This window comes from Schistocerca serialis, chromosome 2 (genome assembly GCF_023864345.2).
Source record: "Schistocerca serialis cubense isolate TAMUIC-IGC-003099 chromosome 2, iqSchSeri2.2, whole genome shotgun sequence".
Taxonomy (NCBI): Eukaryota; Metazoa; Arthropoda; class Insecta; order Orthoptera; family Acrididae; genus Schistocerca; species Schistocerca serialis.
This window is the reverse complement of record NC_064639.1, coordinates 784,253,066-784,397,244: the sequence shown is the minus strand read 5'-3', so window position 1 is coordinate 784,397,244 and position 144,179 is coordinate 784,253,066. Positions and strand designations below refer to the sequence as shown.

Genomic DNA, 144,179 nt, shown 5'->3' with positions numbered 1-144,179 from the left:
TACTGCTACTGCAATGGCAGGTTATAAAGATTTAAGTTGGTTTGAATTTGGTGTTATAGTCGGCCCACGAGCGATGGGACAGAGCATATCCGACGTAGCGATAAAGTGGGGATTTTCCCGTACGACCATTTCACGAGTGTACCGTGTATATCAGGGATCCCGAAAAAAACATCAAATCTCCGATATCGTTTCACCCGGAAAAACATACTGCAAGAACGACTCAAAGAACGACTGAATAGAATAGTTCAACGTGACAGAAGTGCAACCTGTCTGCAAATTGCTTCAGATTTCAATGCTGGGCCATCAACAAGTGTCAGCGTGCGAACCATTCAACGAAACATCATCGATACGAGCTTTCGGAGCCGAAGGCCTACTCATGTTCCCTTGATGATTACACGACACGAAGCTTCCCACTTCGCCTCGGGCCGTCAACATCGACATTGGACTGTTGATAACTGGAAACATGTTGCCTGGTCGGGCGAGTCTCATTTCAAATTGTATCGAGTGGGTGGGCGTGAGCGAGTATGAGACAGCCTCATGAATCCATGGATGCTGCATGTCAACAGGGAACTGTCCAAGCTGGTGCAGGCTCTGTAAAGACTAGTTTACACGACGTCATTGGGTTGCGCCACTCGTTGAGTGCAATGAGTTGCACGCAAATGGTTTCGTATTTGACTGTCTACACGGCGAAACCAGTATACAGTTCAGTTTCGTGATTTTGTGGGTTCCTGAGTCGTGTCTGAAATGAAAGTTTTGGCAGCTGCACGTCGCAGGTGTTGTGATGAAGTTAAAGCTTGTTGCGTGGAATCGCTGCATAAGAAAAAAAAATAAGAAACGTGTTTCGTTTTGTGACTGGATGAAGAAAAGACGTCAGCTCGGTTGCTCAGCATTAAGAAAAACAGTCGGCCAACTCGAACGAGGGGTTTTTAGTCTTGTAGACGAGAGCATTTTCACAGCTAGAATAACATTTGCTTGTATTTTTCTTAATTCAGTTGTATATCTGTTTCTAATTCAATAAATTTTGCCCTGCCCCTCAGATATTGTCAAACTTTATGTGTTCTGATCGCACGTGAAGGTCTCAGGAGCAGCAATATATTGCTTATTTTTGTAATCAGCATCACTGAAATCCCACAAACACCTATGCAAAGCATAGATATCCAAAAATCGAACATCATTCTCCGTTCCTCACTGCATATTTCAGTTTGTCTTCACTCTACGAACACACATAACCTCAAAACTCATGCAACTAATGTCGCCAAAATTGGAACACGCCAAAAGTGTTTAGTTTCACCGGCGAGTTGCGCGAACGCGCGGCACGCATGCGCAGTGGCCGGTAGCGCAGTTGCGTGCAACCTAGTGTCGTGCTGTAAACTAGGCTTAATGGTGTGGGGCGTGTGCAGTTGGACACCTGCTTCGTCTAAGTGCGACTCTGACGGGTGACACGTACATAAGCATCCTGTCTGATCACCTGCATCCATTCATGTCCATTGTGCATTCCGACGGACTTGGGCAATTCCAGCAGAACAATGTGACACCCCACACGTCCAGAACTGCTACAGAGAGGCTGCAGGAACATTCTTCTGAGTTTAAACGCTTCCACTGGTCACCAAACTCCCCAGACATGAACATTATTGAGCATATCTGGGATGCCTTGCAACGTGCTATTCAGAAGAGATCTCCACCCCCTCATACTGTTCCGGATTTATGGACAGCCCTGCACGATTCATTGTGTCAATTCCCTCCAACACTACTTCAGAAATCAGTCGCGTCCGTGACACGTCGTGTTGCGGCACTTTTACGTGCTCGCGGGGGCCCTACACGACATTAGGCAGGTGTACCACCAGTTTCTTTGGCGCTTCAGTGTAGATATGGCGTCTGAAGTTGTATGTGAAACACCACATCTGTTTGTTGTTGTGGTCTTCAGTCCTGAGACTGGTTTGATGCAGCTCTCCACGCTACTCTATCCTGTGCAAGCTTCTTCATCTCCCAGTACCTACTGCAACCTACATCCTTCTGAATCTGCTTAGTGTATTCATCTCTTGGTCTCCCCCTATGATTTTTACCCTCCACGCTGCCCTCCAATACTAAATTGGTGATCCCTTGATGCGTGCACTAATTACTTCAGAACATGTGACGATGGATAAATCCTGAAAAGAGTCGTATGAGCAATAAATTCATTCTTGCCGGATGTCTGACATTTACCATTGCGACACACTCAGCCTGAATGCCGAACTACTGATTGTTTTATTTGCAAGTGTGGCGTCGGATACGAAAAGGCAAAGGAAATGTTTTTATCCTGCGATATAATTATAAATTTACAGTTTTCGAATTTTTTTTTCCTTTGGTTGTGTTCCGGCGAAACAACAAGTGACGGCACGTAGATAGAGAACGCAAGAGCAGAGAAGGCTGTGAGATGACGTCAGCCAACAGCACGCTGACCAAGACGTCAGCAGGACAGGAGCGGCCTCTGGAAAAAGACAATACAAGTTCCGCTCCTGACAGCCTCGGCTGCACAGCAGTCGACAGGCACTGACAGCGCAGGACAGTAGTAGACGCACACTAGGACAGCCGTCATCCTAACTGTTATACTGAGACTTGTGTCTTATATTAATTGCTTGTATGGACATTGTACACTCCTGGAAATTGAAATAAGAACACCGTGAATTCATTGTCCCAGGAAGGGGAAACTTTATTGACACATTCCTGGGGTCAGATACATCACATGATCACACTGACAGAACCACAGGCACATAGACACAGGCAACAGAGCATGCACAATGTCGGCACTAGTACAGTGTATATCCACCTTTCGCAGCAATGCTGGCTGCTATTCTCCCATGAAGACGATCGTAGAGATGCTGGATGTAGTCCTGTGGAACGGCTTGCCATGCCATTTCCACCTGGCGCCTCAGTTGGACCAGCGTTCGTGCTGGACGTGCAGACCGCGTGAGACGACGCTTCATCCAGTCCCAAACATGCTCAATGGGGGACAGATCCGGAGACCTTGCTGGCCAGGGTAGTTGACTTACACCTTCTAGAGCACGTTGGGTGGCACGGGATACATGCGGACGTGCATTGTCCTGTTGGAACAGCAAGTTCTCTTGCCGGTCTAGGAATGGTAGAACGATGGGTTCGATGACGGTTTGGATGTACCGTGCACTATTCAGTGTCCCCTCGACGATCACCAGTGGTGTACGGCCAGTGTAGGAGATCGCTCCCCACACCATGATGCCGGGTGTTGGCCCTGTGTGGCTCGGTCGTATGCAGTCCTGATTGTGGCGCTCACCTGCACGGCGCCAAACACGCATACGACCATCATTGGCACCAAGGCAGAAGCGACTCTCATCGCTGAAGACGACACGTCTCCATTCGTCCCTCCATTCACGCCTGTCGCGACACCACTGGAGGCGGGCTGCGCGATGTTGGGGCGTGAGCGGAAGACGGCCTAACGGTGTGCGGGACCGTAGCCCAGCTTCATGGAGACGGTTGCGAATGGTCCTCGCCGATACCCCAGGAGCAACAGTGTCCCTAATTTGCTGGGAAGTGGCGGTGCGGTCCCCTACGGCACTGCGTAGGATCCTACGGTCTTGGCGTGCATCCGTGCGTCGCTGCGGTCCGGTCCCAGGTCGACGGGCACGTGCACCTTCCGCCGACCACTGGCGACAACATCGATGTACTGTGGAGACCTCACGCCCCACGTGTTGAGCAATTCGGCGGTACGTCCACCCGGCCTCCCGCATGCCCACTATACGCCCTCGCTCAAAGTCCGTCAACTGCACATACGGTTCACGTCCACGCTGTCGCGGCATGCTACCAGTGTTAAAGAGTGCGATGGAGCTCCGTATGCCACGGCAAACTGGCTGACACTGACGGCGGCGGTGCACAAATGCTGCGCAGCTAGCGCCATTCGACGGCTAACACCGCGGTTCCTGGTGTGTCCGCTGTGCCGTGCGTGTGATCATTGCTTGTACAGCCCTCTCGCAGTGTCCGGAGCAAGTATGGTGGGTCTGACACACCGGTGTCAATGTGTTCTTTTTTCCATTTCCAGGAGTGTAATAGAGAAGGACACTGACTGTTCCCATGTCGCCAGTCGCTTGCGACACGTTCTTGTAAACCAAAGTTAAGTATTGTCAATCTACTTTATTGTAATAAAAACCACTAATGTTAATGTGATTTGATTGAATTGTTGTTTAGCTATCTCAGAAAATAGCATCCTTTAGGCACCCTATAAGAGACGAGTGGGCAGGATCCCACAGGTTTTACTGTGAAACCTTCGTTTTTGCCAAATTTTGCTTGATTCTAGGCCAAGGAGAAATACCCTTTAGGTTTAGATGAGTGAATTTGCGAGTATTAAAATATGTGACTCAAATTGCCGTATCTTTTGGTTGCATTGACTTAGACGCTTCAGTTTTTTTACACCACCAAGGGAACATAAGCCTAAGTATGTGGCATAAATTTCAAATTGATACGTCTACCTCTTCCTGAGGAAAAGGGACAGACAGACAACAAAGCGATCCCATAGGGGTTCCGTTTTTAGCGACTGAGGCACGAAACCCTAAAAGTGAATGAGATGGGGCACCGAAGAAGCTCTACGTCACTATAAGTAAAAGGTTAAGCAGCACAATGGTAATGCCACGTACACTGCTAAGTTTAATTACTTTTATTTTTACAGTAGGCCTATATCTGCTGAACTGCCATCATCAACTAATGTGTTGCTATTTATTTTTCTGTGGGTTACGTCTGAATCTATATGTTTTCTTTCTTATAATTGTGCGTATATTTTAATTTTTAGTATTATGGAAAAATTTTGGTACTGTAAGACTAGCAATGATCAATGTGTACATAACAGAGATGAAGAACAGAACTTACTGCAACCACATAATATCGCTGGCTTATCTGTCAAAGATGCTGTCACAAAAATACTGATATAAAGAGTGTAATCTGACCGCTACATGAAGTAATAAGTCAGATAAAATGATAACCAGCGATTATTACTCTTGCACCAAATGATCGCAATTAACAAGCAAGTAGATAGTGAGAGAACCACCGATATCACATGGGTGTCAAAACCATCAGATTAACGTAAAATGTATAATCATGAAATACGTTTAATGATTACCTATAACATTTTAAATAATGTTCCAAAATTGTTTACTGTTTACTTACAAATAACAAGATGGTGGCAAATGAGCCGAAATAGGCCTATTGTAAAAATAAAAACAGTCAAACTTAGCAGCACACTTGTAATAACAATTATACAATGTCCTTTAAAAACATAGACTCATGGAATACCTTATAATATCGTGATGGACCTCCTTCTGCCCGGACTAGTGGCCGACTGCTGTGGCCGAGCGATTATAGGCGCTTCAGTCCGGAACCACGCTACTGCTACGGTCGCAGGTTCGAATCCTGCCTCGGGCATGGACGTGTGTGATGTCCTTAGGTTAGTTAGGTTTAAGTAGTTCTAAGTTCTAGGGGACTGATGACCTCAGATGTTAAGTCCCAATGTGCTGAGAGCCATTTGAATAATTTGAACCGGACTAGTGAAGCAACTGGAAGTGGGGAGGACTCAACAAGTCGTTGGAAATTTGCTGCAGAAATACCGAACCATGGTGCATTTATGGCCGTCCATAACTGCGAAAGTGTTGCTCGTACAGGATAAATGTGCCATAAATGCTGGGCGATCTCGGTGGCTAAATCATTCCTCAATTTGTTGAGAATGTTTTTCAAACCAAACGCCAGCAATAGTGAACCTGTGACACGGTGAACTGTTATCCATAAAAATTCCATCGTTGTTTGGGAACATGGAATCCATGAATGGCTGCAAATCGTCTCCAAGCAGCCGAACATAACCATTTACGGTCAATGATCGGTTGAGTTGGGCCAGAGGACTCAGTCCATTCCATGTAAACACAGCCCACATTATGGAGCCAACACCATCTCGCACAGTGCCTTGTTGATAGCTTGGGTCTATGGCTTCGTGGGGTATGCGCCACACTCGAACCAAACCAACAGCCCTTACCAGCTGAAATCGTGACTCATTTAACCAGGTCACAGTTTACCAGTCGTCTAGCGCCAAACCGATGTGGTCATGACCCCATGAGATGCAGGCGACATCTTGCTGTTAGTAAAGGTACTCGCGTCTGCCGTCATAGCTCATTAAAGTCAAATTTCGCTGCACTGACCTAACGGATACGTTCGATATACGTCCCACATTGGTTTCTGCGGTTATTTCACTCAGTTTTGCTTGTCTGTTGACACTGACAACTCTACGCAAATAGCGTTGCTCTTCGTCGTTAATCGAAGGCTGTCGGCCACTGCGTTGTCCGTGGTGAGAGGTAATGCCTGAAATTTTGTATTCTCGGCATACTGTTGACTCTGTGGATCTCGGAAAATTGAATTCTCTAACGATTTCCGAAATGGAATGTCCCACGCGTCTAACTCCCACTACCATTCCGCGTTCAAAGTTAGTTAATTGCTGTCGTGCGGCCATAATACCGTTGGAAACCTTTCCACATGAATCTCCTGAGTACAGACGACAGCCAATGCACTGCTCTTTTACACCTTGTGCATGCGATACTACCGCCATTGATCGTAACCAGGCCAAACATCTCACGAAATAAGCGTCAAATGAAAAAACTAAAAAGAAGGAAACTTGTGTAGCTTGAAGGGGGGAAACCAGATGGTGCTATGGTTGGCCCACTAGATGGCGCTGCCATAGGTCAAACGGATATCAACTGCGTTTTTTAAAAATAGGAACCCCCATTTTTTATTACATATTCGTGTAGTATGTAAAGAAATATAAATTAGTTGGACCACTTTTTTCGCTTTGTAATAGATGGCGCTGTAATAGTCACAAACATATGGCTCACAATTTTAGACCAACAGTTGGTAACAGGTAGGTTTTTTAAATTAAGATACAGTACGTTTGAACATTTTATTTCGGTTGTTCCAATGTGATACATGTATCTTTGTGAACTTATCATTTCTGAGAACGCATGCTGTTACAGCGTGGTTACCTGTAAATACCACATTAATGCAATAAATGATCAAAATGATGTCCGTCAACCTCAATGCATTTGGCAATTCGTGTAACGACATTCCTCTCAACAGCGAGTAGTTTGCCTTCCGTAATGTTTGCACGTGCATTGACAATGGGCTGACACATGCTGTCAGGCGTTGTCGGTGGATCACGATAGAAAATATCCTTCAACTTTCCGCACAGAAAGAAATCCGGGGACGTCAGATCCGGTGAACGTGCGGGAAATGGTATGGTGCTTCGACGACCTGTATTGAAATATGCTATTCAATACCGCTTCAACCGCACGCGAGCGATGTGCCGGACATCCATCATGTTGGAAGAACATCGCCATTCTGTCATGCAGTGAAACATCCTGTAGTAACATCGGTAAAACATTACGTAGGAAATCACCATACATGCACCATTTAGATTCCATCGATAAAATTGGGGCCAATCATCCTTCCTCGCATAATGCCGCACCACACATTAACCCGCCAAGGTCGCTGATGTTCCACTTGTCGCAGCCATCGTGGATTTTCCGTTGCTCAGTAGTGCATATTATGCCTGTTTACATTACCGCTGTTGGTGAATGACGCTTGGTCGCTATATAGAACGCGCGCAAAAAATCTGTCATCATACCGTAATTTCTCTTGTGCCCAGTGGCGGAACTGTACACGGCGTTCAAAGTCATCGCCATGCAATTTCTGGTGCATAGAAATATGGTACGGGTGCAATCGATGTTGATGTAGCATTCTCAACACCGGCGCTTTTGAGATTCCCGATTCTCGTGCAATTTGTGTGCTACTGATGTGCGGATTAGCCGCGACAACAGCGAAAACTCCTACTTGGGTATCATCATTTGTTGCAGGTCGTGGTTGACGTTTCAGGTGTGGCTGAACACTTCCTGTTTCAAATGGTTCAAATGGCTCTGAGCACTATGGGACTTAACTGCTGAGGTCATCAGTCCCCTAGAAGTTAGAACTACTTAAACCTAACTAACCTAAGGACATCACACACATCCATGCCCGAGGCAGGATTCGAACCTGTGACCGTAGCGACTTCCTGTTTCCTTAAATAACGTAACTATCCGGCGAACGGTCCGAACAATTGGATGATGTCGTCCAGGATACCGAGCAGCATACATAGTACACGATCGTTGGGCATTTTCATCACAATAGCCATACATCAACACGATATCGACCTTTTCCGCAATTGGTAAACGGTCCATTTTAACACGGGTAATGTATCACGAAGCAAATACCGTCCGCACTGGCGGAATGTTACGTGACACCACGTACTTATGCGTTTGTGACTATTACAGCGCCATCTATCACGAAGGAAAAAAGTGGTCCAACTAAAACATTCATATTTGTTTAAGTACTACACGAATATGTAATAAAAATGGGGGTTTCCTATTTAGAAAAACGCAGTTGATATCCGTTTGACATATGGCAGCGCCAGCCGAAGTGGCCGAACGGTTCTAGGCGCAACAGTCTGGAACCGCGCGATCGCTACGGTCGCAGGTTAGAATCCTGCCTCGGGCATGGATGTGTGTGGTGTCCTTAGGTTAGTTAGGTTTAAGTAGTTCTAAGTTCTCGGCGACTGATGACCTCAGAAGTTGAGTCCCATAGTGCTCAGAGCCATTTGAACCATTTTGAACCTATGGTAGTGCCATCTAGCGGACCAACCATAGCGCCATCTGGTTTCCTCCTTCAAGGTAACCGAGTTACGTTCTTTGTAGTTTTTTCGTTTGATGCCTGTTTCTGAGATATTTGGCCCGGTCACTATCAGTGGACCACCCTATATATATATGTGTGTGTGTGCATATCGCTATCCCATGTATTTTGTCACCTCAGTGTACGCTACGCAGCGGGCCCGAAGAAGATAAATAGTAGACGATTGCTTTGGAAATTCGTGGTAAGGTCTTATGGGACCAAACTGTAGAGATCATCCGTCGCTAAGCTTACACACTATTTAATTTAACTTAAAGTAACTTACGCTAAGGACGACACACACACACCCATGCCCGAGGGACGACTCGAATCTCCGATGGGGGTAGCCACACGGAGCGTGGCAACACGCCCTAGACAACGCGGGTACCCCGCGCGGTGACGATCGCTTTGTAGAAACGGAATTAATATTGTGTTTTGAGGGAAAAGTAGTGTCGCTGAATCAATTGCATTGAGCTCTATGGAGATATTAAGCTCAGTGGAGACGACGCTTACTAGCAGACTGATCAGTGTTACGCACCTAAATACAGATAATAAGTGCTTTTTTTTAATACCTTCTTCTGTAAGGTATTCAGTCCTCAGTATGCACCCCAAGAACTTTTAATACGGCCGCAGTAAAAGTGCGGGCAGTTTTGCGAGACTAGGCAGTCGTGGAGCGTGGATGCTGCGGCGGCGGCCGTAACGAGCGGGTATTGACGGGAGGTTAAACGGCGGCCGCAGCTGGCCCCGCGTGCCGGGCGCCGCCTGTTAAAAACTTTTCAATATGGGGGCCGCGGTAATGGCCGGCTGCCGGCTGCTCGCTGCTGGGTGCGGCCCGCGTTATACGGCCGGCGCCTCTCGTCTCTCCACCAGGCCGTAAAACCGCCGCCCACCCCGAGATTGCCGGCCGCGTCAGAGCGCCGCGCGAACCCAGACGTCTCGCAGACGGCCGCTGCTCCCCTCTTGCCTCTCCTTCCCGCTTTCTTCATCTCTTCATTACTCCCACATCCAGAATCCTCAATACCTTGCTCCATGCACGCCTACCATTTTTTTTCTTTTCAGTGATTTGTCTTTGCTATTCTCTCTCTCTCTCTCTCTCTCACACACACACACACACATACACACACACTCACTGATAAGAGAATGTGTGCTCACGTCTGACGACATACACAGTCTGATCGAAAATATTTAGGACTCATGCTGAAACAGTACAGTAGCTTCCGCTCCATAAGCAGCAGGTTTCGCTGCTCGCTCGCACCGGGAAGTACAAACGGAGGCGGCTCCGCCGTCAATTTTATTGCACGACGCTGCCAGCCGTGGGTGCAACAGAACCCGTGTGGACGGGTGGAAACACATATTTGTATGTGTCCTGTATTATGCATTTCTTGTACGTGAATGTGAACCTGCACATGAACTTTCCTAATCCTCCTCACACCTTTCCATAAAGCATGGCCAAATCTTAGTTGGGATGTAGTTCTGTAGTGGTAGTGCCAACTTTACTGTCACAGAGACAGCACAGGCAGGTAAAAGTCAAAGACGTTCCATTGTCACATGATTCGGGGTGGAGAGGTTGGTCACGGCCAAGTGGTTCGACCATCCCCTCCACCGGGGCCCAGGAAGACCTCTGGGTGCCTGCGATATTCTGGGAGTGTTACGGAAGACGGGCAAGTGAGCAGACGTGCCCTCGGTGCGTCTGTCTCGATGTTCACGCGTGGAAGAAAGGTATTTGAATAATTGCACTAATTCTTTTATTTCCGCCTTCGGATTGTGCAAGGAAATGAATGTTCTCGTTCAATTTCGGAAATTTGACCGCTCTGTGCTAATGTATCTGGTCCCCAGTTTGCCCGTTATCCTCCTCACATAGTGGATGTCCCATGTAAAATATTGGGAGACTTTGGTGGTATACATTTGGCCAACGCAACTCCGTCTTGCCCGTAGAAATGTGCGTGCAGGTTAGTATATAATATATTCGAGCTATAAGTTGTAAAATTGTAATATCTGTAAACTGGAACAATTGCTGCAATCGTTGTAAAGTCGAGTGATAATGTTTAAAATAAATAGGCAATCAATTGTTATCAATCTTTAACATGCCCTAAAAATGACAAAGGAGTCAAGTTAAAGGAATTCATTTAGAATAAAAGATATAGAATGCAGGGACCCACAGATCAGCGTGTGAGCCCTCCAGCCCCTTGTAGTATCGTACAGAAAGGGCACGCTCTCTAGGTAGCGCTCTCAAGCTCTCCTCCCCAATTATCCGTTGCGCTATTTTCATTCAGGGCTTGACGACATCAACTTTCATCTGGCACGGAGGTTTGACGGTAATCTTTAAATGTTACTAGACTCTAAAATGGGGCATGTCCACTCTTCACCTTTATATCGACTTGAACGCTGCTGGGAACACTTTGAAAGATAATTCTTAATGTCAGTGGAGGAATGGCAGCCCATTCTTGCTCTAGGGCGGAAACCAGAGGAGCTAGTGGTACTCGACGCTGGCGTGTGAAGTGGCGTTTCACCTCATCCAAAGTGCGTTCCATTGCGTTCCGGCAGGGACTCAGGCAGGCCCGCCCATTCCAGTAACGTTATTCTCCACAAACCATTGCCTCACAGATACTTCTTCGTGACAGACTGCATTACCGTGCTCATACAAACAATCGTCTTTTCTGTACTGTTCCTCTGCAGTACGCAGTTCACTATACTTTAAAATGTGTCCATATCCTCTTGCATTTAGCGTTTTGCTATAACACACCTGTACATCACTGTTGGCATTACACATGATGGCAGGTGATGTTCCCCAGACATTCGCCAAACCTCCCACCATGTCAATCTGCTCTTCTGACAAGAATCATTAAAATTCCGAAACCTGTGCAGAAAAACTGATATTGCCGACATACCTACACGTCGTCGAACATTTGTTACAAATGCCTGCTTTCCACTACAGAGCGAAGATGGACGCACGGCAGGAACGTGAAAGGCATTGAGGCTTACTGAGGAAACGAGTTTGCGGACAGACATAAACATAAAAGTTGAACGGCTGGCAGTCTTACATGTTGGTTACTATTCCTAAAACAGTAAGCTTGTAGCAATACATCTGAAGGCGTGTAATACTCAAACGAAAACTTTTGCGTAATAATGTATAATGTTACAGTGGGTAATATCAGTAAATACAGTTTTGCATGAATTGTATTTTCTGTGTATCAAGGATTTGCGGTCTTTCTAATAAAATGCAATCAATGAAATGATGAGGTATGGCCCTCAACTACGTATCCTCTGACTCAGAGTTGAAATATTAAAAGTTTTGGCTGGTTTCGTTGTCTAGGGGCTGGGTTACGTAGTTGCCGCATTACAAGCCAAATACTGCTGTGTCTACAGTGTTCAATATGAACAGACACATGAATCGAATGGTCGAAGATTCCTATCACTCGGCAGTGGCGAATTTAGAACTAACCAAGACGTTTATAAATGAAAGATTGCAATTAAATAAAATCTGCAGGTACTTTCAAAAATGGTTCAAATGGCTCTGAGCACTATGGGACTCAACTGCTGAGGTCATTAGTCCCCTAGAACTTAGAACTAGTTAAACCTAACTAACCTAAGGACATCACAAACATCCATGCCCGAGGCAGGATTCGAACCTGCGACCGTAGCGGTCTTGCGGTTCCAGACTGCAGCGCCTTTAACCGCACGGCCACTTCAGCCGGCTGCAGGTACTTTCTTAGCGACTTTAAATGATGATTACGACAGTTGATGTACTTTTGATAACGCGATAAATTTATGCAAAACACTTATTGGTGTCGATTGTTCAGCAATTAAATAAAATACAAGTTGAATAACAGGGAAACAATAGATTCCTACTTCACGTAATCAGTAATGAACAACAACATAGCTCGTGAGATATCACTTCCACATGCTTACTACGTCTTCACTGCAGAAGCCACGGAAATCTCACAAGTACACAAGTCGGCAGTGCGAACTGTTTCTATCTCCTTCGCCCTCGCGCAAACTGCTCCACTCGAAGTCTTTCCCGCCACTTTGCGTCCGTCGCGCCGTCGCGGCCAGCAATTCCCGTGTCCTGTGCGACCGTCCCTCCCCATGTCCTGTGCGACTCTCCCTCGCGCCGCACTGCCCAGAACTCTCTCCCTTCGAAAAACCTCGTGTCCTCTCTGGAAACGATCTCCTCCCCAACCTCCATACGTCTCTCTTAGTAACGAGCGCTGTGATTGGCTAGAGCGCTCCCTCCATGTCTCCAAGCCAACGTGCACTCACAAACATATTGAAACACATATGAAATACTGGATTTACATTTAAATAACTTGAAATTAAATAAATATTAATATGGCTGGACCGTAGACATGCTCTAACGCACATTATTAAATACATAAACAAATTAAATAAACATATATCAAAGGAATAGCAACAAAAGGTAGGCCAGTAGCCTAATGTCTCTGTGCTTTCTAAAACACAGTAAATATTTAATCAATTTCTTCATGAATAGTATATATCGGATATAAACAAAGACGTAGATGAATAAATATATTTATAAGCATGCGGCTACCCTTTTCTCGTGTAACTGTGGAGTACTTATGGCCTGATGCGATCGATAGTAATCGGCCACTTCGACCTCCAATAACTCATGAACTATTTAAGTTACATGCCTGTAATTGATAAAAATTTAGGTTGACTCTAATAGCTTTCTGAAGACACTTAGATCGACGAAATTGGACGAATCGCTAAGAGTTTGGAAATTCGTTGGTGGATGTTACTTGTAAAATTTATCGTCACATATTAAACTTTAAACTAATAAATATATTGAAAATCTGATTACACTATCAGAATCGTCGCGCACATAATGGTAATATACGAGGTCAGTTCAATAAGTAATGCAACATTTTTTTTTTCTCGGCCAATTTTGGTTGAAAAAACCGGAAATTTCTTGTGGAATATTTTCAAACATTCCCGCTTCGTCTCGTATAGTTTCATTGACTTCCGACAGGTGGCAGCGCTGTACGGAGCTGTTAAAATGGCGTCTGTAACGGATGTGCGTTGCAAACAACGGGTAGTGATCGAGTTTCTTTTGGCGGAAAACCAGGGCATCTCAGATATTCATAGGCGCTTGCAGAATGTCTACGGTGATCTGGCAGTGGACAAAAGCACCGTGAGTCGTTGGGAAAAGCGTGTGTCATCATCGCCGCAAGGTTAAGCAAGACTGTCTGATCTCCCGGGTTATTCTGTTCGATGTCCTTCCCCATGGTCAAACGATCAACTCTGAAGTATATTGTGCTACTCTTCAGAAATTGAAGAAACGACTTCAGCGTGTTCATAGGCACAAAAATCAGAACGAACTTATCCTTCTTCATGACAACGCAAGACCTCACACAAGTCTTCGCACCCGAGAGGAGCTCACAAAACTTCTGTGGACTGTTCTTCCTCATGCACCCTACAGCCCCGATCTCGCACCGCCGGATTTCCATATGTTTGGCCCAATGAAGGACGCAATCCGTGGGACGCACTACGCGGATGATGAAGAAGTTATTGATGCAGTACGACGTTGGCTCCGACATCGACCAGTGGAATGGTACCGTGCAGGCATACAGGCCCTCATTTCAAGGTGGCGTAAGGCCGTAGCATTGAATGGAGATTACGTTGTAAAATAGTGTTGTGTAGCTAAAAGATTGGGGAATAACCTGGTGTATTTCAATGTTGAATAAAACAACCCCTGTTTCAGAAAAAAAAAAGTGTTACATTACTTATTGAACTGTCCTCGTACATGTTCCTTTTTGAGGTAGCGCTGTAGTCATGGACTGTGCGGCTGATCCCGGCGGAGGTTCGAGTCCTCCCTCGGGCATGGGTGTGTGTGATTGTCCTTAGGGTAATTTAGGTTAAGTAGTGTGTAAGCTTAGGGACTTGTGACCTTAGCAGTTAAGTCCCATAAGATTTCACACACATTTGAACATTTCTTTAGGTATCATGATTCATCTGGCTACTATTAATTTCTATATGAACAGTGAAATGTCTGCCATTACGTATTAGTCTCTTTCATTGACACAGCGTCACCATGGAATTCCCAACCACATGACCGCTGGACCCCTCTTGCTTCGGCCAACGTGTGGCACCACGTGGTCAGCCTGCCGAGCGGCCCACGCCCGCCGAGCCGTCCTATGTGGCCACACCAACTCCGAACTTAGAATATTTTCAGGGCGCCACAACTCGCCCATTATCTCACAGACTGAAAGTTCTGGACGTGGAAAAAGTTTATGAAAATCGATATAACATAATGATTTAAGATTATAAATCATGTAGTATTATAGATTTCAGATAAATTATAATCAGCTATATTATTTTCAGATCCTCTGTGATGATCCTCCTCAGTGACGTGCAAAAAGTTGCCTAACGTGACGTCCTTTTGTGACATCATGGGATATCGAACAACGCGAGAAACAATAAAGCAAACGATAAACCGGAGGATCGATAGGCCGCAATCCTGCCGCTGTCGGATTCCTATACGTATTGACAGGTTTCTCCTTCTTATCCTCCCAAAAACCAGAGGGCATTATAAAAATTGGACATGGGATGGTAGTAGGGATCGAATCCGAGCCAAAGTCTGAGCAGCCTCGAGCGCTGTCACCTACGCTATGAGAACTGCTGATACAATTGTATGTTGTAGGCCGCTTGAATTATCGCGCACCATGCCGTGATTGGCTAACTTCAATGCTAATTAAATCGGAATGGCACACGTACAGAATTTTTTCTCAACAATTATTTCTCAGCACATTCTACCCTGTTACACCATTACATTCTACACAGACTGTTTGTGACCACCGTGTATGCCCAGAATGTGATTGGCGTCCCTCCTTCCAGCTTTGTGATGTTACTTTGAAATGTTAATCAGTTGCACATCATAGCATGTAGTACACTTGATGAAAATTTGAAATTTATTACAAGCTGTTGTCACTGTGTTGTAATTTCAGTTGTCACAGTGTGCAGTGTAATTCATCACGCCAAACAACTCGTTCCTAGTCATCCACACTCCGGTGCCGTCGCTCTTTACTCCAACTCAGACGTCGCTCAGCACTGACTGCAGATATGTGTGGCTCTTGAGGAGCTGCTCCACCGTTTTTCACCAGATTTTACTGCCTACGCAGAGCCACTGTGATAACAGGACTCCTGGTAGCACTTTGCAACTCACTAGTGGCCCCTCCACTGATTTCATGGGGTTTTTACAATAGTCGACAGTCGATGTGCGCCACTGCATGAGGCCCACCACGTCTTGGTTTAGCTGTTATTGCTGCTCTGCATTTCCACTTCACAGTTGTCGCACGTCCCAGCTTTGCATCCGCACAGCGAGTCCACTAATGTGTACAAACTTAGCTCACCACTTAGCGTGCAAGTGGACAAAACATCTGAAGGTGTCAAACAGACATTCTAAATAAATATGACCCTGGCCCTGTAAGGAAGCTAATATCAGATGCGGATCGTAACAAAAATCATTGGAAATGCAAATGTCACGTACCTAGAATGCATAACTTAATAAAAGTGACAGTTTGAGGTCTATTCTAGAAAGACTACACAGCTATTCCCGTTTTTATTCTACATATAATTTCTCAACTGTGATAAACAACAGTTATGTTCAATTACATTTGGCACTCGATAACGAAAAATTTAATTCCTGGACATATTGAAATGACGATTTTTAAAATCTTTATCTCTACAGATGAAATTTTTTTATCACAGGGAAGAACGATTATTAAAAATCCTCATCAGCTCATTTAAATCTACATTGTTGTAGCTGGTCGATGCACTGAGTTGGTGAAGAATGAATTTACTTTTTGGACCAATGAAAAACTCTCATGTACTCAATGTGAGGGTAGGTTAGTATCCTAGCTTTTGACATTCAATGGTCAAAGCATACACAAGTTAGAGTGAGCAAAAGCTAGACTGAACATTTACTGTGGCCTGGTACTTTATCAAGTGGCATCTGCCACAGCATTGTCTCTGTGCTGGGTCTGAAACGCTAATTCCCTACTCTGGCCTTGACTGAATTCACTCAGTCGCAACTTTCCTCCATTCTGTAGAACGTTAATCTTTCCCTAGTCGAAATAATGGCTATTGCATACTCACTATGGGTTGGAGCGACGTGCACAATTTCTTTGCCCATACAAATTCCCACTGGAATAATTAACTACCGCTTTGCTATTTGTCGCCACGACACGTGAAGCATATCGTTCTCACTTCACAGAAAGCACAGTAGTGGACTCTGCATGAGACGAGAGAGAGAGAGAGACAGAGAGAGAGAAATAGATCCTCAAGGTCTCAAAATGATTTTATATAACACAGGTCTGCGATGTAAAAATTGTTTTAAATTTTGTTAAGTGATTTTTACAATGTTTTCAACGCTGATTTTAGGAAAAATAGTGAAAAAATTCCATCAGGTACAGTTATTTCGCAAACTGCTTGTCTAGTTTTAGCTTTTTTCGATATTTCAGCACTCTAGTGAGTTTGAATTTTGGTTTTCAGGATCTCTATAAACTGTTATTTTGCCGTTTTTATACTAGATATACGTAAAATAAAGAGTAATTAGGAGAAACCAGCAGTTTTTTTATGTCAGTGCGTGTCTATCACGCTGCCCCTTCCCCTGCCATCACCAATCAGTGGGCTTATGCTATTGTCCTTCAGTTCACAGTACCTCTTCACTCTGTGCTATTCACATCTTGTTGTTACTAGTGTTTTAAAATAGTGACTATTTTCTTGTGTTGTGAAGTTGTTTTATGGAAAATGGACAATGGCTACCAGAGGATGTATAAACTCACCAGATTGCTTCTGCTACATTTTTGGTAACTATACCGTTAAAAAGCAACAAAGAAACGTTTCTGATTTTGTTGAAAAAGTATATTTCGCCTATTTTGGCATAAAGTTAGGCGATCAAGACTACCCTTGGGCCCCATACAGAGTTTGTTCAATGTGTGTTGAAGAACTGAGGCAATGGTTTCAATGTAAAACGCAGTTCTTACGTTTTGGAATACTAATGGTTTGGAGGGAGCCCAAAAATCATAGTGATGATTGCTATTTTTGTTCTTGCAATGTACGAGGTTTCAATTTGAAAAACAAAAAGGATATTTCTTACCCTAACATTCAGTCAGCCATTCGCCCTGTTCCTCATGGAACTGAAGTACCAATACCCTCTCCTCCAGATTCTTTGGATGATATAGATGATCACGAGCCATTGGCTCAGCAAGGTGATATTGAAGAAGACAGACGGTGCTACGATCCTGGCACAACCGATCCCATTCCATTCTCACAATCTGAACTGAATGATTTAGTTAGCGACCTAGGCCTTTCTAAAGAATTGGCAAAGGTTTTAGGATCTCGATTGAAAGATAAACAAATGTTGGCTCCGGATACATCTTTTTTTTTTGGTATCGATCGAGGGAAAAGGAGTTTGTATCTTTCTTCTCTCAGGAAGGTGACCTGGTGTTATGCAGTGATGTTCCTCGACTTATGGCATGCTCCAAAATTGAATATGCTACTGATGAGTGGAGACTTTTTATTGATTCTTCAAAATGAAGCCTTAAAGCACTACTTCTACACAACGGCTTAAAGTATGCTTCTATACCAGTTGGACACTTGGTTCACTTAAAAGAATGTACGTAAAACCTTGAACTGGTTTTAAGCAAACTCTGCTATTCAGACCACAAGTGGACACTATGTGGTGATTTAAAAGTGATTTCAATGCTGCTTGGTCAACAAAGTGGCTATACAAAGTTCCCTTGCTTTCTCTGTGAATGAGACAGTAGAGACAGAAAGCAACACTACATAAAAAAAACTTGGCCCTTGAGAAAAACTTTACAGGTAGGGATTAAATATGTTGAGAGGAAAAGCCTTGTGGATCCCATCACTTCACATTAAGTTGGAGCTGATGAAACAATTGGTTAAGGCATTGCCAAATGGAGGGGAGTATTTCAGATATCTTTGTGGACAGTTTCCTGGTTTATCCGAGGCAAAGCTACAGGCAGGAATCCTTGTCAGACCAGACATTAGAAAACTAGTGACAGATCCCAACTTTGTGGACAAAATGGAAACAAAAGAAAAGGCGGCATGGACGTCTTTTAAATTAGTTGTTACCGGTTTCGTAGGAAACAAAGAGATCCAAACTACAAGACAATCGTCGCAGCCATGCTCGACAACTTTAAGAAGCTGGGCTGTAATACTAGCATTAAAGTTCATTTTCTCCACTCACATCTTGACTACTTCCCTGCAAACCTTGGTAATGTAAGTGAAGATCACGGCGGAAGATTCCACCAAAACATCAAAGAATTGGAAAGAAGATATCAAGGAAGATGGAATGTCTACATGATAGCGGACTACTGCTGGATGATAAAAAGAGATGATCCTCAATGAGTCCACAGCCAGAAAAGCAATAAAAGAAGCTTCGACAGAAAGCGAAGGCGTCATTATAAGGACTTATGAGCTTAAAGAGAAATGGAAGTGTACTGGAAATGTAATTATATAATTATTATAATTAAAATAAAATTTTATAACACTGGAGAAAATGTGATGAATTGCTTAAATTTTCTTATTAAACCCAAAAATACTCCCTTCTTTGTGAGAAAACCTGATGCGATAGAAAAAAAGGGTTGAATTTTTGAAATCAGCGCTGAACAGTACATAAAAGTCAGTTATCAAATTTAAATAACTATAAAAAAAAGTCATATGTTTTCAGTTTCGTTAGCACCTCCAACTATGTGTGACAAGAGCAAGCCATTAATAATTATTTTCCCCTGGGTAGCAGATCAGGTGTTGAAGTGGGACACATGTATGCAAAACGGTTAGACTGTACTGTTAATAGTTCCACACAATTGCTCGTTCTTGTGGCATCTGTCTCTCATCTTTCCATACCGTCGCATCATTCTGCCAACTCTTCTACTTTTTCCCTTTGCTTCTCGTTAGTGCCTTTCTGCTTCTCTTTACATGGTAAAAGCAATTGTCAATCGTACCTCTTTCATTTTGCAGACTGGAACTGGAGTAGTGCTCATTGATGCTGTACACTTATTCCGTTTTTCTTCTTGATTCATCAGTTGGTTTTCAATACATAAATCATCTGTAGCTTTACACAACTGCTATCTGTTGTGCAACTTGGACTATCTTGCCTTCTGCTGTACCTACTTGCCTTTTCGCTTCATCCATCTTTTTCTCTTGTAACTCCCGTTTCTCCTCGATTGTATTTACTTTTTGATTGATTACTGGTAGATTTGTCAATATTTATCCTATCTGTTCTTTCTGCTTCCACACCCTTGTTTTCCCCTCTACCTTTCTTCACTTCTCTCATTCGACAATTTCTTCCTCTCTTTTCTTCACCAGTTCAGCTATTTCCTTATTTGTTCTTTCCACTTTTCTTCTTTTCTCTTCTGCTGCACTGCTGTTCCTTAGACATATTTTCTATTTTTCCAATCATAAAATCCATGAATTCACGCACGTTCGGTTCATTATTCTCATCTGTCTTAGTGGTTGCCACATTTGTACCATTCAATTCAGCCTCTTTTCTTTCGTTGGTGCACCTCTCCATGCCTCCATCCTTTCCTGAATCTGAATCAAAACCATTCGTTTCAACTGCCTCTCCAGCTTTCATGCCTGCCAGAAGTTCTTGTATAAAAGCTGATACGACTCCCAGGAGTCGTTGCGCGACCCTTGATTTTTTACTGACTTCCACCGCCCTGCAGTCCCCTAAATCATACATATTGTCTGTTCTGCCCCACTGTTCTTTCCAATACCCTCCTCAGCAATGCACAAATAGTAGTAGCTCATGATTAGTATCACATATACTTCGATTGCAAATTGGAAATTTTGATTCGGTATTACAAAATCACTTAGAAATAGATGCAGGGGTGCTCTAATACCATTTCAACTCAATCATGGTCTTGATCATACAATCATTTCCAAGTGAGGAAGAGCCTCCTAGATATTTACCTCCCCTTTATCCTTACCACTATCCATAGTGTGTCTGGCTCACTGAGAAAAACATAGCCCTTATGCATCCACACTCTTCACATCCAGCAGACTCATTTACCTCTTGTGACGCCAGCCTAACCACACACATTTCTGGCAGTCTTGTCTAGGTAGCCAAACTGATTACAAATTCCATATGTCACTGGTAATATCTGGTTGCAGGATGGTCTCTGTCTCATTAGATTACATTCAGTATAATGAATCGGGTATAACCTCTATCACCTTCCTTAGTGTTACCATGAAATCCCCAGAATCAGGTACAGTACCTTGTACCTTGCCCTTTGTTACAGAGCTGTTATTAAATATCTTACCCCAATATCCATCCTGAGGTTTAAAACACTCTGTATTTCAGATAATAGATGGTGTTGCCACCACAACCAACATAAACATTTATGCACACTTAAATGTAAGCTGAAAAAATTATGTATTGTTATTTTTGTGTTTACAGTTCTATATTGTAAATAGTCTTCACGGGTTTGCCGCCAGATGAGGTTGTGCAAATTCCACAATACTTCCTCGTAGCAACTGTCCGACATCTTCAGGTGGTTGAACCTTGTTGGTGCTTAGGTACGACTGAGAGTATCTGCGCGTCGACGCCCTGTATGTAGAACACACGCGCAAAGAATGCACAAGTGTGTAAATCACGCATTCGCAAAGATTTGCAGATAGATGGTGCCATACTCAAACGCCTTCCGCCGAACATTATAGAGCGGCCCTCATTGAATACTTTTGTTCATTGAGTGCATGTGGTAGGATATCCTGAAAGGCTCTCGGGGGAGATACAACATTTGAAGGCAGTGTTCAGAGAAAAAGGTTATTCTGAGAGACAGATGCGCAATGCGTTCAGGCACAAACGGGTTCAGACCATTGAGAAGAACGAAGCTACGTAGACATCCAGAACTTTGGCCTTCTTGCCATATTTTAATGCCATGTCGTCAAGAAGGGGAAGCGTTCTCGGAAGATGTGACATCAACTGTCTCTTTTGACCACCTGCAAAGCTGACGAACCTGTTGGGTTAGGTTAAGGATGATCTTGGCCTGAGGAAACGTGGTGTATGTAAGATTCCTTGTCAATGTGGGGCGGCATATAAGGCCAGACATGTTGCGCAGTAGAAGAACGTCACTCTGAATATCAGCATCATACACGTCTACACCATCTGGAGAAATCGGCAATTCCAGAACACTGTCTGAATACAGAATATCGCATGATTTATGAAAAGATGGAAGTTTTATCCCTGGCATCATGTTTCTGGGATTTCGTCATTAAGGAAGCAATACATATATTGATACAGCTGATTATCTCATCAATAGGGATGTGGGATTTCAACTAAGCACAACCTGAAACGCTGCATTGGCAGCAATTAAATCATGACGAGAAAATCAAGATTTTTCGATAACAGACCCTTCATAAATATTGGTCCAGTTCATTTAGTGAATAAAATCCGACTGCACTGTGAGTAAACACAGCATACAGGGCACTCGCAGGACGCCGTTCTGCGATTTTCGGCAGAGGGCGTTTGACTATGCGGCATCTATCTGCAAAGAATTGCATATGCGTGATTTCCGGGCCTGCATTTTCTTTGTGCGTGTGTTCTATATACAGGGCGTCGACTTACGGATACTGCCAGTTGTACGTAGCCACCTGCAACGTTCAACCACCTGAGGATGACGGACAGTTGCTCCAAGGAAATATTGTGGAATTGTCACAATGTCTTCTGGCAGTAAACCCGTGAAGACTATTTACAACATATCCACTGGGAAAGCTAGAAGAGTCAATTCTATATTAATTGGAAGCTATTTCATGTCATACTTATTTTCTGCTGTCTAAAATTTTTGCATCATCAATCCTCACATGCCAACCCACACTATTTTTGAAATATATTGAGTGTGAACAAAATATCTCGCAGTAATGTATTCTGAGGAGGGTACACCAAGTGCGACATCTCCACCATGTCATGTAAATACCAGTAGTAGGGCAATGTGGGCATGAGCCTTTTTAGTGCAGGTTGCCTACATCAGAAGCATGTGTGACTTTCGGACACAAACCTGTTGTTCTCTTTTGATTGACATCCCCCTGGGGATAATACTTACTTGTGATTGACAGGTCCTTAATCTATTGCCCCCCACTTCTCCCCCCTCCTCCTTCCAACACCTCAGGAAACCTCCAACCCCCCTTCCCCTCATTGATACAGATACACTTTCAGACCTGAGTCATTCGAATAGCCACCTCCCACTCTATCAGTTTCATTGACTACTTCATTAAATTGATCAATTAATTAACCTCTCCCCCTCTGGTAAACCCCCAAACCTCCTCTCCCCTTTCCCTACCTGAAAATTGATGGCCCTGTGCTGGAGACGAAGGATTTCATGACAGGAAATTCAATTACACTGCAGAGGATATATTTTTTATTTATACAAAATTCAGTCTGCAGGGGTTGGGTTTCCCTTGCTCATCATTCTCTGCTGTTTGGGAAGGTGCAGGTCTTGTAAGAAGTAATGAAATGATTGCATAAGAAACACTGTCGTGATACCCCCATCACATGTCATTAAGCTGTTAAAAATCGTTCGATCGTGAAGCATGCGCAAACCACTGGAATGCACAGAACGTCTCTCTCTCTCTCTCTCTCTCTCTCTCTCTCTCTCTTTCTGACACACACACACATACATACACAAACGCAGACACAAACACACACACACGCACACACACACAAACTGTGAACTGTGTAGCAGTCGACGATATTCCATCTTCATGAGGAGAAAAGACCTATGCTTTCAAAGTTATGCAGTTGCATTTTCTTTCACACATGGTTTCTTGACGCCTAAGGTAGCACAATAGCATTCTGATGAACAGTCCACCACTCTTTCTCTGTCTGTTTCACCTTCTCTCTACTCATGGTGGCCTATCAGCAGTCAACGAAAGGCTTTCATCAATAACTCCACATCTTTAGAATTAAGTGCAGGAAAACTCTCCTTTGTAAGAGAATTCGAAACTGGTCTTTGAGAGTGTTCAGCTAACCATGAACGCCAGAAGATCCTGACGAAGATTCCAGCAGAGTGGTCGAACCGGTGACTGTGAAGAAGAAATTGAACGTGATGCTGCCTAACAATCTAGATTTTCACCTTCACTGACAACAGCCGTGAAAGCCCGCAGACTTACATATTGCTTCAAATACACTCCTGGAAATGGAAAAAAGAACACATTGACACCTTGTGTCAGACCCACCATACTTGCTCCGGACACTGCGAGAGGGCTGTACAAGCAATGATCACACGCACGGCACAGCGGACACACCAGGAACCGCGGTGTTGGCCGTCGAATGGCGCTAGCTGCGCAGCATTTGTGCACCGCCGCCGTCAGTGTCAGCCAGTTTGCCGTGGCATACGGAGCTCCATCGCAGTCTTTAACACTGGCAGCATGCCGCGACAGCGTGGACGTGAACCGTATGTGCAGTTGACGGACTTTGAGCGACGGCGTATAGTGGGCATGCGGGAGGCCTGGTGGACGTACCACCGAATTGCTCAACACGTGGGGCGTGAGGTCTCCACAGTGCATCGATGTTGTCGCCAGTGGTCGGCGGAAGGTGCACGTGCCCGTCGACCTGGGACCGGACCGCAGCGACGCACGGATGCACGCCAAGACCGTAGGATCCTACGCAGTGCCGTAGGGGACCGCACCGCCACTTCCCAGCAAATTAGGGACACTGTTGCTCCTGGGGTATCGGCGAGGACCATTCGCAACCGTCTCCATGAAGCTGGGCTACGGTCCCGCACACCGTTAGGCCGTCTTCCGCTCACGCCCCAACATCGTGCAGCCCGCCTCCAGTGGTGTCGCGACAGGCGTGAATGGAGGGACGAATGGAGACGTGTCGTCTTCAGCGATGAGAGGCGCTTCTGCCTTGGTGCCAATGATGGTCGTATGCGTGTTTGGCGCCGTGCAGGTGAGCGCCACAATCAGGACTGCATACGACCGAGGCACACAGGGCCAACACCCGGCATCATGGTGTGGGGAGCGATCTCCTACACTGGCCGTACACCACTGGTGATCGTCGAGGGGACACTGAATAGTGCACGGTACATCCAAACCGTCATCGAACCCATCGTTCTACCATTCCTAGACCGGCAAGGGAACTTGCTGTTCCAACAGGACAATGCACGTCCGCATGTATCCCGTGCCACCCAACGTGCTCTAGAAGGTGTAAGTCAACTACCCTGGCCAGCAAGATCTCCGGATCTGTCCCCCATTGAGCATGTTTGGGACTGGATGAAGCGTCGTCTCACGCGGTCTGCAAGTCCAGCACGAACGCTGGTCCAACTGAGGCACCAGGTGGAAATGGCATGGCGAGCCGTTCCACAGGACTACATCCAGCATCTCTACGATCGTCTCCATGGGAGAATAGCAGCCTGCATTGCTGCGAAAGGTGGATATACACTGTACTAGTGCCGACATTGTGCATGCTCTGTTGCCTGTGTCTATGTGCCTGTGGTTCTGTCAGTGTGATCATGTGATGTATCTGACCCCAGGAATGTGTCAATAAAGTTTCCCCTTCCTGGGACAATGAATTCACGGTGTTCTTATTTCAATTTCCAGGAGTGTATATATGTATTGCACTGCCTCCATATGCAGAGTACATTGATATAACGGCTTCAGTGTTGTAATTTTTGGCAAAAACGTCTGATTGCCTTCTAAGTCCAGACTCAAAGTGAGATCTGATGTTGAATATAATGAACTTACTGTACTTGATGGTACTTCATTTACTTGTTTTTACAGCACACCAGCTAAGGTAAACAGAGTAGCTATAAATAAAAGAGAAAAACAATAATTCTGGCACGGTGCAGCTGTAAATAAAAAAGAAAAACAAGAATTCTGTTAGTAGCGTATCTGTCACAAGGAAATTAAATTCTCTATATTCAGTATTTTGCTATTCCGGAAAAAAACTGAGTTAAGCTGTAATGGTTGTGTGGTGAAATCTGAAAAAGCAATCAAGGCCATTGTTGCTTGTATTATATTGTTTACTACTTGTACATGTTAAGCTACAGATAACAGACTCTGTGAAGAGAGTGAAAGCTATCGCCAGAGAACAGGCTGTCAACCGGCTGCCAGCTGCGAAGTCGTTCTTTTTCCGAACCATCGCCGCGGCACGCATCTAGATGTAATGCTACTTTCCTGCTACTCTCATAAACTAAACCAGCTGCTTAGCCAACAGTAGTATCTGCTGCTTCGTCTGCAAATGCTTCTGTCTCATCTGTGGGTAGAATAAAACAAAAGAACATAAAAATCTGAAGCAAATTACATAAACAAAAAGAATGTAAAATTAACACAACAAAATTAAACAAATCGAAACTAAGAAAGATCTGTAAACGTTTAATGGAAAAAAAATTGTATAGCTCTAACAAAACAAGCACAAATATGAATCGTTTATTCAGAAAGCTGCACTGTAGTTTGCTTGAATCTACATTATATGTTTCCAAAAATCTGGTCTTTCGGAATAGAAGTAGACCTGTTTCGCTTATATTAAATTTATAAGATAAATGTTTGCTTCTGCCATGAAACTCTACATAACAGAATTGATGGAATTTTTCAACGCGAGAATATACAGGGTGAGTCAGGAGGGAAGGTACATGCTTTGAGGGATGATAGTATTAATGATTCTGAACAAAAAACTTCATATGGACGTATGACCTATTCCTAATGGTTTCCGAGATAGAACACATTTAATATCACTTTTGTAAGTTTTCCTTGAATAACTCGAAAACTGCACCCTTCAGCGAAAACGTGTCACAGTACAAAATTAAACTATATTAAATTTCCTACAAAAAAGATGCTATTCAGTTTTACTCTAGAACTTATGGTTTGTGCGAAGAGAGCGCGAGAATGTTGAAAAACTTGCTCGACGCACATGCGCTGTAGCTTACGTTTTGAGGTAGTTGCTCGATTTGATAGACCATAAGTGTCCCGTATGAGACTGTTCGTCTCGACTTGCTCTACACTGCTGCAGTATATTGTAAACCTTAATTTGGGCCTAAAAAAACTACATAAGCTACAGCGAATGCGCGTCGAGGGAGTTTTTCAATATTCTCTCGCTCTCTTCGCACAAACCATTAGTTATAGAGAAAAAAATGAATAGGAGCTTTTGTGTAGAAAATTTAATACAATTTAATTTTGTACTGCGACACGTTTTCGCTGGAGGGTGCGGTTTTCGAGTCATTCAAGGAAAACGTACAAAAGTGATATTAAACGTGTTCTGTCTCGGAAACCATTCGGAATAGGTCATACGTCCATAGGAAGTTTTTTGTTCAGAATCACTAACACTGTCACCCCTCAAAGCAAGTACCTTTCCTCCTGACTCGTAGCAATTCTGAAGTAAAGAGTAGCCACAAGGTTATAACATGACGTCAATAGAAGAACGTAAGGAGCACATTCAAAAACAGAAAAGAAACAAGACAATGAACAATTAGTCAGCTACTGTGTGAAATTAAAAACTTTTAATCTAGGAGTAACACAAATCGTGTACGTTATTACAATTGATCCAGTCACCATAAATGAAGCCAACTCATTCTCGAAAGGAACGGAATTCTACCGATAGTGGTATCATTCTATTATTAGCCTTGAATTTTATGAAAGACCTTGCGAGTACAGACGTACTTACATAAACAAGGTAACATTAAAACTTTTTTTGATAGTAATATGGGCATGGAAATAAATGTGATTTACTTTAAATTATACCAAAACGGGGTTTCACACTATCACCTCCTCACAATGTAGCTGTGGCATGAAAACTAGGAAAAGAATTCTAACAGGTGATCAGGAAATATTTCACACCTATTTTAGGTGACGAAAGGTTTATGTGGAGCTATGATGAGCGTATGTATAGGTGAGAACACTAAGGGGAAAAAGTAAAGCTAAAGATGAAATCCATCGACTTGAAGCAGCATTAGAACAACGCACCATGTAGGTAATGAATCTTTGGCGATGTTTTTTAACGGGCTCTGAGTATCTGAAATGAGGTTTCGTATTTGAGTTTGTTATTTTATATAATTTTTATGTGCTGGAGTCAAACTTGTGCTTTGTAGAGAAGTTTAGTCTGGAGTAATCATCCAAAACAGGCCTAAACTGTGTGCCGAATTGAGTTTTGAAACCTGATTTATACCCCTGAAATGTGGGAAAAAATAAGAATTTATTATTTATTCGATTTATTGTCGACATTTGGTTCATTACAAATGGAGTAGGGCTGGGGAGAGATAGTGACAGCAGCTGGAATGAGGGGCTGGGATGACTTATGTCTAGAGTGATTTCCACAAAATGTTACACTCCAGAGTTGAGTCCCAGTCCAGTATACAGTCCTAAAAAGCGAGCTGGACTTAAAATTTAGTGCATCATGTTATCTGTATTGTTCAACTATTAGAATAACGTCTGAACAATATTTTCCTATCTTTCAAATCTTGTCATTTCGAATAAAACTGGACTAGCAGTGCTGATATAGTGTTTCGCTTCTACAGTAACAAATACAGGGCTATTACAAATGATTGAAGCGATTTCATAAATTCACTGTAGCTCCATTCATTGACATATGGTCACGACACACTACAGATACGTAGAAAAACTCATAAAGTTTTGTTCCGCTGAAGCCGCACTTCAGGTTTCTGCCGCCAGAGCGCTCGAGAGCGCAGTGAGACAAAATGGCGACAGGAGCCGAGAAAGTGTATGTCGTGCTTGAAATGCACTCACATCAGTCTGTCATAACAGTGCAACGACACTTCAGGATGAAGTTCAACAAAGATCCACCAACTGCTAACTCCATTCGGCGATGGTATGCGCAGTTTAAAGCTTCTGGATGCCTCTGTAAGGGGAAATCAACGGGTCGGCCTGCAGTGAGCGAAGAAACGGATGAACACGTGCGGGCAAGTTTCACGCATAGTGATGTGAAAGATTCAGTGTTTAAACAACCTCTACCAAGAAAAGTGCCAGAACTGTGAGCTCGCACCAACAATGCTTTCGAACTCATTGATGGGGACATGCTGCGCCGAGTGTGGGAGGAACTTGATTATCGGCTTGATGTCTGCCGAATCACTAAAGGGGCACATATCGAACATTTGTGAATGCCAAAAAAAACTTTTTGAGTTTTTGTATGTGTGTGCAAAGCATTGTGAAAATATCTCAAATAATAAAGTTATTGTAGAGCTGTGAAATCGCTTCAATCATTTGTAATAACCCTGTATAAGTGCAGATATTTTTACACGTGACGTACACACATCAGTACGTTGATAGTTTTTCTCTTTGTCACACACTATTCCCACAAACACACCACAAACTTTATCACCTGATCTTTTGTGCATGGACACAACTGCAATCTGTAAGTGCCTGTGTGTATAGACTAACCGTTTCGCGTTCACACACCAACATTTCAACACCTGTCCGCCGCGCAGGGCAAAATAGACATTAATGACTTGCTCTTGCCACATGTACTTTGAGGGACTAACCAACCTAAAAACATACTACTGCTAAGAGCTATAATTATTAGCCTGCAGATGATGTAAATGCTGATGAGATGTTACTAAGCACACAGCCCTCACTCACCAATAGAAATGTCTGCACTTATCACTGTTACAACCTGTATAGGAGAGGCAGCAGCATCTGGAGTCTTCCACAGAACGGCCTAAATGACCAGTCACTAGTTTTTCTAATGGCGATGATGGATACAGACGTCGAAAGCATGAGGATTCATTCCAAATGACACAGCTTCAAAATTGCGAGGGTTTTGTTCAGGCATACAGACGTGAAAGACTCTGAGTCCACAGAAAAATACCTACATGTTGTAACATAAAATGTAAATGTTATATAGAATTTCTGGCTTGAAATTACTCCAGATATTTAATCAGCTAAAGGGTTAGGTTATCAGTATTTCGGCCACATGGTTTATTTATGAAGAGTAAGTATTGTATTTCAGTGTAAATGTTTCTCGCCTATTACTATTATGATTGCAAGTAATGTGTAGTGATTTGCTTGTGTGGCTCATGATGATACGGAAGAAGAAAGCAAGATGGCGAAACACTACTCTGAAAAGTAGTCTGCCGTGCTTAATGTATCCATCTGAAATGCAGGTACCCACCGACAGCGTGTGGAAAAAGCTGTGATACACTTTGGAAATTAATACTGTATGTATGTGTTAAGTAAGACGGCAGGAACTTGACGTCACAACTTATCTTCCACAAGATGGCCTATTTCAGAACAATGAAAACATACTCAAGATAAATGACAGTTGTCTGAACGAAATATTGTATAGGTTGTACATTGTATGTGATTATACTCTAGTGGCCATTAAAATTGCTACACCATGAAGAAATGCAGATAATAAAAGGATATTCATTGGACAAATATATTACACTAGAACTGCTAGCTGATTACATTTTCACGCAATTTGGGTGCATACATCCTGAGAAATCAGTACCCTGAACAATCACCTCTGGCCGTAATAACGGCCTTGATACGCCTGGGCATTGAGTCAGAGCTTGGATGGCGCGTACAGGTACATCTGCCTATGCAGCTTCAACACGATACCACAGTTCATCAAGAATAGTGACTGGCGTATTATGACGAGCCAATTGCTCGGCCACCATTGACCAGACGTTTTCATTTGGTGAGAGATCTGGAGAATGTGCTGGCCAGGGCAGCAGTCGAACATTTTCTGTATCCAGAAAGGCCCGTAGAAGACCTCCAATGAAGGGTAGAGCCACGGGTCGTAACACATCTCAAATGTAACGTCCACTGTTCAAAGTAACGTCAATGCGTACAAGAGGTGACCGAGACGTGTAACCGATGGCACCTCATACCATCACGCCGGGTGATACGCCAGTATGGCGAAGACGAATACAAGCTTCCAATGTGCGTTCACCGCGATGTGGCTAAACACGGATGCGACCATCATGACGCTGTAAACAGAACCGGGATTCATCCGAAAAAATTGACGTTTTACCATTCGTGCACCCAGGTTCGTCGTTGAGTACATCATCGCAGGCGCTCCTGTCTGTGATGCAGCGTCAAAGGTAACCGCAGCTACGGTCTCCGAGCTGATAGTCCATGCCGCTGCAAACGTCGTCGGACTGTTCGTGCAGATGGCTGTTGTCTTGCAAACGTATCCATCTGTTGACTCAGGGATCGAGACGTGGCTGCACGATCCGTTACAGTCATGGGGATAAGATGCCTGTCGACTGCTAGTGCTACGAGGCCGTTGGCATCCAGCACGGCGTTCCGTATTACCCTCCTGAAACCACCGATTTCATATTCTGCTAACAGTCGTTGAATCTCGACCAACGCGAGCAGCAATGTCGCGATACGATAAACCGCAATCGCGATGGGCGACAATTCGACCTTTATCAAAGTCTGAAACGTGATGGTACGCATTTCTCCTCCTTACACGAGGCATCACAACAACGTTTCACCAGGCAACGCCGGTCAACTGCTGTTTGTGTATGAGAAATCGGTTGGAAACTTTCCTCATGTCAGCATGTTGTAGGTGTCACCACCGGCGCCAACCTTGTGTGAATGGTCTGAAAAACTAATCATTTGCATATCACAGCATCTTCTTCGTGTCGGTTAAATTTCGCGTCTGGAGCACATCTTCGTGGTGTAGCAATTTTAATGGCCAGTAGCGCACTTCCTTTTTGGGTGGCTACATTTCCTTAGGCTTCTTGAAGACAATATCAGTCTGGCACTTGCCTTATCTGCCATTCGTTTGATATGATCGTTTCGCTTTAAATACCTCTCTGACCAAGATGTGTGATCACGGTAAATAGAAAAGGTTATGTGACCATCTACCGCTAGTGTAGGCAATGGCAATGAAGTGAGATACTTGAGCCAGTGGGTTCAGTTAATTACACGAATTAGTTGGTTCCATAAACCTTTCGACAGGCACTTAATGTGAATAGCAGAGTTATCACGCAGATGTAGATGCCGACAGCGGAGTAAGATGGGTCGACGTGGTGACACGACAGACTGCAGAAAGGAGCTATCGTGCCTGGACGTGCCCTTATCCACACCGTGAATGAAGCTGCCAGATTTTCTGGCGTATTAACGGCGGCTATTCAACGTGTCTATGTGGAAAGATGTACCCCTCACAGCCAAGTAACACTTCGAAGGAATAATCGTCGTATAAAGAAACTAGCCTACTGATACCGGAGACGAGTGTAACGCCTTGTCAGTGACGATCGGTTGCTGGTATTTAATGAAGGTCCATCTCGAACAGCGTCGGAGCGAACACTGGGAAATGGACTGCACGCTACGGACGTTTGGAGTCGTGTTTCTTTAAAATGCGCATTGCTAAAGCGGCACATAAATGGACCAAATACCACACAACCGGGGAGAGTCGTTAACTGGAAGCATATAGTGTTGTCTGTCGAGTCTCGATTTTGCATCTTTTCAAATTATGTAAAGCGTCGAACGCACCGACGTCCCAATGCAGTGTTTAAGACGTAGTGTGTGAAGGGCATGGTTCAGAACGGAGTTTTATCCGTACCTTCACTTGGTAAACTCAAGCAGGACAATTATTTCAGCATTCTCCGTCATCAGGTGTTTCCCTTTCTTCTATATCTTCCTGATTGAGTGTGAGCTCCCCTGTTCCGCTGAATCATCCGATCTTAAACCTGTAGAAAATGTCTGGAATTATACACACACACAAACACACACACACACACACACACACAAATCGGGGCTCACTTCGAATCGGGTCTCATCACTGAAGACAATTCTACTCCAGTGAATGAGATTCCAGGCCGTAGACACGCCTCGAGACGCCCTGGTCAGTGGTGCGATACCATCCCGATGGCCACTCTCCATACGGACCGCCAGCTAGGAGTGATGGTCTGGGATGACATTTGATTTCATAGCAGGACCACTTTGGTTGTCATCCGCGGCACCCTTACAGCACAGCGGTACGTCGATGATATTCTGCTCCCGTTTTTTGCCTTTCGTGGCAAGCCATCCTGGGCTTACTTTTCAGCAAGATAAAGCCCGCCTGGAGATGCCGAGACTTCCCATTGTTTGTCTTCGTGCTTACCAAACCCTACGTGGGCCAGGTCACCAGATCTCCCCCCATATTTGAACTTTTGGAGCATCATGAGCAAAGCCCTCCAACCAGCTTGAGATATTGAGAATCTAATGCGCCAATTGCACATAATTTGGCACAATATCACTTAGGAAGGCATCCAACAACTGTATCAGTCAATTATCAGCTGAATAACTGCTTGCGTAAGAACCAGAGGTGGACCAAAGCTTTATTGACTCGCTTTATTTGTGAAGGTCATTCTCTTGAATAAATCATAGACTTTTCTGAAATTGCGATAATTTGTTTGTGTGCTTGTACATCACATATACCGATTTCCGTCAAACTTCTTCGTTGTGCGTCGGTTTTGAGTGTATTTGGAATAGATGCTTCCCAATTTGGTAGCTTTACCGGCTGCAACAATCAATGATTTGATTCAGATCGATATAGCATACTTGGAGAAACTTATTTTCCATTGGTCTGTGATGTTGTCTCTGGTCGAATTGAGGCATTTTCAATGCTAGAGGCGGTGTTACGCGGTATTAGCGTGATGTCTTCTGGGAGTCACCAATTCTGCCTAATCAAAATTATCGAGACATTCCCTTGTAATGAGGAATTGACCACCAGAGACAGATCCGTAAGTATGAAAAGAGGTGTCCTGTGTTGTCAGTAGGGAAGCAGTAACAGCAGAATGAGTGGGTCATGAGAGCTGAGTGACTTCGAACGTGTAATAGTCATCGGAAGTCACTTGAGAAACAATTCCAACAGGGGCATTTCAAACCTTCTAAAACTGTCCAAATAGAATGCTGGCGATTTCATTCTGAAACGCAAAAGCGAACGAACGATCACTGTAAAAGCAAGACCAGGTGGGCATCGTGTGCTGAGGCATAGGGACCGCAAATATTGCTGACATGGGTTGTAAAAAAGTCACATGACGTCAGCGGAAGGAATCACTCGTCAGTTTGAGCAGTGCAGTTTGAGCATTGCAGGTAGCACAGTGAGAGTGCGCAGCGACTTAAAATGAATGCAGTGCGGTGGTCAGCAGTTTCTCATAAGCTACGCATTTCTGTAGCAGTGCTAAGCGATGCCTAAGCCGGTGTAATAGCAAATGTCTGTAGAACGTTAGCTGCACTCGTGTGTAGCGACAACAGTGAAGTATGGAAGGGATGGTGTTGCGGTATGGAGGGTACTTTTCTTGGTTGGGTTGTCGTCCCATTATTGTAGTTAAAAGAACGCTAAATTCAGGAGCATATGAACACCTTTCACGGAAGTGCGTACTGCATACGGTAATACAACTGCTCGGAGACGATAACTGTTTGTATCAGCCTGACTATGCACCCTATCATAAAGCATCTGTAGGCTGTGGTTTGTGGTCAATAGCATTGCTGAAATGGAATGGCGTACACGGAGGCCCGACCTGAACCCAATGGGACGCCTTTGGGATGCGTCAGAAGGTCAAATTTGCTCCAGCATCCGACATCAGTATCATCTCTTGAAAACGAAATGTCAGGCATTTCTCCACAGACATTCAAACACCTCACTGAAAGTGATCCCCGCAGAGTCGAAGACGTCATGAAGGCGAAGATTGGACAAGCCCCGTATTAATGTGCAGTAGCAGGTGTCGGGATACTTCCGACCAGATAGTGTACTTCGAAGCCTTGAGGGAGAAACACACTTACTGTAGCAGCGTGGAGTTCAGATTGAATTTCACAATGAGTGCTTCACTTTCATAACTTTCATCAAGAGCTGTAATTCGAGATATAAAATTCACGGTACTGCACGGCTTGTCTGACGGGAAACGAAGCGGAATGAAAAGAAATACAGCAAAATAAAACGAATGGGGGCGGTGTAAAATTTTATACGACAATGTCGATGTTCCGGCAGTAGTAGGGCAGCTGTAGGTTTCCGGAGGCGCAGTTGGGCCGCGGCGGTCCGTCTGGGCCGGGGGACGAGGCGGCGGCCAGCCGTGTAGATTAGGCCGGCGCTTGCTCGGGTTTGGCGGCGCGCCCCGCGCTTGCCGACTCTGGGCACGTAGCGCCGCGGACGCCTGCAGGTCGCGCCGGCCCCACCACAAATACGACGCCGATACGCCAAGGCGTGCGGAGGGGCAGGGGCGGCGGGGGCGGCGGGGGTGGAGGCGGCCACACCCTGCTTATTGGTTTCCGCGGCGACCCGCCTGTCCCGGAACCTGCCGCTGCTACAATCCAGCCGCGACCCGGTGACAAGCTCTCAACCAGCCACTTTATCACCCGCTTTCCACATCAGCCCCCAATTCATTTACCGTAGTGGCTGTGGCGCTGGGCGCAATACTCCTGCAAGTGTGCCATATGATTCCGATCCACGAACGTACACTTTTTGAAGAAGTATCATACTTGTATAAGATTGGCGAAATACCATCAGACTTTCCGAAAAAAAGCATTAGCCACACTATTCTGAAGATTGCAAGAGTCGAAAAGTACGATAATTGTGAGCGTAACAGCTCATGCATCCAAGCTGTTGTCAAGAATAATATACAAATGAATGGAAAAGAAAAGTGAGGATCCGTTAGGTGACGATCAGCTTGGCTTGAGAAAAAAATAAAGACACCAGAGAGGCAGTTCTGACGTTGCGGTTGATACTGGAAGCAAGACTGAAGAAAAATAGAGACACGTTCATAAGATTTGTCGACCTGAAAAAAGCGTTCGGAAATGTCAAATGGTGCAAGATGTTCGAAATCCGGAGAAATAGGGGTAAGCTATATGGAAATACGGATAATATACAATATGTACAAAAACCAAATGGGAACAATAGGAGTGGAAGAGCAAGAACGAAATGCATGAATTAAAAAGGATGTTAGACAGGGATGTAGTCTTTTTCCCCTACTGTTCAATCTGTACATCGAAGAAGCAATGACGAAAATAAAAAAAAAAAAAAATGGTTCAAGAGTCGGATTAAAATTCAGGGCGAGAAGATATCAATGGTAAGATATGCTGATGCCATAACTATCCACAGCAAAAGTGGAAAGGAATTACAGGACCTGTTGAATGGCATGAACGGTCCAATGTACGCATAATATGTATTGAAAATAAATAGAAGAAAGACGAAAGTAATGAGAAGTAGGAGAAATGAGAACACCGAGAAACTTAACTGGTGATCACGAAGTAGATGAAGTTAATAAATAACTCTAGCTAAGCAGTAAAATAGCCCATCACGGGCAGAGAAAGGAGGATAAAAAGCAGACTAGCACTGGCAAAAAGGGCATACCTGGCCAAGAGAAGTCTACTAGTATTAAACATAGGTCTTAATCTCAGTAAGAAATTTCTGGGAACCCAAAGTTGGAGCACAGCGCTTTATGGTAGTGAGACATGGACTGTGGAAAAACCAGAACAGAAGAGAATATAAGCATTTGAGATATGATGCTACAGAATAATGTTGAAAATTAGATGGTCTAGTAAGGTAAGGAACGAGGAGGTGCTCCGCTGAATCGGTTATAATGACATATATGGAAAAAAAACTGACAAAAAGAGGGGACAGGATGACAGGGAATCTATTAAGACAGCTTCCACGGTACTAGAGGGGCTCTAAAGGGTAAAAACTGTAAGGGAAAGAAACCTTTATCAGGTAGGACTGATACAGGATATTGGGGATATTCAAAAATAGGAGCTTTGTTTTTCGTCATGAGTTCCTTTAGTAAGCGCACAGTGTCAAGGAGATGTTCATCCATTTCCAATCGCAAACGCTACAAGAGTAGACGTCGTGTATTACACTGTGATTTGCTACTAACGGTCCAAGAGCGTACGCCTGTAGCTAATTAAAATACGGACGCTTCTGATGACTATCTAACAAATCCAAACCGATTATAAAAAAAAGAAAAATCATGCGATCAGTTTCTGCTTTGGATTCTACAAGTTCTTAAACATTGGGTCGCTGTATACTTCAGTCTGATGAAAGAGAAATACCGATTCAGAGGCACAAGGACACTCAAATAATTCAATGGCGGCAAGTGAAAATTTCACATTTTACACGAGTGGTCGCCTTAACTGCTTCTGCTGTCCGAGCACACTTTACAAGCAATCCAAATTTCCAACTTGTGGTGTCTAATTTCTCGCGCTTCCTCTCCACCATACTCAAGCATTTAGATATTACTGTTATATGTGCGGTGTCTTTTCTTGGGGTGTCTGTGCTTTCTGACATTTCCGACAGGACGGACACCACACGTATGACAGTAACATACGAGGGTGGTAAGTCATGGCGACTATAGTATATCATGCGAACGTGTGTTATTACCATATTTGCAGTAAATATATTCGTAACCTCGTGGCACATATTACCGAAATCAACTGACTGATTCTGACCGCATGCGAGGATGGCTCGGTACCACTGCCTGAAACATTCAGCATGACGTTGACCATGCTACAAGATGAATCCTCTCTCACGCACCCTACTCACCAGACCTCAGTCCATGCTACTTTGACTTTGTTTCACGACTAAGGGAAACGACTAGGTCAGAGCCTCTTTGCAAACAGGATGAATGCCCTCATGGTATTTCGGTGGCGGATGGCATACTTTGAGGGAAATGTCAGTGCTATTCAAAGCCTTGCCCATGATTGGCAACACTGTGTGTTTGCGCTGGAGGACTGTTTTGAAGTAGACTAGTTGATACTGATTCAATTTTACGCCTCTCCTGGGCCCGTCAACACCGAAAGTGGACTGTTGATGACTGGAAACAGTTGTCTGGTCGGACGAGTCTCGTCTGAAATTGTATCGAGTGGATGGACGTGTACCGGTACGGATATGGAGACAACCTTATGAATCTATGGAACCTACATGTCAGCGGGGGACTGTTCAAGCTGGTGGAGGCTCTGTAATGGTATGGGGCATGTGCATGTTATATTGGACCCTTGATAAGCCTAGATACGACTCTGAAGATGACACATACGTATGCATCCTGTCTGATCACGTGCATCCATTCACGTCCATTGTGCACTCCGTGGCAATTCCAGCAGAGTAATGCGACACCTCACACGTCCGGAATTGCTACAGAATTGTTCCAGGAACACTCCTCTGATTTTAAACATTTCCGCGGGACACCAAACTCCCCAGACATGAACATTATTGAACATATCTGGGATGCCTTGCAACGTGCTGTTCAGAAGAGTTCTCCACCCCATCGTCTCTCCATATCCATTCCTTCCTGCTCCTGTGTCCGTCACAACATTCAACCTTCACCCAGCTATGACCATCACACTTTTAGCCCCTGTAAAATGGGTTGACAAAACAGATTGATACTTCTCACAATAAACCTGTCATGCCAGTTAGCCAACATGTCATGGGTTTGATAATAATCTTTAGCCTCTCGGCTGCCCTGTAAAACAAAACAGTGTGATAAGGGAGGCTGACACCACTCTTGGAGTGTATGTGTGCTGTGCAGGCCAGCCTACATGTCAGAGGCATGAGAACCGTTTTATGCATGTATCTCTTCTCCTATGACAGATAGCGGGTTGTAAACATCATAGCGATGATACCTGTGAGGTGTACTGTTTGTGTGTCACTAACAACTGCCACCAAGAATAACTCCGAAAGTATGATAGGAGCTGAAAAGTTTGTGGGACAAAAGTTGCATGGGACAACGGGGGCCATAATATGACGGTTTTTTGTTACTAGGTGGAGTCGTGTCAGAGATATGAAGGCCAACTTCGTGTTTTTAAATGAGATGCTACAGTTTGGTGCTTATTTTCTGATAGAGCCTATCGAAACGAATCCAATAATGTGTAACAGTAAGGTCTTTCAAGGTCGACGAAGGTCTCAAATGTAGCATGAACGTCCGTTTACAGAAGGTGTTCGAAGTAATGACTATTGGAAGCAATGCAATGCTGCAATCTTCTTATCATGGGTTGAGTGATATTCTTTACCACATCGGCAATTATCGAAACACATGCTCTGACAATTCTCTCTCGCATATCTTGAGGTGTAGTCGGAACGCTTTATGAACAATATCTTTTACGAAACCCCACAACAAAAAATCCAGTGGCGTCAAGTCTGGGAATTGTCTCTGCAACTCATTTCTAGCCATCAGCGAAAAATGTTCCGGACACCCGTTATGTTGATGCCACATTCTGTTCCTTGTTCCTAAAGGTATTTCTTCCAATAACAGACCTAATGTTTCTTGCAGGAATATGGTGTACTTCCTGCTATTAAGATTTACTTAGAACAAATAGGGGCCTATAATTCTGTCCTCCGGAATCCCACAGCATATATTCAACGACCAAGGTTATTGGTGTGCAACTTTCTGCACCCAACATGGATTTTCAGTTACCCAATAATGCATGTTGCACAAATTAACATTTCCATGGTTCGTGAATGTAGCCTCATCAGCAAATAAAACCAAATTAAGAAATGTGTCATCCCTCTGAATCTGAATTTGAGCCCATTGGCAGAATTCAATGCCACGCATACAATCTGTACCAGTTACTTCTTGGTGGAGACTGATACGGTAAAGATGATATTTAGGGCGATGCAGAACATGAACAACACTACTCTGGCTAAGGCCAGATTCCCTTGCGATCTGACGCGAACTAACACGAGGATCTCGAACCACAGTGGCAAGAGTACCAATTTCCGTTTCCTCGTTAGTAACTTTCCTTTGCAGGATATGTTTCCGATGCGTTAAAGATCTAGTTGTCCTCAATTTATCATACAAATACATAAATGTACGTCGTGCAGGGTGCGCACGCTGAGGATATGTTTCATCGTATAAGTTTCTAGCTCTCACTGAATTTCGTTGGCATTCTCCATAAATGAGGAGCATATTGACTTGTTTCTGGAAGGAATACAGTATGCACATTCGCTTGATTCGACGATACTAGTCTTGCCGTTCCTATTAGTGTTGCATTGCGAAACCGTCGAATGGTGTTTACATGTCAATGGTACGTTAGATGGATACGCCGTATTCGGCGAATATCTACAATTTGCACTAAATACGAGAGAGAATTATCAGAGCGTGTGCTTAGATAAGTGCTGAAGTGATAATTAATACCACACAATCCATGATAAGAAGATTGCAGCTCTAAATTGTTACCAATGGTTATCACTTCGAACACCTTCTGTAAATGGACGTTCATGCCAGCTTTTTGACCTTTGCTGACCTTCGTTGACCTTTCGGTTACACATCATTGGATTCGTCTCGATAGCCGCTGTCAGAAAATAAGTACTAAACTATTGCATCCCATTTAAAAAACAAAGTTGACCTTCATATCTCTGACACGACCCCACTTAGCAAAAAAACACCCACAAACTTTTCAGCTACTGTCATACTTTCGGCACGCTGTATATACACGTTACATGACTACGTTGTATTCGGCGAATATTATAAGCCTTTTCCTGCAGCTTCGTCTGCAGTTGTGTTTGTTGACACACATATTACACACATCTTCTCCTCCCATTCTCTTCTGCATCTCTGCCTCTCCCTCTGTCCCTTTCCTTCTCCCCCTCTCTCACCATCACGTCTATCACCCATCTTTCCGTCCATACCCTGCTGCCCCCTCTGTTCATTTCCTCCTCAACCCCTCTGTGCCCTCTCCTCCTTCCTCTTTCTCTGCCCATCTCCTTTTCCACACTTATTTGTCTATTTACTCCTCCTACTCCTCCTCCATTCTTTTTTGTCCATCTCCTTTCCACCTCTTCTTTCCATCCACATTGTCCCCTCCTCTACCTGTCTATGTCCTTCTCCCCATCACCTTTTGTCCACATCCCCCTGCCCTGTCACTCTGCCCATCTCCTGCCAACTCATCCATCTCCTTCTGCGAACCTCAAGCTATTGATCTCCTTCTCCTGCCCCTGCCTGTCCATCTCCTTCTTTCCCTTTTCTGTAGTCCCTTTCTCTGTCTGTTCCATCTGCTCCCCTTTCTATCCATTCCCTCCTGCTGCCTTCTCCCCATATTAATCACCTTCTGACCCCCCCCCCCCCCCCACTCTCCCTATCGACACCCCTAGCCCCATTTTCCTGTCCATCCCCTCCTTCATGCATCTCACCTTTCGCTCAACTTTGCACACATATACTTTATGCCTCTGCACAACAGGTCGATAATTCAGGCGAATATTACTCAAACACAACACTCGTCACACAGGGTAGCCCACACGTAGGGACCTGGAAACCGTTTCTTTCTCCTGTTGCATAAACTGTTCTGCAAAGCAGGTTGATAAGGCAGGCTGATATTATTCCCATACCACACTCATGTCACGAAAAAAAATGTTTTTACCCATATCTTCGCTTCTGTTGGGGCTATATTATGGTCTCCAAAGAGATGATACTCGTGAACTTTGCTGATTGTGCTCAAAATTTGGTTCAAATCGAGCCAGGGGTTTGGTAGGAGACCACAGACATACATAGATATATGCTTAGAATCAACTTTGTAGGTATACATATAGATATGAAAGTAAACTAAACCCTGTGATCAGACGCAGAGAATCACATGATTTCGAATGGCTGTCATGTTATTCTCTCCTATATGGCGTCGTTTGGATAAGGTATTGAGGGTCATGGGGCAGCTAACTCCTCTCTCGCTCACTGTCGGCTTTCCAGACTTTGGAGCTGCTACTTCTCTTTCAAGCAGCTCCGCACTTTGCATCAAGAAGTTGAGTGGACATCTTAACATTACTCTTGCCAAGGGAAAATCCCTGGTATTACTGCAAATTGAACCCCGATCCTCTGCGTGGCAGTCAGAAGCGGTGATCTCTCAGCTATGGAGGCTTGCTGTACAGTATATACAAAATCACCGATATTTACAATTTTCTCTATCACATAATACGACTGAGCGAAAAATATGCACGAGTTTTGCAGTTAACATGCTCACAGTCATGTGGCACTGTTAAGAAGTGAACTCGTATTTGAGGATAATGTTTCAAATCTTCGTCTGTCCATCCAGATTTAGCTTGCCGGCGCTTTTAGTAGTCTATTCCCAGGGTGACTTCTTTAGAAAGAACGCCGCAGGTTTCCTACCCGATCGTTCCCCAGTTCGAGCTTGTGTTCCATCCATAATCATCTCACCACTGATGAGGTAGTAATGCCTTAACCAACATTCTGTAAATATTCATCTTTTCTTCGGTATAGGGCTAATTTATTTCTCGTGTCAACATTTGTCTCTGTGAATATTTCTTTCAGAGATGTGTATACGCGCCCTCATATTTTTTGGGTTGTACTAGTTTCTGCTCACAGTGATAATGGAATTTTTGCACAAAAGCTTCATTATCGGACCATTAATAAGTGGTGTGGTAGACACACATTCGTTAAAACTGAAGTACTCTGAAAAAACCATATGAAATACACTATGTTACGACGATTAACAAGTATAAAATAACGCATCACATTATATTCATGCCAATAAGGCAGTGTTTCTAAACAAAGCAGTTAGCAGCTTTCTGCATTGTCTGTCGGACTGACATCTCAGGTGACTGCTATTCACCTATTCCCGGGTGTTAAGTACATGTGTTATCTCACGAGTCCGACTACTGCACACGTCAACAACTACGGTAAGTTAAAGGCATTCCCAAAACTGAGTGACTACAATCTCAATGACAAAGCTGAGTCTTAATTGTAATGTTTCTATGTTACTGCAGATTCTCTTAGAATATCAGGCAAAATAATCTCATCACTTTCTCCACGTAATCTTTCTAGTAGCAAATACTCAGTATCTTCGCAACACCTAACTTACAAATGAACAAATTTTCGGAGCACGTTATTATGGACGCGTAGCGCTACAAAATAAAGAAAAGTAGCTTGCCACAAAGAAGTGAAGTGATGATACTAGTCTTTTTACGGATTAGTGTGTAAATTAATGAACGGAAGGCATCAGTTGGAGAAAACATTCCAAGAGGAAGTTCTTGTACACATCAATGACCGCAAAAAACAAAATGTGATGTTCTGTACTCTGCAAGCTGCTGTGAGTGAGTGGCAGTGGAGAAGACGAGCGTTAGACTCATAGAAGAGGCTGTAAATGCAAGAGCACCCTGGTGAAAGCCGGGGTTTAAGAAGAAGAAATATGTACAACAGGATTCTACCCGCTACGATTTTTTTCATTTTAAGTTTACTTACGTTTCACAAATGTTGTAGGTTGTTAGTCTGTTACGCCGACCACGTCTTCGATGTTCGTGGTCGCATAAACGACGAGCCAGAACAGCAAAACCTATCAACATATGAGATGTAAATATCTGGTGCAGCTGGAAAGTAGACTTTCTTGTTTGTACTGAAGATTCACTTTAAAAATTTAACGTTACGCGTTCGGGCTAAGCTACAACACATAAGAAATTACACGGTTCTTGAGAAAAATTGTTGTAAATATGATTGATAAATAGATATGTTATCGAATCTGGCGTCATTAAGTAAATGAGAGGAGAAAATGCGGAAGCTATAAAGTTTTTATAATCCACTATCGCGTCAGGAACTGATAGCTTGCAGAACATAAAGCTGAAAAATTTATGATTTAATGTTTGGGAATTGCGTTTATCAGCCAGCAGCTGAGTGGACATTATAATACATGCTGACAGATAACAAATTTTTACCAGATCGAAAATCTATCCCAGAAGCTTGCCTTTGCATGGACAGAGCACTGCGCAGGAAAGACAGTTTCCATCTGTCAGCAAGGGTCACCTCATATTTTACCGCAATTAATGGTGCCTAATTTCATCTGCGATTGTTCACTGATTTGTTGTAGTTTTCCTTCGCACAATATTTGAGTAATATAACTCGTTGCCATCATCAAGTGATCTCAATATTGACACATATATTTGAAATGGTATGATATTTTATTGAAAGCAAAAAACGACACAAAATGACCGACACAAGGCGCTTCATATGATACAAAAGCAAAGACGATTTTTAGCAAAGACGATCTTCTTTATAACAAATGATCAGCCTGCCGGCAGTCATTCATCAACAATACCTATAATCGAGAGACAGTTGCACAGCGTATCGGCATGTATGGTGATAAAATGCCGTCGGATGCTACCTTATAGCATCCTTAATGAGATAAGACGATAGCAGTAGACTTGCGACTTCAGGTAACGTCACAATCAATAATCACACGTATTGGGGTTTGGGGAACTGGGAGGCCAAGCGTGGCAAAATGGCGACTCAGCACGCGATCCTCATCAAACGATGTGCGCAAGAGATCTTTCACGTGTGGAGCAATATGGGATGTAGCGCCATCCTGCTTAAAAGTCGTATCTCCCAGCAAGCGTTCACCAGCCAGGATATGGAAGATGCGATTCTTTAGCATATTGGTGTACCTCGCACCCTTCACGCTGACCAATTGAAAAGCATCATCCCAGTATTTCCTCGAAGAAAAAGGATCTGATCACAATTGATATGGTAAATCCACAGCACACCGTGACTTTCTCGTTATGCACTTATGTACCGAAGACTGCCTAGAATTTTCGGTTGCTTAAGTTCTGCTGTTTTGGGTGTTGACAGACCCTCGGAGTGTGAAATGGGCTTCGTCAGTCCACTACACGTTACACAACCAATCGTCATCTTCCCTCATGTTTTGAAGTGCCCACACAGCAAATATTCTCCACGTCACAAAATCGGTGGCTAACAGTTCATGATGGCTTTTTTTGTACGGATAGCATTGAAGGGTACGCCTTAGTGCTCTACAACCAGTAACACGTGGTATGCCAGTGCGACGTGCGACTTCACGAGCGAAGCCTTCACCAAGAGGATATCAACCCGCTGAAGTGTTCATTTCTTCCTAAACTGTCAGAGCAGCAGTAACACATGTGTCTGGTTGCTCACTATGGGGCCTATTGTCAAAACAACCACTGGCTTCGAACTTCGTGATGATTTTGTTCACTACGATGTTTGCCACAGAACATTTACCCGTTCGAATATCCTTCTCCTGGCGATATGATCGTAAAACTGCAATAGTGAATTCTCCATTCCGATAATAAAGCTTCACAAACAGTGCCTCTTCTAAAGTCAAAATGCCGCAATTGCTGGTGCATCTGATTCCCTCTCTCGCTGCAGCTCATTTTATACGCAATTTTCAGGCGGCGTCACTGACTTATTGCTCGCCGGTGTGTGCACTGATTTTTGTTTTAATAAAACCTCATGTTATTTAAGGCATGTGTGTCAAGTTTTACCACGCTACATACACTACCCCGTGAATTAGGTCATTTTCAAATATTATCGTACTTTTGGGTCGCCCTGTACATTGTACAGTTTGCCGACAGTTTTGTTTCTCTTGCTGAGACCGATCAACTGTACCAGCAGAGGCAGAGGTTATTTACAGTGAATGCCTGCGTAGTTAATATCTTCCTATGAGTGGATGAATGCACTTTCTATTTCAAAATTACGAAATATTTCTAAATTCTAGTATTTCACGGGCTTTATTATGTATGGCGAGTAACGTTCTCTGTGTGACAGTCCTCGATACTGTTATATGTGTAGTTACCTGGAAAGAAGGAATGAGTTGCAACGCAATGTTTGCTGGGAAAACCGAAGAGGCAGGTTCAGCCGGCAAATCGGAATGCGTTTTCTCCCACTGCACACTATGGGCCTTGGCCCATTTGGTATTTGAGCATTGTGCTCTATGCCTGTTTGTTGAGTGTAGGTGAGCATAACAATTCTGTGATGTCATGTATGTGTTGTGTGATGATGAGAGAAGGAAAAGGGTGAATCTAGCTGCCGGTATAGAACCTGTTCCTCTCTAATAGCACTAATTGGGCTGCCGAGCTTAACGACCCCGTCCCGCCGTTGAATCACCATCAACATCTCACATAGCCTCACTTGCTGAGACACTAAGAAGAGTTTGTAACTCAACCCAGGACATCTGCGCCAAGTCCAGCGATCTTGAATATTCGGCCCCGGTGGCTCACTTTCTTGCCAACCAAATATTGGCGCTGAATAAGGTTTCGAAAGGCTTTCCTCCGCATAGAGCGCTACGGTACAGGTATGCGTTAGGGGGCTCGGCTATGGAGGCTGGTGCTTACATGAATTAGTTGGAGTACAACACACGCCACGGATATTTGACTGAGTGCGACAAGAGTCATTGCCACATTGTAATGCATCCTCTGAGACTGCCGATCGACACTGTGAATAGTTGTTTACGTAAGAAAATTGGACTGTTATCTCTATATAGTCAATTTAAGATCCTATGCTACCAGCAGCTGACAATATACAAAATGTAGCCCGTCTCCGAAAAATCTGTGAGGAGAGAGGCAAGTTCGCAACATTGACAAAAAGAATTGACGGGATGATGGAGCATGTGATAAGAGATTAAGAAATAGCTCCAATAACACTGTCACCAGCAAAGGCATCGTCCCGAATAGAACAAATATCCATAAAGTGTATAATAAATATCGTTTATATACCCGCCTATGATCACGAAATTACTAGGTCCTTAGACTACTGGTTTGGGTCAGCGAAGACCATCTTCATATCTGCAGCAAAACATGGGAGAAAACACAAGTATAACCAGTGCATTATTTACATCTTAGAACAATAGCGTATTAGAATTATTGTCACATAATCATTTCCTTTTCAGTAAGCTAAATTTAAGTTTAGTTGTGTGTTTAATTTATTACATTTTATTACTGTGACACCTTATATTCCTGGTAGGCCTACTACAGACTTTCCCTACTAGATTATTCTTTTTATTCCATATCGTTCAAATATGTAATTGTCGAATATGTGTCGGATTTCAGTAGTAGCATCTAACGAACTTACGACACAAACAGTTTGTGGCAACAGACAGTTTGTGGCTACCATACAGTGGTTTGTATGAACAGTGATGCTATTAACAAAATGACCCCGGCCACACTGTGGCGTAGTACACTGAAGAGCCAAAGAAACTAGTACACTTGCCTAATATCGCGCAGCGACCCCGCGACCACGCAGAAGTGCCGCAAGGTGACGTGGCACGGACTCGATTAATGTCTGAAGTGGTGCTCCAAGGAATTCCTGCAGCAGGGCTGTCCATAAATCCGTAAGAGTACCGGGGGAGGGGAGGGGCGGGGGTTGGAGAACTGTTCTGAACAGCACGTTGCAAAGCATCCGGCATATGATCAATAATGGTCATGCTGGGGAAGTGTTTAAACTCAGAAGAGTTTTCAGGAGCACACTGTAGCCATTCTGGACGTGTGAGGTGCCTTATTGTCCTGCTGGAATTGTTCAAGTCCGTCGGAGTGCACAATGGCCGTGAATGGATGCAGGTGATCAGACAGGATGCTTACGTGCGTGTCACCCGTTGCAGTCGTACCTAGAGGTGTCAGGGATCCCGTATCACTCCAACTGCAAACGTCCGCCGGCCGTTGTGGCCGAGCGGTTCTAGGCGCTTCAGTCCGGAACCGCGCTGCTGCTACCGTCGCAGGTTCTAGTCCTGCCTCGGGAATTGATGAGTGTGCTGTACTTAGGTTAGTTATGTTGAAGTAGTTCTATGTCTAGGTGACTGATGACCTCAGATTTTAAGTCCCATAGTGCTCAGAGCCATTTGGACATTTGCAGACGTCGCACAGCAATTACAGTGCCTCCACCACTTGAACTGTCCCCTGCTGACGTGCACGGTCCATGGATTAATAAGGTTGTTCCCACACCCCTACACGTCCATCGCTCGATACAATTTGAAACGAGACTCGTCCGACCAGGCAACGTGTTTCCAGTCATCAAGAGTCTGAAGTCGGTGTTTACGGGACGAGGCGAGGCGTAAAGCTTTGGGTCGTGCATTGATCAAGAGTACAGGAGTGGGCGTTCGGCTTCGAAAGCCCATATCGATGATGTTTCCTTGAATGGTTCGCACGCTGACACTTGTTGATGGCCCAGCACTGAAATCTGCAGCAATCTGCGGAAGGGATGCATTTCTGTCACGTTCAACGATTCTCTTCAGTCGTCGTTGGTCCCGTTCCTGCAGAATATTTTTTCCGGCCGCAGCCGGATGTCGGAGATTTGGTGTTTTACCGGATTCCTGATATTCACGGTACACTCGTGAAATGTTCGTATGGGAAAATCCCCACTTCATCACTACCTCGGAGATGCTGTGTCCCATCGCTCGTGCGCCGACTATAACACGACGTTCAAACTCACTCAGATCTTGAGAACCTGCCAATGTAGCAGCAATAACCGATCTAAATATGTGCCAAACACGTGGTATCTTATATAGGCTTTGCCGGCCGCAGCGCCGTATTCTATCTGTTTACATATCTCTGTATTTGAATTCGCATGCCTGTACCAGTTTCATCGACGCTTCAGTGTATATACCATATTTTAAATACAGGGTGTTTCAAAAATGACCGGTATATTTGAAACGGCAATAAAAACTAAACGAGCAGCGATAGAATTACACCGTTTGTTGCAATATGCTTGGGACAACAGTACATTTTCAGGCGGACAAACTTTCGAAATTACAGTAGTTATAATTTTCAACAACAGATGGCGCTGCGGTCTGGGAAACTCTATAGTACGATATTTTCCACATGTCCACCACGCGTAGCAATAATATGGCGTAGTCTCTGAATGAAATTACCCGAAACCTTTGACGAAACGGTGTATTTCTATCGCTGCTCGTTTAGTTTTTATTGCCGTTTCAGATATACCGGTCATTTTTGAAGCACCCTGTATATGCCATAATGTTAACCTGATTTTGTGTTTATCCATAGACGATGCCACCTCGATTTCAGTATATTAGGATATGTTTTAAAATAGGTATGCCTCGTCATATTTTAGACGCATGTTTTCCAAATGTATGCCAGTAATACTTTTCATTATGGCCTATTTTATTGTTGTAAGATGTAGACAAGCCAATAGTTGTATTTGTGTTTGTGTATTTGTGCATTTTCTGATCATAGACGGGGACATAAAAAAAAGTTTATTCCCCAAGTACTTGTTGGAGCTGTAGAGAGTAGCAACTTTAGGGGAAGGAAGCATAAGACAATCACACATCACTGGGAAACAGCGAGCTATATCGGCAGTAAACCTGCCAGAGTCCCTGGACAGAGACGCGTTGCCGTAAGCACGGTGGGTGGACACGTGGCGAACGGCAGGCGGGGCTTTTTGCGGGGCCCACACGGCTCTGAGGCGGCGCCGCTGGCGTCGTTCCACGCGCGTGTTCCGCCGTAAAGCACGCAGGCGCCAGCCGCAGGCGCTGTTTATACGGCGACGTGAGCTGAACAGGGGAGCCACCTGCCGCCGTCTCCGGCTGCAGCGCTGTCTGGGGACCACGTCCGAGCCAGTCTCCTCACGTTGTAAAAAGAGTGTAGTTCTTCAAATGTGTAGCTCAGGCGTGGAACAGGATGCTCAAACGCATTTTCAAAGCAATTTTTTAAAGACATGATGGTGTTTTAGCCGCTTGTCATGACATCGGCTACGAGAGTAACCCGAAAGTTTATATACGCAAATTTACATGCTACGTTATGGAACAATACAGGGTATTTCAAAGCTTCTGTGCCAAATCGAAACAGGTAATAGCGAGTACTCAACCGGTTACACTGAGTCGGGAACCAACATTTATTGCGTTATAGACATACACAGCGACATCACATAAACACACTGTAGCTCATAGTAATTGTCCAAAGTGACGACTGCCAGTCTCAATACATGCATGGCAACGACGCTTGAGCTCTACCGCCAGCTCTCAAAGATACCTGGTGTCTACTGTACCAGGAGACAGGCAGCTTGGACTCTAGAAAGCGAGTCATCATCCGATTCTACGGGGGTTTCAGTCCAGCGGCGTGAGATCAGGCGATCGCGCTGGTCATCGGTCAGAACCTCTTCTTCCAATCCAACGATGACGGTGCGTGTTGTTCAGGTGCTCGTGGACAGTAATAACCGAAGTCAGCTGTTGCACCATAGAGTTGAAACCACATCCTTTGTATGACAGAAAAGGGTACAGATTATGACAGCATATCTCACAGGAAAACCTATCCTATTAGGAGATCTTGGATAATGTCCGCCAATACGTTGGTGGATAATCGTTGCTGTTGGCCACAAATGTGGGTGGCGTGGAGATTGTCCTCATTCTAGACATGGCTGTTTCTGTTGTTGAAAACACCATCACGGATAAATGAGACCTCAACCATGAACAATGCAAACTTTACGAAGTTCGGCACTACACTGCGGTGGACAATCCATTGACAGAAGTCAAAGCGTGACTCAAATTCTGTTATTCCCAGTGCTTCCTCACGTTCTTTATGATAGGGCTGTAATAATCGTTCGACCAGTGCCCTAAACACTGTATCCTTCGAAGTGTGCGTTTCACGGGCAAGTTGGATTGTCGCCCACTCGATGCAACACCGCCTCCTCAAAGTCTGGTATTGGGACATGTCTTTGGTGAGATCCTTGGCCAAGTATGTCTAGCGTGAATGACCCCGTCTCTCGTAAGTTGGTGTCCGTGGAGATAAGCTCCTACCAAGTAGGATGTCACCTGTTGGGAAATCATTCATTGTAAATTGATGCTGCTTTAGGCGCACTACGTCCTGCCGCACCGTACTTTAAATGTGTGTCTGCCAACTGTCGTGACGAGTAAGTTCCATGTTCGACGACGCGTCATGCTCTGTACTCAGCAACGCACCTCCCCATGGACGCCTCACAAGCTGTCTGTTGCAATGACAGTGGTACGCATATGGCACAGCTTAATGCACCGGGGCGATGCTTGCGGTCGTCACTTGACACACGTGCTATGAGCTACGTTGTGTACAGCACGTCTGTTTGGTGGTCCGGGGTGTACGCTATTTATCACTCTCTGTCTGTTCCAGCGTACAACAGACACACGGGATCTTGTGAGGAGTCGGCAGAACTACATGTGCCATTGCCATGTATGCATTGAGAGACTAACGGTCGTCACTTTGGACAACTACTGTGAGCTACGTTGTTGTTACGTGGTGTACGCTGTGTACGTCCATAACACAACAAATATGCATTTCCGGCCATTGGTTTCCTATGTCAATATAATCGGTTATCCCCTATCACCTGTTTCAATTTGGCCGTAAGGGCTGTGTACATCGCTTGACAAGTGCTATGGAACAATTGCCAACTGCTGCGGAACAACCGACAATTGATACAGAACACCCTACCAAGGATAGGACTTATTACTGCAGCAAAGCCTGTGCACGATCGTCCTGTATGCATCCGATAGTTCATGCGGAATGGTGCTTGACGAAGGTCGTTGTGAAACCGATTAGTACGACGATCGTGGACGAGCAGTTGGACGTCTGGAAGCCGCTCAAAGTGTCACTACTGCGACCACAGTAATGCGTGTGTCCAAAAAGTGTCATCTCGCTGGGAAAAAAGGCCGCTGAAAGTGGGAATGCTATGCGAAAGCATGCCGGTGTTCGTAGATGGAGCACAACACCGTAAGAGGACCGATACTAGCCCTAGTGCGAAAAGGAACAGACATTTCGCTCCTTGGCAGATGGCTACAAAACTTGTAAACGTCATTGGTACTTGTGTCTCTACCAGAAATATCTCACGGCGATTATATCAGGCTGGTTTGTACGCTCGGAAACCTGCTGAAAGCATCCGACTTCGGCCACGCCGTCATAGAGAAAGAGTTCGTTGGTGGTGTAGAGAGCACGATGATTGGAGTCATCAGCAGTTGTTCCCAGTGATGTTCTGCGACAAATCCCGCTTCCCTGTGGCAAGTGATTCTTGGCACCAGTCGGTGTGATGAGGGAGGGGAACACATTACACATCACAGAATGTTCATGAACGTCATCGTTATGGCCTAGGATTTGTGGTGCGGAAGGCATTATGCATGATGGCCCAACAGCGTTGCATATCTTTGCTCTGGGGTACCGTTGTAGCACAGCGATATTGTAGGAAGATTATGCTGGATCATGTCCGTCTGTTTAGGAGTACGGTTGCTTCAGAATTTCTGCTTATGAACGACCGCTGAGATGTCGGACACATTGGAAAATGAAGATATTGAAAGGATGGAATGGACTGCGTACGCCCCGGGCCTAAATCCAACAGCCCATGCCTGAGATGCTCATGGCAGCCGTGTTTCGCAACCAACAGCACCTCTCAGAACCGAGCAAGAATTGAAAACCTCCGTGAGAGGGGAGGGGGACAATATCCCCCATGAACTTCTCATGGTGTAAAAGAGCATTAGTGCCCGAGGAGGGCATATTCCTTAATAAGAGGCCGGAATCGATCTTTACGTCTGGAGTTACACACAAACACACACACACACACACACACACAGAGAGAGAGAGAGAGAGAGAGAGAGAGAGAGAGAGCGCATTGTATAACACATCCAGAAATTCGTCTACGGAATGGTAGGGGCTGCCTGCAGATGAATTTCTGTATTGGTTTGATGTTGATTTTTTTCTTCTTCTTATTCTTAGCAAATGAGCCAACTAGGCACCACGCGCAAGATTCAGTTCCTTATTCGTTGTTCTTTAATTTTATTTCATCTGTTCACTATATTTTTACTTTTGTGTTCTGACCAGTTTCTTTCACGTTTCTGTCTTGGAATCCGTCCATATTAAATACTTCTTCACTCGGTATATCTGTGTCAGTTGCTTCTTCAGCGTTTGTATTATTTTTTGCTACTTCCTTCTTTATTTCGTGGTATCAGCTTCTTGTTGACTTTTTACCCCACAAATGTTCGAAGATATTTTTGCTAAATCTACTCTCTAGAATTCGATATAATTGTCCAAAAGATGCCAGTTTTCTTCATCTCATTACTTCCGATATGTTTTCTATGCTTCAACAAATTTCACGTTACTTCTTCAATTTCAATCTCCCTTAGTTATTCGTGGGCTTAATATTATCCTGATGATTCGCCTTTCTATTATTTGTGATTTATCGATTTTAATGCAAAACTTTCGCTTGCATACACACATTCTGACCTCAATAATGTACTATAATGGCTTATTTATGCACTTTTAGACAGGCGTTTTTAGTGTAAATGTCTTTATTTATATATATGTCCTCCTAATTTCCTGTATCCTTTCGACTAGAGCTTCTTTTTGTATACGAATTCCTTGGATTACCTCTCCAAGATATTTAATTTTTTTAACCTTCTCTTTTTTGCCAATAACTGTTTTCAGAAATTTCAATGAATTTTAATCCGATCGTGTTGGCTATTTCTTTTAAAATATCAATTTGTATTACAGCAGATGTCACATTTTCTTAGAGTATAGCAACGTCATCTGTAAATGCAGGATAATTTATTCCATTTTTTTGTTTTCTCTCCCCAACCTTATTGGTGAAGCCTCTTATTCATTCAGGTTTTAATTGAAAATTCTTACTGTTCCCTAGACCACAAATAAAAAACAACATAGGATAAATCTTCGCCTTACCATACACCTGAGTTTATTTCAGAGGACTGAGAAATTTCTTCCATGATTTTCACTTCAGATTTTATCTGTGTGAGTGTTACACGAATTATATTTGTTAATTTAGACTTAACACCAAATTCTCAGATTATTAATTACGCAGTTTCTTGGTTAACAGTACCTAAGGCGTTTCTGAAATTAACAAACATTACAGGAACATCTCTTGACTTCAGTAATCTACGGCGAATGATTGACTTCCGATTAAATATTTGCTCAGAACATGATTTGCCTTCCTAAAACCATCTTGATATTCACATAAATGATTGTCCAGTGCTGTTTGTATTCTGTTTAGTAGTACCTTGGAGAATATTTTATATGCAACTGGTTGCAAAGAAATTCCTCTGTGCTGTTTACGTCTTGTATATTGTCTTTCTTATATAGTGGGTGTATCGAAGGTACCTTCCACTCTCCTGTGGTTTTCTTGCTCTCCAGATTTCTTCAAATATTAGTTTTAGCAATTTTTTTATTTCTAGAGGTGCATGGAACTGACATCCGGCACCTGTACAACATAATGCATGCACGTCTGGATGATGTCATTCAACATTCTGGATGTCACACTGGTTATTAATGTACTAGCATTTCAAATTTGCAGTGGTTATCTCGCGTTGTCCGGTGCTTTTGCAATGTTAGTCACGTAAATATGTTACCTAGACAAATATATTGGCGAAATTTTATTACTCTACGTTAACAAATTTTTAGTGTCGTGATTTTTTTCCGTTGGCGTATTTATATATTTTTCAAATTTTAAATTGTTTATTTTCCTTCCATGAAGTTAAGATAACGATCTTCGGTTACGGTTGCGAATTGCAAGAGTGTTTCACACAGGCTGCGTAAGACCTAGCAGAATACCTTCCACGAGTGAAGGGATGCGCTGTAGTGGAAAATGCAGACGGTATTCCGCGGTACGCGCAGATAAGGCGGCGCTTCGCCTCCTGGTGTAACGACGGCCGTTTTGCCGTGCCGCTTATGGGATTAGCTGGCGGCAGCAGGCGGGGGGGGGGGGGGGGGGGGGAGGTGGGGGCGGCGGCTGTCTCAGCGAGCCTGAGGCAGCGCATCTCACGAATAATTCGCGACTCCGCCGCCCGCCCCCACCGCCGCCAACGCTCTGCTAATACGGAATTGGCGGCGCCAGCTCACGTGGAAACGGCTCCTTGCGCTGCCTGCTCCCGTTCCACTGGCAGCCCGTGCGTCTTCACCCGCCGCCCTCGACACACCGGAAATTCTGTGTAACCAGTACGCTGATGGAATCTAAATGCTGCTTTTTCTTGGAGACTTCAGCGCATTTAGTTTCTCGTCGAACAGATCAGTAATACTCACTGTTCTCAAACGAAAAATCTAACTTTTATGTTATGAGGGCGTGCTAAAAAGCAATTCCTCCGAATTTTTTGTGTGAAGTCTCTTAAGGCGTTTTAAGTAAAACGAACGTTATTAATATTTTCACCTTTTTTCTTCATTTCTACATATTGAAATGCATGTGCTGAGGTCTGATCAGGGTAGATCCAGAAAATAAAGTCGATAGTTGCCAACCACAAGGTGGAATGAGTATAATATCTTCGAGTAGGAGGATCTTTGATGGTCAAGAGAGCCGGGCGCGCACAGTAAAAAACAGAAGAGTCGCAGCTAGGTGCCCGGAGGAAGCAGACGTGTGGTGACAGCTTTAAGGTAGGATTCGCGCTGTGCAGTTTACACTGAGCAAACTTTAGCACGTTAATGGGAGAAGCTATATAATGATTTCAAAATGTATTTTGTTAGATAATGTTCACAGTTAGGATTTGTACGTCCAAGGTTTGACGCAGTAAGCGTTTTGTAAAATTTTTTTGTAAGAGTGACTCATGCTAAAAAAAATGTTGAAAATGGTAGTTTTTGTGTATGACTTAAAATTTTAACAATATATATATATTGAGAACAACATTGTGTTTAAATCTAACAGCCTGAATCATAATCCACGTCCTTTGCTTGTATTGAATATGACAATGAGTAGGAAAGTAAAGTTACCCACAAATGAAAGAACGCAAAGAAAATGAGGCCTCTATGCAATATGTGCGGTTCATGGTTTGAAATCGATTTTGGTATAACTAAAGTTATCAGAGCAAAGTTATTTCAAACAACTAATTTGATGCCATTGCACAACTCGCATTATTCAAGTCAAGATATAATTTCATTAAGTAAACATCGGGGCCAAAAGTTAATTTGTCAGTACCATCTTAATGCCATTGCACAAACGGAATTATTCTCTTAATCTTGATTGCTGAGTCGAGTACATCTTTCATTACTGGCAAAATGGAGGAGGGCACGAAACAAGTTCGCAGGTGCAGTCATACGCAGATTTGTTGAATAACTAATTTGGAACAATTTTATCTTTGATACTTTCAATATATGCTGAATTCCACCGCTACAAGGTTCCGCATTGTGGTGTGTAACATGGTGGTGTGTAACGGAACGATGTCGGTGAAAGAGAAATAGCGTGCTGTAATCGAGTTTAGAATTCTAAGACTTCGATGCCGCATAGAGCACCCTCTCCTTCAGCGTGACGTTACTAGGCCACACGCGAGCGCTGCGACAACCGCAACCAACTGGCGTATTGGTTTCGCTGTCATCGATCGTCCTGTATGCATTCCCGACTTAACCTCATACGATTTTCATCTGCTTCCGAAAGTCAAAGAACACCTTCGACGACATCACACTGATAATGATGAAGCGGTGCAAGCAGAGGTGAGCTTTTGGATCTATCAACATAGTCAAACCTTCTACAGTGACGGTATCACGAAATGTGTCTCTGTTGGAGAAACACGTACGTCGCCAGGGTGGCTGTGCTAAGAAATATATATGTAGACATGAAGAATAAAGATGTGGATGGTAATAACGTTTTTTATTTAAAAAGTTTTAAGAGTTTTCACATAAAAAAAATCAGAGGCATTACTTTGCAGCACGCCCTCTTAGGTGAGACAAACTGCTCAGGCAGAGTTTAGCATCATCCTCATGAGCTTCATAATTTGACACGCACACTAGCAACACACACACACACACACACACACACACACACACACACTATTGCGTTCCATCTGTCTCTCGCAACTATTGCTCCTTCCTATCGGTCAGTATGAATACAATTAGCGGTTGGTGAGAAGTGTCGGCTTCGTGCACGTCTCGTACATTTCCGAGAAGAACGATGACCATACACACCTGCATCTTCATGTGCGTATATATCTGCATCTACTTCTAGGTTCATTCTCTTTAAAAACCGCCCCTGGCAGAGGGTTATTGCTCAATGCTTCACATACTAGATTTTTTTTTCAGATTACATTCACGTAAGGAGTGCAGAATTGCTCAATGCTTCACATATTAGATTGTTTTTCAGACTGCATTGACGTAAGGAGACCGTCAAGAATGACAGTTTAAATGTCTCCGTGTGCGTCCTACGTACAAGGAGAACACGGCAAGTGCCATACCACGATTTCCCAAAAACTTCGATCGGTGGAAGGGGGGTCAAAATAAGCGAACACGTGAGTCGGCTTATCTATAGATACTTGTGTTTCTGAGAAACCGACAGTCAAAGTTTTTGCTGTAACTTTGATGGTTTTTGGTGCTTAATGAGCACGGTTCAACTGGTGGCACAGTGGCGACATTTCAGTTCAGCCTTACGCGCTCCAAACCCGTTTTTTCTTTTTGGTTATTTTATTTTATTTTTTCATTTGTGTACCTAGGTCCTTACAAGATTACCACACGAATGTTTCTTCTCATGTTAGGATACATCATGGCGTTATATCAATTGTAAAATTACAACTAGGTTGATAAGTAAGCGTCATACACTTGTTACATGTACTATGGTGTTTTCAGAGATTACATATTTTAAGCTTTCATATTCTTACATTTCATTCTCATATCAGTTCTTAATTCTTACAGTATTCATATGTTCATTCTTCAGGAAGATCTGATGCATACCCTTGGATGATACCGATCGTAAAAACATTAGAAACGTAGAAGTTACGAACAATACGAGCACTGCGCGAAAGCAGGTTTGCCACAGCAACAGTTCGTCGTATGAATTCGCTCGGAAAAGAAAATTGCTGAAGATTTCACGCGTTGGCAACAGCTTCGTGGCAAACGACGGAGAGCGTATCACTTTTCCGAAAAGTGTCGCATGCAGTTGACTATGAATCAAGGTAAACAACAGAAATTTCACCGAAAACAATTCCAAATAATTTTTCCATTGATATACTGTTTCTTTTTAATTTCATTCACCGTACAGTTTGTTGATGAATAGCGACAATGTTATTTCAATATACACTGGAAAAGATTCGTGTAAAAAACTTCTACGGACATGGGAAGACAAACGAAAAAAAAGACGGTCGCGTTTAAAACACAGTGCGTAAGGAATGTGATTCCACGACGCTGACCACAGTGGCACCGCTTCGGCTGAAATACTTACTCCCTGGAAGGCACACAGATTAACTCGGAAACTTTGGCCTTTGTTTTCTCAAAAATGGTCGAAAATTTACGGACAAGCCGAGACACATGTTCGCTTATTTTGACCCCTCTTTCACTGAGAGAAGTTTCCGGGAAATCGGGTTATGGCACTTGCTATGTTCTCCTCGTTTGTCTAATCTTGTCCTCTTAGTGCCTATGTGAACCAGTGGTACGTGGTTGCGATATATACTTATACTCCTCGAGCTGTAATGGTTCTTGAATCTTCGTAAGTGGGTTTTCGCGGGATACTTGATGTTTGTCAAATGGCTCTGAGCACTATGGGACTTAACAGCTGAGGTCATCAGCCCCTAGACTTAGAACTACTTAAACCTAACTAACCTAACGACATCACACACATCCATGCCCGAGGCAGGATTCGAACCTGCGACCGTAGCGGTCGCGCGGTTCCAGACTGAAGCACCTAGAACCGCTCGACCACACAGGCTGGCTTGATGTTTGTCTTCCGGCGTCCGTGACGCTCTTTGGTGACTCACAAAACTTGTAATCATTAGTACAGCCCTTCTTTGTAAGCGTTTAACATTCCCTTTTCGTCTTTCTTCGTGCTGGTCCCAAACACTTGAGGAATATTATAGTTAGGACCGTATGAGTCATATACAGTCAGTTCCAGGAGGGACTGCATACATTCTGCGATACGACAGGAACGATCATTCGAAGCAAAAAGGTCTAGTAAAAGTGGGCTCTGAAATGCATGCGTTACGGGCTATGAGCGCGTCTTCATACTCGATACTGTGGAGCAAATCTCTTCTGCTGAAAGCTCTTTATTTTATATGTTTTGAGAGGTGATAGTATGGACCAAAACAAGAAACAAATATCCATTAATCGTGAGCCTTAGATCATACATTAAGAGCCATGAATACTTTGCAAGGTATTGACTTTATAAGAAATAATCGTAAAAAATGAAAATATCTTAGCAAATCACAGTTGTTCGGAATGTTTTCCATTACGAGCATCTTTGTATGCCTGTATACATGAGTCACACGTGTTCGATGGCTACCTGACGCAATACAATTGAGCAGAGCTCTGGCTAGCGAAGCAGTTGCAGTTATGTGCAGTTGTTGGCCAGAGAGAGAGAGAGAGAGAGAGAGAGAGAGAGTGGGAGGGAGGGAGGGAGAAAGATAGATACTGTTGTGTCCTCTCAGAGTGAGGAATCTTGATGGCAGATGTGCTGCACAAAGGAAGAATTTGTTATCTGAGATGTAATTGAGGACTAAGGATAAAGGATAATTTTCTAGAAAGAATTTTACAGAGAGACAGCTCATTTGGAAAAAAGGTAACTGCATTGAGTATTTTGCTGCAAGTCCAAGTTTAGTAGTTATTGTAACGTGTAGATTTCACTGTGTTTAATAATACCTACGTGTTCTATCCAGGGAGAAGTATCAGACATGTGATTAGTTTTCTAATTATCTCACTCCCTCTAATGTATGTTCAAAATATTTCATTAGGAAAACAAAAATAAAACTGTGATGTAAAGTTTTCATTGTGTTTTACAATATCCATGTGTTCGTATTCAGGGAGGAGTATCTGACATGTGTTCACCAAGATTAACTTACAACATATTTGATGAGGAAATGAAAGTGTAAAATTGATGTAATTTGGAAAGTATGTGTGTGTGAAACGTATTCTTGACGGTGTATGACAAGAAGAAAGAAGTTATAGTTCTTGTCAGTTGAGTTTCTTTTCTGCCTCATTAAAAGGATTCAGTATAATTGCAAAATGTTTTGTTATTCATTTATAAATATTTCATGAAGCTTATCGCCACGGGTAAGGTAGATCTGACAAAACGTGCACTGTCAAGCCTTGCGCTACTGTCTGGACAGAGACTATACTTAAGAAAAAAAGAGGAACAGAAGTTTAATTTATGAAAAAAGATTAAAATAAAATAAGAAGGAAGAGTTCTGCGCAGTGGTTTCTTTCAGTTCATCATTTTGTAGCGTAGACTGAGCAGAGCTAAGTTATCCAGTGCAAGGTGAGAAACAACCAAAGTGCATAAATAAATATTTTGAGAGAGAAAACAGAGAAGTTTTCACTTGCAAAATTTCATATAAATTCAGTAGATGCGTTTTCTAACAGGGCACAGTTTTCGTTAAGTAATAGTTAGTCACCCTGATTCATTGTGTCATGATACAGCCATTTGAGAGAGGATGAATAAAAAAAGTGGCTCTAAGCACTATGGGACTTAACATCTGAGGTCATCAGTCCCCTAGAGTTAGAACTACTTAAACCTAACTAACCTAAGGACATCACACACATCCTCGCCCAAGGCAGGATTCGAACCTGTGACCGTAGCAGCCACGTGGTTCCGGACTGAAGGGCCTAGAACCGTTCGGCCACTCTCTCACTATCTGTCATATTCAAAGCTACCTGTAATGTTGATTTTACACCCAAGGCATCATTTTTGTGAGAGAAACAGAAAGTTATCAACCTGGGCAAGCATTAATGGGAGGCTCTCCTTCGAATAGTATTTTCTGGAATTGAGAACAAGCAGGTAGTTTTATCATTTAACAGTAAATCTTGCTGTGGAAGTTTGGGGCTTGGAAACCACGTGCATCTCTTCGGGGAAAGGAACATTTCAAAGCACTTACCAGGGACAGAATGCTGGTCCCAAGTGCAGACAATGCTTTCGGTTGATGAGACAGAAACACTGCCTGTCTAGACCTACCTGTTAGGCGCCTCTAGCCACGCCAAGGGAAGGTGCACGAGAGAAAATTAGTTACCCAGCCAAGGCGTTTTGACAGAGTGATAAATGCTCTTTGTGAATAGGGGTGGCAGCCATAAAAATTCGTGAGTTTCCGTGATCTCTGTGGATCGGACGCTATCAAGGGAGCCATCAGGTTGTGCTGTCACCTTGTCTGCAAAGTTTTTTGGAAGCCAGAGACCTTCGAAACATGTTTAGGATGGAATGCAACATTTAGGGCGGCTCTGAAATGATCTATGTTCGGACACAAAAGCACTTCTCTTAGTGCACCCGAGGCCCGTGGCCAGACGTGCTGTAACATTTGGGCTGTCAAAATAATGATCTCTGTAATAAATGTGTTGTTCACTTTAGGTCTAAACAGAAACTCTAATCGCGCTACCTAAAGTGGACGCGGGAGAATGAAAGTCAAGAATACATTGCCTTCTCCTCTCTGCGCGGGAATTTGTGTGTCAGGGACTGGCTGCTCCTCCGGAAAAGAGAAGAATATTGTTTGATTATAATTGGCTCATACGTAGAGCAGACGAGTTAGAGGGGAAAGAGGCAGCTTGTGGAGTCTTGTGATTGGCACGAAACCCTTGTGGGGGGTGGTTGCATACTGATTTGGTGGAGTAGTGATGAAAAATGAGGCGAGGAGAAACTTGGTCTTCTGATTCAGACAGCATTCAGGAGAAGATTCTGGTTCTGACTCTTCTTATGAATGGGATGCACTCGGGACATTCGTCCTGGGTGTAACTTCACACTAGCGCTGGTCCTGACTGGGGATCCTGTGCTGAGGACTTAGTTGTACTGACAGTTTAGACATCAGTCATCTAGGACAACTCGCTCTTATAAGGGCAATCTTATTTGCATCAGGTCTTCCGCCTTGATGTTTGACTTCCTTGTGCGCACTGCCAGGTAAGGCAAATTGGTCCATGGTGCGACTGGTGGACGGGAGTGCCAAACGCTGGAATCTACCTTCAGGGCTCCATTAGAGAGCAATTGTGATACGTCTAACTGATCGCCAGCAGCGACTTTGCATCTTTTGTTGTGCTCCAGACAATGAATTACAGGCGCCGCACATCGCTGCTCTACAGATGCTTGAACCACGGCCGCTTGTTCTCAGTTGCACCAAAGTTTTATAAATTCTGTGTAGAATAAATCCATCAATATGTACTCAGCGTTAATTAATGTCAAACTCCACTACCCATGTTTTGAGCCAGGCCATTAAAATTGCTACACCAAGAAGAAATGCAGATGATAAACGGGTATTCATTGGACAAATATATTATACTAGAACTGACATGTGATTCCATTTCAACGCAATTTTGGTGCATAGATCCTGAGAAATCAGTACCCAGAACAACCACCTCTGGCCGTAATAACGGCCTTCGTACGCCTGGGAATTGAATCAAACAGAGCTTGGATGGTGTGTGCAGCTTCAACACGATACCACAGTTCATCAAGAGTAGTGACTGGCGTATTGTGACGAGCCAGTTGCTCGGCCACCATTCACCAGACGTTTTTAATTGGTGAGAGATCTGGAGAATGGCTGGCCAGGACAACAGTCGAACATTTTCTGTATCCAGAAAGGCCCGTACAGGACCTGCAACATGCGGTCGTGCATTATCCTGCTGAAATGTAGGGTTTCGCAGGGATCGAATGAAGGTTAGAGCCACGGGTCGTAACACATCTGAAATGTAACGTACAATGTTCAATGTGCCGTCAATGCGAACAAGAGGTGACCGAGATGTGTAACCAACGGCACCCCATACCACCACGCCAGGTGATACGCCAGTATGGCGATGACGAATACACGCTTCCAATGTGCGTTTACCGCGATGTCACCAAACACGGATGCAACCATCATGATGCTGTAACCAGAACCTGGATTCATCCGAAAAAATGACGATGTGCCATTCGTGCACCCAGATTCATCGTTGAGCACACCATCGCAGGCGCTCCTGTCTGTGATGCAGCGCCAACGGTAACCGCAGTCATGGTGTCCCAGGTGATAGTCCATGCTGGTGCAAACGTCGTCGAAATGTTCGTGCAGATGGATGTTGTCTTGCAAACGTCCCCATCTGTTGACTCTGGGATCGAGCCGTGGCTGCACGATCCGTTACAGCCATGCGGATAAGATGCCTGTCATCTCGACTACGATAAACCGCAATCGCGATAGGCTACAAGTCGGAAACGTGATGATACGCATTTCTCCTCCTAACATGAGGCATCACAACAATGTTTCACCAGGCAACGCCGGTCAACTGCTGTTTGTGTATGAGAAATCGGTTGGAAACTTTCCTCTTGTCAGCACGTTTTAGGTGTCACCAACGTCGCCAACCTTGTTTGAATGCTCTGAAAAGCTAATCAGTTGCATATCACAGCATCTTCTTCCTGTCGGTTAAATTTCGCGTCTGTAGCACGTCATCTTCGTGGTGTAGCAATTTTAATGTCGAGTAGTGTAGTTTAATCAAACGTTAGTCTTTGCCATCCAATCGCCACTCAGTGGAGTGTTAACTTCTTGTTGCATCTGTCTGTGGTGCCAACAGTTCATGATTTATGTCACCACGCTCAGCATGTATTGTTTGTCCTATTATAATCAATAAACTTGTGCCATAACATTTATGGAAGATCAATTCCATATTAATAAATTAATCACCCATCAACCGTAGACTACATCTACATCTACGTGATTACTCTGCTATTCACAATAAAGTGCCTGGCACAGGGTTCAATGAAACACCTTCAAGCTGTCTCTCTACTGTTCCACTCTCGAACGGCTCGCGAGAAAAACGAGCACTTAAATTTTTCTATGTGAGCCCTGATTTCTCTTATGTTATCGAGATGATAATTTCTCCCTATGTTGTGGGTGCCAACAGAATGTTTCCACAATCGGAGGAGGAAAATGTGATTGAAAGTTCTTGAGAAGATCCCGTCGCAGTGAGAAACGCCTTTGTCGTAATTATTGCCACTCCAATTCACATATCATGTCTGTGGCACTATTTCCCTTATTTCACGATAAAACAAAATGAGCTGCATTTCTTTGAACTTCTCGATGTCATCCGTCAGTCCCACCTGATGCGGATCCCACACCGCACAGCAGTACTCCAGAATGGGTCGGACAAGCGTGGTGAAAGCAGTCTCTTTAGTAGACCTGTTGCACCTTCTAAGTGTTAAGCCAAAGAATCGCAGTCTTTTGTTTGCTCTACCCACGACATTATCTGTGTGATCGTTCCAATTTAAGTTATTTGCAGTTGTAATCCCTCAGTATTTAGTTGAATTTACTGCCTTAAGACTGGTGTGACTTATCGCGTAATCGAAATTTAGCGGATTTCTTTCAGTACTCATGTGAATAACTTCACACTTTTCTTTATTCAGGGTCAACTGCCACTTTTCGCACGATACAGATATCTTATATAAATCGTGTTGCAATTCGTTTTGGTCATCTGACGACTTTAAATGACGGTAAATGACAGCAACATCTGCAGAATTATGACAGGGCCACCATTTCATTAATATTATGTCAGCATTTAAGTTAATTTAGATCATGATAAATTTGATAGCCTGTAATGCAGGTTAACAACAACAACCACAGTCAAAGGATAAAATCAGTTCAGCAGATGCATGGGCCAGGTAGTCAAGTGCAAGACTTAATTATTAAAGTGACTGCTGTCAGGGTGTAAACTCATAGTCGCCTGCAGCCCTTCAAATCATACCACAAGTCCAATGTAGTCTTGCGTTCTTGTGAACCCTTCTTCATATACAACCTAATTTACACACAGTAAGATTAATTAAAATCACACAACATAGAAAGTAATTTGCAAGATCTGTTCATGTGCAAAAGTATGGTAGCAAAGCCTATTCTAGGTCTGAATCTATAATCGGAATTTTAGAACATTTCCTTTAGAGTGTTAGAGAGAGGTTTAGCTAGACACAATGTTTTCCAATTACCAACTGAAAGTCTATACAAAATTTTCAATTTGATCGTTTTCACTACTGTACTCATAGCTCTTAAGGCATGCATTTTTGAGCCCATTTTTCCTACGCATTTTTTTCTTGTTTTGTCCATACCAACTACTCCCAAAATAAGGAAAGCAAAAAACTTGAAGTGTTACTAGAAATTTTGCTTCAGATGATCATTCCTGTCATATCCCTGAATATGAACCATTTCTCCTGGGACACCCTGTATAAGCTATCCATTGTGTGCACATATTTCATTTTCCCCGTATCTTACCAATGGACCAATGTGTATCAAGTGCCTTATCTACGACTAAGTCGATGTTACGACCCATTTTCTTGCCCCAAAAATTGTTATCCCTAGGTATTTGTATCATTCCAATTATCAATGGTGTCGTCATAGGGTGCAACATTTTCTCGTTTTGTGCTATGTACAGTTATACATTTCTGTTAATTTCTTTTAAATGTTTATACCACTTCAAAATCTCATTACACATAATTGTATCATCTGTAAAACCATCTGCGGTTACTATTCATATTATGGACATGCTTCCGTGAACTGCTTCTACATGTGGGTTGTGCAGCAGCCTCATATCTAATTAACTAGTCGTTACTTCGAACCTGCCTCATTTTCATAGATATTTGTGGCACATTCCGTGACACTATGACAGTGTCTGTCCTGTTTCTTCAACTTGCCCGTCAAGTACGTATCTGTATCATTTGAACGAATTATATGAGAATATACGCAGTGTCCAAACAAGTGATTTCTTTTATGTTAACAATGATGAAATGTGACTTGATGTTTGTATTCATTGTATCGCAATGCTCCAACATTATCTCTGAATAACATATTAAAATTTCTCTTCAGAATTTTCATACTTGGTGAATAAATTTCGAACAGCGGGAAATCACTGAATTATTACCAATTCGATGATATATATCTCATGCCTCACTGAGCAAGTAATTAAAAGTTTTTGACAGTGGCTGAAACTATATAACCGATTCATAAATTACCATGAAAACCCATATTTCAAACAACAGTGAAAGAAAGACTAGGGATTAAAACCGAATATTAATTATTGATGATAGTGCCAATGCGAATGAAAAGAAGGACGGCCAGTGTTTTCGAGCTAGACGCAACACATTTCCTATTAAGACCAAACTGTCTATTCTTAACAGGTAATCAGCTAACGGTCTGTTTCGATGTCCACCAGGATTGGAAGAAGTCCATATACTATTCCTAAGTTAGTACGAGAAGGCAGTGATATAACCTGCAGCCAAGAAGAGGTGCAATGAAATCCGGTCGCACCGTTTCATTTAGGCCCAGCAGGGAATGGCTGTTAATGGCATATAAATAACTGATGTGAGGGGGCGTAAGGCCCGATGAGCAATTAATTAATTAAGCAGCACAATATCGATACAGTTTCAGCACGGTGTATGTCATGCATCGCTGCGTAATGAGGTGGCGAAATCTGTGCGTAGCTTCTACTGCTGAAATAATTATGTGCAGGCACAGCTGAGTGCTATATTTCAACGACGCGCTTTGCATTATTGTAAATGTATGGTCGGAGATAGAAAGCCATTTGAAATAGTAAATCCATGTGGCTCTTACACTACAGCGTTCGCTCTCAATTTTACAAATGTGAGACCCCGTTGCTGTTTTTTTATGAATGAGATGATAAAGGGGTTCGGGAGAATGGGTAAGTACATTGGTTGTAATTACACTGAAGCTGTTGTAACGACCGTTTGAAATGCTTTGTTTTTAAATGGCTGTGGCAGTGTTCACTTACGGAGAGTCACTAAATCTTTACTCGAAGAGGAAGCGTAGCAGCTACATTATGAAGTTGGTCAAGTACACACCAAATCGTACCAGAAGAGAGGATTGAGCTGAAGTACACGTGAGGTGCTGAAATTGTGCGTTATTTGGGCCTATGGTTGTTATTCCCGCATCATAGCTTGTTTCTACTAACAGGACTAACACCACACGTTCCTTGTTCGTTGGTAACATTACTAAAATGAAGTAAATTCTTGCGGCGTATAACTCAGTAAGTATGTATTATTATAATTAGTCTCATTTTGTTTTCAGTCTGGAAATATTTCAAAGTTTTATTATCCTAATTTTTCGTTTAAAAGCGTTCTAAACGTGTTAAGACGTATTGTGTGACGTTATACCCTTTGTTGACAAGAAAATGTTCGAAAAAAGAATATATGAAATTTTGTGCGAACAGTTTTATCCAAAACTAAGAAATAACGTAGATTACAGAAAGCATTTGACCCACCTCACTTATTGCGCAACATTTCGAGCATCATTAAAACGCGCGTTAAACGTTTGTTATCTGTTTTACTTTTTTTAGACAAAACATTTCATAAAATATTCTCTCCATTTTTTTATATTTTTGTTCAAAAAACAAGTTCAAAAATCCATTTTGAAATTTATAGGGAATGTTGTTTTCACTCCGCTCAAAAATTTTACCATAAACAATACAATATAAAAAAAAGGAATAAAAATTATTGTGCAGGATTCTCGCCAGGAGAAGACAATGATCTTGTTTCTACAATTTCGTGAAGAGAGCAGACAGCAGCAAGAATCCTTTCTGTGACGAAACTTCATGCTGCGCAATCTGCACCACATCGCGTTCCATGGCCGATACTGATGAACGGTCTTCCAATGGATCCTATCGCGAGCGCGCGTGCTAATGGAACTGTTCTCGCTCGCCCCGGCGAGTTGCTTGGATTCTTTACGACTGAAGATCAATCGATACCGCACGGCCTTAACTCTCGCCATCTTACTGTGCATAGTGTTCAGTGGTCTTGTGATTAGTTTTGAAGCCTTTTTCATCCTTACTTGTACAAAGCAACGTTCGACACGCATTAGGGAAAAGGCTGTTTTCAAATCCCCACTTTTTTTTTTACATTTTCCGTTGTCCGCATAAAGCACTGAAGGCAAATGCCATAGTGATATCTTCCACCAGCTAACGGCCGTCTGACACATCCCACCCCAGGTCCTGTTCTCTTGCTACAGTGCTATGATCTCGACATCTAAAGGACTTCACAGTCTGTCCTTACTATCCTTCAATTTATAGTTAAGGGACATTTCTTATTAGTGGCTACAGAATATATCGTATCGGCTGCGAAACACGTGTACAACAATTTTATGTAAGATATTCCAGACTACTCTATTTAGCTCAACCCTTCGTAGTAAAACAGTAAATTCTGTATGATACATAACATCAACAATGCAAAATACATTCCTTATTTATTCTGAAACAGCAGCATTGGCAGCACTGCTGGTCATTCGAGGAGAGCCCCATAAGTGTTGCGTGCCATAAAATGGTAGAAAGGCACTTTATGGACCTGGAGAAGCTCATGATAAACGCTGTGCTGTCTTACAGTACATGTGAAATTGTCACAATAGAAATATTTCCACTGTGAAGATGATTCCTGATCGAAACCGGTAGTGAGTAAATGTGTTATAAGACAGTGCATTGTGTATCATGCATTTATCCAAGTATATCGATGCTGTTGACAATAACTTGAAAAAATTGCACTTTATGGAACTGAGTGTACCACGGTGTCAATTTTGGGATTCTTAGGAATGGCATTCATTGACGGGAGTAGCAATTGCAGGAAAATCTGGACACGGAACGTAACAGTGTGGTCTTGTTTCCTTGCGGAGAGAGAGCTACTCTACGGCTGACACCTACAAGCGCTTCGTTTGCATGTCATCCAAAAAGCACTGCGTGCAGTAGCTCGACAGAACAACAACTGACATTGTAGATAGCACTGGTGGCTTGTATCGTGACAGCACCGAGCGTCAGCAACACACATTCGTTCCAGAGTCTTCACCCGAATGTAACCGATGATTTACTTGCACTTCCCTTTGCACTATCCACACACCTCTCGACCGCTGACTGGAGATACTGGCCGTAACGACTGTGATGTCATTTGACAGAATAGAAATCCTCGTTTGTTGACAACTATAGTTTTGGTGGCGAAGACATGACGTAAAATAGGACCACGAAAATATTTCGACTGGAGTTTCGGCGCATATGCAGATACGATAGAAGATTTATTACAGTGATTTCCTCTCAATGTGATTTTTGCAAATTTTTAATTTGCAACGTACTCTTCCGTTGCCTTTTACAGGAATCTACTCTCGCACTTACCACTCAGCGTTACTGCAAGTATGATGTAGGTAAGGCATTAGGCTCCATCTCAGAGTGGGCATTTGTTATAAAACCTTTGTTGAATTCGTGCGCAAAAGGAGGCAAAGGAAAAGATGTGCCCTTCAGAAGAATTAGGTTTTGTACCAAGAGCGAAGCTGGTATTGTTATGTTTAAAATTATGTTTAAATATCTGAGCTTGCGAGTTCTCGAAGTCATTAATAACTTTACATTTAATTACGGTGATCATCATTTAGAAGCACGGAAATCACAAGTGATAAGGCTACCGTACTATCAACAGGAGTTGAGAACGGACATACCTGTAGGATATACTGATTTGGAAATATAAAGTTGCAAATTAAGTAATTTTGCTACAGTATTTACATCTACATATATACCCTGCAGGCAAATGTACAGAAAATGGTGGAGGACAATTCATATCATTATTATTTTCTGTGCTGTTCTATTCGCTTGTGGAAAGAGACAAAAACTGCTATATGTATGCATTAATACGCACCATAATCTTTCTTATTTTGGCGTTCTCATCTCTAAATAAGGTACACTGTGTATACAGTAAAGGGTTACATAGACTTCCTGGAATACCGGTTCTCTAAACTTCGTGTCAGGGTTTCGAAATAACAACAAAACTTTAGATCTGGTATACTTTATTCTGTTGTATACTCTGCTTCTACGATCCCAGCAACACGTTTCTCAATTCCGTCGATGTCTTGTATGACGTTTCCACTTAATAAAGTTTCTAAGCGCTAGAACACTACACTGTACACCTCCTTACAGTCGTTCAGAAGTTTGGAGACGGCGATCCGAAACTTATAAATGGGGTTAATACTTTGGTAACAAAGATACGTTGTCAAAATGAACACTAGACAGGATAAAGAAAACCTTTTAGACGACTCTTGCACCCTGTGTAGAAAGTAACGCACCATTTTGTCAGTTCGTTTCTCCAGAGGACACCAATAGAAATTGCCGCGGTGGTCTCGCGGTTCTGGGCGCGCAGTCCGGAACCGTGCGACTGCTGCGGTCGCAGGTTCGAATCCTCCCTCGGGCATGGATGTGTGTGATGTCCTTAGGTTAGTTAGGTTTAAGTAGTTCTAAGTTCTAGGGGACTGATAACCACAGCAGTTGAGTCCCATAGTGCTCAGAGCCATTTGAACCAAGAGAAATTGGAAATGAGGGCAATAAACCTCAAATTTTCACATCCGAGCAGTGCTTGATTTACACTCCTTTTATTATGTACTTCTCCGTTGTAGCGTAATTCTCACTTGTATATACGCTGAGAAATACTTATTATATTCTGAGAAATACTTATTTGTTATCTCTGCATTTTCACCAGCTGGTAAAGTGGTTATGTGTGGACACTAACTGTATAACGTTTCTTGGGCTAATGATGATTAGAAAAATCTGAGGAAGTGTATACGTATATAGTCGATATCCTAGAATGTAAGTTTGTAGCAAAAAATGGAAGAAAGGAAACAAACAAACAACAATGCCTTATGCCACTAATGTATTACTCAAAGAAGACAACAATTATTGTGGAAATCAGTGATAAAAAACGAATTGAGTAGTTTTGCCTTTTTTTGCGGGTGACGTTGTACATTACTGTCCTAGGTTTGAGCGGCGGGAGGGGGTACTTTGGTCTGTTAACAATCAGCTCGAAAGAATAACTGTCTGCTTTGAGAGTTTTGTGGTCATCATATGAAGGTAACTGAAGTATCCGACGAGCTTTAGGGAAGTGCACTGTGGGACCCGCAGAGGCCCGAAGTTGAGACGGGAAGTTTTCTCGTCTGTGAGACGGCCGCGGCGGTAAGCACACAGCCGGAGCGCTCGCAGGTGATGGCGGGTGCTACGGAGTTGGTGCTGGCGCTCCCAGCGGAGGTTACCGCGGGCTTAGCCCAAGTCTCTGCCGTCGCCTCACACAAGTTTCCCCTCCAGAGGACTGCTTAACTCAATAGCTCGCCTAGAGGTGCGGGAACACACTATGTACACGATACATACACGTCTAGTGCGCCAGCGAGGAAATACGTCAGCAGCTGACTCAGTTTTGAAAGTATCTTCAAGCATATACCTGAAGTGCACAGGGTGCGGAACGTAAAACAGCCCTCTGGAACAACGCCGACACTTCTTTATAAAGAAGATTTACACCAGACAATTTCCGGAGTTCAGAGGATATAAATTGAGGGCCCAATAGTGGCTTCTGCGTGGGATTTTACTATTATTTTCCTCTAACCCCCCCCCCCTCCCCCCCACCTTCAAATTCCACCAGGTGTCCTATAACAAAATGCCTCCTAGATGCGAGTTAGTGGTACCGAGAAAATACAAGGTGTTCGAAAAGTACCGTTACAATCTTGTAGGACTCGTAGAGTGAAGTGAGTAAACTGTAACCAGGGTGGTCCTTTTGTTAGTGACCGGGCCAAATATCTCAGAAATAAGCATCAAACGAAAAAACCACAAAGAACGTAACTCGTCTAACTTGAAGGGGGAAACCAGTTGGCGCCATGGATGGCCCGCTAGATGACGCTGCCATAGGTCAAACGGATATCAACTGCGTTTTTTTAAATAGGAACCCCATTTTTATTCCATATTTGTGTAGAACATAAAGAAATATGAATGTTTTACTTGGAACACTTTTTTCGCTTTGTGATAGATGGCGCTGTAATAGTCACAAACATATGGCTCACAACTTTAGAGGTACAGTTGATAACAGGTAGGTTTTTTAAATTAAAATACATAACGTAGGTATGCTTGAACATTTTATTTCGGTTGTTCCAGTGTGATGCATGTACCTTTGTGAACTTATCATTTCTGAGAACGCATGCTGTTACAGCATGATTACCGGTAAATACCCATTAATGCAATAAATGCTCAAAATGATGTCTGTCAACCTCAATGCACTTGGCAATACGTGTAACGACATTCCTCTCAATAGCCAGTAGTTCGCCTTCCGTAATGTTCGCACATGCATTGACAATGCGCTGACGCATGTTGTCAGGCGTTGTCGGTGGATCACGATAGCAAATATCCTTCAACTTTCCCCACAGAAAGAAATCCTGGGACGTCAGATCCGGTGAACGTGAAACATCTTGTAGTAACATCGGTAGAACATTACGTAGGAAATCAGCATACATTGCACATTTTGACTGCCATCGATAAAATGGGGGCCAATTATCGTTCCTCCCATAATGCCGCACCATACATTAACACGCCAACGTCACTGATGTTCCACTTGCCGCAGCCATCGTGGATTTTCCGTTGTCCAATAGTCCATATTATGCCGGTTTACGTTACTGCTGTTGGTGAATGACGCTTCTTCGCTAAATACAACGCGTGCAAAAAATCTGTCATTGTTCCGTAACTTCTCTTTTGCCCAGTGGCAGACCTGTACACGACGTTCAAAGTCGTCGTCATGCAATTTATCGTGCATGGAAATATGATACGGGTGCAATCGATGTGCCGGGCGGAGTGGCCGAGCGGTTCTAGGCGCTACAGTCTGGAACCGCGCAACCACTACGGTCGCAGGTTCGAATCCTGCCTCGGGCATGGATGTGTGCGATGTCCTTAGGTTAGTTAGGATTAATTAGTTCTAAGTTCTAGGGGACTGATGACCTCAGAAGTTAAGTCCCATAGTGCTCAGAGGCATTTGAACCATTTTTTTTTGCAATCGATGTAGCATTCTCAACACCGACGTTTTTGAGATTCCCGATTCTCGCGCAGTTTGTCTGATACTGATGTAGGGATTAGCCGCTACAGCAGCTAAAACACCTACTTGGGCATCATCATTTGTTGCGGGTCGTGGTTGACGTTTCACATGTGGCTGAACACTTCCTGTTTCCTCAAATAAATCCGGCGAACGGTCCGGACACTTGGCTGATGTCCAGGATACCGAGCAGCATACATAGGAGACGCCCGTTGGCCATTTTGATCACCATAGTCATACATCAACACAATATCGACCTTTTCCGCAATTCGTAAACGGTCCATTTTAACACGGGTAATGCATCACGAAGCAAATACCGTCCACACTGGCGGAATGTTACTTGATACCACGTACTTATACGTTTGTGAGAGTTAGAGCAACATGGTTGAGTACACGTTCGGAGGATACACCGACATGATACTTGTGATTGGTGACGCTCAAAGTAATGCAAGAGCTGCTCGTCACCTCTATCGAGATCGTTCTCCGCAACATCCGATTTATCGCATATCCTTTTCGCCACAATTACGCAACAGTTTCGAGAAAGGGTATCTTCAACGTCAGCAGAGGTGATTGTGGTGCTCCAAGGAGCCGCCACACACGCGAATTGGAAGAGGCCGAACTGCATCACGTTGAAGAGAACCCGAGCGAGTTCACGAGCTATTTCTAAGGCTAATAAAGAGTGGAACTGGAAGACAAGTGATGTACTCGTTCACGCCTAATCAATTACTTGTAGAAGTGGTCGCGTTATCAACATGGAATCTGGAAATTTGTGGTAAAATCTTATGGAAGCAAATTGCTGAGGTCATCGGTCCCTAAGCTTACACGCTACTTAATCCAACTTAAACTAACTTACGCTAAGTACAACACACACACCCATGCCCGAGGGAGGACTCGAACCTCAGACGGGGTGGAGCGGCGCGATCCGTGACACTGCGCCTGAGACCGCGCGGCTACGTCGCGAGGCACCATAATGGTTTCAGATGGTTGTGGCACCGAAATGGTAATTATTGGACGTGGGTTCCAATCTAAAATATTATGTACTCGCACGCTTTTACAATTCCTACAAATTTTTTAATGATAATTGCCGAACACCCTATATAGTACCCGGGGCAGACCTTAAATAAACTAGTCTACAAGTGGGCTGCAGTACTTGTGGTATTGACTCCAGGTAGAGGCAAAGTCGGTACAGCAATACAGAGGAAATTCAAGACAGGTGAGAATGGCATCTATCGTTCTGGCTATCTCATTGCGGTGTCGAAAGCAAGCAGAAACTTCCTCCTAAATCATCCCACAGAAAAAAAAAGTTTATATCTATGAGGTATCATTCTGGGACTACATTTTCCAGAGGTAAAATTGTCCCCCATTCGGATCTCCGGGCTTAATAACAGTAACCGAGGCAAGAATAAAATTAAAGCAAAGAAACTGCTTAAAAAAGTGACATCATGGAATGTTAGAACATTGGTAGTTTGTGGTAAATTAAATAATATAAAATGGGAGATGACAAGGCTGCAAAAATATGTATTATAAATGAGAGAAATTAAAGGGGAAAATGGAAGAGATTACTGGAGCAAAAATTTCCGTGTGATGGAGCGTCAAACAAAATATGACTAAGGACAAAGAATCAAAAGTTATTTCCTGTAAAGTGACAGGATAAAGTTAATTAAGTGGAAGCCGGACTTGTAGATTTACCAGTCATCCGTGTATACAGCGGGTTAGAAAATGTCACATATTCCGTCGCGAGGCAGTATTGGTCAAAACTAGAGGAAAATTTCCTATAATCATATGAAACCAACACCTGTTGCGATATGGACCACTTTATTTGTGACGAGTCGTGTGTAGCACTCGGTAAAATAGGCCGTCCTACTGATGTGGATCATTGCACGCCGAATTGCCGGTATTATTCGCCCATTATACACAGATCGTGTGACATTACTACACCATAACGTTTCGTGCGAGATAGATCGATCTAGGACGTCCGGCAGCATAGCCTCCACGTTCACCGGGCCTGAATCCGTTGGATTTAAAACGATTAAAGGCATTAATGTATCCCTAACCCATTCACAATGTGGAGACATTCCAGGAGCGTACGACAAAAACATGTGACACAACCTGACTGGAGCCAGGTAGGAAAGTCTCCTCGGGTTTGTTGCCGGATTCTAAAATCAACTTAATTTAATATTTCGGCGACGCAGCTGCCCACCGTCTTCAGGCGGGCGCACAGATATGTGGCCTTTATCCCTTATGCTTATCGTGTAAGTATATAAGTTCTAACACTAAGAGTGTGTTCCGTCCACCTTCCAAGGTAGGGCACTACTCGGCTCTGCAAAAGATGATTTGGTGTTAGGAAGTCTGACATATACCGAATTCCATGTCAATGTGGGAAGGCTTTCATCGGCCGTTCGATTCGCACAGTTCACAGGACAGGTGCGTCTTACCTCGCCGTCATACGAAGCTACAACACCCGGAACATTGCTTAAATGAGGGATGTGGGATGAAATTTGACGTGACTGTCGTCCTTTCCCAACACTTCTGCTTTTTTTTTTTTTTTTTTTTAAATAATGTTGAGAAAGGGGCAGTTGAAATTAGGTTGGCAGACAATAAGTTTAATAGAGACAGTGGCTTTCCTCTAAGCAACACGTGGAACCCTGTACCATCGCGCATCAAAAAAGAACGTTCTTCATTGCGGCCATTTCGAGTGTTTGAAAATAGTCTTTGAGCGCGTTGTATCGTTGCCACCGGTGTTCTACTAAGGGCTCAGTCTTGAGGGGCAGCAACTGTGCCGCGCTACGCATTGCGCTTTGTACAGTACGGGGGCCTATATAGGAAGGCGATTTGCAGCCTTGGCATCAGTTTTCAGCAGGATTCAGGAGCGTTGTCCTGAAGACAGTGGACAGGTGGATCGCCGAAATATTGAATCAAGTTGATTTTACAATCCGGTAGCAAACCCGAGGAGGCTTTCACGACATCTTACGCCAGGAAAGCCTACGTAATGACATGGAGCTAGATGCATTTGAAAGAGTGCGTGATTCAAAGCGAGGAACAGCCGAATGATGTTTCAAGGTGCGTGGTAACCAGATGCAGCATTGTTCTATGTAACAGAGCGGTGAGAATGAAAGGGGAGCTTGGCCCATATTTCAACAGTATTGCTTTTTGAACATAAAATTATAGCAACCTTTCTTCTAATTAGGGTGTGTGCTTTCTTCCGATTAGGAAATTATAGGAACCTTTCTTCTAATTTTGACCAATACATCCACTTTTCTGTTTAACAATATGTATATTCCACCATCTGAACGTAGTGATAATCAAAAAGGAGTAAAGGAACATTTTGAGGACGTTCTGTAACCTGTGGAAGACAGAATCTTACTGTTACGGGTATCTGGAATACTGTGGTGGGAGACGTAAGAAGGTGGTGGTAAGTAAGGCTTAGGAACTAGAAATGAGAAAGGACAAAGACTTCTGCGACTTCTACGTAGAAGAAGAGACAGTGGACAGTTGGATCGCCGGAATATTGAATCAAGTTCATTTTACAATCCGGTAGCAAACTCGAGGAGACTTTCACGATATCTTACGCCAGGAAAGCCTACGAACTGGCATGGAGCCAGATGTATTTGAAAGAGTGCGTGATTCAAAGCGAGTAACAGCTGAAGGAAGTTTCAAGGTGCGTGGTAACCAGTAACGTTTTACCAGTGACGTTGTACATTTATAAAACTAGGGTGTACAGGGCATTATCAGATTGATTACATTATGTTCAGAAAAAACAAAGAAAGCAAATGAAACAAAGTATTTTTTCATCCAGGAGCTGTTATATGCAGCTACTATAACTTGCAATGCAGTAAAAACTACGATCGAAAAGAAATTGAAACTTCAAAGCAAAACCTCAGAAGTGGGCTACAGGGAAGGTTATGCTGACTCTCTTTTGGGACGAAAAAGGCGTCATTTTGGAGCATTACATGCCTAGAGGGACCACTGTCACCAGTGCATCGTACACAGATCTCCTAAACATCATTTGCGGTCTGCAATCAAATCAAAGCGACGTGTATTGCTGTCAGCAGGTGTCCTTTTGCAACATGACAATGCAAGGTCTCACACTGCCCGTACAACAGTCGCAACAATCACAGACCTGCATTTTGAGTGTCTTCCTCATCCACCATACTCACCAGACCTTGCCCCAAGTGATTTCCATATGTTTGGACCACTGAAAGATGCAATGGGAGGAAAGAAGTTCCGTTCTGATGAAAAGGTACGCCACGCGGTACATGAGTGGTTGCGCGGGCTACCAAAAGAATTTTTTTCTAGAGGAATTTATGCACTTTGTAAGCGCTGGAGGACTTGCACTGAGCGTGGGGGAGATTAATTTGAAAAGTGATACAGCTTTGTACCACTTCTGCACAAAAAATAATATTTAAAAAAACATTTAAGGTTTTCATTTGACTCACCCTCGTATAAATTAAAAACATTGAGTACGAGAGAAAAACAAATCGGTGAACGTACAGCTCGAAAACAGTGTAAATGAATCAACAAACCACTAATGAAAAATTCAAAAAAAAATGTAGTTAAAGTGGCAACAAAGTACACATCTAGTCTCTCACAAAACTAACTCAGGAAACCACGAAATGCGTAACAGCATTGAAAGAAGAAAATGCAAAGGGGAAAGTGAATCAGAATACGATAGACAACGAAACTAGTAAGCAAAAATAGCTAAAGAAGAATGTCTGGAAGCCGTATGTGAGAAAAAAAATTAATGAAAACTACAGAAGTGAAAACAGTGGGCGCAAATCAAATGTTATAATAGCTAACAAAGAAAATCACGGACGTTTCTTAGAAAGCTACAACAGGTTGCGAAAATGGCTTGAAATTGTCAAGAGTTAGGGGTGTTGCACATTCTGTTTTAGTTACAGATTGTAGTGCTGTTTGTAGCGAGGGTTAAATATTTAACTTCCTACAAGAATGATTAAAATAAAATAAAATCACCCATAGCTTAACAACAGTTAAAGAGAAAATACCAAACGTATGTAAAATATTCTAGGATACACCTACATGGCGGTGGTTGCCAAATATGGCCGCTCGATAACCATCAAGTCTGAAGGGACAAAACGTCCCATCTCCAGTGTTGGACGGCGAGAGGAGGAACTTTAGTACGTATTATTCTCATTATCAGACGATGCGCCAACATTGCGGATCAAATCGCCAGGAGCGTCTCGTGGACTGAAGGCGACCTGTCCGTCGGATAGGGACTTTTAAGCTTCTTTTTTTTTTTTTTTCTTTATTGTATTTCAATTCCCCATCGGGGCGGGCTGGCAGTAGCATAGGCTCTGCTCTTCAGCCGAAAGACATAGAACAAAACAATAGAAGACATTTAAAAACAGCAAAGGAGAGAATAAGGTGAACATAGATATATAAAAGGGGGAACATCATGGAAGGCAACAGACAAAAAACGGGGTGACTGTAAAATGGAGATAAAAAACTGTTTAAAAGTAGCACACACAAAAAGCCACACACTGTGACAGTTAAAAGAACACAAGGCACAGTGCGACAAGAGCATAAAGGTAGCGACGGATGGCATAGCACATAACGTAACACTGACGGCGAACCTCAAGGCAGTACACAATTGAAATCACACCTCTAGACGCACAGGAGAAACAGCACTAAACACAACACTGATGTGGCACACTGATGATGATCAATACAGAGGATCTGCCAGACGCTAGGAGATGAGGGAGACCTGAAGAAGGGAGGGAGGGGAAGAGATGTGGGAGGTGAGCGGGGGGCGCGCGGAAGAGGGCCAGGTAGGGAGGGATGTGGGAAGGAGAGAGGCAAGTATGGGGTGCAGGGTCTCAGGGGAGGGGGGGACGGAGGAAAATCCGCTCTGGGAGAAGGAGGAAAGAGGAAAAGGAGGCCCTGGGGAGGGGGGGGGGGGTGAACAAGGCCAGGTTATAGTTGGAAGGAAGGGTGGATGTCACGGCGAAGTTCGTCATCCGGGAGGGGGAGGCGTTGGAAATTGCCCTGATGAAGGAGATGGAGGGTGTGGAGGTGGAGAGAGGGAGGGATACAGTGATAGAGGCGCGGCAACGGGCGGGGGGTGGAGAGGAAGGAGGAAACCAGAGGGTGGGGGGGATCAAGCCTGAAAACAATGTAAAGGATGCGGAGATGTTGGAGGAACAGGAGGAGGTGGAGGAAGGGGATCAGTTCATACAGGAGCCGTGTGGGGGAAGGAAGGCGGATACGGAAGGCAAGGCGGAGCGCATGGCGTTCAAGGATTTGGAGGGCCTTGTAAAAGCAGGTGGGGACGGAGATCCAGGCGATGCTGGCATAACATAGGCGGATGAGGGATTTGTAGGTGTGGAGGATGGTAGCAGGATGCAATCCCCATGTCTGGCCAGACAGGAGTTTCAGCAGGCGGAGGCGGGAATGGGCTTTCTGCTGGATGGTCAGGAGATGAGGGGTCCAGGTGAGGTGTCGGTCAAGGGTGAGGCCAAGGTATTTCAGGGTGGGGGTGAGTTGGATAGGACAACCATAAAGGGTGAGGTAGAAATCATGGAGGCGAAAGGAGCGAGTGGTGCGGCCTACGATGATTGCCTGGGTTTTGGAGGGGTTGAGACGGAGGAACCACTGGTTACACCAAGTGGTGAACTGGTTAAGGTGGGTTTGGAGGGTACTTTGAGACCGTTGAGGGGTAGAATAGAGAGCCAGGAAGGCGGTGTCATCAGCATATTGGAGAAGGTGGACTGGTGGGGGTGGCTTGGGTATATCAGCTGTATACAAGAGATAAAGGAGAGGGGAGAGGACAGAACCCTGGGGGACGCCTGCTGTGGGCTAAAAGATACGGGAGTTGGTGTTGTGGAGGGTGACATAGGAAGGACGGTGCGAGAGGAAGGAAGCAACCAGACAGACAAAATTGATAGGCAGGGCGTAGGTTTGGAGTTTAAAGAGGAGACCGGGATGCCATACATGGTCATAGGCATTTTGGAGGTCAAGGGAAACAAAAATGGCGGAGCGACGGGAGTTGAGCTGGAGGGACAGAAGGTGAACAAGGTTGAGGAGTTGGTCGTCAGCAGAGAAGGAGGGTCGGAAGCCACACTGGGTAAGGGGGAGGAGGTGGTATTGAGCAAAGTGCTGATGGATACGGTGGGAGAGGATGGATTCAAAGACCTTATTGAAGACAGAGGTGAGGCAGATGGGACGATAGGAAAAGGCGGCATAAGGGGGTTTGTTGGGTTTGAGGAATAAGAGGACGCAGGAGGTCTTCCACAGGTCAGGGTAGAAGCCAGTAGAGAGGACGACATTATAGAGATGGGCGAGGACAGTCAGGAAGGAATAAGGGCTTTCGCGAAGGTGACGGTAGGTGACACAGTCGTGACCAGGGGCCGTGGTGCGTTTGGACCGGAGAATAAGTTTAATGTCTTGTGCTGTGATGGGAGTGTTGACGTCGGAGGGGGGCAACTGCCCCAAGTACTGGAGACTAGGAGCAAGTGGAGCGACCGAGGTATTGGCACATTCCATGACTGGTGGGAAAAGAGAATAATCAAAGTGGGGATCATCGGGGATGGAGAAGACCTCGGAAAGGTGGGAAGCGAAGTGGTTGGCCATACTGAGGTTGTCAGGAAGGGGGCGATCGTTATGGAGAAGGGGGTAGTGGGGAGCGGAAAGGGAACCAGTAAGATGATGGAAGGCGGACCAGTACTTGGAGGAGTTGATAGGGAGGGTGGCGTTGAGACGCGTGCAGGTCTGGCGCCAGTCGCAGCGTTTCGTTGCTGTAATAAGGTTCCGTACGTGTCGCTGTAATTTCCGGTGGCGTTGGAGTGTATCCCTGTCACGAGTGCGCAGGAAGGAGCGATAGAGGCGGCGGGATTCACGGAGGAGGAGGACAGCCCGCGGAGGGAGAGTGGGACGGTGTGGTTGGATGGTTTTAGTAGGAACATGGGCCTCCACGGCGTCAGTAATTACCTTCTGAAGGAAGGACGAGGCGTGGAGGATGTCGTCAGGATGGCGATAGGTTAGAGCGTGGCTTTCGACCTGGGTGGAGATGGAATCACGGTAGGCATCCCAGTTGGCACGGCTATAGTCATGGACCACCTTGGGAGGGGGTGCAGGGTGCGGAGCCGGAGGGGGGCGGTGAGCAGACGTTATGGTGAGAAGGACAGGGAGGTGATCGCTACCTGTGGGGTCAAGGACGGCGACAGCGACACGCCCAAGGAGGTTGGCGGAGGCAATGACAACATCGGGGGTGGTGTCACTTTTGGGTCGGGTGTGCTGGGGAAGGGGAGCAAGGTCATCTTGGATTGTGGAGGGGAACTGATGCCACCGCCGAAGGGCAGCAGGAGTGCGGCTATGGATGTTGAGGTCGGCAGCAATCACATAGGTGGAGAAGGTGTGGTCAATGTGTGAGATGAAGTCATAAGGAAGAGGAGCAGTGGAGCGGACATACACTCCTGGAAATGGAAAAAAGAACACATTGACACCGGTGTGTCAGACCCACCATACTTGCTCCGGACACTGCGAGAGGGCTGTACAAGCAATGATCACACGCACGGCACAGCGGACACACCAGGAACCGCGGTGTTGGCCGTCGAATGGCGCTAGCTGCGCAGCATTTGTGCACCGCCGCCGTCGGTGTCAGCCAGTTTGCCGTGGCATACGGAGCTCCATCGCAGTCTTTAACACTGGTAGCATGCCGCGACAGTGTGGACGTGAACCGTATGTGCAGTTGACGGACTTTGAGCGAGGGCGTATAGTGGGCATGCGGGAGGCCGGGTGGATGTACCGCCGAATTGCTCAACACGTGGGGCGTGAGGTCTCCACAGTACATCGATGTTGTCGCCAGTGGTCGGCGGAAGGTGCACGTGCCCGTCGACCTGGGACCGGACCGCAGCGACGCACGGATGCACGCCAAGACCGTAGGATCCTACGCAGTGCCGTAGGGGACCGCACCGCCACTTCCCAGCAAATTAGGGACACTGTTGCTCCTGGGGTATCGGCGAGGACCATTCGCAACCGTCTCCATGAAGCTGGGCTACGGTCCCGCACACCGTTAGGCAGTCTTCCGCTCACGCCCCAACATCGTGCAGCCCGCCTCCAGTGGTGTCGCGACAGGCGTGAATGGAGGGACGAATGGAGACGTGTCGTCTTCAGCGATGAGAGTCGCTTCTGCCTTGGTGCCAATGATGGTCGTATGCGTGTTTGGCGCCGTGCAGGTGAGCGCCACAATCAGGACTGCATACGACCGAGGCACACAGGGCCAACACCCGGCATCATGGTGTGGGGAGCGATCTCCTACACTGGCCGTACACCACTGGTGATCGTCGAGGGGACACTGAATAGTGCACGGTACATCCAAACCGTCATCGAACCCATCGTTCTACCATTCCTAGACCGGCAAGGGAACTTGCTGTTCCAACAGGACAATGCACGTCCGCATGTATCCCGTGCCACCCAACGTGCTCTAGAAGGTGTAAGTCAACTACCCTGGCCAGCAAGATCTCCGGATCTGTCCCCCATTGAGCATGTTTGGGACTGGAAGAAGCGTCGTCTCACGCGGTCTGCACGTCCAGCACGAACGCTGGTCCAACTGAGGCGCCAGGTGGAAATGGCATGGCAAGCCGTTCCACAGGACTACATCCAGCATCTCTACGATCATTTCCATGGGAGAATAGCAGCCTGCATTGCTGCGAAAGGTGGATATACACTGTACTAGTGCCGACATTGTGCATGCTCTGTTGCCTGTGTCTATGTGCCTGTGGTTCTGTCAGTGTGATCATGTGATGTATCTGACCCCAGGAATGTGTCAATAAAGTTTCCCCTTCCTGGGACAATGAATTCACGGTGTTCTTATTTCAATTTCCAGGAGTGTAGATGGTAGCACAGGTAATGGTGAGGGAGGGGAAGAAGACACTAAGGATAAGGTGTGCAGTGGGGTCATTGAGGAAAGGTTGTGGCCGGACGAGGATATGCTTAAGGTGGCCAATCGCGACTCCACCCTGCGCACGAGGACCAGGTGTGTCAGTGCGGTGGAGGATATAGGGGGAGGTGCGGATAGAATGGTGGGGCTGGAGAAAGGTTTCGTTCAAGAGGAAGGTGTCGACCTGGTGGTGGGAGAGGGTGTGCATGAGGAGGTATTTGTTGGAGCGGAAGGAGCGAATGTTCTGGAAGAGGATGCGAGACTCGTGCCGCGCAATGACGGGAAGGAGGGGGGGGGGGGGAAGAGAGGGAAGGGAAGAGACTTAAACTAGGGTGTCGAGGCAGGTGAAGGTGATGTGGACTCGGTTTAAGCTTGTCTTCACTTGGTGCATTTATAGAGGTGTCTACGGGCTTTTGCTTCCACGTAAATAAGGTACAGTCTTTTCCTCACTGCTTTTTACCTCTTTCCTGTGTGTACGTTTCGTAACAGAAATCGAAGCAATTTGACAGATGTTCACAACCCTTACAGTCGGCAATAGTACACGACACGAATGGCGGGAAAGAGAGAGAGACTGTGTCCAATGAGATCTGAAACAAAACTTTGTGAGTTAAATATTTAACAAGGTGACTGGCGACAACAGTGAAGAATTTCAGTGCTTTAGTGTACCTCACTGTGACACTCACGGTAAAACAACAACTAAATAGTCAGAAATAAATTCGAGGGCTGCGAATATCTTGTCATCAGATGTATTAGGTGTAGATACCGTATAATAACTGTTATTGCCGGCCCTTGTGGCCGAGCGGTTCTAGGCGCTTCAGTCTCGAACCGCGCGACCGCTACGGCCGCAGGTTCGAATTCTGCCTCGGGCATGGATGTGTTTGATGTCCTTAGGTTAGTTAGGTTTAAGTAGTTCTAAGTTCTAGGGGACTGATGACCATAGATGTTAAGTCCCATAGTGCTCAGAGCCATTTTTTTTGAACAGATGTTAAATCCCATAGTCCTCAGAGCCATTTGAATCATTTTTGAACTGTTACTGACATAGGAAAATTTGTGCTGGATCGGGATTCAACCTAAACAAATTTTCACGTCTCACCAACTTGTAGTATATCTATGCATAACAAAGATGGTACCAAGATATCCGTGAATTTATTTCGAACTGATTTCGGACGGTTTTCAATGATCGTTGGTGTCTGTACATCTGGACATGCATGTGAACGAAATGCGTAATCGCTACATAAGTGGCGTGACAAAACGTTGTGCTGGTGCACTGCGTCCGACGATTAATCACTGAGTCCTGCTGAGCGGTCGTTTGTTTGTTTCAGGGTTGAACTTAGGCAACGAACAGAATAAAGAAATTCATTACTGATAGGTACTTTCGGATTGTATATACTCTAACACCTAATAGGTATCAAAGTATCTTACTAGAGACGAATTTATTTACAAGGAAGTCTTCATGGCAATGCAAGAGCACTGCATGTAGCAAACCACGTGGGTACCAGCCTGCTATTAAAAATATATACCGCTCGAAATGTACTCTACGTCTTTGGTTTCGTTATACACGCCGAGTTGCAGACAATAGGCAAATACGGCGCGTGTACCAACACCATTGCAAACATCTTGTTCCGCAGTATTGTAGTGAGGAAACACCATGTATACCCTGCTAAAACAGGCGTGCACAAAGCACCTGACCAACGCGGAGAGAGAGGAGGCAGAGTACGCAGTTCCCGAATTTCATTGCTCTCAAAAAAAGTTTGGTTACGACTCGGAACAAGCAAAAAACATTTGTTGGACAATAAAGCAAACATCGCGCTCTGCAAACACACGGAAGTACACAGAGAGTAGAGAGAGAGAGAAAGAATCCGAATGCAATTGCGCTCGCGCGTCCCCTCTCGTTGTGCCGGCGGGATAATGGAGCCGCGAGCCCGCTAATAAAGTGCCGCAGCATTTCATTACGAGAGGCCCACCAGGGCGCAGCACCAGCGGCCAGTGGCTAGCGGCCACCTCTGGCGATAAATTGCGACAAACCGCGCCGTCAGCTCAAGTGAGGCCGCAGACAATTGTTTCCCCCCAATCCGCCCGTTATGGGTAATGAATATTCAGGGATCGGCTGACAGTTTATTTTTCACGATTCCTCGCACAAAAAAATAATGCCCGTCGGAAACGAATGTGGAATTGGTTACGTGTACGTATATTCTCGGATGCCATCGCTATCAATTTATTACAACAAAACGCTGCTGCACCACTTCCTCTCCTGCCACAAAACAATGTTGTATCTTTTTTTTCGTTAACGTTTCCGCGAGCCGCTAGCAGATAGTTTTGTTTGCGAATAGACACTGAAGGACTTTGCTTTAGCCCCCTCTAACTTCAACGGGTCATTTCCGAGCATTTAAGGAGCTACTCGTAACTGATTAAAATTTTGATTCGAGGAATGCTTTGAGGCACTTAAACTGTTTTGCGGAAGTCCATCGCAGTTGAGACGTTACATTTGACCTCTAGAGCGAGGGAAGCGTTCGGCGAATTTCCGTCCGAGCGAGATCATAATTATGTGCCTGGCAGAGGATTCACCGAACCACTTTCAAGCTACTTTTCTACCGTTCCACTTACGACCAGCACGCAGGAAAAACAAACAGTTACATCTTTCCGTGCGAGTTCTGCTTTATCTCATTTTATTATGAACATCAGTTCTCCCTATATAGGTGGGAGCCAAAAAAAATATTTTCATACTTCGAGGAGAAAGCTGGTGATTGAAATTTAGTGAGAGCGACCGTCCGCGACGAAAAACGCCATTGTTGTAATGACTCTCCATAACGAAAAGTGTGAAGTCACCCAAATAGTACTATACGGAGCCCGCTAAATTTCGGTTACACGATAAATTATACAAACTGAAAGCCTGTAAACTCAACTAAACACCTAAGGATTACAATGACGAATAACTTAAATTAAAACTATCACATAGATATTGTTGTGGACAAAGCAAATCAAAGACTGTGATTTACTGGCAGAATATATACAAAATGCAGACCCTGTTTACATTACGCTTGTCTGCCTTCCGTCCGGAGTATTGCTGTGCGCGGTGGAACCCACATCGATAGGACTGACGAAGCACATCGAAAAAGTTTAAAGATAAGCAAGTCGTTATGTATTATCGCGGAATAAGGGAGAGAGTTCCACGGATACGATACACGAATTGGGGTGGCAGTCATGAAAACAAAGGCACTTTTCGCTGCGGCAAGACTTTTCCATGAAATTTCAATCACCAACTTTCTTCTCAGTGTGTGACAATATTTTGTTGGCGCCCATCTGTATTGGGGAGGAGAGATCATTATAATAAAATAAGAGAATCAGACGACGTATATGTAGATACAGACTGCCACCCCAAACCGTGTATCACATCCATGACACTCTCTCCCCTATCTCGCGATAATACGAGATGCCCTTCTTTGAACTTTTTACATTGTCCTGCGACAATCCTATCTGATTCGGATCCCACACTGCACAGCAATACTCCACAAGAGGGCGGACATGCGTAGTGTAGGCAGTCTCTTTAGTAGAGCTGTTGCATTTTCTAAGTGTTCTGCCAATAAATCGCAGCCTTCTGTTTTACTTTCCACACAACTGTTTCTATTTCATCAATACAATTTAAGTTATTCGTAACTGTAATCCATAAGTATTTAGTTGAATTTACAGCCTTTAGATTTGTGTGATTTATTGTGCAATCAAAATTTGACAGATTCTTTTTAACAGAGGTTGAAAATACCGCTTACGTTGTAAATTTCTTTATTTTCACACAACCGGTTTCGGACTGTTGTAAGCCCATCTTCAGGTGTCGTAACTGTGGTGTGGTCCCCGAGCGCCGCGTGAACCAAGCGCGGTGTGCTACCTATGAGCGCAGAACAGGGATTCTTTTTAGTACTCGTGTGGATGACTTAACACTTTTCATTATTTAGAGTCAATTGGCTGTGATAAGCATTTCACCTTATATAGCGTTGGCTTTGAGAAGATTCCCAGTGATTTTTAGAGTTTTCTTTCAGGAGTTTCTGGGCTGACGTAGACTGTTATTTTCCAGAACTTCAGGTGTAACATTTCTAGTTTTTGAGACCAAAATTAAATCTGTATGTTTGCATAAGCACCACAGAAAACTAATAAGAATTTTGGAAAGGGAGTTAAAGTTCAGAGGGAAGTTTGTCGATGACATTGTAATTCTATTAGAAACAACAAAGAATTTGAAGTGGATGGCAAAAGATTACAGGATGAATATAAAAAAGTAAAACAAGGGTAATGGAATTGCTGTCGAATTAAATCAAATGATGCAAACAGAACTAGATTAGGAAACGAGACATTAAAAGTAGCAGAAGTGTTTCGATCTTTGGCAGCAAAATAGCTGATGATGGCCCATGTAGAAAGGATATTATATTGAAACTGGCAACAGCAAGGAAAGAATTTCTGGGGGAAAAAAGAAAATCAGCTAACATAGAACAGAGATTTAATGTTAACGTATCGTTTCTGAAAGTATTTTCTGGAGTGTAGTCTTGTCCGAAAGTGGAACGTTGAGGAAGAATAGTACAGATAATAAGAAAACAGAAGCTTTCCAAATGTGGTGCTGCTGAAGACTGTGGAAGAGTAGATGGGTAGATCGAATAACTAATGAGTACATATTGAGTCGAATTAGGGTAAACATATTTTTATCCCCAAATTTGACTAAAAGAAGGGTTCGGTTGACAGACACACCTTGAGACATCAAGGAATCTTCCGTTCGCTAATGAAGGGAAGTGGCAGGGTTAAAATTGTAGAGATAATGAGGCATGTACAGTATAGTCTAACGTCGGTGGCTGCATCAAACCAGTCCTAGGAGTGAATATAAAAACAACAGCATGGTCCCGGCGGAGGTTCGAGTCCTCCCTCGGGCATGGGTGTGTGTGTTTGTCCTTAGGATAATTTAGGTTAAGTAGTGTGTAAGCTTAGGAACTGATGACCTTAGCAGTTACGTCCCATAAGATTTCACACACGTTTGAACAACAGCAGGATATAAATAATTGCAGCGAGAAGTCCGTTTGGGAGGCGGTAAAGGGCATAGCGTGTAATTAGTGGAAGCGAGGGTAATGCTTGGTTTTAATCCAAAAGCCAATCAGCCATTAACCATTGTGTGAACTGGATAAAAAACCAGTGACTCAATTATTTTATGGAATCGCTGTGGATTCGATTACTGTAGGAGTCAATCGCGGAATTTTTTGAATCCCAGCTACTTTTCCATCGTGTGTGGTGTGAAGTCTGAAGCAATGGGAAACTCCACACGTGGCAAAAAACATGAAGGGTGTTTAAAACCAGATGCCAAAATTTTGACGTTAGGCATGGTTGATCCAAATGAGAAAAGAAAGTCCGATAAGTACATGGCTGGAAACAAATATATAGATTTGCCCTATCCTGGTTGGCAGTCACCAAAATTCAGCGGAAATGGTTCAAATGGCTCTGAGCACTATGGGACTTAACATCTGAGGTCATCAGTCCCCTAGATCTTAGCACTACTTAAACCTAACTAACCTGAGGACATCACACACATTTATGCTCGACGCAGGATTCGTACCTGCGACCGTAGCGGCCGCGCGGTTCCAGACTGTAGCGCCTAGAACCGCTCGGCCACCCCGGCCGGCTTTCGCCGGTCAACGTGTTAAATGTTTAACTTACAAAGTTTGCTTCAGATCTCATTGGACACAGTCTCTCTCTTTCCCGCCGTTCGTGTGGTGTACTATTGTCGACTGTATGCGTTGTGAAACGAAATGTAGACACAGAAAAGCGGTACAAAGCAATGAGGAAAAGACTGTACCTTATTTACGTGTAAGTTTGGGAGTTGTATCTCGAGTACAACTGTGAGTTGTAAGAGGCAGAGAGGAGGGTGGGAGTGAGACAGAGAGAGAAGGATAAAAGACAGAGGGGCAGTGGGAACAAAGAAAGAAAGAAACGTGAGAGGTAGAGCAGATACGGGAGAGAGAAAGAAAGAGAGAGAGAGAGAGAGAGAGACAGAGAGAGAGACCGATTATAACCCGTAGACACCTCTCTAAATGCCCCAAGTGGAGAAAACCTTAAAAGTCCCTAACCGACGGACAGGTCGCCGTTAACAAAGTGACGTTCCTCCACTCCACGAGACGCTCTTGGGAGCTTTTGCGATTTCCAGACTGAAGAGCCTACAACCGCTCTGCCACACTATCCGGCAAAATTCAGCAGATCGTACTGACAATATTACCGAGAAGAAAGTGTCGTTGTGCGCATAATATCCCGAATCAGAGAAATAGCGTTTACAGTGATCAACATGCTATTTACCTATGACTGCTAATCATCGCTCATATCGGGTGGGGCAACAGGTAATGTGAGACCCATCACCATTTCCACGACATGAAAACAATCACATTAAGTTTCCTACTCCTTCCATCCAAGGAAACTAACGAGATACACAGTTTTTAATATTGTGAGTAATCCTATGCCCAGTAGATAACTAATAATTATAAGTGAGTCTTTGCCAACACAGCAATCTGCTCCTCTATTAGTAGATCTAGGGCAGGACCACAGCAAATGTGGCTGAAACGTAGGTTTTATTCACTTAATGACAGGTATTTTACGCAAGCTGCGGCTTGTAAGTTTAAAACCTTTATGTTAATAGACCAAAAATATTTATAACTTTAATCTGCGATAGCAGTTTTCTAACGGAATGCGATAGAGCTGCCTCCCCACCCCCGCCTCAAAAGAAGCCTGAAATCAGTATCGGAAAAGTGGGAACGCTGACACTTCAGTTATGTGGAAATGCGGGCAAGAAGTCGTACAGGAAGCATGGGACTACCTTATTAGTTGGAACAGAACAGTACTGCACAAATGCTCAACAGGTCACGTGGTAGAACTTCTTCAACTGGTGACTGAATGACTTTAATATTATGCATTAATATAACCCATCATCAGATATCTATGAAACAGAGGATAAATAGTCACGTAATAAGAAAACACAGCACTGTACACATGAAGTGAAGTTATATGTTATATTCATAAGTGTCAGACGCAGACTGACGGTTCCACAATGGTAACAGCAACACGAAACAAAATTCTGCTTTTGGGCGGCGATAGTGCACACTTAGTGGCGCTACACAACAAAAAGAACGGCAATCCATGCTTGAGATTGACAGAGAAATAAATATCCTCCATATATGATCTAAAGGGCGGGAACTGGGTGTTCTGGAAGAGACTGATATGTATATGCATACATGTATCATGTAACACGCTTACAATACTGAATGAACAGTTGCAATCTAATTGTCAACGGTTTTTTGATATTGTTAACGACTTGATGACTACGTAACTTTTAGTACATCACAGCCCCTATCCAGCTACCTATGTTTTCTTCTTGTTCAAATATATTTTAAGTTTGAATGATTCTGCATATTCCATGATTTCATGTTCTTTCGGGTGTCTGGTGTACAACTTCATTTTAGATATTTTTATATATTACGTTCGCTAACCTCTATACGGTACATGTATTAGGGCACCAGAAGATATGTAATCATTAAAATGTACTTTTTAAGTGTTCATGCCCCAATTTTTTATAATGCCATATGTAAATGATTATTCTATACGTATCTGTACACTTAAAAATCATTTTACTTATATAAAATAAAATCATCTCCGGTTTCATGTCTGCTACATTGGTGCTCATAAGCCAACAGTAATTTTATATTTATTTTCTTGTGTTGCAGTCTGGATCATTAGTCATAACTTCCGTCATAGTGGAACGCCGACATAGTAAATGCCTCTACAGTGTTTTTAAAAAAATATGATTTAGTTTGCTCTTGTAAAATAACCTCAACATCTTTATGTCTCCTGTATTGGCGCTTTTAAACTGGCGCGTATATATTTTATACTGTTGTTGTATTTTTCTGGTTATATGACTTGACGTGTTTTAAAAATTATAATACATAAGGATTCGTTTGTCACTTGAGGCTGTGGAAAGCCACTATGTGTACACTACCGGCGCCTACCGGTAGAATTTTGTTTCGCTTTGCTGTTATCACTGTGGAACCGTCAGTCTGCCTCTGATAGTTACGTATGTAACATATAAGTTCATTTAATCTGTACAACTTGATGTGCCTGTGTGATATTCCTGGCTGTGGCCACCATATATTATTTTGCTAGAAGCTCGCCTCGACGCAGCTTGATACAAGTGAAGTGGAGTGAGGTACAAGCGACAGATGGTACAGTATGTACCATTCCCGTGGGAGAGCCCGCCATTTGTACTGAACTTGCTTCTGACTGGTTTGCACATTCGCCTAAACGCCTAAATTCTCTTATTAATTATTGATATATTTTTCATTGTATTTAACTCAGTTTTCAGTATATCTCTTGTGGTTACCTTACGAGTCTATCGTTTTTGTTTATTAAATTTCACTACTTTTGAGAAACATAAGAATAACGATATTACAACTGAAATGCTTTGGACACCTTCGGGTCGCTATGGTGCGCGTGGGAGACGAAGTACTTCGGCTGCGCTGGTCAGTCTGTTTCGGTCGTTGTAGAGGGATGGACGTGTAACTATGTTTCGGTCCAGAATGGTAGAGCACTTGCCCGCGAAAGGCAAAGGTCCCGAGTTCGAGTCTCGGTCCGGCACACAGTTTTAATCTGACAGGAAGTTTCATGTTTCGGTCGTCCAGGAGGAACGGTCATGTTGTATTCCATATCGGAAGTGGATAGAAAAGTTAACGTACAATTAAGTAAGTTATGTAGAGTGTTGTGAAAGACGGTGTAGAAAGTGCGATTATTTAAATATAATGAAACAGGATACAGTAATGAGAAGTGTCGCCTATTATCATTGCCAGTACTACAGATCTTGCCCTCTGTACATACGGAGACTAATTTGGGCAAGTGGCATCCCATAAAAAGCACAATCACAGGTTCCAGATGACGGCATAGCAGCCTCCGTCGACCGACGAGCTGTCTTCTGCGCTAGGGACACAACTTTAGAAGACGACAGCTTGGTGGAAAGAACAGTTAGGGACTCTTATTCAATATCTCCAGCTTCCAGATCTGACTTCCAAAGGACACGCGTGATTTATACCTGGTATATGTCTTTTACTCCTAACTTCTGCTACGCGCCATGTCACTGCTGTTGCTCTTATGACATGATTATGTAGCCTCTGTTTCACATATACCTGATGTGGCTTATCCTGAAAACGCGTAGTTGAAGTCGTTTTAGTATGTGACCTGTTCAGTATTTGTGCAGTAATGTTAAACTTCAGTTATGGTCGAACCGGTTGCCAGAGGTTACATGAGCGTTAGTGGAGATCATACGATGGTTGGATGATCTGTAAAGTAGCAGTGACAAACGTTTGCATGGTAGGAATGCATTCGTTTATTTCTGTAACAGAGAAGTTTCCTTCTGAACTCTTATGCTCCAACGGAGATGACATTTTATGAAAACAATAAATAACATGTGATGGGAAAAAAGTGGTTGTTAGTGTGGGCTGGATTGTGTTTCATGCTTCCTTTGTAACCACTGTTCTGTTACTGACAGGTGCCGCACATGAACAAACGGAGAGACGTCGTTAAAAAACAATGGCTGTTGGGCACAGCTGAAACAACGTGTTTTTCTTCGTGGGCCCGCACTATCACACGTGTTTACATTACAGAGCTAAACTGTGGTCTGAAGCAGCCGGCGGCGACTGGCCTGTCCGCGCTGTGCAGGGCCGGGCGCGACAAAGCGCTTTGAAGTGCGCCGGCAGTCCACTGCGCTACCACAAAGCTCATCCCCAGCCTCCGCCTGCCCTGTGTCACGTGTGTCAGAGACCTCGAGGCTGGCCCGCGAAAACTTCAAACGTGAAAAGCCGCGCTGCTACCTGCAGGGGGCTCTACTTGCGCTGAGCGTCGTCACGGCACTGAGGATAAGCCCTTAGCTTCTCAGGCGGGTCAGTCCAGTGGTGCATGCTGACTACTAACACTCAGTAATGGAAAAAAATGACAATACCAAAAATTAATTAATGTAGAGTAATGAATATTGGGGAATAAATCTGCCTAGGTAACATGAAGGAAACTTTACCTAGACATAAATGGGTACAGGAAGGGGTTCAAGGCTAGGACAAATGCACTTCGAGGGGATGCCGGGGGAATACTGACAGACCCCAGTGCTATATTAAGTAAATGGAGGGCGTATTTGGAGCACCTATTAAATGTACACCAGGAAGCAGGAAATGAGCAGGCGTACGAAATACATACAGCAGAATCCCAGATACCTGAGGCGACGTTAAAGAAAGTAAGAGATGCAATCAACAAATTGAAAAACCGTAAAGCACCAGGATCAGATGACATAACTGCAGAATTAGTTAAAAATGTGGGACAGAAATTGGTGGAAGTAGTTCACAAAGTGATAACTAAAGTATGTAACTCACAGATGATACCTGAAGAGTGGCACGAGTCGATTCTGATCCCAATTTTTAAGAAGGGCGACAAAATGGATTGTAGCAATTATAGAGGGATATCGTTATTACCAGTATGTTCCAAAATTTTCTTGAATATTCTGCTAAGCAGGCTTACACCATATGCAGATGAAATTGTGGGGGATTACCAAGCTAGCTTTCGGAGGAACAGATAAACTGTAGACCAAATATTCACCCTTCGTCAAATATTGGAAAAGAAATGGGAATACAATAAACCAGTTCATAATCTTTTCATAGATTTTACAAAAGCAAATGATTCATTATTGCAATCAAAATTATACAGAATTATTTTGGAACTTGGAATACCAAAGAAGTATGTTAGACTTATAGAAGCGAGTTTTAGAAACACAAAAGGTAGAGTATGCGTGGGGAAATTGGAGTTAGAAGAATTTGTAATAAAGAACGGACTTAAGCAGAGAGATGACCTGTCTCCGCTACTTTTTAATTTAGCCCTAGAATATATTGTACGAATGGCAGCAGATAATTCAGAGGGTGTGGAGTTAAATGGAAATATTAGGGTATGCAGATGATCTAAACATCATTAGCGATAGGAAAGAATCTGTAACAGCAAATGCGAATGCGTTAATCAAGGCTAGTGAACATGTAGGTCTAAGGATAAGTGAAGACAAAACTAAATACCTGGTTACTACTAGAATGCCAACAGCAGTAGATCAGGAAATGTTAAGAGTTGGAGACATGCAGTTTGAAAAAGTGAAAACATTTAAGTATCTAGGCGTGGACATCACTTCGAGAAATGATATTGAATCCGAACTGAAGAAGAGATTACGGGCGGGAAATGCGTGCTACTTCTCACTGAATAGATTACTTTCATCACGGATAGTGTCTAGGAATTTAAAGATTAGAATATACAAAACTATTATTCCACCAGTTATGCTGTATGGGTCTGAGACTTGGTCTCTCACTGAGCAAAATGAAAAGCCATTTCGAGTATTTGAAAACAAAATTTTGAGGAAAATTTTCGGAGCAAAATGGGATGACATTAGCAGAGAGTGGTGAATACTGCATAACGAAGAGGTTCACGAACTCTATTCAAGCCCTTACATAATCAGTATTATTAAATCACGTAGGCTGCGATGGGCGGGGCACGTAGCTCGAAAGGATGAGGGCAGGGCAGCGCACAGAGTACTGGTAGGACTCTTAGACGGAAAACATCCTGTGGGGAGACCGAGGCGTAGAAGGGAGGACAATGTGAAGGCTGATTTGTGGAGCCTAGGTATTGAAGGTGAATGGAAGGAAATAGCCCAAGACAGGGACAGATGGCGAACATACGTTGCTGCGGTAATGGACTCTCGAGTCCGGTGTGACCAGTGAATGAGTGAACATGAAGGTCACATGTTAATGTAAGAGCGAGATACGTCACTGCAAATGTGAAGTGCTGGTACATTAATAACCGGTGTAACCCCCATAACGGTGAACGCAAGCATGCAAATCCGCATGCTTTGTGATGTACAGCTGTCGCATGTCAGGTTGCGGGCTGGAGGCCGGCCGGAGTGGCCGCTACGGTCGCAGGTTCGAATCCTGCCTCGGGCATGGATGTGTGTGATGTCCTTAGGTTAGCTAGGTTTAAGTAGTTCTAAGTTCTAGGCGACTGATGACCTCAGAAGTTAAGTCGCATAGTGCTCAGAGCCATTTGAACCATTTTTTTTTTTTTTTTGGTAACGCTTCGCTGTGTCACTGTGGTACATCTACATCTACATCTACATTGATACTCCGCAAGCCACCCAACGGTGTGTGGCGGAGGGCACTTTACGTGCCACTGTCATTACCTCCCTTTCCTGTTCCAGTCGCGTATGGTTCGCGGGAAGAACGACTGTCTGAAAGCCTCCGTGCGCGCTCTAATCTCTCTAATTTTACATTCGTGATCTCCTCGGGAAGTATAAGTAGGGGGAAGCAATATATTCGATACCTCATCCAGAAACGCACCCTCTCGAAACCTGGCGAGCAAGCTACACCGCGATGCAGAGCGCCTCTCTTGCAGAGTCTGCCACTTGAGTTTATTAAACATCTCCGTAACGCTATCACGGTTACCAAATAACCCAGTGACGAAACGCGCCGCTCTTCTTTGGATCTTCTCTATCTCCTCCGTCAACCCGACCTGGTACGGATCCCACACTGATGAGCAATACTCAAGTATAGGTCGAACGAGTGTTTTGTAAGCCACCTCCTTTGTTGATGGACTACATTTTCTAAGCACTCTCCCAATGAATCTCAACCTGGTACCCGCCTTACCAACAATTAGTTTTATATGATCATTCCACTTCAAATCGTTCCGTACGCATACTCCCAGATATTTTACAGAAGTAACTGCTACCAGTGTTTGTTCCGCTATCATATAATCATACAATAAAGGATCCTTCTTTCTATGTATTCGCAATACATTACATTTGTCTATGTTAAGGGTCAGTTGCCACTCCCTGCACCAAGTGCCTATCCGCTGCAGATCTTCCTGTATTTCGCTACAATTTTCTAATGCAGCAACTTCTCTGTATACTACAGCATCATCCGCGAAAAGCCGCATGGAACTTCCGACACTATCTACTAAGTCATTTATATATATTGTGAAAAGCAATGGTCCCATAACACTCCCCTGTGGCACGCCAGAGGTTACTTTAACGTCTGTAGACGTCTCTCCATTGATAACAACATGCTGTGTTCTGTTTGCTAAAAACTCTTCAATCCAGCCACACAGCTGGTCTGATATTCCGTAGGCTCTTACTTTGTTTATCAGGCGACAGTGCGGAACTGTATCGAACGCCTTCCGGAAGTCAAGAAAAATAGCATCTACCTGGGAGCCTGTATCTAATATTTTCTGGGTCTCATGAACAAATAAGGCGAGTTGGGTCTCACACGATCGCTGTTTCCGGAATCCATGTTGATTCCTACATAGTAGATTCTGGGTTTCCAGAAATGACATGATACGCGAGCAAAAAACATGTTCTAAAATTCTACAAGAGATCGACGTAAGAGATATAGGTCTATAGTTTTGCGCATCTGCTCGACGACCCTTCTTGAAGACTGGGACTATCTGTGCTCTTTTCCAATCATTTGGAACCCTCCGTTCCTCTAGAGACTTGCGGTACACGGCTGTTAGAAGGGGGGCTAGTTCTTTCGCGTACCAATTGCTGTTGAAATTATTGCTGCAGATACAGTACGATGCGCCAGAGCCACACACCGAATACGATGGTCTTCCCTCCCGGTTGTACCAAGTGGCCGTCCGGAGCCCAGTCTTCTTGTGACCGTACATTATCGTGACCACCACTGATGGCAATCATGTACGAGAGCGTCTACATTCCTGCCACGTCTTTCTGTAGTATTACAGAAGGAACATCCAGCTTATCGTAGCCCTATTACACGACCTTATTCAAACTCAGTACGGTGTTGATAAGGGCGTCATTGTCGCCTTAAAGGGATTCTTGACTGACCTCAACTTAACACATCCATTGTCAAAAGTAACCAACGCTCACGAACGTTACAGCGTTTATTTAAAGCAAACCTGCTTTACATCCTCACAGTCACGCTACTAGCGCAACACGTTTGCCATTGGGCGAACTTGGAATAGGCATAATCTTTCGGATGTAGGAACACGCCTACCAACTTTCGTTTATGTCGCACAACTCGTTCTTGGTGTTAGTATTTTTTCCGCTGGTGTGTTTTCATAGTTGCCCCTACAATAGATGACCCTTTCGCCAAGTTTCTCGCAACACGGATAATTAGGTTATCGCATTGCTGTATAAATTGTTTATAGCTGAACGTCAAACGCATTCCACGGCATTTCATTACGTCACATTAAGAAAGAATTGGGTCTTGCCGACAAGTAGAGGTATGAAGTGGAACCACTTTAGATGATACCAGCATGCTGCTGGATGACATGTTAGGCGCTCCAACATCAACCCAAAGACAGGAGGGTTATGGAAGACCATATCGTCGATGGACTGAACAGTTTTTGTAGTAGTGGAACGGAAGGCTAGCCAATAGTTCTCGAGCTAGATCTACATCGATTGCGTATTTGGGAAAAGCATAGTTAAAATAACTGTCTGGCCATCCAAAGTGATCTTTCCCGAGTTTAGTAGCAAAGAGTCTTGCGTAGAAAACCGGCTCAATATGATGCGGTTTTCTGCTTCTGGACGAAAGAAATGAAACCCCTTGCGCTACAAAAGAACTATTTGTCGAGTTTGATCAATGCACGACTGCTGTTCCACCTTCAACTCTATATGTAGCCTGCTATAAAATTGGTGAAAATCGATCAAATCAGTGTCGGTAAACGAGCTGCATACTTCAGGCATATCCTTGCTATCTACCGGAAGATAAAAATGGCGGATATCCTTCGTAGACTCACGGAAAATTAATCGTCGAAATGTCTTGAGTAGTGGAAGGAAGTGTGTTGGATTACATGGAACTTAACTTTAAAAGATACCTAATTGTTCATATTTGGTATAAATTTTTGTAGCATCGCCGTCATGTCATCAAAGTTCGTACCTGATACCGCAATCTCTGCCACTTACATTTACGACGGTACTTCAAAAACAAATTTACGCTTTATTATGGTAGGACAAGTAACGTTAATGAATGCTCCATTACACTTCAAAGAGACACAGATACGTGAGACTATTTTTCAACTTTGTCATGGAGCCGCTGTAAAGAACGATCGGAACGGTATACAAATGATTCAACCTCTCGATCATAGAAATCCGTTCATTAGTGTCGGAGCTTCTTGAGAACCGATGTCGCTGTTTGAGCGTACCCATCACTGGAAAATCTCTTATTCCTCCCCCCCCCCCCCCCTCCAGATGTTACTTCAGCTTGGAGACAAGGTAGAAATCACATGGGGCAAGATCTGAACTATGTGGTGGGTGAAGACACCAAAAACTGTGTAGTTTTGGTCGAATACTGGGCACCATTTCATTACACCCGGAAGCGTCATAGCATTTGGTCCGTGAGCCTATACTGCCAGAACGTTAAGGTGAATCTGTATAAATTCAAACTTTTTACCTCCAAGAATCGTAGTGTCTTACATGGCTTTGTGGTATATTTCCAATAGCCGCGCCATTTCGTTGCCACGCCGCGATGCACCTGTTATCTGTACCGCAGCAGAACTTTGTCTGCAGGACACGCGTACCATGTAACCACAGGTGAAACCCTTGCAACCCTACGTCTGGTGGAAAGACTAATGTACACTGTGTTGATGATTAAAATTACCGTACCATGAATTCGGCGTGCAACAATCGCCAAATTTGCATTTCGATTTGCAAGTGACTACCACAACGGAGGTATAAGGAACACCAAAATTTTGATTATACAAGGTGGTCACAAATAGTCTGAAAAGCTTGTAAGGGTGTTAAAGGATTGGTTGTGCTGAGAAATAACTGTTAAAAAGTACGATACGTTGCACCGTTTCCACTTTAATTTGCAATGAAGTGAGCCAGTCACATCTTTGCATGCGAAAATTCAAGCAGACTGCCAGAAACGATGTTGCCAAACGTGTTCTTCATTTGGTTCCCTCAGACTAAAGAAGAGACTGATACTTTCTCTTTTTATTTCAGTTTCAGCTAACCAAACCAAAACACGTTTGGCAACACCGCCTTTGGTAAGCTGCTTGTATTTGCGCGCACAACGACCTGATTGGCTAATTCGGTGTTAGTTAAATCGTAAACGGTGCAACGTGTCGAATTTTTTTCTCATCGATTACTTCTCAGCACAACCTACCCTGCAACGCCCTCACCTCACAAGCTTTTCAGAATTTCGCAGCGAATTAGTCACTGAAAAATAGCATTTGAATGTTTTTGTTTGTAAAAAAAACTGTGTAATCCCTCACGTGAGAAGCAGAGAAGTCCCAGCACATGTCAGAATTTGACAGTAATAGTATGGTGGCCTATCGAGTCAGAGGTTTGTCTCTCTACAACACTGCTGCTTGTATTGGTCTGCATCTCACAGCTGTTACTCACACATTGAATCAGTGGGTTAACGAGACCCGTACTAACGCTATGCGGGCTTTCAGCAGCCTCAAGCGGCTACAGTGGTATAGACTAACCAACTAGTACCCCACAACCGCTGTGACGTCAGCGAAGAGTTTATTTTCAAAGGAAGACAGCACGTTCTCATAGTAATGTAACCGATTATTAGTGAAACAAGTGAATAAAACTGAGATTTAGAGCGACTGTACGGAGAAAGAGTTGGCAATTTATGTATGACTTAATTTATTTGCTTTTGGGTACCATTCACATGTTTTCCTGATAATCTATTCTATAATTTCAGATTTAATGTTCCAGTTTTTTGTATTGTTGTCCGTACTGAAAACAGAAATGTTGCTTGTTTTAACATTTGTTAACTATTCTGAAAATCATCTCTATATTACAGTTTTTGAAAACGGAGGTGAAGCGATTGGAGGCGACAGAAATTATCTACACTAATGACATACTGACTGTTGGTTTCTGTCTCGGGTTCTTCGTCAGACACTTGTTCGACGATTTTTTTTTTAACGTTTAGCCAACTTGAGTGAGTGGCACTGTCGAAGCTTCACCTGCCATTGCTAGAGACAGAAAGTCCGCCACCGGCAATTCAGGGTGAAGCAATGACCGCCATTCACTCTGAAGAAACGTCAGAAAAATCGTCAAACAATCGTCGGCCGAAGAATGTGAGACAGAAGCCAATAGGCAATACGGCAGCAAGTGACCACGAAAACCTCAATAGTTTTGTATTATCTACTCTACTCTTTTTGTCAGAGATTGCTCAAGGTATCGATACTTATCATTCGATTCTTTTATGAGTACTATAATTTTCTTACGATACTGCTTTTGAGTAAAGTAGCGATAACTTTGGTTCCATGTCGAGTACCTAATTGTACGAGGCACGCTGAAAATTAATGCCTCCGAATGTTTTATATGAAAACTCTTGAAGCTTTCTAAATAAAACAAGCTTTATTAAGAATCTACATCTTTGTTCTTCATGTCAACATGTTTATTTCTCAACTTAGTCACCCTGGCGACGAACACATTTCCCACATCGAGAGACCAGTTTGTTGATACTGTCGCTGTAAAACGTTTGACTTTGTTGACGGAGCCACAACCTCATCACTGTTTGCAAGGCTTCATCACTATCAAAGTGAAGACCTGGAAGGTGTTCATTAAATTTTGGACCCGATGGAAATCGGATGGGATCAAGTTCGGACTGTACAGAGGATGACGAATGATGGCGAATCCAAGGCGTCGGATTACTGCAGATGTCGCAGAACTCGTGTGTGGTCTGCCATTGTCTTGCTGAAGGAGATGGTGCTCTATGTGTGGACGAATTAGTGTTTTCAGTTTTTTTAGAGTTTCTCACGCACCGGTTTAGTTACGTTACACAGCGCCATGTTACACGCTAGAGTTCGCGTCCCTCTGGCGGCAGAGGGTTGCAACTTGCATCATTGAATTGGGAAAGAAGGCCGAATAAATACATAACATGTGATATCTCAACCGATGTTGAAAACAGAATTAAAAAGTCGGAGGCATTACTTTTGAGCAAGCCCTCGTTATTCGTAAAGGAATAAACCTGTAAGTATCAAAGAAACTCTTTGACTTATTGGCATCCAAACGTCATTGTTGAGCGTGGCGAGTTTCTGTCGTCATAGCGTGGAATACACAAGTTGATGAGTCTTTCAGGAGATGAAGAACAATATCTAGCATTTCAGGTACGTCGAAAGTGCGTCTGAACGTTGATCAATGAAATGGAAGAACGCCAGCTACATCACATGACGGCATCTCTCCTTTGTGATGGAATCGGCTTTGTTGGCTTTCAGTTGAAGCCCATACTTGATAGATTTTATACACAGGGTGGTCCATTGTTAGTGACCGGGCCAAATATCTCACGAAATAAGCATCAAACGAAAAAACTACAAAGAACGAAACTCGTCTAGCTGGAAGGGGGAAACCAGATGGCGCTATGGTTGGCTCGCTAGATGGCGCTGCCGTAGGTCAAACGGATATCAACTGCATTTTTTAAAATAGGAAGCACCATTTTTTATTACACATTCGTGAAGTACGTAAAGAAATATGAATGTTTTAGTTGGACCACTTTTTTCGCTTTGTGATAGATGGCGCTGTAATAGTCACTAACGTATAAGTACGTGGTATCACGTAACATTCCGCCAGTGCGGACGGTATTTGCTTCGTCATACATTACCCGTGTTAAAATGGACCGTTTACCAATTGCGGAAAAGGTCGATATCGCGTTGATGTATGGCTCTTGTGATAAAATGCCCAACGGGCGTGTGCTATGTTTGCTGCTTGGTATCCTGGACTACATCATCCAAGTGTCCGGACCGTTCGCCGGATAGTTACGTTATTTAAGGAAACAGGAAGTTTTCAGCCAATTGTGAAACGTCAAGCACGACCTGAAACAAATGATGATGCCCAAGTAGGTGTTTTAGCTGCTGTCGCTGCTAATCCGCACACCAGTAGCAGACAAACTGCGCGAGAATTGGGAATCTCAAAAACGTCGGTGTTGAGAATGCTACATCAACATCGATTGCACCCGTACCATATTTCCATGCACCATAAATTACATGACGACGACTTTGAACGTCATGTACAGTTCAGCCACAGGGCAAAAGAAAAATTGCGGAACGATGACAGATTTTTTGCAGGCGTTCTATTTAGCGACGAAGCGTCATTCACCAACAGCGGTAACGTAAACCGGCATATATGCACTATTGGGCAACGGAAAATCCACGATGGCTGCGACAAGTGGAACATCAGTGACCTTGGCGTGTTAATGTATGGTGCGGAATTATGGGAGGAAGGATAATTGGCCCCCATTTTATCGATGGCAGTCAAAATGTGCAATTAATGCTGATTTCCTACGTAATGTTCTACCGATGTTACTACAGGATGTTTCACTGCATGACAGAATGGCGATGTACTTCCAACATGATGGATGTCCGGCACATAGCTCGCGTGCGGTTGAAGCGGTATTGAAAAGCATATTTCATGACAGGTGGATTGGTCGTCGAAGCACCATCATGGCCCGCACGTTCACCGGATCTGTCGTCACCGGATTTCTTTCTGTGGGAAAGTTGAAGGATATTTGCTATCGTGATCCACCGACAACTCCTGACAACATGCGTCATCGCATTGTCAATGCATGTGCGAACATTACGGAAGGCGAACAATTCACTGTTGAGAGGAATGTCGTTACACGCATTGCCAAATGCATTGAGGTTGACGGAGATAATTTTGAGTATTAATTGCATTAATGTGGTATTTACAGGTAACATCATGCGTTCTCACAAATGATAAGTTCACAAAGGTAGGCTACATGTATCACATTGGACCAACCGAAATAAAATGTTCAAACGTACCTACCTTCTGTATTTTAATTTAAAAAACCTACCTGTTACCAACGTCTCGTCTAAAATTGTGAGCCGTATGTTTGTGACTATTACAGCGCCATCTATCACAAAGCGAAAACGTGGTCCAACTAAGACATCCATATTTCTTTACATACTACACGAATATGTAATAAAAAATGGGGGTTCCTGTTTTAAACAACGCAGTTGAAATCCGTTTGACCTATGGCAGCGCCATCTAGCGGGCCAACCATAGCGCCATCTGGTTTCCCCCTTCAAGCTAGACAACTTTCGTTCTTTGTAGTTTTTTCTTTTGACGCTTATTTCGTGAGGTATTTGGCCCGGTCACGATCAATGGACCACCCTGTATATACACGTCATCTGTAAGGACGTGCGAACTAAGGTATCTCGAAAACCCGTTGTTAGTTGTACTATTTGCTGTAATAAAATGATTGGAAACGTCGTATTGGTGGTTAAAGAATTATAGTAAGTGCGTATCATGAACGTATGTCGATTCAACGCAACATAAGATTGAGGATTCATCAAAAACGCTATGTTCTTGATAAATTTTTTTTATAATTATACGTCAGTTAGTAAGATATTTACAATTAATGCTGATATGCAGTATATGGTCGTAAGTCATTCGCGATAATTGTAGCATAATAAGTAGAGACGCAGGGTTGTAAGGTAATGGATGACATGCTGTTGGTTTGCGTCTCACTGGATCCAAATGTTTTTTTAGTCGCCTTTCCGTTTTCTAATAGGTACTAATACTTTCTTATTAGTTTAATAGAAGCATATTCTATAATATTCGATGTTACGTAAATATAAGTACGCTCTGTCTGAGGAGTGAGATTGTTCGATTGGCGTTAATTGTAAGACAGTTTGCACTACTTACGGTAATGTATTTCACATGTACTAAAGCTTCAACTAATGAATAGGAACAGTGATCAAATAAGAACGCGCTTAGGGTCTCCCTAAAGAGCGAGACCGATGAAATAGCTTTTATCTTATGTGGCGAACTGTTATAAATTTGTAACATAGTATTTGTAATGGAACTTTTATAAGTGGATGTCCTTATTAGCAGAACTTGTTACTTTCTCTTTTGCCACATAACATGTTATTGGCTACTGAAGTTTTTATTTATGCATACTACAGACAGAACGACTAGCATATGGACAATGCAGGAAATGTGCAATTTAATAGGGATAATGTAGGAATTGTAAGCCAGTCCATTTCGTAAACAGTGTGGTTTGCGAGCCAGTTACGGCCGACAACTGCCGCTGGAGCGCGCTGCATTTCATATACGGTGTTGAAACCCACGTACTGTTTGCATAATTTCTGAGCGTTGAATTCGGCGAACACGACAAGTTCAACAATAGCGTTCGAAAGCAAGGCCCACATGCCGACGGCTTAAGGTTGCCCAGGCCTTATTTAACCGGATCAGGCAAATTCCAAGCTTGTGCAAATTGTCCTCTTGTGTAAGCTGATAGAACGTCGTACACTTTTAAGATAGTCGAACATATGGCGTGGCAGTCCACAATCACCTTGACCTTTTTGCCGCATGGTGTAACCAGTGGCTCCTGAAAATCAATCCTTCCAAGACCCAGGCAATCATCGTAGGTCATACCAATGGCTCCTTCCGGCTCCTGGATTTCTCCCTTACTGTCTGTGCCCGTCGTGACTGCCTCTCCCCCACCCTCACCTACCTTGGCCTCACCTTTGACCGTCACCTCACCTGGATCCCTCGTCTCTGCTCCATCCAATCCAAAGCCCACAACCGCCTCCGACTCGACAGACTCCTCTCTGGCCGGACATGGAGTTGCACCCCTCTACCATCCTCCACACCTACAAATCCTTAATCCACCCCATCCTCTGTTATGCCAGTCCCGCCTGTATATCCGCCCCCCCCTCAAATTCCTCGAGCATCATGCACTCCGCCTCACCTTCTGTATACGCCTCCCATCCCCCACGTGGATCCTCTACGAGATATCATTCCTTTCCCCCATCTGCTCCTATTCCTCGAACATATCCGCATCCTCTACACCTCCTGCTGCCTTGATCCCCCTCACCCCCTGGTTGCTCCTCTCCTCTCCCATCCCTGCCCCCTGCCACACCTTCACTGTTGTGTCCCCCCTACCCTCCATCGCTACACCCTTCATCTCCTTTCCCAAGGTGGCTTCCATCAACTCCCCCTCCCAGATGATGCCCTCTCTCCCTCCATTTATCCCTCCTATCAACTCTGATCCTCACTCCCGTCCTTTCCTCTGTCCTTTCCCTGGGCTCCCTCTCCCCCCCCCTTCCACCCTGTTTTTTCCCCACCTAACTTCTCCCTACCTCCCTTATCCCCCCCTGAGTCCTTTTGTATTCCCCTCCTCTGCCTTCCCCACTCCCTGTCGCGCCTGCCCAGCAACCCACCCCCCTCTTATGAGTCCTCAACCTCCATCAGCTCCTTCCCCCCCTCCCCCTTTCGTTTTTCCTCTCCTTCCACCCTTTATATTTTCCCATCATCTGTCCTGGTCCCCCCATGTGCCCTCGGCTGTAGTATGTCATATTTTCCAACTTTTTAGTGCAGTGATCAAGTGAATGTTCGGTGTTGTTTGTCTTTCCAAAGTGTTGCGAACAGAAATGATGCTGTCGCCAGGTGTGAATTTTATGTCTCTTGCGAACAGAAACTAGACTGTCGCCGTGTTTTTTTTTAATTGTCTGTCTATTATTTTACCTGTCTGATTCATATATATTTTATTAGCATCAACATCCCTATGTTCTATATTTTAAGTTTCCACGATTTTTCCGCCACATTCCCATTTAAGTCTCCGATTTTATCGCCTGTTTGTATTATTATTATCTTCATCTTTTTAAAACAAATTCTGTAGGCTGAAGAGCGGCATACTAAGCTGCTGCCAGCCCGCCCCTTTCGGGGGGTGGGGGTGGGGGTGGGGGGGGGGGAGCGGGAATCGAAACTCAATAAAGAAAAAAAAAAATGGCGTAGCAGGAGAAGTGGTATACGTAAGTCATTTTCGGATATAATTGGAAGGAGAAACAGCATTGGTCGTATTCTTTTGTTTTATCAACCGCAAAATCGATTTTCGGTCGCTTAGTGACCATCCCCAGTGCTATAAGTTAAAAATTTCACATAACGATCGAAGAGTATAAAACAGAAAATCAGAAAGACACCTTCGTATGAACATAACAGTTGGTAGGAACATACCTGTGGTATACAATTAAAATTGGTAGGCACTGGTATCAACAAGCTTAGAGCGATCACATAAACTGAGGCCGCTGTTTACATGCACCTGTTCAGCAGACCTCGATGTGACAGGGCTTGGAACGCCCTCTATATGAAATGTGTCACGTGAAGACTTAATATTACTGGTTTTGCAAGATATTAACACAAAATAAGGAGAAGTGGTATACGTAAGTCATTTTCGGATATAATTGAAAGGAGAAACAGCATTGGTCGTATTCTTTTGTTTTATTAACCGCAAAATCGATTTTCGGTCGCTTAGTGACCATCCTCAGTGTTAGAAGTTAAAAATTTCACATAACGATCGGAGAGTATAAAATAGAAAATCACAAATACACCTGCGTATGTACATAACAGTTGGTAGGAACATACCTGTGGTATACAATTAAAATTGGTAGGCACTGGTATCAACAAGCTTAGAGCGATCGCATAAACTGAGGCCGCTGTTTACATGCACCTGTTCAGCAGACCTCGATGTGACAGGGCTTGGAACGCCCTCTATATGAAATGTGTCATGTGAAGACTTAATATTACTGGTTTTGCAAGATATTAACACAAAATAACTCTTGTACATTTTGTGTTAGTATCTTGCAAAACCAGTAATATTAAGTCTTCACGTGACACATGTCACATAGAGGGCGTTCCAAGCCCTGTCACATCGAGGTCTGCTGAACAGGTGCATGTAAACAGCGGCCTCAGTTTATGTGATCGCTCTAAGCTTGTTGATACCAGTGCCTACCAATTTTAATTGTATACCACAGGTATGTTCCTACCAACTGTTATGTTCATACGCAGGTGTATTTGTGATTTTCTGTTTTATACTCTCCGCTCGTTATGTGAAATTTTTAACTTCTAGCACTGAGGATGGTCACTAAGCGACCGAAAATCGATTTTGCGGCTAATAAAACAAAAGAATACGACCAATGCTGTTTCTCCTTCCAATTATATCCATTATCTGGTCGTGGTGCACAGAACACTCCAATCAGTAAGTCATTTTCGGTAGGTGACTGTGGAACGTATCGCGAAAGAGGCTACGGTGTCTACGAGAGGGTGCAGTGTGATTAGTGGACGAGGAGCGTGCAGAGAGAGCGTGCAGACTGACCGCACGGCCCGTGGTGGCTGAGGCGGGTGCCGTCGCGCAGGCTGCAGGCGGCGGCGCGCAGGTCGCACTCGGTGGGGTAGGTGCGGCCGTCGGTGCCGCAGACGGGGCCGGCCTCGTGGGCGCGCGGGCACAGCTCGGGGCAGCGGCAGGCGGCGCGCCCGCCCACCGTCACGCACTCCGCGCCCCACGGGCACTGCTGGCGCTCGCACGGCTCTGCAACACGCACACGGCGCGCCTCACTCTACACTCTGCTCTCCAGCTGACTTACGGGCGACCAAGTATCCAGTGAGCAGAAATCCTCTGAAACTTAATGGATCAATGAGGGTGAAATAAATAAAAATACGAGGGGCGTTCAATAAGTAATGCAACACATTTTTTTCGGCCAATTTCGGTTGAAAAAATGCAGAATTTTTTGTGGGACATCGTGGAATATTTCCACTTCAGCCCTATGAAATACCGACAGGCGTCTACATCTACATCTACATCCATACTCCACAAGCCACCTCACGGTGTATGGCGGAGGCTACTTTGAGTGCATCTATCGGTTGTCCCTTCTATTCCAGACTCGTATTGTTCGTGGAAAGAAAGATTGTCGGTATGCCTCTGTCTGGGCTCTAATCTCTCTGATTTTATCCTCATGGTCTCTTCGTGAGACATACGTAGGAGGGAGCAATATACTGTTTGACTCCTCGGTGAAGGTATGTTCTTGAAACTTCAACAAAAGCCCGTACCGAGCTACTGAGCGTCTCTCTTGTAGAGTCTTCCAGTGGAGTTTATCTATCATTTCCGTACCGCTTTCGCTATTACTAAATGATCCTGTAACGAAGCGCGCTGCTCTCCGTTGGATCTTCTCTATCTCTTCTATCGACCCTATCTGTTACGGATCCCACACTGCTGAGCAGTATTCAAGCAGTGGGCGAACAAGTGTACTGTAACCTACCTCCTTTGTTTTGTGACTGCATTTCCCTAGGATTCTTCCAGTGAATCTCAATCTGGCATCTGCTTTACCGACGATTAATTTTATATGGTCATTCAACTTAAATCACTCATAATGCCTACTCCCAGATTATTCATGGAATTAACTGCTTTCAGTTGCTGACCTGCTATATTGTAGCTAAATGATAAAGGATCTTTCTTTCTGTTTTTTCGCAGCACATTACACTTGCCTACATTGAGATTCAATTGCTATTCCCTGCACCTATCGTCAATTCGTTGCAGATCCTCCTGCATTTCAGTACAATTTTCCATTGTTACAACCTCTCGATATACTACAGCATCATCCGCAAAAAGCCTCAGTGAACTTCCGATGTTATCCACAAGGTCATTTATGTATATTGTTAATAGCAACGGTCCTACGACACTCCCCTACGGCGCACCTGAAATCACTCTTACTTCGGAAGACTTCTCCCCTTTGCTGCGTTATCTTATCTAGGAACTCTTCAATCCAATCACACAATTGGTCTGATAGTCCATATGCTCTTACTTTGTTCATTAAACGACTGTGGGAAACTGTATCAAACGCCTTGCGGAAGTCAAGAAGCACGGCACCTACCTGGCAACACGTGTCTGTGGCCCTCTGAGTCTTGTGGACGAATAGCGCGAGCTGGGTTTCATACGATCGTCTTTTTCGAAGCCCATGCTGATTCCTACAGAGAAGATTTCTAGTCTCGAGAAAAGTCATTATGCTCGAACATAATACGTATTTCAAAATTCTACAACAGATCGACGTTAGAGATATAGGTCTACAGTTCTGCACATCTGATCGACGTCCCTTCTTTGAAACGGGGATGACCTGTGCCCTTTTCCAATCCATTGGAACGCTACGCTCTTCTAGAGACCTACAGTACTCCGCTGCAAGAAGGGGGGCAAGTTCCTTCGCGTACTCTGTGTAAAATCGATCTGGTATCCCATCAGGTCCAGCGGCCTTTCCTCTTTTGAACGTTTTTAATTGTTTTTCTATCCCTCTGTCGTCTATTTCGATATCTACCATTTTGTCATCTGTGCGACAGTCTACAGAAGAAACTACAGTGCAGTCTTCCTCTGTCAAACATCTTTGGAAAAAGACATTTAGTATTTCGGCCTTTAGTCTGTCATCCTCTGTTTCAGTACCATTTTGGTCACAGAGTGTCTCTTCATTCTGTTTTGATCCACCTACCGCTTTGACATAAGACGAAAATTTCTTAGGATTTTCTGCCAAGTCAGTACATAGAACTCTACTTTCCAATTCACAGACCGCCTCATATGTGGCATTCAAAATAGCGTCTGGAAGGGTGTTGAGTTCGAACCTGGCTGCGAGTAAAAGAACGGTGAATCATTTGGTGAGGCGTTTGTCATCATCGCAATAGGATCGCACAAACCTGTCCGATCTTCCCCGTACCGGCGGGTCGCCCACGTCTGATACTTGTGCAATGTTTGAACGTGCGGACACTCTCATTCTAGATGATCGACGGACCACAATCAAACAGCTCGCTGCTTAACTGGCCTCACAGCCGCACAGCCGAGAGAGGCTCACAAAACTGTTCGTCCTCACCCAACCTACAGCCCGGATCCCGCAGCTTTCGACTTCCATCAGTTTGGCCTAACTAACCAACCAACTCCGCTTGAAGCAATAAGAGGACGATGCAGAGGTTACTGATGGAACAAGACGTTGGCCCCGACATCGACCAGGTGAGTGGTAAGATCGTTACGGTGAACGAAGGTTATATTGAAAAATATGGTTTTGTAATCAAAATAGTGGGGAATAATAAGGTGTATTGAATCCTGAACAAAATGAAGCTGCTTTCATAAAGAAGTGTTGCATTATTTGCTGAACGCCCCTTCTACAATGATGTGAAAAGGTATATCTGCGAACCGAGCAGGTATTCTGAAACTGTAGTGATACAAACTTCAAAACAACTGAAATTTTGTGCCAGGCTAGGACTCGCCTGCCGTTTCCCTCCGCAGAATGCCCAGCATATCATTTCCTGGCGACGCCTGTGTGCTCGTTGTGTTCGCTGTTGTAGGTGTCAGGATCCGATTCCAGTACATGGTGTACAGAGGCTCTTCCCAGGCTAACAATGGTCGGCATCTATGTTGGCTAGACGGGGAGAGATTCTGTAATAAAATTTAGGGAGCACACTTATAAAAATAGTATTGCACTTGGATGTCATTTGAAAGAAATTGATCATCTGTCGCCCTTCATTAACCATGGTTTAGATATCTTCCATGTTGAACCTAAGCATAGGGACCTCGACATTCTTGAGGAGTTGGAAATTTATATGCATCGACGGTCTGATCCGGAGGTTGTCATCAATGATCAAGTAGAAAGTGGTAGGCACTGGTTTTTTAATATTTTTGACGATTTACTAATTCCTTAGTCTCTCTTTCATCTCTCCCTTACTTGTGTCGTAATTAATGCAGATTCATCTACTTTCTCTTTTTATTGCAATATTTTCTGTAATATTGTAAGGTTTTTAATATAATGTTCAGCCTACTCCTTCTCTTATTTGGCATTTTTATTGTACATACTGTCGTTTTTGTTTCACTTGGTCCCTAACGGCATTTTGATTAAATTTGAGTGCGTGTGCTACGTCAGTTAGTAGGCTCAAGCGCATTCCTGTCCATATGCGAAAACAGTACTTGGTTACGTTCTTTTACATCGTCGGGAATTCATGTTGTTTTCTTCACTTCATTACTCTGTATTGCTTTTTATAGAAAATATGTTCATATTTTATGTTTTAAAAATAGGTTTCTCCGCCATCTGGGGGTGGCCTATAAAACAGCGCTTTAACCGTTATTGTGATACCTGTCTTATTTATCTGTTTTATACAACTGATCCTTTGCATGTAAGTACCTTTCATTTCTTTGCTAATAGTTACGGCGTATTTCTAGCAATGAAATGTAATAATTTTTTTCATGGGCAATAGTTTGCACGCCGTGTGGTGACTGCAATTTTAATCTTACTTTCGGAAGCACCACTTCCTTTAGTGCTGTACTGACGATGGTGTTTATCATTTGGTACTACTATCTTAGCATTGTGAATTTTTAGATGTGACATCTTTTGCTTCTAAAATTTCTTCATCAACTTTGTATTTTGGTGAGGCCTGGGTTACCTTTGTGTTTATGATTGTATAATAATGTGTTGGCAGATCATTTGACGATAGGCTACGCCCTAAGTGCGTGATACAATAAAGAAGTTTAACTAACGACTTGTGACCGTTAGTAAAGACGTATCAGCATTGGTTATAATTTTCAAAATGATAGTCTGGTCTGTCCCTAATTCTCTTCGACGAGTAGTGGTCTGAGCATACTAGGTAGACTCCAGGGGAAGAAAATTTCGCTCGAAGGCCCTTGATTTCCGTCACCTGTTGGAAAAAATTCTGGAAACCCCGGCACGTTACAGGCGCGATGTTATTCTTATGAAAACATAGCCATTGGAGATGCCTACATTCAGCTCTGCGTTCTGATTGGCTGAAAGAGCTTGATGTTAAGGAGTTTCACGGAACACCTTGGAGCCGGCGAAGTTGGGGAGACGGAGGACTACAAGAGCCTGTACTGCCTGCTCGTGTGCACATGTGGCATTCTGTTTAATTATTTTCCGGTTTTCTTAGGGAATTTTACAGTTTAGTGAGCATGCAAGTGCTCGATAGGAAGGGCAATTTTATATCAGTATTGGTTAAAAACAGTCTTGGTTGCAATTTTAGGTTTTTTATTTTTCAACTACGCGTTTCGCTTTATTTAGGCATCTTCAGGTTATCTGAATAGAAAACAGAGAACAAATACAGCTATTTAAGAATCGCTATTGCGTTGTGCAGACTTGGATAACCTACAAGCATGCATAAACAGATCAGCTATTGAAAATATAAACAGATCACCTATTGAAAGAGCAAATACCTTAATTTTGATTGGATAGTTTGAGGGAGGAAATCAGACAGCGAGGTCATCGGTCTCATCGGATTAAGGAAGGACGGGTAAGGAAGACGACCGTCCCCTTTCAAAGGAATCATCCCGGTATTTGCCTGGAGCGATTTCGGGAAATCACGGAAAACCTAAATCAGGATGGCCGGACGCGGGATTGAACCGTCGTCCTCCCGAATGCGAGTACAGTGTCCTTAATTTGGTATTTCTTAAGAATCCTTTAGTCAGTGTAGCCAAAGGGCATCGTCGAATATATCAGGCCAACTCGCCTTCGTTAAAATCAGTAAAAACTAGAAATATAAAATAGTAAAATCATTACCTTTTCTAGGTGGACGCGAGAGGCACCAAGATCTGCATAACGCGTTCCCGTTCACAGGACCGAGTAACAGTAAGATGGGGGCTCAGGTAGTAAGCATAATGCGCCGCAGCGTCGTGTGCCAGTACTGAAGCCTAATACAGAATCACCTCAAGAGGTGGCGCTGCGACGCAGCAGTGATTAAAAATGAGAGATCGTAAACTGGATATACATACATACTAAAACTTTATAAATGTAAAGCACATAAAACATTGATAAGATGGAATTACTATGGGCCGGCCGGAGTGGCCGAGCGGTTCTAGGCACTACAATCTGGAACCGCGCGACCGCTACGGTCGCAGGTTCGAATCCTGCCTCGGGCATGGATGTGTGTGATGTCCTTAGGTTAGTTAGGTTTAACTAGTTCTAAGTTCTAGGGGACTGATGACCTCAGAAGTTAAGTCCCATAATGCTCAGAGCCATTTGAACCATTTGAATTACTAGCGGCAACACCTGTGCTTAACTTATCCTAAAATTTTGACGAAGTAAAATGTAAAGGAAGGCGGTAAATTTAAAATGAGAAAACAAGGTGTATAACACAACACACAGATGCAGTAAAAAAATGTTCAAATGTGTGTGAAATCTTATGGGACTTAACTACTAAGGTCATCAGTCCCTAAGCCTACACACTACTTAACCTAAATTATCCTAAGGACAAACACACACACACACCTATGCCCGAGGGAGGACTCGAACCTCCGCCGGGACCAGCCGCACAGTCCATGACTGCAGCGCCTCAGACCGCTCGGCTAATCCCGCGCGGCACAGTTTTAATCTGCCCGGAAATTTCAAATCAGCGCACACTCTGCGGCGGAGAGAAAATTTCATTCAAGAAGAGGATTATTTGCTCTAGAGTTACGTGAAGCGCAGAAAAACAAAGAGTGATATGTATTCGACACTGCGTCAATTGAAGTTTCTCTTCTTCGGTATTGAAACGCAACTGCAGCTTTTTACTACGCTTTGTAGCTAATTGGCAAACGAACTTTACCTGGCCGCAGCGTACAGCGCATTAGACTCGACCAGAAGCAGTTGGCCTGTAACGCCTGAGCGAGGCCCATGAGAAAGACGAGCCATGGCGCGTATGTCACAGCACGTGACACTTCAGGTCTTGAGAGTGCCAACAGCTGCCACCGGCAGGTAGTGAGTTACTATTTTCATACGAGTTTAGTAATTCTCGACTTCGCGTTGAAATGCATGCAAGCTCGGGATATCACACGACTAATTTAAAACCTTTTGTGGGCACCTTTTCATTTACATACTGATTTCCGGTAGGTCCCGTACGAAACCGAGCGTTCGCGAAGTTTGGTGGATAAGTCGACTATTGTGACGTCACAAGTTCCTTCCAGGGCCCATTTATCTTGTTGGTCTCACACCTGACGCGCACTACGAATTGCGCTCTGTTTGTAAAAAATACCACTATTTTGTTATTATCGAGGAGCCGATGCGCTGCGCCGGGTACATTACGTACTACAGCTAAGTCTCTATTTACGTGGATACTCTGCAAATCACACTTAAGAGCCTGGCAGAAGGTTCATCGAATAACCTACACAATAATGCTCTATTAATTACCCGTCGAACAGAGCGCAGAAAAAGTGAACACCTATATCTTGGCGTGTGAACTCTGATTTCTCTTATCTTATTATGATGATTGTTTCACCCAATGTAGGTTGACATCAACAAAATATTTTCGCATCAGGAGATGAAAGTTGAGATTGACATTTCGTGAGAAGATCCCGCCGCAACAAGAAACGCCTTTGTTTTGATGATGTCCATCGCAAATCCTGTATCATGTTAGTGAAACTCTCTATCCTATTTGTTAATAGAACAAAACGAGCTGCTCTTCTTTGAACTTTCTCCATGTACTCCGTTAGTGCTATCTGCTTTGGATCCAACACAGCTGATCAGTACTCCCAAAGAGGCGGTCAAGCGCAGTGTAGGCAGTCTCTTTGGTAGATCCGTTTCACCATCTAAGTATTCTGCCAATAAGTATTTGATTCGCCTTCCCGAAAACATTTTCTATGTATTCTTTACACTTTAAGTTGTTCATTATTGAAATTCCCAGGTATTTAATTGAATTTACGTCTTCATATTTGACTGATTTACCGTGTAACCAAATTTTAACGGATTACTTTTAACACTCACATGGATGAACTCTCACTTTTCTTTATTTGAGGCCAATTGCCAATTTTCGCACCATGCAGCCATCTTTTCTAAGACTGCTGCTCAGATTGTCACCTAAATCGTTTATATAGATAAGGTACACTACCTTGGGGGACGCCAGAAAGCAGTTCTGTTTTACTCAACGAATTTCCATCAGTTACTATGAGCTGTAACTTCTCTGACAGGAATTCACGAATCCAGTTGCATAACTCAGACAATGTATCACAAGCACGCAATTTTATTACAAGCCGCTTGTGAGGTACAGCGTGAAAACTCTTCTGGAAATCTAGAAATACAGGATCAGTTTGAAATCCCTTGTCGATAGCACTCAACACCCTGTGAGTAAAGAGCTACATGCGTTTCACTAGAACAATGTTTTCTGAATCCGTATTGACTGCGTGTCAATAGACCGCTCTCTTCGAGCTAATTTATAATGTTCTAACAAAGTATGTGTTCCAAAATCCTGCTGCATATCGAGGTTAATGATACGGGCCTGTATTTTAGAGGATTTCTCCTATTACCTATCTTAAATATCGCTGTGACTTGTGCAGTTTTCCTGTCTTTGGGTACGGATCTTTCGTCGAGTGAGCGGTTGAATATGATGGTTAAGTATGGAGCTACTCAATCACAATACTCTGAAAAGAACGTAGTTGGAATACAGGCCGAACCGGAAGACTTACTTTTATTGAGTGATTTAAGTTGCTGCAGTACTCCGAGGATATGTAATTCTAAGTCACCGTACTCATGTTGACAGCTGTTCTTGATGTGAATTCCGGAATATTTACTTCATCTTCTTTGGTGAAGGAATTTCGGAAGACTGTGTTTAGTAACTCTGCTTTAGTCGCACTGTCGCCTATAGCATGAGAAGGCATCGATAGTGTCTTGCTGCCAGCATACTTTACATACGACCAGAATTTCTTTTGATTTTCTGCCAGGTTTCGAGACAAAGTTTCGTTTTGAAAACTGCTATAAGCACCTCGCATAGAAGTTAGCTCTGTAATTCGAGATGCTGTAAAAGATCGCCAATCTTGGGGATTTTCTGTTCGTTTGAATACAGCTAGCTTTTTTTCGCTGTTCCTGCAACAGTGGTCTGACCCGTTCTGTGTACAAAGGGGGATTAGCTCCGTCGTTTATTAATTTATTTGTATAAATATCTCAATTGCTGTCGATACTCTTTCTTTGAATTGTAGTCACATCTGGTCTACACTTACATTGTTAATTTGGAAGCAGTGGAGATTGTCTCTCTGGAAGGCGTCAAGCGAATTTTTATCTGCTTTTTCGAATAGGTATATTTTTCGCTTATCTTTGGAGGATTTGTGAGTTCGGAATTGAGTCCCGCTACGACAATATTGTGTTCACTAATACCTGTTTCCTTTTTGAGACGCGTCATTAGCTCTGGATTATTTGCTGCTAAGAGCGCAAAATTCCTGCTCCTAGGAAAATTCGGCTAAAATGTGAGGAGCGGCACGTCACGTGATTCGTCTGGCATGGGTGTGACTGTGCGCTGTGCCACAAAAGTTCCCAGGTAGGAGAAGAGGATCGTTCCAGCTGTTTATCGCGATCACTCATTTCAACCACGTGGCTGTCTAAACACGCATCCTGACCGGATCCAAAATTTGATTCTCGCTGATGCATCCACATGTTATTCATGAATATTGATCCATTCGTTTCATTTGACTGCATTAATTCACTCCATGTATATCTAGTGTGACAACTTAAGCCACGGTCGCCCACTGACCCCGTTTCACCAGTGATACTATTGCCACATGCCCTGTGTGAGACATTATCGTAGTAGTTCTCGCAAATCATAGGTCGAAACAACAGTGATCATGAGGTTTGATGCAGGCATGCTGAAACAGTGTAATCGTTAAGGTGACTGTTCGCGTAAAGTAGGAAATCCGGGAAATAGTTGCTGTCTGGAACAACTTTTCAATTCTCGCCGTGAACGAGAATCAGTGCTGGATCTCATACTTTAAATGACATCGTCAGTAAATAGGGTAGAAAGCTCCAAAGATCTGGGTTAGAAATTAATGTGCTGACTGCGAATTCCTTGGCATTAGCTGCATTAGGTACGTATCTACTACCAAATACTGAATTACGAAAATTTGTACCACACCGGGACTCGAACCCGAATTTCCCATTTACCGTAAACGGTCACCGTAACCACTGTGGTATCCGTGCACGCTCCATGGACCGACCGAGCGAGGTGGCACAGTGGTTAACACACTGGACTCGCATTCGGGAGGACGACGGTTCGATCCCGCGTCCGGCCATCCTGATTTAGGTTTTCCGTGGTTTCCCTAAATCGTTTCAGGCAAATGCCGGGATGGTTCCTTTGAAAGGGCACGGCCGATTTCCTTCCCAATCCTTCCCTAACCCGAGCTTGCGCTCCGTCTCTAATGACCTCGTTGTCGACGGGACGTTAAACACTAACCACCAGCACCATCACCTAAATCGCTCCAGGTAAATGCGGGGATGGTTCCTTCGAAAGGACACGGCCGACTTCCTTTCCCGTCCTTCCCTAATCCGATCTCGCTGTTTGGTCTCTTCCCTCAAACAACCCAACCCAACCCTCCATGGCCCGACCAAACTTCCATATGGCCACACTGTCTACATCCTTATGTCGTAGACCTCTAAATTCGTCATGTAACGCTCATAACACTGCTTGGTATCCCATCGCAGGGAGAATGAGAAAACGAGGAATCGAGACCATTGTCGTTATCGTTTGTCCACCTAGGTTTGTAATAATGACATGCATCACATCATATTGCCCCTAATTAATGTTTTATAGCATAATCTTCTAGTATAACTTATCATTTCGAAGGAAAGTATTGAGCGTACAAAGGCTAGTGGTGAGAATAACGTGTGCTGCTTACCCACGATCATCGGTAGACACATCTTCCAGATGTTACACACTTTAAAACTCCTTCACAATATGCGTGTTTGTAAATGAAATTCGTCATTAATAATCAGTCACAATTTTAGGACGATGGTCATGTCCACAGATGTAACACTAGAATAAAACTTACCTGTATGGTTGGTTACAAATACTGTCAGTGACCTAGACAGGACTTTAATATACAGCAAGAAAAATCTTTGATCAGTTGCTCAAGAACTTAAAACAGCTAACGGGTGGCAAAGATAATTTTAAGTCTGCTGCTATATCATTTTAGACATTTCCTTTAATTCCATGGACGAATAAGAAAGACTTATAATTTGGGTAGCTAAAAAAGAACCTATTGCAACATGAGTACCATTACAGACTAATTTATTTGTTTGTCGGGTTCCGTGAGACCTAAAGCCATAGTTTCACAACTTATACAGTAGTCCACACAACCAAATGCTTTTCTTAAATAAAAGAAAATACATACTTCATCAGCCTATGGTTTAGCCCATATACAAGCTCACACAGAAAAGAATAAATGGCATTTTATGTGGAAACCCCTTTACTGAAACAAAACTGACTCTGATACCAAATTAAATGTCGTAATATGTCATATATATTTCTTTCTGAAAATCTAGTGAAAACACAGATACAGAAACTCACCAGTAACTGTCTACATTCTCTCTTTCATCTTTTTTATAAAGTAGTTTCACTAACGAATAGTTAAGTCTGGTAGGAAACTGACTACATCTGAAAGACACAGTGCACAGGTGAGTGGGTACAAAAATGGCTCTGAGCACTATGGGACTTAACTACTGTGGTCATCAGTCCCCTAGAACTTAGAACTACTTAAACCTAACTAACCTAAGGACATTACACACATCCATGCCCGAGGCAGGATTCGAACCTGCGACCGTAGCAGTCGCGCGGTTCCGGACTGCGCGCCTAGAACCGCGAGACCACCGCGGCCGGCTGAGTGGGTACAGAACTAATGTATGGTGCACTGATATTCATAATCCTGCTTCAAATTTCATCATACCCATGCGAGTGTTTACTCTTAAATGTTGTAACAACTGATTTTATCTTTACTCTTCTGGCTGCATGTGATGTAGATGTCTCAGAACACCGGCATTCAAGAGTCCTAAACCAATAAAATTTTTCTTCAAGTTGCTGACTATTGACAACAAGTAATCATTAAATATTTGCGACAAGTTTGGTGCAAATACGGTAATATGTTCATTATTACTAAATTTAAGGCCGTGTGCTGTTTAGTACCCCACAGAAGGCCAGCATGTAGGAATTCTCAACAAATGTACTATAGTACTTTGCAGCCCGCTGCTCTGGACAAAAAATTTTTAGTTGGCCACGCTTGGATAATGCGAGAGACTCATGAAAGCCACTGAAGACGGACAGGCGCTGTTTAAGTGCGGTGTTGTGCTTCGTTCAGGCTGACTGACAGCGGAGGGATTCTGCCGATTTCTGAGGAACTGAGGTACTTGAGCAGGGGCTTATAGGCCTTCCCGTTAGGAACAGACGGGCCAGTTGTTAAACGTGCGGTCTCAGAAATGGCAAAAAACACTTGAAGGATTTTGAGCGGTTTTCTCAAGAAAATGTGGCATGTAAGCCGCTAGAAATCTAGTTCCCAAAAATGACAGGTGAAACAAAGGGAGACAGAGTGAAACGCAACCTAAACTCTCGTGATGCACAACTGTCGTCGCCCAGTGACGTTTCAAAAGCAGTGTCAGAAAGGCTGGCATCCTGTAATGGAGATTAACAATGGCGGTTACCTAGCGTCGATCGCTCACTGAGTGCCAATGCAAACGGAGCCCATCAATGGTGAGACGACGGAAAATTCAGCTCCCTGAAAGACAGACTACGGGGAAAAGAACAAAACAGAAAACCAGGAGTAACCTAGGGATCAATGTGAGTCAACATTCGAGTCCAAGCCCTCTTTTCGGAAGTCAAACGGAGATCATTCAGAATCTACGATGATTCAAAAGAGCTTGCTAAGACCTTTGGGTGTTCATTCCGCGGTGATTCGAAAGTTACACAGTGAAATCTTTAAGAATATTTTCGTGCATCATTGAATAGAAAATTTCTATTCAGTTTTCAGACACCGAATCTGATCCCTGGATTCATTTCAAAGTCTACGACACCTCACTGTCCGTTCCAAGTTGGATGGTTTTTCTTGTTGTCCATTGTTTTAATCTTCAAGCAGCTGACTGCGTTCCAGTCATATGAGTTCAGCTTGCAAATATAACAGTGATATCATCTCTGTGGTATAGTTATTGCAGATAATAGACGTCGCATGTGCGCTGCGAGATGGAAAGTGATAGCTCTGAGCAGTACAATGGAACTGCGTCGGCTGCTGGGATAGAGGCTTTACCTGGGAAGCGATTAGGGAGGAAGTGTGGGATAGTGAATGGGTTAAGCCACTCTGAGCATCATCCCAAAGCCATAATACATGGAGACAAAGGCTGCCGGCTGTCAACCAACGGCCAGAGGCTCACAGCGAGATCAACGCATCGTGCCAACGTCACACCAGCTGCTCACGTCTACACGTGTCATCAATTCCGTCGTGTGGTAAGATTAAGTTGATGACCACTACCTACATGTCCATTTACCGAGCTGTGTCTAGACCCAATCAAATCAGCCCTGTGATTGTCGTATTGATGATATGTACGTAAATTTTTCCCTGATTCATCAGTTTCAATTTCTTCCATTTCCTTACTATTAGTACCTGCATTTCGCTTACAAGTCTTACAACAATATTTCGCCTGTAAACTGGCTCGTTACAACTAATTTAGAAAAAAAACATACGTATGGTCTATATAGTACCTAACAACTACACCATGAGCAGAACGTCTTCGTTACGAAAACACATCTTTGAAGCTCCGCAGGCCAGTACAGTGCACATCTACACGACCGAGCAATTAATCCAATCAAAGAGTTCGATGTACATATCCTCTATCGTCTATGAAGAGATAAATGACAAGTCGCACATATGGTTCCCGTGTCTCATCTGTGCATCTCTGGGAATCAACAGTATTGCTACGTTCAATATCGAAGCAACTCTCCTTTTCTTTCAGTCCCAGTTGCACATTTTGTAAATACGTGACATATTTCGATGTCTCTGGACCATAATCAGATTTAAAATAAAGTAAAGGTAAATATGTACTTTCTACTATTTTATAAGAACTAGAAAAGAATTGTACATAACTGTAGTAATTACCTATATAGTTGCGTCGACAACTCGTCGTGTGTGTGTCAGAATGTGATATATCTCATATCAGAGCATTGTGCTTTGCAACTGCGGTCGTCATGTTTTATATTGGTATCTGATGGAAACAGAGGGGGTATTGGGTGATAGGGGTAGAGGGAGGGTTAAGGGAGTGGAGGAGGAGATTGATAGGTAAATTGTACATTGATGTACTTATTGTAAAAAACAAACAGTTCAGTGCAATTTTACTTCATTGTAGATTTGAAAGTGATTTCGAGAGTTCAATGCATGTCATGTATTTTAAAAACATGTAACTGAGACTGAAGAATAAATGGGACTTTTTAAAAATATCAATGCAGTTGCTGTCTATCGTAATGAATATGCCGGGTATAGTCAATCTCAAAGCTATGGACTCTGTAGCCCAACAACAAACATGCTACTTTTTTTACCATTACCACATTAGTTGGTTTTCTCGATGTTTTTACAATTGTACCGGCTGCAAATTTACCTCCAAATGAATATACGACCGAATAATTTTGCATTTAGAAGCAATAATCCTGTGTGAACTCGCTCACGATCCGATTTGGGTGTTGCTAACTTCGTAACAAATTGACACGTTTCTGTACTGCGATGGCAACCGTCTGATGCACAGGCCAACGACTGTGAGTTCAAAATGGTTCAAATGGCTCTGAGCACTATAGGACTTAACATCTATGGTCATCAGTCCCCTAGAACTTAGAACTACTTAAACCTAACTAACCTAAGGACAGCACACAACACCCAGCCATCACGAGGCAGAGAAAATCCCTGACCCCGCCGGGAATCGAACCCGGGAACCCGAGCGTGGGAAGCGAGAACGCTACCGCACGTCCACGAGATGCGGGCAGCGACTGTGAGCTACCGATAACAACCTGACATGAAAATGCAGTTGAGGATGTTGCAAGTTTTGCAGACATCGTTAGATTTCGTTCTGCTGTCTAGACTAGATATCGTTGCTATTTCGGATTGACACTCTTATATTGTAAATAACATTAATTAAGTCCCGGAAGCGTTGTCAAATCCTGAAAACGCCATTTTCTGTCTTTGCCAAGGGTGTCTACTTTGCAGTTTGTGTCTAATCTGATTCAAAATATCTGTGGAACCTTCAGTGTTAAATAAGAGTCCAAGAGGCTTCTTTGTGGCAGTACATAGCGTTAATACCAAAAATTTCCCAACTGTGGGTAGGACTCGCACGCTGAACTTAAACATGTGTGTAAATATAGTTCATACACCCAGTGAATCGAAAATCTCAACGATGTTTGCCTGTTTACGATATAAATATCAACAAGATATAGGTCCCAGGAGTCCAGGACCGTATCGGAATCTCTACATTAGTTCCGCCGACTAGCCCGGACATACAAAAAGAAGCGAGGAGGAGACATCAGTTTACAGATGTAGGTATAGAAGACTTAATAAAATATTTTTTTTTGCCTACTAAAAAATGACTATAAATTACATTTTATGTTTGCATGCAGTGATGTTCGTCTCTTATGATGAATGCAATGTGTGTTCCAGTGGCAAAGAGATATTTTTCGTGTGATATAGTTACAGATTTTTTTTCCTTTACTTGTACTGTGAAACCTTACTTCTTGTCAAATTTCACGATTCCTGGTCAATGGGAAGCACCATACAGGTTTTGATTAGTGAGTTTTCGAGTAGCAAAATGTGAGACATAAATTGCCGCCTTATCTACTGATTGCGTTAACTTAGGAACTTAAAATCTTTACACCGCCAAGCGAACATAGACCTGATTCTGTGAGAAAAACTTTAATTTCATACATCAACCTGTTCAAGAAGAAAAGGGGTCTTAACAAAAAGACAAATGGATGAAAAAGAAAAAAAAAACGTTTTTTCGTGTTATGTAATTACAGATTAAGAATTTTCGGATGTCTACGTTTACTTTTACTGTGAAACCTTACTTCTTGGTAAATTTCGTTATTGTAGGTCCATGAGAAGTACCGTATAGGTTTTGATGAGCGAGTTTTCGATTATCAAAATATGTGTCATAAATGACCGAATCTTTCGACTGAATTGCCTTAGAAGCTTAAACGTTTTACTGTAAGAGGATGCTATGCCTTAATATATGACATATATTTGAACTGGATACGTCCACTCGTTATTGAGAAAAAGGGGTCTTAACAGTCGTGACTGACAGACAGGCAGAGACACACGCACACACACACACACACACACACACACACACACACACACACGGACAGACGGACAACAAAGCGATCTTAAAAGGGTTCTGTTATTACATATTGAAGCACGGAACCCTTATAAAAATTACGTTCTGCTCAGACCTGTACGCGTTGGTACATTAGAGGTAACTCCTATTCTTTATGTTTAAATTAAGTGCTTCTTTGAACAGTGGGTTTACACCTTTCCTATACAGACTGCATAATTTTAGTTTTAGATCTCTTCACGATCATTTACCATGGTAGCTAAGGCTATCTCTTGTTATTTCTCTTTTCATTTTTCTGTTTAACTTTGATACATAAGTGTGTATCACAAGATGCTGTCTTGGATGAAAGTGTCATGATTAAGCACGGTTTAACTTTTTTCTTTGGAAAATCTAGTTATTAACCCATTTTATTTTCCCTGACGTTCTTACAACTATCCCGAGATTAAGTGCTCAAAACATTTGAAAAAAATTGCTGATAACCATTTGTTTCAGAACAATCATTGGATTAATTTGTATTGATTACAAAGTTGTTATTCGACAGTAAGCATTATATTACTTACTTCTAATGTGAATACCATGTTGCTTAATTCCTGCGATTTATTTGAAGTATTAATATGAATAACTAAATAACTCGCGGATAATTTGCTACGCATAATGCTGTTTAAATTATTGGTAAAGATCTAGGCAAAGTGAAAGTATCCACTCGGATGTAGATTTTTATTTATTATTTATATTTTAGCATTTTTATGTCCAGATGTTTCAAGCTCTACACAATTGGTGTTTGTGTTTGTGTCGGCTTATTACATTCACCGATAATAGTATCCTTTAGACGACCACGTTAATCGAACTATACATTTGTAGTACGTTTGTGTTACTGTTGATTTGGCAAGTGGTGTTTTATTATTTCTTAGTTTCGACTACCGCGTAGTCCTATACTTACGAAAATTCTCGGCATCATGACCTCACCTGAATAAACGAAATATTTCGCTTATCAAGTTGCCACTTTTTTGTAATTTCTCTCTGACGCCACAAATTTGCCCAGAAACTCTAGCTGTTTAGTTGACGAGATATTTGTTAATTCCATCTCAAAATCTTGGAAAAGAACAGGAGAGATACTAATCTGAATAGCATTCCAAGCACACAGACAAACCATTTTTGTGCTATAGAAGCAAAGAAGTAGGACAATGTAATCTAGTCCTTCAGGTCTATTGGCCGAAAGAGGAACACTAATTTTCTGTGACTTCGGTAACTGCTACATCTGTAACCAGCTGGTGAATGCTGCCATAATGCACGTGCTTGCTGTCGTAGAAGTCGAGTGTGATGCGAACCACAACTTGATGGAAAGACATAATGCGGAAGGTGGTACGTGAATAGTGCACGTTTTATGGTACTTTAGCACTGGACTGTGCCATTACGGTTTAGTTTTCTATGAATGTAATATGTACCAGAGTCACCATAAATTATCTCCCCTGTTTTACCCAACAGAGACGAGTAATCGTTATACGTTATTTTAGAAGTTTATTTCTGAGCTGCAAGAAGAATTCTACTCCAGACATATTTATCTATTTATGTAAGTGACTACCCGATATTTTCTTTGTACTAGAGGGAAGCTCTAAAACGATGGTACCACTCAGCCACTATCTTGTAAAGATACTACACTGAGGTAACAAAAGTCATGGGATAGCGATATGCACATATACAGATGACGGTAGTATCGCGAACATGAGGTATAAAAGGATGGTGCATTGGCAGAGCTGTAATTGGTGCTCAGGTGGTTAATGTGAAAAGATTTCCGACGTGGTTGTGCCCGCACGGTGTAAATTAACAGACTCTGAACGCGCAATGCTAGTTGGAGCTAGACGCATGGAACATTCCGTTTCGGAAATCGTTAGGGAATTCAATATTTCAACATCCACTCTATCAATAGTGTGCTGACAATACAAATTTCAGACATTACCTCTCACCGCGGACAACCCAGTGTCTGATGGCTTTCACTTAACGACCGAGAGCAGCGATGTCTACATAAAGTTGTCAGTGCTAACAGACAAGCAGTACTGAGTGAAACAACAGCAGTAATCAGTGCGGGACGTAAGAACGAACGTATCTGTTAGGACAGTGCGGCGAAATTTGGCGTTTATGGGTTACGCTAGCAGACGACGGACGCAAGTGGTTTTTCTAACAGCGTGGCATCGCCCGATGCACCTCTTCTGAGGTCGTGACCATATCGGTTGGACCCTAGACGACTGGAAACCCGTGGCCTGTTCGGATGAGTCCCGATTCCATTTGGTAAAAGCTTATGGTAGGGTTCGAGTTTGGCGCAGACCCCATGAAGTCATGAACTCAGGTTGTCGACAAGGCACTGTGCAAGTTGTTGGTGGCTCCACAACAGAGTGGGCAGTGTTGACAGGAAATGGTCTGGCTCGTGCTCCTCAACAACGACGGTGTTTTTATAAATGGCAATGCGCCATGTCACCGGGCCACAATTATTCGCTGCTGCTTTGAAGAACAAATGGCTCTGAGCACTATGCGACTTAACTTCTGAGGTCATCAGTCGCCTAGAACTTAGAACTAATTAAACGTAACTAACCTAAGGACAGTACACACATCCATGCCCGAGGCAGGATTCGAACCTGCGACCGTAGCGGGCGCTCGGCTCCAGACTGCAGCGCCCAGAACCGCACGGCCACTCCGGCCGGCTTTGAAGAACATTCTGGAATATTAGAAGGTATACCAAGACTTTTGTTACCCCAGTATATAATGAAGAAAAATAGCTTTATATCAGTTTAAAAAGTCAGTAAATTTGACAACGGAAATTAAGTGCCACAAGGTGACGGATAGTAATTAAATAAGGGAATATCATGATTAAAAGTAGAGGATGTTTTTATGTTAAAAAGAATGATTGTTTTTGCACTCGTACGCAACAAACTATTTCGTAATGGTTAAACTGAAAATTTTCTGTTTGCGTGTCAAATTCCTTTATTTATGACGTAATTACGAAAAACGTAACGTTACTGAAACTTTTGGAAATAACTGATATAAAATTGTCACGTTATTTAGATACACAACTGAGGGCTATGCTGAGCTGAAGAACCTGGACAGGTGAGGAATTGGTTGGGTCCACATCAACACAATCGGGTGACTTGTGACCCCAAGAGAACAACAGTTTCCCTTGTTATAAAGATGTGATAAAATATGTGAACTGAAATTTCCCAGCAATTTAAGCGCATGCCACTTGCTTCTTAGGAAAATTTGATTGTGCGGCGGTAGGTCTTGGGACGATACCGCTTTTTCTGCTCGATTCGTACAAATTAATTAAGAAACTGTCACCTGTCGAAAGTGAAGAGGCTGTAGTAGGAGATTTGTATCTTACTTGATATGAAGCCACTCTTCGGCTATTTTTTAAGATAGGAAGTAGGGTAATGCGTTCACTAATGATATTCGGAAGTTAGAGTGCTTGGTATAGTGCGTTACACGGTCTTCAGGAGGCGCAGTGCTGTCAGTGACGTAAATTAGAGGTGTAGGAACGTGGTAATAGAGTAGAGAACAGACACAGACCTCAAAGAAGCGGTGCTAGCCGTCGCAAACTCTGTTACCAGAGGAGAAAGAGAAATAAAAAGGCAGAGTGGAAATTCCCCGGGGGAAAGGTGAGTGAGAAGGGGAACAACATCAAGTACGGGAAGAATGTTAGCACAGAGGGAGGCCCAGGAAAAGAAATGCAGATGAAGGGGCGGCGGCCGGCGCAAAGGAATCCGCCCAAGTGCCATCCCTGCCCCGCGCCGGCCGCGCTGAAGCCCCTGCGAAGGAGCCAGCCCAACTGGCATTACCGCTGCGCTCGTCGGCCTAACTCGGCGCGAGGGCGGCTGCAGTCGCTGCTGTGGGTAAATACAGCAAGTGGCGCCAGCAAGCTCGGGGCGTTCTCAATTCCCTCACATCTCCATTAACTCAATTGCATCAAATGACGAGGTGTACACGTATGAGGTCGCTAAGGCGTTTAAATTGTACGACGAGCTCAGCTCGAAAATGTGCCCTTCGGCACAAAAATGCGGGTAGTTCACTTTCTAGCTAATCCAGAGATTTAAGTCCAGGTATTTAACCCATCCACGTCTGCTCGATAAATTGAATTAGGCGTGACACAGTGCAATTACTAGGTAATAATGCGACAGGAAACATAACGAAACATCCATTTATTACTTAAGCACAATTGTTTGTATTAATACTTAAGCATTATGTGTTGACGTTACTCCAAGACAAAAAAAGAGTCCAGCTACTGTACGGGCACTACTGTAGTGATGCATTACAACAGCGGCTGGATGTGGCCACCACCTATTCGTTACAGAAACTGTATCTACGAAGCATGTTCTGGTACACACTCTCCATCCCACCGGATGTCTCTTCACTTTCTAGTGCAGCGGCCAGAACTCGAGCCAGCAGATCTTCCTCTGTCTCTATAGCAGTCTCGTAAATTAAACGGTACATACACTCCTGGAAATGGAAAAAAGAACACATTGACACCGGTGTGTCAGACCCACCATACTTGCTCCGGACACTGCGAGAGGGCTGTACAAGCAATGATCACACGCACGGCACAGCGGACACACCAGGAACCGCGGTGTTGGCCGTCGAATGGCGCTAGCTGCGCAGCATTTGTGCACCGCCGCCGTCAGTGTCAGCCAGTTTGCCGTGGCATACGGAGCTCCATCGCAGTCTTTAACACTGGTAGCATGCCGCGACAGCGTGGACGTGAACCGTATGTGCAGTTGACGGACTTTGAGCGAGGGCGTATAGTGGGCATGCGGGAGGCCGGGTGGACGTACCGCCGAATTGCTCAACACGTGGGGCGTGAGGTCTCCACAGTACATCGATGTTGTCGCCAGTGGTCGGCGGAAGGTGCATGTGCCCGTCGACCTGGGACCGGACCGCAGCGACGCACGGATGCACGCCAAGACCGTAGGATCCTACGCAGTGCCGTAGGGGACCGCACCGCCACTTCCCAGCAAATTAGGGACACTGTTGCTCCTGGGGTATCGGCGAGGATCATTCGCAACCGTCTCCATGAAGCTGGGCTACGGTCCCGCACACCGTTAGGCCGTCTTCCGCTCACGCCCCAACATCGTGCAGCCCGCCTCCAGTGGTGTCGCGACAGGCGTGAATGGAGGGACGAATGGAGACGTGTCGTCTTCAGCGATGAGAGTCGCTTCTGCCTTGGTGCCAATGATGGTCGTATGCGTGTTTGGCGCCGTCCAGGTGAGCACCACAATCAGGACTGCATACGACCGAGGCACACAGGGCCAACACCCGGCATCATGGTGTGGGGAGCGAACTCCTACACTGGCCGTACACCACTGGTGATCGTCGAGGGGACACTGAATAGTGCACGGTACATCCAAACCGTCATCGAACCCATCGTTCTACCATTCCTAGACCGGCAAGGGAACTTGCTGTTCCAACAGGACAATGCACGTCCGCATGTATCCCGTGCCACCCAACGTGCTCTAGAAGGTGTAAGTCAACTACCCTGGCCAGCAAGATCTCCGGATCTGTCCCCCATTGAGCGTGTTTGGGACTGGATGAAGCGTCGTCTCACGCGGTCTGCACGTCCAGCACGAACGCTGGTCCAACTGAGGCGCCAGGTGGAAATGGCATGGCAAGCCATTCCACAGGACTACATCCAGCATCTCTACGATCGTCTCCATGGGAGAATAGCAGCCTGCATTGCTGCGAAAGGTGAATATACACTGTACTAGTGCCGACATTGTGCATGCTCTGTTGCCTGTGTCTATGTGCCTGTGGTTCTGTCAGTGTGATCATGTGATGTATCTGACCCCAGGAATGTGTCAATAAAGTTTCCCCTTCCTGGGACAATGAATTCACGGTGTTCTTATTTCAATTTCCAGGAGTGTACAACCCCATACGAAGTAGTACGTAGGAGATAAATCCGGCGATCACTGCAGCCATGCGGTAGGACAGTATCGGCCTATCCATGTTTCACCATTTCGTCTGTTGAGATTTCTGCGAACCGCACGTGAGAAGTAAAGTAGTGCACTATCAAGCTGAAACCACATTCTCTGACTAAAATTCAATGCCACAGCTTCCAAGAACTGACCAAATATATTTTGTAGTAAGATAAAGTATGCTGGGTCAAATAGCTCGAGTGGAAGGAGGTGTGGTCCAATCACACGACGGTCCAGAGTACCTGAACACACGTTAATACCAAACCAGTGTTGAACTCCCTGGTGGCAGCAGGTTTTCATTTGCCCAGACGAGGCTGTTTCGCGAATTCAGAACACAGTCCCTAGTGAACTTAAGTTCATCTGTGAAGAGAACTGGACGTGGGAACAGGGGTGTGCCGACTCACTGATGCAGGAACCACGTGAATGCACTGTGAAAAATCGGCTGGGCCCATAATGTGTGCCCTTTTTAGGTGGTACGGATGTAATTGCTGCTCATGTAGAACGTCCCAAACGATACTGTGACTAACACACACTGCATGCGAAATTATTAGAGTAATCGTTGACAGGTTCTCTTCATCACGATGCAGTACATCTTCAGTTTCGGGCGTGCGGCATTGCCGTGGAGCACCACAGTCCTGCCTCCTCAACGGTGAAGGTACCTGTTTCTCGGGGCGGCTGCAGAATTTGAGCAAAAGGTCTGTGCAATGGAGTGCTGTGTTGTAGAATACGTTCGTGATTCAGCAGACTAGCAGCTCTTCTGTTACCTCGAACTTCGCCAAGCACAAGGAGCATGTCTGTGTATTCTGAAAACGTGTACAGAACCATGTTTACTGTATCGGAGACGCACAGGCATTGAATAGGCCTCGCAGCAAGGCAGACGTTAAGTGACATCACTTAACCACCTGACGCAGTACACGTCATCCTACCTACCCCATTGCGTAGCAGGATTAGCAAGTCTGAGACTTTTCACCTTCCGTCAGTAGACGTGGACGCGTTACACTCTTAACTGAAACGGTAGGTTCCCGAACATGAGTCCCTATGCGAAATATTATGTACTCAACCAACTCTACAAGTCCTAGAACTCCATAAGGGGAATTTTCGAACACCTTATAATGGCTCTTATTTCTAAAACGTCCGCAGCTCGTGGTCGTGCGGTAGCGTTCCCGCTTCCCGCGCCCGGGTTCCCGGGATCGATTCCCGGCAGGGTAAGGGATTTTCTCTGCCTCGTGATGACTTGGTGTTGTGTGATGTCCTTAGGTTAGTTAGGTTTAAGTAGTTCTAAGTTCTAGGGGACTGATCACCATAGCTGTTAAGTCCCATAGTGCTCAGAGCCATTTGAACCATTTAAGCCATTTCTAAAACTAAACGCAGGCCATTTATGTCACGTGGTAGATGTCATTAGTAAACAAAGTGAAAAAGAAGACGGGCGGCGTAGACTTTCAAGACCAGATGGCACCTCTCTTACCAACCGTGCGACTCACAGTGAAAGAATATAAAAATGTTACGGCACGTAATAGTAGTGGGTATAAATTAGAAAAGAATCATTAAAACTCATTCAGACTGCTATAGGAAAATTCAAGTCATGCCAGAGACAGAGGCGGAATCGGAAAACGAGCTAATATGTCGAAAGAGCGCCAGGTCGACTGCACTGTCTGCCGAGTAAGCATATGCATTCAGCAGGAAACCGACTGCAATAGGAAAGTGAAGGAACCGAGACATGGGTAACAGTTAGCTCCTGAGCATGTTCAAAATGGCTCTGAGCACTATCGGACTCAACATCTGAGGTCATCAGTCCCCTAGAACTTAGAACTACTTAAACCTAACTAACCTAAGAACATCACACATCCATGCCCGAGGCAGGAATCGAACCTGCGACAGTGGCAGCAGAGCGGTTCCGGTCTGAGGCGCCTAGAACCGCCCTGCCACAGCGGCCGGCATTCTCAGCCTCGCACTAGCGCCCTTTAAATACTCTAGATCTCCAGCTCTCACAGTGAGTTGATTATTGGGATCGACAGCATTCACAGTAATAGAGCCTACGTCCTAGACGCTCCAGCATGGTCTATGAAGTAGCCGAGGATCTACTCAAGATAATGGTCTTCAGCTGATGGAACATAATGCTGCTCGCCGCCTACCATCTACTGATGGAGGATCTCTCTGTCTTCCAACAACGACACATCGTAGAGTGCTGCCAGTACTGGACTTCCACAGTGAAGCCAGCAACACGACCTCTTGGGGCCACGTTGCTTTCCAACATTCAGGCGCCTTCGGGTGCTGACTCCTTCCAAGGCTAGGGAGGAGATCAACAGACCACATGACTGCCGATACCAGGTACATTGCGGATGGGTCATAATGGGTTATATAGAATTCAGAGTGGGACGAAGTACACTCCAGCTACCAGCCGAAATGGCCGCACATGCTTGCAGGGTGCTTGCCGCGGCGCATAGGCCGCTGACATCTCCTGGGCGCGCAACGGCTGTGCTGATTCGATGAACGTCACCTAAAGGCCAACAAGTGGCTGAATGAGCAACATGCGAGGCTGGTACAAAAGAACGACGACTTACATACATTGTGAATAAGTAACTGATCTCTAATAATATTTTACTAGTGTCGTAGACAATTCACAGATTCCCAGCAGCTATCCTGACTTCGCGCTCAGGTGTCTGCACTTGGCCTTCTGTAGAAATATATTTTTTTTTTTTTATTTTACTGGCACACGTATTTTCAATTTCTTGACTGTGTATCACAACATCAGACGAAATAAAAAAAATAAACTTGCTACACTGACGTTACGTAACAACCGGTAGCACGCGCACAGCCACGTGTGTTGTCTGTTCTCGTGCGACCACCGGCGAGTACGAACATTGCGAGAGTTCAGGAAAGCCGTGCGGGGTAGTTGCGCGTTCTAAGGCGCCTTGTCGAGGTCCGTGCGGCTTCCCCCGTCGGAAGTTCGAGTCCTCCCTCGGGCATGGGTGTATGTGTTGTCCTTAGCGTAAGGTAGTTTAAGTTAGATTTATGTAGTGTGTAATCTTAGCAACCGATGGCCTTAGCAGTTTGGTCCTATAAGACCTTACCACAAATTTCCAAGTTTCCTATTTCAAGCAAAGGCATGCGCTCTTTTCCTGATGCACATATCATCAAGTGAGAAAAATAATATCATAAATAGGTGTGTTGTGCACTGCTGAAGAGTGAAAAGAGATAAAAGTGCATGCAGAATAAAAAGTGCGCTGTTGTTATGCGCTTAGAAGATTGTTTTGAGGCCCACCATACTCAACATCGTACTAGCTGACACGCAAAATAATTACATTAGCCGATATGTATTAAATTTGACTTCACGGCAATCAGTACGCTATTGAAATACTGTCTCATTGGGTTAAGGGGGTCAATGGTGTTCGCAGAATCAGCTGTAGAGCTGTAACGTATATCAGATGGCTATGAATTACACTGTTGTTGCCGGTCGAAGTGGCCGTGCGGTTCTAGACGCTGCAGTCTGGAACCGCGAGACCGCTACGGTCGCAGGTTCGAATCCTGCCTCGGGCATGGATGTGTGTGATGTCCTTAGGTTAGTTAGGTTTAACTAGTTCTAAGTTCTAGGGGACTAATGACCTCAGAAGTTGAGTCCCATAATGCTCAGAGCTATTTGAACCAACACTGTTGTTGCTGTTGTGACCTTACGTCCGACGCCTTTACTTTCTATACATCATTAGGTCATACTACTTCGAGTGCAGCTGCGTACACAATGTGAGTAACTCCCAGGTGCCACTACCTATCTCTAAACTGTATGAATTCTTGAGTGAAACCGATAAGCGAAATCGTGTCTGAGAGAAGTTACCATTGTCGAAGTGTCGTCTGGAGCAACGTCCACAGCCCTCATCTACAGTAAGATTAGAGTGGTTCCTCGTTGTAAAATTCCGACAAACGACGAACTGAGCAAAATTAATGTGTACCTCACATCAGTACGCGAGATTTGTAAGCCGGTGGGTAGTCTCATTCACATACCTCGAGAAGGTTCGATATCCGCACATCAAGATCAATCAAGCAACATGGATTACAGGATACGCACTGACTTATGTAATACGGATGTGCTAAGCCAACTACAAGGTCTGTTGGTGTTACGAACATCACAATGTAAGAACCGAGTCAAAATGTCAAGAAATATACGGTAGCCTACTACAAATTATTATTAACTTGTAATGATGCCACTATACTAAACAAGAGGAAGTTTTAAGAAGGCGCAGCGAGGGGGGAGCACTTTAACGCTGTTCAGACTATAGCCGACACACTCCGTAAGCTGCGGATGGTAACTGACCCATCATCGTGATTCACTCGAGAAGCACCAACTGAATATGCGACTAATTCGTTCTCCAGGGACTACTGCCCATCTCTGCCTACAGACTGCAGGCTCTCAATGAATCCAAACCTTCTCTAGTCAGTGGTGTGTAGTGCAGAAGTAACTCTTACAACACACCTGCGCACATTTTCTTGACGAATAATTCTTGTGCAGCTAAAAAAAGAAATCAGATTTCCCTCATACAATAAATGTTGATTATCTGTCAAAAATAAAAGGAATAAAAAGCGCATTTGATGCAGCTTTTTCCACATGCCGTGCAAATCTCTTCATCTCTATCTAACTACAGTAGCTCACATTTACTTGACTCTAATTAACTTATACAGGTACAACGTACGTGCCACTGAACCTGTTTGCCATATTAGTGGCTTGATCTCTCTCTACAATTTTTGACGCCGACATTTCCCTCCCTCCACCCTCCCCTTATATCTCCCTGCCCTAGCGTTTAGCCTTCCGTTGTGGCCGAGCTGTTCTAGGCGCTTCAGTCTGGAACCGCGTGACCGCAACGGTCGCAGGTTCGAATCCTGCCTCGGGCATGGCTGTATGTGATGTCCTTAGGTTAGTTAGGTTTAAGTAGTTCTAAGTCTAGGGGCCTGATAACCTCAGTTGTTAAGTCCCATACTGCTCAGAGCCATTTGAACCTAACGTTTATCCTGTCATACGGCGTCCTCTGTTTCTCATGATTTGGCAAACTGGTTTTTGTTTTAACTTGGCCCCCACTTACCCTAAGCGAGGGAAGTTGCTTGCCCCACCTGTCTGCGAATCGTGTAAAACTTGTTCTGTCAGTTATCGTACTTTGTTTGTGCATCATATTTTATGAAGCGGGAAATACGGATCTGAATTTGCCTCTACGAGCGTGGAAAACTGCCTAAAATCATACTCAGCCTTGTTGGCGTACCAGACCTGCGGTCGTTATCTTGCCTGCATTACAGATCTACGTATTCCTTCAAGCTTCGGGGGATGTCCTACTAACCTATCCATTCTATTAGAGAAATTGTGCCATAAATATCATCTCTTCCCGAATTGATTCCAGCATTTTTCTCTTCTTTTCTTTATAGATACAGTTACATATTAGGTTACACTCCGGACAGATACTTCATAGACGCGTTTGTAATACTTAATTTATGGTCGATTTTTAGAAACGCTTCTCTTGCTATTTCATTTTGCATCCTGCTGCATCAGCCATCGTCAGTTACTTTGATGCTCAAATAATAAGACTCTCCTAACACATTTCGTGTTTAATTTTTTAACCCAAATCCCCGAGAATTAAGTGATTTAATACTCCACGCCATTAAGTCTGTTTTGTTGATGTTCGATCATATTTGGAGGACATTATCCAGTACGTTGAACTTACGTTCCAAAATCCCTTGTGTCCCTGATATGATATGAAGCTCACTATAAAACGTTAAATTTTTAATTTTCTTTCATCTAACAATAATTCCTTTCCCAAATTTCTTCATGATTTCCCTTATTGATTTCTCTGTGCAGATTCGCTCACAGTTTCGCTTTCATGTGCTTTGATTGTTAGAACTGCTTCCTGGTTTCTGTAGACGTTTTAGATAACATTTCGGTCCCTACACTTTATTCCTGATAACGTAGGAACACAGAGTACTGTATTCCAGTGTATTCCAGGCTAAACTGTCAATTTATTTTTCTGAATCTTCAAATGCTACTTAGGTTTGTAAAGTAATTCGTGCTGTCAGTACGACTTTGAGTGCACCATCATGACTCCAGTCGTTTCGTTCTTTTCGAGATAATTTATCTTAATATTTTGCGAGCTTGGCTTATTAAATTGATGCTTCCCAAATACTCACACCCGTCAGCACATATCTACTTTGGTACTGGGATTATTGCACTAGCCGACAAAATTTAACCTTTTCTTTGCATCATTGGCAAAATAACTAAATTTAGGCTTTTGAGTAAGCTACATATGAAAATGGTAGTTAAGATGCGAGGTAATCCCTCTTTTTTGTTGTTGAACAGATGTTCCAATCTTTCCAAGCTGTTTTGACAACGTATGACTGTCATTTAAATAAGTATATATATATTTAATTTTTCTAATACGTATACATTACCGGAATATGTAAATCATGAAACAATGCTCTAGCTCGTGGACATTATTTCTGTACTTGGAATACATTTATGATATCACAAGAGTTTTAAAACTCGCGTAAGAGTTTGGTATCACGGAAAGGTTTAATGTGTTTGCCTGTTTCTTACATGACAAGTAAGTCATAGTGTACTCGTATATTGATCTATTTAAAGAAAATAAAATTAAACTCCCAAAGTAATTTGTGCTTCTTTCCTATTATGCTTTCAAATTCCGAATTTTATCCAGATTTTTATGTCAATAAATAGCCAAAATTAAATTTTTCCGCATCTTAATCCAAGGCGAACAAGAGCAAACAGGGTGTTCCGATGTATTTGAATCTGATGGCCAAATTTTAAGGTGAACATGAGCTATCTTACGAATATTACAATACGGACTCATATTCAGTGTGTTTCAAGTCAGCAGCTGACATACAGTAGGATCATTTTGTTTTCCTATTACAAACGGCTATACCTAAAAATCAGAAATCTTCTGCGGCACACTAACCACAATGCTGCTGCATTTCAGCTCGACGGTCATGTTACACTCGTTTCTAGCTTTGTTAAAATAGATGCCCTGAATAGTCATCTTGTTTAAGGGATGATAGTACTCCTCCTCCTCCTCCTCCTCCTCCTCCTCCTCTCCTCCCGAACAGGCCATGAAAGCCCAAAGGTACCGACCGGCCGCTATGTCATCCTCAGCCCACAGGCATCACTGCATGCGGATATGGAGGGGCATGTGGTCAGCACACCGCTCTCCCGGCCGTATGCCACAAGGGCTGAGTTCACCCCACTTGCCAACAGCGCCCGGCAGACCGGATGGTCACCCATCTAAGTGCTAGCACAGCCCGACAGCGCTTAACTTCGGTGATCTGACGGGAACCGGTGTTACCACTGCGGCAAGGCCGTTGGCAAGGAATGGTATTAGATTCCATGTTATTTAATTTATACATGAAATAAGATACAGGAAATGAGGCAATGTCAGAATTCTGACACGACTTTGTTTCAAATAAAGAGACAGAGACTCCTATCTTTTTTCACGTCATCCATCCTTGCTAGGAGGAAGGATAGGACGATAGCCGTTTTATGTATATATACAGCAATAAATAAACCAACAGCTGCAGTTTCATTTTTGATTTACTGCAGGGCAACCGGTTTCGGCACTCCATTGAGCCATCATCAGGCCCTCTATGTTAAAATGGTGGCTGAGGTTATATTGCCAGACAAAATTTCATTTAAAAGCGAACCAATATCCGATCCAGGGTATGTAATACAGCTCCAGCTGTTTGCGAGCGTACAGAAGTGTTACGTACGCTGGTGTTGATATTGGTTCGTTTTCGCATGGTATTTTGTCTCGCACTATAAGTTCAGCAACCGTGTTACCATACAGGGCCTGATGATTGCATAATGGAATGTGGAAACGGGTTCTCTCTGGAATAAATGAGAGATGAAAATACAATTCCCGGGTTATTTATTTCTGGTTATGCTACTGTCTTTGGCTAAAGGATGGAGAAGACGTAGAAGAAGGGTGGAGGGACTGTAGGAAGTGCCAAAGGTCAGTGAATATAACTCCGGAGCTCCATGTCTCACGGGTATTACTGATCAGTGATTTACGATGTAGTCAGACCGAAGTGTGTCGAGAACTCTACGTAGAGAGATGGACAGGAGCCGAGAGGAGGAGGTTCTGCGAGAGCAGTGCGCCGGGTACCGTCGCGGGAGCCGAGGTGCCGGTGACTTTTACGCGGCAGCGCAGCCGTCATATCCCGGGACTACTCGGCGCCTCGTAAAGGCCCGCCCCTGGCGGAGATTTACGGCAACCCGCCCGCCTCCCGGCAGCAGTAACTCGCCGAGGCGGACGCAGGGAGCGAGCTTCTCATCCGGTACGTCTTCCACTTGTCCTCAGTATTGCCTCAGCAAGAGCCCAGTTCACGAGACAACTGGTTTCGTTAATTGGCGGCTGAAAGACTGCAACTATATGACACAGTAGTAATTGTGAATCAAGGAATTGTTTGTCATAATACAGTGAATGGGAACCTAGACATAGCAACCGACAAACAGAACATCGTGCCATTTAGATGTTATACTGTGACGTCCGTTGTGTTGTTGTATTGTAAGGCGCCACGTATACCGTTTCTATATGTATACGTGTATGTCGTCGTTGTTGTCTCTTTTTTCCCTCGTCGATATCAGACCATGAGAAATGTTTATGTTTGTGTTTACCTACTTGTTGTCGACAATACACAACCACACGGCCACGGTATCACCTGATTCCCAAATAGCTAGCTTAATATAGTATAAAGATAGTGGGTTTCGATGCAGCGTTATTTAAGTGTGACATTATTCTTCACTTAACCTTTGAGACTTTAAGAACCAGCTACTATTAACCAGGCCAAAAACTCGACTTGCAACTAGAGCACATACGATCAGTCTGTCACAATATTAATAATACGTAAGGCTCTACAGCACTATAAGAAAATATCACTGTTCATGAACTAACAAAATATACGAATAAACTTCTTTATATTTTTCCTTTGCTTTAATCAAATGCTCTCAAATGTTTATTTTACGCCCACAAATCATCCACTCTTCGATGCAGAGTGTAAACGTGTGCATGAAAAATGGTACACTGTTTCTGCTGATAACCGCGTATGAGCTTTTGGGTTGCCCGGCTACTTCGATCAACAGGATTTATATTGGATTTTGAAAATGATCTTTCTATCCAAACTTACGTCCTCCACAATGGATCATCAAATATTCTGCCCTTTTGTGATAATTAAGAATTCGCGTAAATTGTATTTTTGCGAGTTTAAAGCAAACCATCGGCGGTGCTAAAGCAGTCTTGATACCGCGACACACTCGCGACACTTATTAGTCTGTCACGAAATTGACCTGCATACATTTACAACCAATTTCAAGGTCATAATTCGCCCTACACTATTGTGTGCAATTGAACTTCGTCCAATCCATTATTTCTGGAATCGCTATCACTGATCGCGACACTGACCGTCCATAAACGCACAATTAACACACTCTTTTTTTTCTAAGAGTAAACGAATGATGTCACGTCATCTATATAGTTATTATTCCAAAAGATGGTTCAAATGGCTCTGAGCATTATGGGACTTAACATCTGAGGTCATTCTTTTTCCTGTCACATAACGTCTTTGACTGTAACATTACATCTGCATCTGTGAACGCAGAATGATCTACAGCTGAGATGTCTCCTTCTGAGCTTTGGTTGTCTGTGTATGGTCCATCATATCCTGCACAGCTCATCTTAGGCTATTTTCTGTGGGTTTACACTCAAAGACGCACCGGATCTCACACGACGATGTCTGCCCAATCAAACTGCTGATATATGCAGAAGTTTGTGACGTCAGTGCCGCCAAGCGGAAGACTGGTTTCTCCGTGCGTGAGTGAAGACAGCTGGAGGAATATAGATGCGTTTGTTGGTCTGGAAATCTCCCCGGATATGGCGAATGGAGCCACTGTTTCAGGAAATAAAAAATTAAATAATTCTTTTCCGTGGTTTGCATTATATGACGGTTCAGTCCTCTTAACTGAGGGCTCAGCGCATGTGACTGCCACGCAGCGGAGCCGTTTTCTATTTCCGGCCGAGTCGGAGATTTTCTCGGCTCGAGGACAGGGTGTTGTGATGTCCTCATCACCATTTGGTCATCATCAACATGCAAGCCACCCTATGTGGCGTCAACTGAAAAGACTTGCAACTCGACGGCGGCCATCATTGTCATATGGCCGTTTCTTTTCATTTATCACAGCTTTCTCCACGTGGGTGTCGATAATATTCCCGGGTACATTACCTGTTCCTGTCTCTCGACATATGAGGACACGTCTAGAATTGTCGAACATGATGGTTTTGGTTGTCCAGGTTATATGGCTTCTGCGTAATGACCTCCAAATCTTTGAACACGGCACACTCACTCTCTCCGACTTACACATTTGTACAAACTTTCCAGTACCCTCGCCACAAAAGCTGACGCCTGTGCTTTCCGCCAATTATTTATGCTGGTTTACCTTTCGTTGTTTGTGCCAAATTGTTGTCTTCATAGCCAGCGTTTCATTTGAGCAGAGATGAACAACGGAGGGAGCCAATTAAGAGCTGTATTTTGGGTGATGAAACACTTCCCATCGAAAACGCTGCAGGAGCGTCTTCATTGCACCCTGCAGAATGCGGCTGAAAATTGTCTTGAAGCAAGAAATGCACGACATATATGTTATGTGGGCTGCATAGCTGTAGGCGAAGTCTCTCACAAGATCCACATACTTGGCGGGGGAACTGTTGTTTTAGGCACTTCTACGTGATTGCGCTCTGAACTGCAAAGAGCGACGTGAAGCGAACGACAGACACATCAAAGACACTGCTCAATACATCTGTGCACAGTTCCATACGATTTTCACAGTAGTGTCCATTTCGTATCTAATCGAATACGCCTCTTACAATATTTATCTGTGCTAGTGCTAGTTTGAAGGATGCTTAGATCGGAAATAAACAAGTAAGATGTCTGAATTTGAGCCTGGCGCCGATGACCCGAGGGAGCTGTTTGCCGAGACCAGGGAAAGTCGACACGTGCCCATTCTGTCGGAATACACGCGAAACTCTCCTTCCCTTTCTACGTCCCTACGTCGGAGACATCATTAGAGGCGGAGTACACAAAGCGAGCGGTGCGGGCTGGGTTCGTGCAGTGGCCTGGCTGCCTCATTAACCGCTTGTTTTCCACGCGGTTTGCCTTTCGGCCAGCAGGAACAACTCGTCTCTGCGTCGCAATTCGAAGTTCTCGTTTCAACGGCTTCTGAATATCAACGTAGAATATACGTACGTGTTTTGGATCGTCCGGTTGGTTTGATTTTTAGCAGGAGACTGAATTCTCTTTTTTTACCGTGAGGGGCTGTGTGACCCAACTTCCACTGTATCAAGTATGAAATTTCGAGAAGATTTCTGATAAAGGATCCAAAATTATACTAATGAAGTTTATGATTAAATCTGATTCCCTACTTCGTTGCTCACTTTTGTAAATAACCTACAGTACCTGCAGGATTCCGTTTCATTCTTAGAAACTATTTGTAAACCATTTCCCTCGTATCTGGGACATTATTGTAAAGGCATCAGGAATACACTACTCTGTTTATGAAATGGAAAAAAATAATGCCGAATGAAATAGCGGCATGCTGACGAAGGCAGGCTGCCTCCTTTGTGACAACGCTATTCCACAGCCCACTCGAGAAACGCAAGAATTGTTGGCCTCATTTCTTTGGCATCTTGTAAACGACTCCTCTCACAGTACCGACGTCGCACCTAGCGACTATTATTTATTTCCTAAGTTAAAGGAATGTGTGGCTGAAGAAACAGTTTTACGACGATGAGGAGGTGATAATCGAAGTGGAGAAGTGTTTTAAAGAGTTGGCGGGAGAGTTCTACGACGCAAGTATTAAAAACGCGTCCCACGGTTGACAAAATGCAATGAGGTAAATGGCGATTATGTGGAAAAATTATGTAATACCTATGCTATTTGTTCTGGCATATTTCACTGAAATTTATCCATTTGTGTTTGCGTAAGAGAATCTTGTAATCTTACTTTCCTGATATACTTCATACCTAGGAACCGCATTACTGATGTCCCTAGTTTTGTAAACTGTAATCAAGAATACTTGTTTTTCATGGGCGAAAACGTCTTAAATTTCGATATTTTCCATTACATTATTTTTTATATGCACATTGTTACAACTTGGGAGAAGAAGTAGAAACCTGCAATGTCTACAGATAATGAGATGACCTTAATTTTACGGTGTTACAATCGTAAATATTATAAAGTAGAAAACTGGCTAAAACAGAGCCGCTGTAACGCTCCAAAACGCGACGTGTCCTGGGGCATTCAGGAGAGCGGCTTGTCTTGTGTGAATAGTGAATAGCAGACGCTGCCATTCTGACCAGCCGTAATTCACGATATTTCTCATCTTTATCTAGATAAACATTGACAGAATCGTAGTTCTACGACTTTACTTATTGTTCAAAACATTTCGATGAACAATCTTAACCGACGATTTACGTTACACACGATAATGGTGCTACGTTATAGCAGTTCTTGTAGATACACTGAAGATATAAGTGTAACATTATTGTTACTGATTTATCACTGACCAAACTGAAAACGTGATCAGCGATGTAGATTACGGCAGGAAAGTCTGATAACTCCGAATTCGACGAATAACTCGATATTAGACCTGTTCACGTTGGCATTTACAGGAATCCGATAGGCATTTGGAGTGCTCTTCAGTTTCGCGTTTCTAGTTAGAGCGAATTTCTGAATCTGAGTGATTTATCCGTCAGACTGGAGGCACCTGTTCACTCCAATAACAATGGTTTGTCTACTTTCCGTAGATGTACGTGTCAATAACAATTCTAATTACGTATCATCTGTTTTACAAATGGATCTTAAACTAAACCTGTTTCAAAGAAGAGTCGGAAAAAATACACGAATTTTTCAACTTCCAGTTTTTCGATTATTCATAAACGCTGCAAGATTTATTACCAGTAGCTTCTATCAACGCGATAGTATTACGGGAATGATTCATGAACTTAAATGGAAATGCCTGGAGGGAAGAAGGTGTTCTTTTCGTGACACAATATTTAGAAAGTTTAGAGAACCAGCATTTGTGATAGACTGAAGAACCATTTTACTTCCAACAAAGTAAGGATCAAATGTCTAGGTGACGCAGGGCTCGTTCGCTAGTATGAAGACAGTCGTTTTTTCCTCATTCCATTTGCGAGAGAAGCAGGAAAGGGAAAGACTAGAAGTGGTGCGAACTTTCCGCCGTACATCTTGTGATTTCTTGCGAAGTATGTAAGTATATTAGATAAACATGACACACGGATTGAGAGATATACTCACTGACCTCACTCACTGCCGACATAATAGGGGCTGGAATCATAAGAATGGTTACCAAGATAAAGAGATTGGAACAGGAACTGTTTATTTAAGAGCCGAAGATTGCACCTTAGGCGATACAAATAAAATCAAGATTCTTGAAAACGTTTATTAGCAAAACCCGAGAAACAGTATGCGTCTACTCCGACGAATAATGCTACATATTTGCTTGTGAACGTCAGTGGCTGAAGGCTGTAGTTTAGAAACTAACAAGTTGGTCACACAAAACGGAAAAACCAACGTCTCGTTGAGACTACCTTCAAGCAAGTTATAACTACACCTTCGGTTTTCCCATCTAGACACGAAGTTCCCTTGGAAAATTCTACAATGAGTGTATTACTAAAATAATCGGAGCCAATTTCTACTACATCCACAACCAAGAACACAAATCTATCAGCGACGTCGCGGCGACTCAGACCGTTGTTCGTAGCGGCGGCGGTGGCTAGTTGGCGGTGGAGACGTTGGCGTCGGGGTGGGCTGGTGTCAGAACTGAAGTCCTTGCTCGGAATAAGTTGCCGATGGATGGCTGTGCGCCAGCCTGAGTACTGCCCGGCGGTAGAATATCTTGAGATCCATTTTCAGTCACGTGTCTTACGGAAACAGCTAGGCTCCACTGATCCGCGACCTCTGGCGGCGATGCTAGTGCCGCCTAATAGAAAACCAGGCAGTACGTCGTTGCCTGGAAAGCAGGCAACCCCTGACACTGCGATGTATGACGTGTTGTCTATCTTGCAGGCGTAATTTCTCGATAAACACACCTAAAAAGTTTTGAATCATCTCAGTTCCAAGAACTCCTGAAGACAGACGTTGATTGTGATATTGTATCACAGACACAGTCCCTTTGACTGTTCAGAGATGTCACTAAACCCGCCCAAAGATGTAAACAACCATTCATGAGCAGGGCCTATTAGACGGAGGCGGGCCGACAGCCCATCAGTTCCAGTCATCCCATCAAGAAGGAGGTACGCGGCTCGAGAGTCTGTAGTCCAACCATGCCTAGACCGTCAAAACCACCGTTCGATCACGTCCGCATTGTTACTTTATGCCAGGAAGGGCTCTCAACAAGGGAAGTGTCCAGGCGTCTCGGAGTGAACCAAAGCAATGTTGTTCGGACATGGAGGAGGTACAGAGAGACAGGAACTGTCGATGCAATGTCTCGCTCAGACCGCCCAAGGGCTACTACTGCAGTGGATGACCACTACCTACGGATTATGACTCGGAGGAACCCTGACAGCAACGTCCCGATGTTGAATAATACCTTTCGTGCTGCCACAGGACGTCGTGTTCCGGTTCAAACTATGCGCAATAGGCTGCTTGATGCGCAACTTCACTCCTGACGTCCATGGCGACGTCCGTCTTTGCAACCACGACACCATGCAGCGCGGTACAGATGGGTCCAACAATATGCCGAATGGACCGCTCAGGATTGGCATCACGTTCTCTTCGCCGATGAGTGTCGCATATGCCTTCAACCAGACAATCGCCGGACACGTGTTTGGAGGCAACCCGATCAGGCAGGACGCCTTAGACACACAGTCCATCGAGTGCAGCAATCTGGAGGTTCACTTCTGTTTTGGTGTGGCATTATGTGGTGCCGACGTAAGCCACTGGTGGTCAGGGAAGGCGCCGTAACGGCTGTATGATAAGTGAATCCCATCCTCCGACCGATAGTGCAACCATATCGGCAGCATATTAGCGAGGCATTCATCTTCATGGACGACAATTCGCGCCCCCATCGTGCACGCCTTGTGAATGACTTCCTTCAGGATAACGATGTCGCTCGACTAGAGTGTCCAGCATGTTTTCCAGACATGAACCCTATCGAACACGCCTCGGATAGATTGAGAAGGGCTGTTTATGAATGACGTGACCCACCAACCACTCAGAGTGATCTACGCCGAATTGCCGTTGAGGAGTGGGACAATCTGCACCAACAGTGCCTTCATGAACTTGTGGATAGTATGCCACGACGAATATAGGCATGCATCAATGCAACAGGACGTGCTACTGGGTATTAGATGTACAGATGGGTACAGCAGTCTGGACCACCACCTCTGAAGGTCTTGCTATATGGTGGTACAACATGCAATGTGCGGTTTTCATGAGCAATAAAAATGTCGGAAATGATGTTTATGTTGATCTCTATTCCAGTTTTCTGTACAGGTTCTGGAAATCTCGGAACCGAGGTGATGGAAAACATTTTTTAACGTGGATATCTAAAGCGTTTGGTGAAAATCGCTTAGTGATCTTAGTTATCGATCTCGAGATATTTCCATTTTAATTAAATGCTGAAATGAGAATTTGTTGCAGTACATGGAGACGACATTCATTGTCACGAGCGTCCAATGACGCTAACTCATCTTGATTGGGGGGGGGGGGGGGGGGAGTTACCGTGTGCGGCTTTGGGACGTTTTCAGGAGTTCGTGTAAGAATACGAAGGAATTAGACGCAATTTACGGGAGCGGACGCCTCTCGGCAACAAGCAGGTGGACGAGTCTAGTGAATGGACTGCTAGGGAAAGAAAAACAGTCCATAAAAAGAACTCATTTTATAAGTTTAAGAATTAAGGGAGGATTGTTTCAGCTAGTGTTTCGGTACACTTTCCTCTGGAGGAAACGATGTAGGACACTACAATTTTTGTAGGAAAACTGTTAGTAAAGTGGCTTGTCTCACGTCAGAGAAGTCCGAAAAATCATAAGTAAGCGTGACAGACAATTGTGTAGAGGCACGACCTGTGTCAGATGACTGTTACCTTAGTTACATTATAAGCTTTGTATCAATTCATTTGACGTTGACTAAGTCTGAATGCCTACAGTCACATAGGTAGCGCTCCAAATAAAAATATATTTTGGTCCTGACAATATAGACAGACTTAGAAGGAGATAGGTTAATTGCGCAAATCTTATGGAGCGTCATACATGACTGAATCAAATGTTGGTACGTTGGATGATGTTGATTGTCTAGTTATGTACTGTCTGCGTCGCGACAGAGTGACACTGAAAA

The 144,179-nt window shown here is 43.8% G+C and overlaps 1 long non-coding RNA gene and 1 pseudogene across 1 annotated transcript; both read right to left on the bottom strand.

Annotated features, from left to right (window-relative positions):
• Positions 1–25,715: 25,715 nt before the first annotated feature.
• LOC126455709 (uncharacterized) lies at positions 25,716–106,321 on the bottom strand. The gene is made up of 2 exons (XR_007585357.1): positions 106,110–106,321; positions 25,716–25,969 (listed from the first exon to the last, which is right to left on the bottom strand). It is a non-coding gene; the product is annotated as an uncharacterized LOC126455709 (long non-coding RNA).
• A 28,706-nt stretch (positions 106,322–135,027) lies between these two features.
• Positions 135,028–135,145, bottom strand: LOC126459640 (5S ribosomal RNA; annotated as a pseudogene).
• Between the last annotated feature and the right edge of the window lie 9,034 nt (positions 135,146–144,179).